The 142,279-nt window shown below is 44.1% G+C and overlaps 7 protein-coding genes across 16 annotated transcripts in view; all 7 read left to right on the forward strand.

Annotated features, from left to right (window-relative positions):
- The first annotated feature begins 13,446 nt into the window (after positions 1-13,446).
- On the forward strand, positions 13,447-21,239 carry LOC148833617 (E3 ubiquitin-protein ligase TRIM39-like). Of its 2 annotated transcripts, XM_088915856.1 has the most exons (7): positions 13,447-13,585; positions 15,369-15,946; positions 16,899-16,994; positions 17,143-17,376; positions 17,628-17,775; positions 18,905-18,931; positions 19,818-21,239. In XM_088915856.1, the coding sequence occupies exons 2-7, from the start codon at positions 15,371-15,373 to the stop codon at positions 20,360-20,362; spliced, it is 1,626 nt and encodes a 541-aa protein (XP_088771982.1). In that variant the 5' UTR covers positions 13,447-13,585; positions 15,369-15,370; the 3' UTR covers positions 20,363-21,239. The 2 variants fall into 2 exon arrangements, with proteins under 2 accessions (XP_088771982.1, XP_088771981.1); XM_088915855.1 differs by lacking the exon at positions 13,447-13,585 and having other exon boundaries at positions 15,338-15,946.
- Positions 21,240-24,046: 2,807 nt separating this feature from the next.
- Positions 24,047-31,800, forward strand: LOC148833618 (E3 ubiquitin-protein ligase TRIM39-like). Of its 3 annotated transcripts, none has more exons than XM_088917155.1 (7): positions 24,047-24,126; positions 26,236-26,813; positions 27,655-27,750; positions 28,655-28,888; positions 29,481-29,628; positions 30,141-30,167; positions 30,305-31,800. In XM_088917155.1, the coding sequence occupies exons 2-7, from the start codon at positions 26,238-26,240 to the stop codon at positions 30,850-30,852; spliced, it is 1,629 nt and encodes a 542-aa protein (XP_088773281.1). In that variant the 5' UTR covers positions 24,047-24,126; positions 26,236-26,237; the 3' UTR covers positions 30,853-31,800. The 3 variants fall into 3 exon arrangements, with proteins under 3 accessions (XP_088773281.1, XP_088773282.1, XP_088773280.1); XM_088917156.1 differs by lacking the exon at positions 24,047-24,126 and adding an exon at positions 24,142-24,185; XM_088917154.1 differs by lacking the exon at positions 24,047-24,126 and having other exon boundaries at positions 26,205-26,813.
- A 1,274-nt stretch (positions 31,801-33,074) lies between these two features.
- Positions 33,075-42,102, forward strand: LOC148833619 (E3 ubiquitin-protein ligase TRIM39-like). Of its 4 annotated transcripts, XM_088915473.1 has the most exons (8): positions 33,281-33,384; positions 33,771-33,832; positions 35,030-35,607; positions 37,160-37,255; positions 38,905-39,138; positions 39,359-39,506; positions 39,722-39,748; positions 40,474-42,102. In XM_088915473.1, exons 2-8 carry the CDS (start codon positions 33,823-33,825, stop codon positions 41,007-41,009), a joined length of 1,629 nt encoding a protein of 542 aa, XP_088771599.1. In that variant the 5' UTR covers positions 33,281-33,384; positions 33,771-33,822; the 3' UTR covers positions 41,010-42,102. The 4 variants fall into 4 exon arrangements, with proteins under 4 accessions (XP_088771596.1, XP_088771598.1, XP_088771599.1 ...); XM_088915470.1 differs by lacking the exon at positions 33,771-33,832 and having other exon boundaries at positions 33,075-33,384; XM_088915472.1 differs by lacking the exons at positions 33,771-33,832; positions 39,722-39,748 and having other exon boundaries at positions 33,075-33,384.
- Positions 42,103-42,522: 420 nt separating this feature from the next.
- LOC148833620 (E3 ubiquitin-protein ligase TRIM39-like) lies at positions 42,523-71,985 on the forward strand. 4 transcript variants are annotated; one of them, XM_088915463.1, is made up of 7 exons: positions 61,523-61,557; positions 64,726-65,336; positions 67,082-67,177; positions 67,610-67,843; positions 67,959-68,106; positions 69,687-69,713; positions 69,800-71,985. In XM_088915463.1, exons 2-7 carry the CDS (start codon positions 64,728-64,730, stop codon positions 70,345-70,347), a joined length of 1,662 nt encoding a protein of 553 aa, XP_088771589.1. In that variant the 5' UTR covers positions 61,523-61,557; positions 64,726-64,727; the 3' UTR covers positions 70,348-71,985. The 4 variants fall into 4 exon arrangements, with proteins under 4 accessions (XP_088771592.1, XP_088771589.1, XP_088771591.1 ...); XM_088915465.1 differs by lacking the exon at positions 61,523-61,557 and adding an exon at positions 62,339-62,377; XM_088915464.1 differs by lacking the exon at positions 61,523-61,557 and adding an exon at positions 63,827-63,860.
- An 892-nt stretch (positions 71,986-72,877) lies between these two features.
- LOC148833621 (butyrophilin subfamily 3 member A2-like) lies at positions 72,878-86,829 on the forward strand. The gene is made up of 8 exons (XM_088915475.1): positions 72,878-72,887; positions 74,197-74,276; positions 76,199-76,537; positions 77,888-78,220; positions 79,456-79,794; positions 82,026-82,310; positions 84,081-84,200; positions 85,540-86,829. The coding sequence occupies exons 2-8, from the start codon at positions 74,204-74,206 to the stop codon at positions 85,575-85,577; spliced, it is 1,527 nt and encodes a 508-aa protein (XP_088771601.1). The 5' UTR covers positions 72,878-72,887; positions 74,197-74,203; the 3' UTR covers positions 85,578-86,829.
- Positions 86,830-95,911: 9,082 nt separating this feature from the next.
- On the forward strand, positions 95,912-112,137 carry LOC148833622 (scavenger receptor cysteine-rich domain-containing protein DMBT1-like). Its single transcript, XM_088915252.1, has 18 exons — positions 95,912-95,975; positions 96,918-96,990; positions 98,337-98,542; positions 98,939-99,011; positions 100,926-101,131; positions 103,928-104,233; positions 104,679-104,993; positions 105,485-105,796; positions 106,235-106,549; positions 107,383-107,688; positions 108,249-108,563; positions 109,448-109,762; positions 110,428-110,571; positions 110,951-111,055; positions 111,209-111,271; positions 111,527-111,592; positions 111,847-111,912; positions 112,052-112,137. Exons 1-18 carry the CDS (start codon positions 95,912-95,914, stop codon positions 112,135-112,137), a joined length of 3,336 nt encoding a protein of 1,111 aa, XP_088771378.1.
- Positions 112,138-139,785: 27,648 nt separating this feature from the next.
- LOC148833623 (antigen WC1.1-like) overlaps positions 139,786-142,279 on the forward strand; it is a 7,999-nt gene continuing 5,505 nt past the window's right edge. Inside the window, exons 1-4 of the mRNA XM_088915253.1 lie at positions 139,786-140,065; positions 140,506-140,820; positions 141,314-141,625; positions 142,054-142,279. The exon at positions 142,054-142,279 is cut by the window's right edge and continues 89 nt beyond it. Coding sequence (XP_088771379.1) covers positions 139,786-140,065; positions 140,506-140,820; positions 141,314-141,625; positions 142,054-142,279 — 1,133 coding nt within the window. The remainder of the gene's footprint in view (positions 140,066-140,505; positions 140,821-141,313; positions 141,626-142,053) is intronic.

A 142,279-nucleotide genomic window follows, 5' to 3' on the forward strand; every position in this document is an offset into this window, starting at 1 on the left:
CACACACCTGTACAGACTCTTACAGCAGTGAGAGTGTATCAGCAATGTGTGTATAACAGCAGTGAGAGTGTATCAGCAGTGAGAGTGTATCAGCTGTAAGAGTGTATCAGCAGTGTGTGTGTATCACCAGAGTCAGTGTATCAGCAGTGAGAGTGTATCAGCAGTGAGAGTGTATCAGCAGTGTCAGTGTATCAGCAGTGAGAGTGTATCAGCAGTGTGTGTGTATCACCAGTGTCAGTGTATCAGCAGTGTGTGTGTATCACCAGAGTCAGTGTATCAGCAGTGAGAGTGTATCAGCAGTGTCAGTGTATCAGCAGTGAGAGTGTATCAGCAGTGTGTGTATCAGCAGTGTCAGTGTATCACCAGTGTCAGTGTATCAGCAGTGTCAGTGTATCAGCAGTGAGAGTGTATCAGCAGTGTGTGTGTATCAGCAGTGTCAGTGTATCACCAGTGTCAGTGTATCAGCAGTGTCAGTGTATCAGCAGTGAGAGTGTATCAGCAGTGAGAGTGTATCAGCAGTGTCAGTGTATCCGCAGTGTGTGTGTATCACCAGTGTCAGTGTATCAGCAGTGAGAGTGTATCAGCAGTGTGTGTGTATCACCAGTGTCAGTGTATCAGCAGTGTGTGTGTATCACCAGTGTCAGTGTATCCGCAGTGAGAGTGTATCAGCAGTGTGTGTGTATCACCAGTGTCAGTGTATCAGCAGTGAGAGTGTATCAGCAGTGTCAGTGTATCAGCAGTGTGTGTGTATCACCAGTGTCAGTGTATCAGCAGTGAGAGTGTATCAGCAGTGTGTGTGTATCACCAGTGTCAGTGTATCACCAGTGTCAGTGTATCCGCAGTGAGAGTGTATCAGCAGTGTGTGTGTATCACCAGTGTCAGTGTATCCGCAGTGAGAGTGTATCAGCAGTGTGTGTGTATCACCAGTGTCAGTGTATCCGCAGTGAGAGTGTATCAGCAGTGTGTGTGTATCACCAGTGTCAGTGTATCACCAGTGAGAGTGTATCAGCAGTGTGTGTGTATCACCAGTGTCAGTGTATCCGCAGTGAGAGTGTATTAGTGAGGGATCACCAGTGACTGCAGGACGAGAGTATGAGCGGTCCGCACGTGTGTCTGCGCTCAGTAAGCCTGCTGTGATGTGAGCCGTGCGGACGGGGGGCATTAGGAGCTTTCACGCATGAGGCTCTTTAAACATGCAGCTCCTCCAGGGACTGCAGCCCCCCCCCCAGGGGAAGAGTGAAACGGCTCGGAACTAGGCCACGAGTCAGGGGGGCAGCGCAGCCCCCCTTCGCTCGTAAGCTACTGTTCTTGGCCCGCGCGCCTCGTTTGCTCCAGCCTGTCCATGGCCGCAGGGGAGATCTGGGTACCCCAGCAGCCTGCAGAAAGTGATCGCTTGCCAAAAATATCAAGCGACGCACCTTTCTGCTGGGCTGCTGAGCGGTTTACGGTGATGTGAGTGAGAGGGAGGAGGAGAGGAGAGGAGAGGAAGACAAGCCTTGCTTTTCCGGGGCCGTGCTTGAATGCACATTCCCGCTGTCCGAATCCCGCTCCACGGGCACCATCAGAGGAAGCAGGACACGTGGCACACCCCCCCCGGGAAGCAGAGTCTGCAGCAGGGGAGAAAGCGGCCCGTTAGTCACGAGGAAGAGAAGGAAGGAGGCAGAGAGGTGGAGAGAGGAGCGAGAGAGCAAGCCTGGGGCCATGGGGTCAGGTTTAGGATCATTGCAGGAAAAGAAGTGCGCGCAATCTGGCACAGCAACGCAATGATGTATGTATATCCTATTTAATAATAATAATAATAGCTTGCACTTGTATAGCGCTTTTCTAGATAGGGAATAGGGAATCCCACTAATACCACCAATGTGCAACCCCAACCTGGATGATGCTCTAGTACTCTCAGCACATCACCAGCTCTCAGTGGGAAGGGGAGCAGAGTGATGAAAACCAGTTCAGTGATGGGGATTATTAGGAGGCCATGATTGGTAAAGACCAGGGGGAAATTTGGTCAGGACACTGGGGTAACACCCCTACTCTTTTCAAGAAACACCCTGGGATTTTTAATGACCACAGAGAGTCAGGACCTCGGCTCTACGTCTCATCCGAAGAATGGTGCCTTTTTACAACATAATGTGCCCGTCCCTATACTACGGGCATTAGGACCCCCACAGACCGCAGGGTGAGCACCCCCTACTGGCCCCACTAACACCTCTTCCAGCAGGAACCTTAGCTTCCTCAGGAGTCTCCCATCCAGGTACTGGCCAGACTCTCACCTGCTGAGCTTCAGTGGATTTCTAGTTGTGAGTTGCAGGGCGATATGGCTGCTGGCAAGTTTAACAATCATTGTACCCGGTGAGATGCTGCTCTTGCATTCCTCCAGATACTCTAGATTGCCATTTAAAATGAGGACATGTTCTCCGTTGACTTGCCTGTTACAATAACAATTATTCCTATTTTACAGCTGCAATCAACTGGGAATCCCAACAGCAGCAAGGCGCCTGTGCCCGACAATAAAGGTGAGTGCTATGTAGTCCTCCCACCATGAGGGGGCACTGTGAGGAACCCTCCCTCCCCCCTGCCCAGAGGCATTTGCGTGTCTATGGAGCTGTTCTCTCTTCCAGGCCAATGCAGAGAGACGTGTTTGGAGAGAATTGGGTTTTTGAAGCAGGGGGAGAACGCTGCCCTCAGTTCTGAAATTTTCCAGAACGGAAACGTGCAGGGGTTGAGCGAGGGACAAGGGAACTGGCCCTTCGTACAGGAAAATAAACCGCGACAGAGCTACAGAACGGGCCGCCAGCTTTTCTCTTCAGTGTCTCAGCCGCTGCCACTTCGGTCCAAATGAGGACGAGGCAGTGATTTTGCCTGAAGCGGGAGAACGGCTTACAATTCTAAGTCGGTAATTAAATAAATCCATGAAAACAGGATTTCTCATCTTCCCATACTGGCAGCAGAATCCTTTCTTGGCAGACCTAGTCTGTTTCTGCTTGTATCCACATTTCTTTCTCCCTCTCTCCCTCTCTCTCTCTGGGCGCGGAGGGCTGGCAGACGGGAGAGAACGGTGGGGTTTGTCAGCTCGTCACATGAACGGGTTTAATTGCCGGGCTCACACAACTGCAAGAAGTGTGGGATGGTGGTGGTGGTGTCAGGAATTGTGCTTAATTGCAGGGCCCGTCCGTCCCAGTACGTCGCTGTCGGTCTGACCCATTATTATCGCCTCTGAGACCGGCTCTGAAAGCCGTTCTGACTCCTTCTCCCCGGACTGCTGCAGCTGTGTCTCCTCCCTTTTTAACTCCCCTCCCGGGCCTGAAAGTGGCAGAATGGGCTCAGTAATTCTATTAACACCCCCCTTTCTCCTTTTCCTCTTTCCTTCTTGTGTATTTCCTTTTCTTTCACTCTGCATGAACTCCTGTCTCCATCTCTCTCTCAGTGTGTCTGCATGAACTCCTCTGTCCTCGTCTCTCTCTCAGTGTGTCTGCATGAACTCCTCTGTCTCTCTCTCAGTGTGTCTGCATGAACTCCTCTGTCCCGATCTCTCTCAGTGTGTCTGCATGAACTCCTCTGTCCTCGTCTCTCTCTCAGTGTGTCTGCATGAACTCCTCTGTCCTCGTCTCTCTCTCAGTGTGTCTGCATGAACTCCTCTGTCCTCGTCTCTCTCTCAGTGTGTCTGCACTAACTCCTGTGTCTCTATCTCTCTCAGTGTATCTGCATGAACTCCTCTGTCCTCGTCTCTCTCTCAATGTGTCTGCATGAACTCCTGTGTCTCTATCTCTCTCTCAGTGTGTCTGCATGAACTCCTCTGTCCTCGTCTCTCTCAGTGTGTCTGCATGAACTCCTCTGTCCTCCCCTCTCTCTCAGTGTGTCTGCATGAACTCCTGTGTCTCTTTCTCTCTCTCAGTGTGTCTGCATGAACTCCTCTGTCCCAATCTCCGTCAGTCATTACAAAGAGCTGAACATGACTGCGAAATTGACTTCCACTGGGAGCACTGACTGCAGTGCTGACAGCTGGCACCTTGGTGCCCACTCACACGATGACAAATTAGAGCTGTGAACTCTGTGAACTCCGCCCTCCCTCACTGCTTCAGTGTGTATCAAATGCCCTCATCTCTTATCTCATCTCTCATCTCATCTCATACACCCGTCTCTCCTCTCCCCGTGTGTCTCCTGTCCTTTTGTGTGTCTTCATTACCGAGGGGTCCTTTGACACCTCATCTCTCTCCGTCTGCCAAGCAGTCCCGAATGTCTGGATAATGCAAAAGCATTACATTTCGCCACGAAACCCAAGACGGCTCACAGAAATACAGCCCTGTGCGCACCGCGGCCCCGCGCAAGCTATCGTTCTGGAGAAGCGAGAGAGAGGTTTGCTTGTGTTTTTTTCTCCGACAGCTGAGTGCTTTACCGACACCCCCCCTCCCTCTCCCTCTCTCGGCAGAGAAGGCGCCGACCGCCGCGGGGAAGCCGGCCGAGGAGGAGGAGGAAGTGGACATCGACCTGAATGCCCCCGAGACGGAGAAGGCGGCGCTGGCCATTCAGAACCAGTTCAGACGCTTCCAGAAGAAGAAGAAATAGAATGTTCCGCCGGGGAGAGAGAGAGAGAGAGAGAGAGAGCAGGAGGGAGCGACAGAGAGCTTTCGAGTTTCTACCACGCATGATCCCCTTTCCCCACCCCTACTCCCTGCCCCTGACGCCCCCCGTCTCCACCCCCTCCCCAACAGGAACCTTCTAGAAATAAGAGCGTGTTAGGCAAGGGGGGATCACCCTGCGCGCCCCTTATTCAAAGCCCCCGGGGAGAGCGATGAGCTGGCTGGAGCCCCCAGAAGCTATAAGGGAGCCCCCTTTTTCTCTTCCACCTGCACTGCAGACCGCCTGCCCCCCCCCCTGTCTGGAGCGTGGGTGACTGGGGGGCTCACCTGGAGGCTGCCCTCTCCCACAACGAGGTAGAAAGAGTGATCTGGGGAGCCGAGGAAGGAGAGGGGGGACATGGGGAGGGGGGGGGGGTGAAAGAGGGGGTACTGTGTGCGGTTCTGTGCTTCCAGGGCAGCACCCTGGCTACAGATCTGCAGTCCAGCGGGCTGACTTACCCCTTTCCTAAGAATGGCAAGTTAATGGATGAGTAATTATTGAATTAAAGGCACTGTATTCCCGCAGGGCTGAAGGTGATGATCTCTGCATGACCTAAGTCACCCCCTGCTGAAGCGATCAGCCTGAAATGGCCCCCTGATCTTCACGGACTGGTGATTTAAATGCGACCTGCTGGACTGGAGCTCTCCTGCCAAAGTGCAGCAGCGATTCAGCTGGAGTGATTCAGGTCAGGGAGTAAGACGGGGAGGCATGTACGGTCAATTCTTCATTTCTTAATGCGGAATCACCAGTCTGTGTTTCTGCCAGTACTTTTCCAGTCCGGGGTTGCTGCTGGCTGGTCAGCTCAGCTCTCACAACCCCCCCCCCACCTCCTTTTCGGCACGCTGAGCCTTTCCCACTCAGTGCGAGTGGCTCGGCTGCGGCACCACAGCGCCGTTCCTGATGATAACGCCTCAAGCCTAGTAGCTTGTGGACCCTTCTGCCCGACACCGGGGGGCGCTGTCGCACCACAACAAACAGAGGCCACCCTCTGCCCAGCTCCCCGCTCAACCACACGTAGGCCAGGAGGCAGAAAAACCAACCATTCGGCCCGAGCCGGATTCGAACCAGCAACATCTGGTACAAGGGGCACAGCCGTTCAAGCCACTGGAGATGCTTGGATTGTGCGTCGCGTGACTGTAAATTGTGTGGGGCTTTTCATCAGGAGCTCAGCAGAATGATCCGCCACTGCCCCCCTCGTTCCCGAGCGCGCACACACATGATCCCTCGATACCGTGGAGCCTAATCCTTTCACTGTAGCAACACTAGTTACTGTACCCGGACAGGCACTCCCTCGCTCTGAATCCCTCTTATTAATCATTAGAAAGCACGTCTTCTATAAAAAAAAAAACAGGAAAGCACAAGCAGAAGTTACGACACAGATAAGATGCACAACGTCCCATCACTAAAAAGATATGAAGTGCTTTATCCAACACGCTAAGGCCATGCCCCATCTCATAAAGAGGTGATAATGTGATACACCCCCTGTTTTCTCCTCTTGGTCTCGAGAACACAGCGGGCAGGAGGCAGGGTGAGAGAGAGAGAGAGAGAGGAGAGACTGTAAAAGAGATTCTCTCTGTGATAAACACAGATGAGCTCAGAGGAAGGAGAGAAAGAGATAGAGAACCCCAAAGTACACCCTGCACGTCAGGAGGATACCTCCCACGAAATCCACAAGTTACTTCCACCCTTTTCAGGGGCTCCTTGGTGACCCACTCCCCTGCTGCTTTCTGTCCCTGCTCGGTTATACAATCCAACCCTCCACTGACTTACTGATCAGAGGAGAGCAGAGGGGTTTCTTGCCCTGAGCACACTGGACTTCTTGTTTGTGCTGAAGTCTCGGGCCATACACAGTACAACAGACAACACCACACAACGTAGCCAAGTACATTACAACATGATAAATAGTAATAGAAAAAATGTGCTGTAGAGAACAAAACATATGTAGTAGGTAGCTGCTGAGGATGCTCACTGCAGTGGGATAGAAGCTGTTCTTGAGTCTAGTGGTCCGTGCTTTAACAGTGCGGTACCTCTTGCCAGAGGGCAGGGGAGAGAACAGTTTGTGTCCGGGGTGGCTGGGATCCTGAATGATGGATCGGGGCTTTATTGCGACAGCGGATGGTTTGGATCTCACCGATTGATTGGTCAGTCACATCCTCTGATCCTCTGTGCCGTCGAGCCACAACCCTCTGCAGTGCGTCTCTGTCATGCCTGGTAGTGTTGTTGTAGCACGCACACACTCTGCTCTCTGCTTTCCAGTTATCATTCACGGTGCAATTCTGTCACGGTCTGGGAGGGACCAAGCCCATACGGGCCCCAGCCGGGTACTGTAGTAACTCGGGTTCAATTCCAACGAACTCACCAAGTAGTGCGGAGCTGTGTAAGCTGAGTACTTGCTCGTACAGTAAGCTAAGAGGAATGTGGACTGTTTGCTCCCAGCCCTTAAACCTGTTGGAGCTTTCACCGCTGATTTTTGAAAGGGAACTAAAATCCCAATCTTTGTGACGAGAAACAAGATCCAAATCTTCAACTGAAGCACCATCTTCAAGCTTCCGTCCTCTCATGTAGGCGGAGACGAAAACGGGCAGGCGAGCAAGTCACCCGGACCAGGACTGGGAACCACTGCCTTGAAGGGTTGGGTTCCCCCCCTTCTCTTGCACACAAACACCTTTGAATATTATAATCAACGATTCTGATCATCCTCAGGCCGTTTCGCTCCTGTGCAGAAGTCGCCTTTTCTCCCCAGGCGAAGAACCAGCGATGCGCCTTTTTCACCCGCCCACCCGTCGCTACACTGTGTCTCCTTGCAGGCTGGAGTCTCGAGCGGCATCTCCAGTCTTACTCTGCAGGAAAGCCTTTCACAAAAATCCTTCCCCCCTCCCCCACCCTCCCTCCTCCAGCCCCCATCCACTCAGTGCCACCTGAAAGAAAACCCACAGCAGCTTAGCTCCAGGCTGTGGGGCTTGTCTCCTCCATTCTGGCGACTCAAGGGGATGTATCTGATCAGGGAGAGCAATCTTCTCTACCTCAGTTACTCATTATCTCTCACGTTGCCCCGATCTGGTCATAATTGCTGAAATGCCACACATGTATTGACGTCAGAGCTTGCGGCCTTCTATGTCGACCCAGATAGACGCCACTAATTACAAATCCCATGCTGCACACAGTAACCCAGCATCCTGCAGCTCACAACTGGCAGCCTCACTGGCGCTGGATGGGAGACTCCTGGGAAAGCTAAGGTTGCTGCTGGAAGAGGTGTTAGTATGGCCAGTAGGGGGCGCTCCCCCTGCGGTCTTTGTGGGTCCTAATGCCCCAGTATAGTGACGGGGACACTAGATTGTAAAAAGGTGCCGTCCTTCAGATGAGACATAAAACCCAGGTCCTGACTCTCTGTGGTCATTAAAAATCCCAGGGTGTTTCACGAAAAGAGTAGGGGTGTTACCCCAGTGTCCTGGCCAAATTTCCCCCTGGTCTTTACCAATCATGGCCTCCTAATAATCCCCCTCTCTGAACTGGCTTCATCACTCTGCTCTCCTCCCCACTGAGAGCTGGTGTGTGGTGAGAGTACTGGAGCATCATCCAGGTGGGGCTGCACACTGGTGGTAGAGGGATTCCCCATTACCTGTAAAGCGCTTTGAGTGGAGTGTGCAGAAAAGCGCTATATAAATAAGGATTATTATTATTCATTGAAAGGCACACCTCTCTTCTGTGTAATCACCTTCAAGCAGCATTGGAATTGTAATTCACTACTGTTGGTGAGAGCGAGCGATCTGTTGGATGTAAGCGTCCCTGGATTGTCTCAGACAGGAGCAATCATAGAATTGGGGGTGCAAAGTTCTGGCATTAGGGGTGCCTCATTGGCGTAGGGATTAAAGACTGGGCCGAACAGAATGACATCTTACTGCGTGTTCTGCAGCTGGTGAACCCCAAACCATTTTTGACTATGTTTAAAACCCTCCAACCCTGCCATCTGTTGGGGCTGGGGGCTGAACTCTCTTGAGAGACCCAGTTCGACGTCCCGTCAGTGCAAGAGGCTGATGTTTGGCTTCGAGCCATGTCAAAGCAACAGGCCTGACGTGAGTACCTGTGTACGCAGCATCAGTCTCTCTAGCAAAACACTGGTTGGGGAGATAACATAAGCCATCTTCATCACATGTGCTCAATAACAAGAATTACTCACTCACCTGTGTCTGAATAAAAGGGATTTGAAGACTATATTGTCCAGCGCCTCTTGTGTTATTTTTACATTTCCTTTCCTCCTCATCTGCGACGCACTGTTTTTGAAAACCGGGTTCTTTGAGGGCAATTCTGGACAAATTGCCCGCGCTGATAAATATCCTGACATCTGCAGCAGTGAAAAATGAGCAACGTGTGTTGGGGCTGAGTCCCTACAGCTCGGATGTCACTGGTCTAACCCTGGGTCTTGTCACAGCCCAGGTGTGACCAGGTCCCCCCAGGCAGTGGAGAACTGCGGCGGAGCTGAGCCGGAGGTGATCAGTTTTTTGGAAAAACGTTGATTTCTGTCAGTCGGGGGCCACTTGCAGACGGGCAGTGCTGTCAGTGAGAGATGTGCCACTATCCGTGATTGGCACTATCCCTCCTGTATGGCAGCGTGGAGACAAATCCAATAAAGTCCAAAGGGGTAGTCAGAGCACAGTCCAATGGCCAATGCCGGGAGGTCCATCCGGGATGAAAACAGTTAGAAACAGGATATGGGGAACTAGGAACATGGAAGGTTGAATCCATGACGGGTCAAGGTGCTCCGAGCCCTGGACTCAGAGGTCAGGATGCCGTGATGAAGCCTGTGCCCTCATAACATAACATCACTTTATTGGCCCTATACAATTTCTTGCATTAGGAATTCATCTTTTCACAGACCCCAGCTTGCCCTCCATGAGACACACAGACAGGGGGAGAGAAGCTGGGGGTCAGAGCTCAGGGTCAGCCATTTATACAGCACCCCTGGAGCAGCTGGGGTTAAGGGCCTTGCTCAGGGGCCCAACAGGGTAGGATTCCTCTGCCGGCTGCAGGATTTGAACTGGCAACCTCCCAGCCACAGGCACAGATCCTTAGCCACAGAGCCACCGCTCCGCCCTCAGGCCACTCCTGAGCCCGGTGCAAGGTGGGCTTCCGGGCGTCCGTCTTCCAAAGCTGAGGCCGGAACTGCGGAGACGCCGGGCTTAAATAAGGGAAAGGGGTTGAGACGCAGGTGAAACTACTAAACGAAGAGCAATACGGAAAAAGGTAGGAGCGCCCTCTAGAGGAGGGATGACGACCGTGACCGCCGGCTTCAGCAGGTGAGGGTGTCGGCCCCCCGTCCTCCATGTGTGGGTACGGGAGTTGGGTGTCGGTCAGAGTTTTCTTGACAGCTGGAGATTCCAGGTGTGAAAGAGGGGCAGGAATAACAAGCCATCGGAGAGGAGCTCTCCAGCTCCCAGCCAGTTCTGCGCAGTCATCTCCGAGGGCATTGAGTTGCTCTAATTCAGACGAACCCTCTACAGCGTGTTTCAGCGTAAGAGTCAAAATGAAACAATTTCAAAATGTGCCTTTCTGCCTCTCTGTCTCTCGACGTCTAAATTGCTGTCTGAATGCCTGAGCGATACCCGTCTGAGCCGAGTGGCTCTGTGAGCACTCTCCATCCTGAGAGACCAGTGTCCCAGAGGCTGCCCTGTGTGTGTAAAGGAAGGGCGCCCGTGAGACCGTCGCAGTTCCGCGCGGGCTCGTGCCCTCGCCGCTCCACCCCGCCAGTTCGTCCGGCAACACCTGGGCGCGAACCCAGGTCTCTGGCGTAACCCAACAGGTAGCCAGCCGAAGACTGACCCCTCGGACACACGTCCAGCCAGGACTCTGCTGAGCTGGCCTGTTTCTACCAAACATCCAGGATATCTACTCAGCCACATGTCTTAAGAAGGCCAGGTCTGTTCTCAAGGACCCCGGTGATCCCAGTCACAAACTGCTTTCCCTCCCTCCTCTGGTAAACGATACTGAAGCATTCGGTCCAAGTCCAACAGACTACGGAACAGCTTCTACCTCCAGGCAATAAGACTGCTAAACAGCCAACCTGCAGTCACCTTCAACAACCACCCTAATGGACCTTGTTAAATGGTCAGGTTACACGGTACATACAGTTTCCCATTGTGTTTGGCACACTGCATTTTGCACTATTTGGACATAATGTATTGCATACACCCTGGTTATGTAGCAGTTCTGTTTATATTCCATTTTTTATTGCACTATTATTCCGTAACCTTATCCTGTAACTTTTAATTTCACTCATCTTAATTTCACATCACTCGGCAGGGCAACGCCAAGTCTGACACCCCCCCGGGCGAAGAAGTGGGGTGACGGTGGGGATCTGGCTCAGACACAGACGGTTCTCCTGCCTCCCCACCCCCAGCTGGGGGGGGGGTCTCTCCCCTTCTGTCACTCTCCTCTCTGAAACACCCCCCAGCTCAAGGAAACAGAGGGAGAACCATCCAGGAGAAGAGCACTGATATGTCATGATATGATATTAAAATCTTCTTCGGCTGTTTGAGAACGACAGGCTTCACGCTTCCTACAAGAACACAAAGACTTTGCGTCTGACGTGCGTGAAGTAACTAGGCTTAGAGCGCCCTCTGGTGCTACAAACTCATATAGCACTGTCAGGCGCTATGTTTGACAGTGTGTTAAACTCAATAGTAATAATAATAATAATAAGGAACAAGTCATAGGTTTATTCCATGCTAAAAAAAAGGAGAAAGAAAACACAACGTTTCGGCCATGGAGTGTTTCCTTTGCAGCCTACGCATGCTGACGCAGCTACCCACCTGAACTATAATAATAATATTAATAATAAGTCCCCATTACCTCTCAAGCTCTTTAGGTGGAGTGTCCAGAAAAGTGCTATATATTGTGTAAGAAATTATTATAATGAATGTTTTTATTTGACTCACTTTATGAGATTTTAAGATGCAATACAATCAATTCTTAGTAAATACATCAGTTAAGCGTGAGACCAGGACACTACAGTTGGACAGGGAAGTCCAGCCTGTTCCTGACAATTCCGAGTGATTCGACAACATCACCACTGTAAAGGCTCCACAGCTCTGAATGTTGGGAGATCAGTCCTGGGAGACGGAAGGTGTACAGCCCACTCCCTGAGCCCAAAGCCCGGGAAGGGGGGGATATATGTGGATTACAAGGAAAGGCAGGTCTACTGTTACAGCACGGAGACCAGGACTCACAACCACACTCTCACTGAGAAACTCCCTCCCTGATCACCATCACAGGGGGTGAAAACAGGAGGGAAAAGGGACATATTATTTAGAGCAAATAATAATAATTCCTTACATTTATATTGCTCCACTCACTGTACAGGTAATGGGGATCCCCAGCCACAGTGCACCACTACCCTAGCCAGTTCAGGGATGGGGATTATTAGGAGGCCATGACTGGGAAAGACCAGATAAGATCAGATCACTTTTTTGGCCCTATACAATTTCTTGCATTAGGAATTTGTCTTTTCACAGACCCCAGCTTGCTCTCCATGAGACACACAGACAGGGAGAGAGAAGCTGGGGGTCAGAGCACAGGTTCAGCCATTTATACAGCACCCCTGGAGCAGCTGGGGTTAAGGGCCTTGCTCAGGGGCCCAACGGAGTAGGATTCCTCTGCCAGTGGTGGGATTTGACCTGCAGCCTTCCAGCCACAGGCACAGATCCTAAGCCACAGCCCCACTCAGACCAGGTGGAAATTTGGTCAGGACAGCAGGATAACACCCCTACTCTTTTTGAGAAACACCCTCAGTTTTACATCTTATCCGACAGCACCTTTTTACAGTATAGTGTCCCAGTCACTCTACTGGAGAATTAAGATCCCCACAGACTGCAGGGTGAGCGCCCCCTACTGGCCCCACTAACACCTCTTCCAGCAGCAACCTTAGCTTTCCCAGGAGTCTCCCATCCAAGTACTGACCAGGTTCACACCTGCTGAGCTCCAGTGGGGCTGCCAGCTGTGAGTTGAAGGTGACACGGCTGCCGTTCCTGATGACGTTATCCTGGCCTCTCGGCTGTCCCTGAGATGCCACGTGCAGCAACAGCAGGGATCTGTTTAAAATTCATCCACGCCAGGTCAGGAGTAAGAGACCCCAGGCCAGAGTCGGATGTCTGCACGCACATGAGGCGCACAGCGCGTCGCTGGCTGAGCCGGCGAAGCCCCCTGCAGCGATATCGACACGGCACTGCTCTGACAGCGGAGGGTGTGCTTTCAGGACAGGAGGGGCCTCGAGCGCCTGTTTCTGCCTGGATCTGCATCTAAAGGGATTTAAACCGAGCGCGTCAGGCAGATGCCAGATTTTTTTCTGCCGGTTGATTCTGTACCTCCTCCCACGGAAAATCCACTCACACCTGCTGAGCTTCAGTGGCCAGTTGTGGGTTTCAGTGGCCAGTCCCTTGCCCTCTGGATTATGGGCAAAGCATGGTTCTCCTCTACGACTTTGCTGCCAAGGTTCACCAGTCCGCTCACCGCACATCAGCTACCCGTGGGGAGGCGTGATGGAACCCAGTTCATGGATGGGCTTCATTCGAGGCCCATTTCAATAAATCCACAAACCAGCACGTGTGTGAACCCCAGGACCAGAACTGGGGAGCCCCGCACTAGAGTTCAGTGAAGCTTCTGTTCTGCCGGCACCCCTGACAGCGCCGGTGTGTGCTGCGCTGACGCGACAGCGGGTCTTTCGAAGGGGCCGGGAGCCCCCGCGGTGCGGAAAGGGTTAATACCGCTCCGGACACAGGCAGCTGTGACGAGGCAGGAGGGGCTGGGCTGTCAGAGCGCAGAAATGAAAGTTATCTGCAGGAGGGCTGTGCCCTCTGCCTGCTGCGCGGCGATGAGCTTTCTTTTCTTTTAGATACTGTATTAGACCGCCGCCCGAGCCCCCTGCATGTACAAGTGCCGAGTTGGACCGAGTCACACTGGAGCCGAAGAAACTCAGGTGAGAGCTGGAAGTCGGAAGTTTCATTTTTCATTTTTTGGACCCGTATCTCTTATCGGTTTTTTAAACATGAAACCTGCGACCTCTATTAGACTTTAGAAAGAGGGCCATGAGCGAAGCAGTGTAAGAGTAATAAAGAAGCCTCGGATCACGGGTTTAGGAAATGTATTACGGTCGTTTTCAAACCTGGTGTCACCTTTGAAGCTGGACATTGTGAGTGTTTGTCTGGTTCTTCTTTCTTGCTCAGATTCACAGCGACTCTCAGCCAGAGAGTCGCCGACTCTGTGACTCTGTGATACTCCAGCCCCAGTCCAGCTGGTCTCTGTGTGAAAGTTTTCTTTGTGTCCTCGTAAGCTACAGTATGTGCAGCTGTTTTTGCCTGTGTTTTCCCACCATTGTTATAGAACATGGACGAGTCTCATATGTGTTCATTTTAATTTAACCCGGTGCCGGCCAGAGGAGGATGGGCTCCCCCTTTCGAGCCTGTAAAGCTGCTTTGTGACAATGTCCATTGTAACAAGCGCTATACAAATAAAACTGAACTGAATTTACCTGTCGAGCTATACGGTACAGTAAACGTGCGTCTCTTTGCACGTGTTTCTGTCGGTGTGATTGAGTGACAGATGTACAGCACAGGTATTACTGTCTACAGAGTATATATAACTTTAGATCTCTCCGTCTTTCTACAAAAGTCTGTAACTTTTGAAAAGAGTGAATTCAATTCTGTCAGTCAGCTTAATTGGGTCATTAACAGTTGAGGTGGAAAACAAATACCGCTCAGGCTTGTAAGTGTGCACCACTTGTGTATAGTGTGATTTGAATGTATTGTCCCACAGGCTGGTATATTGACCATATTTTTCTATTCAAGAGGAGACTGAAAAGAATTTTCACTCGGCACAGGAGATGAGTAGAGAACTGGAAATGCAGTGTCCCATTGAAAACCTTTTCCTTTGCCATACATTCTAAAACCGCTAAATTGCATGTTCTTTTATCGCTGGAGCAAGTCGCTATACAGTCACACGTGGATTTACTTACGTTTGGCACCGATCTCATTCAGCGTGCTTGAGATGCGAGCTACAGTACCTTCTGCTAAGTCTTCAGATGAAGTGTCTGCTGTCCCATGAGATCAGCTCTGTGCTCAGTGTGGTCTGCTGAGATGATACCGTCCTGCTCAGATTGTCTCTTTCATTGCTTATCTGTGATCAGGAGTGGCCTTATCCAGTATGAATGAAGCCGACATCTTTCTTCATTTGATTCATTCTGGTTTAGGTATGATCTGTGGAATTGTAGCTAGAAACATCTCAGTGTCTGTATGAAACCTGTCCGGGGCCAGATTGTGGTGTCCGTAGGCCCTGGGCACTTTCACTCTGAAATGTGCAAAAAGAGGGGTCAACGCCCATTGAGTGACATCGATAGACACGATGCACTTTAAACTCTTCTAATGCTAAACCACGTGATTGATGGAGCGAGTCGAGCGTCACCATCACTTCGATACTTCCAGTTTCTAGAACAGCCGCTAGATCGGATTAGGATTATGGATTTGGAGCAGCCAGAGTTGATCACAAGCATGTTGTTCCAGCTCATTTTTCGTTAGTCACTAGTGTTTCCCTCCTTCGTAGGCCCTAAAAATTTCATAGATCCTAGGCACTGTGCCTGATGTGCCTAATGGGAAATCCGGCACTGCCTCTGTCCCTCCATATCAGCTCTGTGCTGGTTTTTGCTGTATTGAGATGGTGCTGCTCTTCTCTTCTGATGGTCTCTTTTACTTCTCCTCTGTGCTCAGGAATGGCTTCACCCAGTAGTCTCCTGTCTGAAGAGCAGTTCCAGTGCTCAATCTGCCTGGACATCTTTACCAGCCCCGTGTCCACTCCCTGTGGGCACAACTTCTGCATGGGCTGTATTGGAGGTTACTGGGACAGCAGTGACGCGTGTCAGTGCCCACTGTGTAAGAAAACGTTTCCCGTGAGGCCAGATCTCAGTATCAACACGTTTATCGCCGGGATGGCCGAACAGTTCAGGAAGATGAGAGTCAGCAGTGAGCAGGAATGCCCAGCTACAGCGGGGGAGGTGCTGTGCGATTCCTGCACGGGGGAGAAGCTCCGGGCGGTCAAGTCCTGCCTGGTGTGTCTGGCCTCCTACTGCGAGAGCCACATCCAGCCCCACTTCCAAGGAGCTGCCTTCAGGAGGCACCGGCTGATCGAACCCGTGAGCAGCCTTGAGGACCGGCTGTGTAAGAAGCACGAGAGGCTCCTGGAGCTGTTCTGCAGGCGAGACCAGATGTGCATCTGTGTGCTCTGCACGGACACGGAGCACAGGGCACACCACATCGTCCCTATAGAACAAGAACTGGCGGAGAAGCAGGTCGGTCCGAGCTTCTTTTTAACACAACATTATACCGGCACATTATTCCCACAAGCAGTGCGTTTGGCGAACACATTTGGCCACGCCTCTCGGACCACACCTACACCATCTACCTCATTATGATTTCTTATTGATTGCAAATCTGCAGTCACTGTTTACATGTCTGCATTGTTTACATTCAAACTGTTTACTTGTACATTGTCCACTGTTTGTTTGTATATTGTCTTGATGCACTGCCTGCACTTTGTGTTTTTACACTTGTTTTAACAATCTAGAGACTTTCAGTAAGTAAGAATTCCATTGGACCAGTACATGTACCGGTTACATACGGCGATAAAGTTCAAGTTCATTTAAAAATCGAATCTAAAACTGCATATTCTTTCCATTGGCTTGAACAAGGGGTGGACAAAATAATTCAAATTGCAAATGAATCTATTTTCGATGATATGCACAATGCAACAATTCCAGATCTCCTCGCAATCTCCTTTCCTGCCACCCTGCTTCACCAACTGCCTCAAACTTGCAAACCGTTAGTGAAACTCCTGGGACTGCTCATCTACGTACTCGTGAATGCAAGGACCTTATCTCGAGTCTTAGCCATGCAGACGTGAGCTGCTGGAAGCCAATGGTGTGGGCTTGGTTTTAAACTGGGTACATTCGTCAGGTGTTCTAATCTATGGCCTTGGAAACTGACCGCTCCGAGTCCCACAGGAGCTCATTTCTGTTCCCACACAGCTGATAACTGTGCCTTCTGAAAATCGTCGATGGCTGAGGTTGTGGTGTGGAATGTCCTTGGGATGAAGGTGCTGGTCACATCAGCCACAGGTTCCCAGCAGTGAGACCATGTCTCATAATCGGTATCATGTGTTCAATAATGTCCTAATAACAGACTGTCCAGCTTTTGCGTGCCACCAGGGGTGACTGAAGTATCTGCTGCCCTTCCTGTCCGCAGCCTCAGCTGGTAGCCAATAAAGCAGAAGTGCATCAGATGATCCAGGACAGACAGAAGAAGGTGGAGGAGATCAGGCAGTCGGTGGAGCTCATGAAAGTGAGTCCCACTGGGTGGGTGTAATGTTGGGCTCAGTGCACAGCGAAAAGCAATTCAAGACGATTTTTCTGATCTCTTGGGTATCTTCACGAGCAAAACCGGTGCTACTGCTTTCTGTTTTTCCATACTGCGTCTCTTGTCCCCATAGACCCACACGCAGAGAGAGATCGAGGACAGTGTTCAGGTCTTCGCCGCTCTGCTGCGCTCCGTGGAGAGGAGCCAGGCTGAGATTGTCGAGCTGATCGAGGAGAAGCAGAGAGCAGAAGAGAGGAGGGCTGAGGGGCTCATTACAGAGCTGGAGCAGGAGATCGCTGAGCTGGAGAGGAGAAGCACTGAGCTGGAGCAGCTCTCTCACAGTGGGGACCAAATTCACTTTCTACAGGTCAGTAGTCACTGCTTCCGATGGGCAGTCACGCCATCCACACAGCTGGAAATTTAGTGTAAAGAAACGCTTGGCGTTGAAGTCAGAATATAGAAGAACTCATTGAGTGAGAAGGCTGTACAGCTGCCCAGTTCAGGGCTCAGCAATGGTATGGGTATCATCGGTGGCACGAATCTGGAGTCCGATATCTTCGTATGCGTCCGTGTAAAAGTTCCTGGAATGGCTCGGATCTCTCCTTTATCTTGCTGCAGAGATTGCTGTCCCTCTGCTCCCCTTCACAACCCAAGAAGTGCTCTGACAACCCGGTCCATGCTGACCTCAGTTTGGGAATGGTGAGGAATGTTGTAGCTGGACTGGAAGCCAGACTCCAGGAAGAAATAGAAAAACTGCCAGAAATCAGTGAGTAGAACCATGTCTCTCACATCCACCTCCTGATTTCCTATATTTGGCAGCCTGGCTACATACAACACAACAATGCAGGTTGAGCATTGTTTTTCATAATAATAATAATAATAATAATTCCTTACACTTCTGTAGCACTTTACAGTGTGCAGCCCCCACCCAGATGATGCTCCAGTACTCTGCCCACACACCAGCTCTCAGTGGGGAGGAGAGCAGAGTGATGAAGCCAGTTCAGAGAGGGGGATTATTAGGAGGCCATGATTGGTCAAGACCAGGGGGAATTTGGCAAGGACACTGGGGTAACACCCCTGCTTTTTTCAAGAAACACCCAAGAGAAACACACTTTTAATGACCACTAAGAGTCTCGTCTGAAGGACAGCGCCTTTTTTACAGTATAGTGTCCCCATCACTATACTGGGGCATTAGGACCCCCACAGACCGCAGGGTGAGCGCCCCCTACTGGTCCCACTAACACCTCTTCCAGCAGCAACCTCAGCTTTCCCAGGAGTCTCCCATCCAGGTACTGACCAGACTCACACCTGCTGAGCTCCAGTGGGGCTGCCAGCTGTGAGTTGGAGGGTGATTTAGCTGCTGGCATTATCCACTACAGAACCATAGTTCTTGTGGAGAAACCATACACATAGAGGAAGGAGGGAGGATGTCAGGGCATGAACGAGCGTGTCTCTCAGTGGCACACAGGATGAGGTGGGATAACCAGACAGCTTACGAGACCACACTTTCGACAACCACAGTAGTCACAAACCACCAGTGTGGGTCTGTGAAAATGTTTCTGGGTAGGTGTGGGTTACCTGTCGGGTTCATAAGACATTGGCAAGTCTGTCACCCGGTCGAAACCCTACAAAACAAACGTGAAAAGAAAGAGAGCAAAATGAACACTGTCTTTGCCCCGGAGCTTCCCTTGAACTAAAATCTGAGTATTTAATCTCTTGTTTCGCTCCAGTGTAGAATTTACCGCTGATGCAGTTACCTTGTCCAAAATCCTATAACCATGTCAATTTCAACATGTTGTTCTTTCAGCATCGTATCAGCTACCAAAAGTAATATAAGAAATTTTACATTTCTTGCTGAACTGATGTCCAATTTTTCCTTTCCCCCTCCCCCCCAGAGTTAAAGAGGATCCGGAAGTATGCAGGTACGCCCTTTCCACTGAGTATTTCAATACTGCCCTCAGGTCCAAGAGGAACAGGTAGAGTTTAATGTCTTCTTTGTGTCCCACAACCTAGGAGAGAATCCTCAGTCCCTCATTGTGCACTTAAAGATCTTCTTGTGTGATTCCTCACATTACTCCTCACATCGTGAACAACTGTACACATCTTGGAAAAAATAATGGAAGACTTGGTTCCACACGCTTGCTTCTTAATGGCTGGATTTTACTCCTGCTGCTTTTGCGAATCCTATGTTTCAGCTGGGGTGCTACTCCCAGGTGCGTTTCACTCTTTCATCATGGACTAATCCTAGCAGGTAGCGTGCAGACCCCTGCAGGTGTGCAAACCATGGGCCTTTGCAATTCTTCACAAGACGTATAGTTATTTTATTATGGGTTAACACAGAAGGATGTAGGAGATCAATTCCGTACGGTCAAGAAGGGCAAGGTATGTCTCCTTGGCAAATAGGAGGACAGGGGGTGACCAGATCCCTTTCGTGATGACCACCAAGCAGTCACAAACCATCAGCGGGGGTCTGTGAGGAAGTTTCTGGGTGGTTGTGGGATAGCAATCAGGTTCATTAGACATTGGCAAGTCTGTCACATGGCCAAGTCCCCCATGGAGAAAACCAGTATGACTACAGACAGTGATACCTGAGGAAGGGCTGAAGAAGACTCTGACACTGCCGAAACCCTGTGTCTCTTTTCTTTTGGAATACACCTTTACCTGTTCCTTTGCAGCCTCCTCCCACAGCTCCCTCCTTGAGCTTCCTATACAACTGCAGGGCCTAACCCCACCACCGCGAGCCGCGCACTTTGAACTCTCTGCCTCATTAACCTCGTCGTCCTGTTCGCCTCCTCTTCCCTCCCACAGTTGACGTGACTCTGGACCCCGGCACGGCCCATCCCAATCTCGTCCTGTCCGAGGACGGGAAGCAAGTGAGGCACGGGGAGCGACGGCAGGCGCTCCCCGACAACCCGGAGAGGTTCGATCAGATCGTGCGCGTCCTGGGCCGGGAGGGCTTCACCTCGGGGCGGCACTACTGGGAGGTGGCGGTGGGGGGTAAAACGAAGTGGGACTTGGGCGTGGCCCGGGCGTCTGTGACAAGGAAGTCAAACCTGAACCCGGAGTTGTCCAACGGCTACTGGGCGTTGCTCCTGAGGGAGGGCAACACCTACTTTTCTTCCGAGAGACTCCATTCCTCCTTCTCCCTGAGCCCGCAGCCGCAGAAGTTGGGGGTGTACCTGGATTACGAGGCGGGAGAAGTCTCCTTTTACAACGCAGAGGCCGGGTCTCATATACACACGTTCAGGGACACCTTCACTGAAAAACTCCACCCCTATTTCAATACTTGTCTCTGGGATGGCGGCACCAACGCTGCCCCCCTGATCATCTCCCCAGTCACGCAGACAAACTGAGTGCGCGTGAGTGAAAATGAGTCTGCCGTTGACCCGCCTATTAAAGGGGCCCTGCAGTCCCAAGTTCACGGGCCAGTTATGAAATCTCGGCAGCAAAATGAATGAATCGAGGGTATCGCAAAATCTTACAAATTCCAAATTAGGCACAGAATCATGAACGTTGCGAAAGTACTGGATAGCCGCCATGCTGCCGAGAGTTTGTGCTAATTGTGATGTGAGGCCCTTCCTGCTCACTCGTCACTGTAATGACTAGTGTAATGCGGTGTACTGGCATAGTGAAGTAGACGTACAGGTTGTGCAGCAGAAATTATCCAGCGTAACCTGCATGCAGAGCTAACGCGTGAGTGGTATTTGTTGGCAAAACTGTCTCGAAGTCGAGAGCAATATTTCTCTTGGATTGAAAGAGACAGATTCACAAGCCTGCTTGTTTACAGTGTCGCTTCACCTCACCGGAGGTCTTGTTGCCTCGTTCTGGATCGCAGAATATGGCTCTGCGCATACCTGGTAATTTCCTCTGTTTTGTGATGTAAATTGGAGGTTTTACACAATACATTTGACTTTTATCGTGGTTAGGAATGCACTCATCATTGCTGATTCTTTCTAATCCCATAATATAAAAATAGCCTTGCAGTTCCCCTTTAAGGGCATAAAATATGTAAAAGCTAAGAAGACAAGTGTTTTTATCCCATTTTTTTAAGCTCCTAATATTTCAAACTGCCTTAAAAATTGTTTAGATTTAAATTCTTCATTATTGTTTATGATTGATCATGTTTTAAATGTCCCAGGTACGTTTCCTTATGTTTCTCTTTTTCCGAGTATTCTGATTTACTAAAGCAAAGTGTAAATATATTCAAAATAAATGTCAATGGGTAAGGCATCCTATGTGTAAATGGGCTTTATTCTTAATATGCAACAAACATACGTCGGTCAATAATCACAAAATATATTTACAGGCACTAAATCGGCAGCAGTGTTTATTTGTTGATTTACGTAAGGGTTGTCTGAGGGCAGTGAGGTGCTGGTTAGCACCCCAGCCTCAAGGCTCTTGGATCCTGGTTTCAATAGGAGGACATTCTGTGTGGAGTTTGCATGATACCCATGCTGCCTTGTGGGGTTTCTACCCTGCCTTCTATGGGCATGCTGGCTAGTTTAACTGCCGTTCTGTTTGGCTGTGTGTGTGTGTGTGTGTGTGTGTGTGTGTGTGCGCAAATACCTCTGCTCCTTCAAATAACACCACAGGGATCTCTCAAAGCCAAGTAGTCATGACCTTGGTTTAATGTTTCGCCCGAAGGAAACAATGGCGGAGCGGGGGCTCTGTGGCAAAGGATCTGCGCCTGTGGCTGGAAGGTTGCCGGTTTGAATCCCGCAGTCGGCAGAGGAATCCTACTTCATTGGGCCCCTGAGCAAGGCCCTTAACCCCAACTGCTCCAGAGGTGCTGTATAAATGGCTGGCCCTGTGCTCTGACCCCAAGCTTCTCTCTCTGTCTGGGTGGAGAGCAAGCTGGGGTATGTGAAAAGACAAATTCCTATTGCAAGAAATTGTATATGATTAATAAAGGGATCTCATGCATGTCCTGTAGCACAGCAGCCCCGGTCCCCTGGCAACTGGTTCACTGGCTCACTGGTAGGCAGGGAAGAGCGCCACTTGCAGGTCCAACGGCAATCTGATTTTTCCTGGGAGGTTTCCTACCCCAAGCTGCAGACTTCTACCTAACACCACGGCTGTAATTGGACAAGTTGTTGACGTGAAGGAGAGAGAGATCACAGCCGGGCAGGGGTCAGTACCATTCCAGCAACATTTGCGCAGACGCGTACAAAGATCTGGACCTCCAGATTCGTAAGTTCGCCAATGACGTGTCTGGCTTAAGAAAATTAGGTTGAGTGCTGAGTGTTTCTAACACTGCATTCGCAGCTCAGAGCTCTGTGGATGGGAAGCAGTGACTACTGACCTGTAGAAAGTGGATTTGGTCCCGGCTGTCAGAGAGCTGCCCCAGCTCGGGGCTTCTCTTCTGCAGCTCAGCAATGTCCTGGATAGATGCTGCTGCTGCTGCTGATTATAATAATAATAATTGCTTACACTTATATAGCACCTTTCTGGACACTCCACTCAAAGCGCTTTACAGGTAATGGGGAATCCCACTACCACCACCAATGTGCAGCATCCACCTGGATAATGATTATTATACTGACGTAATGTACTTGGACAAATACAGGTTGTTGATGTAAGCAGTTCAGCTGTTGTTGGGAAATCATAATGACCACTTAACGACTGAACGGGATGTTACAATTAAAATGTAACACTTTGTATGGGGTGTTCTATTACTATGTTACTAATTTAAGTAAAATTCTTGCTGACAAGATTTATCACTAAAGCCTAAAAAGGAAAGTATAAAAAGTAGATACAGTAAGGTATGAAATGCCAAGACATTCTTCACGGTGTCTGGCAGTTTTTGACAAAGTATGAAAAAATGTACTTTGACTATGCATTATATAAAATACCTAGGCGTTGTTTGAAATACCACAATTAACTTAGGCAAAGAGTAAGCAAAATATGTAACTTTTTAACATTGTTACAAATATATACTGTATATACAGTAATACTGTGTTAACATAATAGGGAACTAATGTGTTAATCAACTGTATTCATGTATTAAAACGATTACCAAAGTATCAGAGAACTAGAATGATGATGATAAAAGTACATAATAACTAGCAAAAAGTGTTCTTATTGCAGCAAAGTACAGTACCTTCTTTTTCACACAAGGACATGTCATGTATTGGCACTTTGAATTGCACTTGCAATGTCAGAATTCCTTCACCAGGCCCTGGAGGTAGCTGAGCAGCTGCTGATCTGAGAGGTCCTGGCTGGAAAGGAAACTCTGACATGTATTTGCCACCTGTAAAATACCAAGGTGTTTTGGATAGACCTGGAAACGTTTTGAGTATTTAAATGAGAAAATTAGATTGAAGAAGTTTGATGTTATGCTACACTTTGCAAGATGTGATATGGAAAGAGAACATTTATTGCTTAATATGTTAGCAATACTGGGTAGATATCTGATTCACAAAACAATATGGTCTTGAGCCTCCTTTAAGGCTTATAAGATGAAAATGCAATATTAAAAACGTTAAAATTGACGATGTATTGTCGTTTGTTTTGTTTTTATTCACTTATCTTTTTTGGATACCCCAGGAAAACAACTGTGTTTGTATTATTTGATGTCAAAAGTTTGAAAAAGCAATTGTTCGTGTTACCCGCGAGTCAAAGCTGTGTGCTCTGCTCAAATGCCAATACCGAGTCTACGCAAACACGTTCATTGTTTCTGTTAGGTTTTGTAGATTGGCAAAAAAAAAAAGAAACACAAACTCAACGAGACATTGAACGAGGCGGGAATGTGAAATTTCTCTGACGTGTTATTTACTATTTGTTTAGCGAAACTCACATTTAGGAGACGCAAGGCCTTGTAAACACCAGCCATAACGAGTTCATCCTTCCAAATCTAGTTCTCCTTGCTTTGAAGATGAAAACAGATATTCTTTTATGTATAAGTCTGGAAGTGCATTGTAACAGCCCCGTTAGACTCAGCACGGTTTGTGCTGTCGGGGGCGTGGGAGCTCCGCGGCGCGGAAGGGGTTAACGCTGACTGGCGGCTGTAGGCCAAGCTGCGCAGCGGCCTCGGTGGTGAAGAGGGAGGAGGAGCCGAGCTGAGTCAGTGGGGCAGAAGTGAAAGCGAACTGGGGGGAAGAGCTGCGCACTCTGGCTGGTAAGCGACAACGAACTTTCTCGTCTTTTTCAAAGGCGCCAGGCGGCTGCTGTACCCGTGTAAGCGAAGACGGTGTCGGTACAGTATAAAGGAACATGGGACTGGGACTTCCGTATGGGTCTTCAGCACTTACTGTACAGTACACACACACTTCCTGACACAGAGTTGAATTAGGGGTCATAAAATCACGGGGCTGGATTGTTGGTTGAAATCTGGCAGTGAATTAAAAACCGCAGCAAAGAGTTTGTTGAGGTGTAGCGTTTGACTTTTTTTTATTATCCATTGCTCAGTATTTGTTGGAGACTGCTTCAGGACACCCTCCCAAGCAATAAGAAATGATTCACCCAGGCTCCTGATGACTGCTCTGCTCTTTTCGGCATCTCGCACAGTGTGTGGTTAAGCCCTGCACGACAGCTGTGCTTTTAAAAGTTAGAGTTCGTTCGTTTTTTTTTTTTTGGTTATGCTTACGGCTGGGGGATTTAAGGGTGACATTATACCTGGCGTGTGGGCGGAGGTGGTGTGGGGTGCTGTGTAGTAGCTGCAATTAACTTGAAACACAAATGACTCCCTCCAGTCAGAGGGCACAGTGACTTTTCAGGCAGTGCAACCCCAGAGGTTTCCTGTATAGCTGTAGTCTCCTGGCAAGTTTCACAGTTTCTGGTCATGAAGTAATATTTTCTGGACAAACACGTGTTTTAAAAATATATACAATACACATAAGAGTCCATAGACTGTAAAGGAACAGGAAAGTTTATTACACGCTGAAAGGAAAAGAAAAGAGACAACATTTTGGCTGTGCAGCCTTCTTCAGGTGTCATAGCATATATGTATACATATACAGTATATACCGTGTATAGTATACACATACAGTGTATGGAACAGGTAAAGGTTTATTCCATGCTGAAAGGAAAATACAACATTTCGGCTGTGGAGCCTTTTTCAGGTGTGAGCTCTCAGGGCTCTCCCCAGCTGACACGTTCTGTCTTTTTTCTTTTCCTTTCAGCATGGAATAAACCTTCACCTGATATGCCCTTATATCTATTTTAAATAGTTCAACTGTGGGTCTCCTCCCAGACCGTTTGATTGTTTTCTGTGCATAATAAGGAGCCAGCATACTGATTCAGTACAGGTGCAGGTGTGCTCACTTCCTTTGCCTGTCTGGGGTTTCATGTCGGTTTTGATGTAGCAAGATTGTTTTTTTCTGCGTCTTTGTTTGCTTGCTTGGTCCTGTGCAGATCTTTAACTGGGAGTGTGGCACTGCTTTCCTGCACCTGTGTGCATGCACAGATTGTAATCTGTTCACTCTCAGTATTGACAGCACAGATTAACCCTCCTTATAACTGTGTAACTCTACTATCCCCTCTCACTGTGTATTTTTCTCTCTCTGTGAAGTGCATTCAGAAGCCACTCTTAAAGGTACTAAATAAAATAAAGTGTATTATTATTATTATTATTATTATTATTATTACACTGTCACTGCTGGTTCATGTTACCAAATTCCACGTTGGTTCATGTGGAACTTCTTTGTTAACATGTTAACTTGAGCAGTATCCAAACAAAATAAGAACATTTGAGATTTTTTTTCACAGCCGAAAAAAAAAAAAAACTTGGCTGTGGTTAGCTTGCTGTGAAAAAGTTTGAAAAGCCTGTTATTACTTTTTAAAAGGGTTTGTTAGTCACTGAACTGCTTTCAGGATCTATACATTTCCTATTAACACTTTGTCACTGACAAACTACACAAGTTCCTTATATGCATACTTGCCTTGCCCGAGTTCCTTAGCCTTATAGCTATATGATGACTGTGATTCACAGATGGAAGCTAATGGCCAATTCATCAGGTGTACCAGATGGAAATATGGGGATGATAGTTACATTATTCAAAGGAATTACGAATATAGTGAGGCTTCATTGCTGACACATTTATAGATGTACTAAAAGGAGGCCCACTTTTTTATTCTTGTATTTCAATCTGGTGCCTTCTGTAGGAACTGTGGAGTCTCTGTCTGAAACCTCTGTCCCTCCATATCAGCTCTGTGCTGGTTTTTGCTGTATTGAGATGGTGCTGATCTTCTCTTCTGATGGTCTCTTTTACTTCTCCTCTGTGCTCAGGAATGGCTTCACCCAGTAGTCTCCTGTCTGAAGAGCAGTTCCAGTGCTCCATCTGCCTGGACATCTTTACCAGCCCCGTGTCCACTCCCTGTGGGCACAACTTCTGCATGGGCTGTATTGGAGGTTACTGGGACAGCAGTGACGCGTGTCAGTGCCCACTGTGTAAGAAAACGTTTCCCGTGAGGCCAGATCTCAGTATCAACACGTTTATCGCCGGGATGGCCGAACAGTTCAGGAAGATGAGAGTCAGCAGTGAGCAGGAATGCCCAGCTACAGCGGGGGAGGTGCTGTGCGATTCCTGCACGGGGGAGAAGCTCCGGGCGGTCAAGTCCTGCCTGGTGTGTCTGGCCTCCTACTGCGAGAGCCACATCCAGCCCCACTTCCAAGGAGCCGCCTTCAGGAGGCACCGGCTGATCGAACCCGTGAGCAGCCTTGAGGACCGGCTGTGTAAGAAGCACGAGAGGCTCCTGGAGCTGTTCTGCAGGCGAGACCAGATGTGCATCTGTGTGCTCTGCACGGAGACGGAGCACAGGGCACACAAGACGGTCCCCGTAGAGAGAGAGTGGGCGGAGAAGAAGGTGGGTTCATATGTGAACGTGTGTCTGCTCTGGAATCTGATTGCGTCATTTTTGCCAAAATAATACATTTCCAAAATAGAGAGTGAGGAAAGCTGATGATGTATATCTTGATTAAGTCATGCATTCATAAATGGAACACCTCAAAGCTCCTCTTATTCTGCAATGTTTCAGTCTTTGAGATCAAATACTGCATTTGTCAAATACATCAAAAACACACTTGACCCATCTGATGGTTCAGGTCTCTTCTGTAGGCTGCTTGCTCGGTCTGACTCTGCACACTTTGGTTTTTCCTGGGTGCCTCAGTTTCCTCCCTCCGGCCTGAGACATGTTGGCTAGGGTAACTGTTTTTTGTAAATGTTCGTTGCTGTAATTCTAATTGGAATTTAATTCTATCAGGAATTAAAAGGCTTTCCAGTAATGGGTGTATGGAATAATGTTTCCAGTTACAGAAAAACATGTATTGGCATCATTTGATTGGAGGATTATTATCTTATGACTGTTTATGTTGATGACACCTCAGAGGAATTTACTGAATACTGTCTCATCCAAGATGACTTTACTGAGCTCAGATTGGGGGAGCTGGTAGCTAGGTCTGCCTCTCCATGCTTCCTTATTACATGGATGTTTTGTTACCGCTCACAGGGAGTATTTGTAAGATCTGTAAGGAGGATATCTTGAATAAAACCCAACGAGCAGTTAGTGGTGGTTAAAAGGGAGGATTTGGACTGTCAGTAAAATTTAGGTGGACATTTCAATATCCCTTAAATTCCAGCATTCCCTGAAAGAGCCCGCATCAACTTCTGCTGAGCTGCCCAACCTTTGAGACTCTCTTTCCCCACAGCCAGAGCTTGGGAAGACTGCATCCGAAGTGCATCAGATGATCCAGGACAGGCTGAAGAAGGTGGAGGAGATCAAGCAGTCAGTGAAGCTCATCAAAGTGAGTCCTGTTAAGGGTGCTATTCAACCAGTGAGGTTCTGCAGGGCTCCGTGCTTGGGACACTGCTGTGTTTTGATCACTACAGTAATGAGCTGAGACCATGAGGCTAAAGGACATTTTCAGTAGGAACTTTATAGAACAGTTTTAGTTTAGGCTTAATTGATTATTTTACTTTAGTTTCTCATCAGACAGTTTTAAGCCAAAGCAACCTATGTACAGTAATTACCATTTATACAACTTCACTACTAGCAGAGTGACATTAAGTTTGTGCTTTTAGCATTCCTTACTCTTGAGAATGACAGACAGGTGGTTTTTCCTTTTCTGGGAATGATCTTTTAGGACAGTCACTGCTGACGAATGCATGCATTCAAAAAATGGAAGGCTAGTAAAATCAGCATGTGAACACATTGTGAGCTGAAATAACAGGCAATCGAACACAAAGATAACCAGGGCGTTTGTAAGACGTGTATTCAAGAGATGCCCTGTCTTTGCTTTTTGTAAGACTGCGTCATGGGAAGAGCAGATTCTTTGAACAGCAAGACGCGGAGCACGCATAAAGATCACTGCTGAGAGAGCTCTCCTCTTGCCAGGTTCTTGGCGAACGAGACCTTTCGCTGTGCGATTTTGCTTCCAGTTTGTTTTGGTGTTTTGTTTGAGGTTCAGGTTTCCTAAAGAGGGCAAGCTTTCAGCATTAATCTGGTCAACAGCAATAAAGGTGAGGATCACGACCTAATTCGACCTCACCACCCAGCTAAACAAATAAGGGAAGCCGAGAATCTCTTGAAAGGCATAACCGTATCTACTCTACTTGTCCTAATAACTCACTTCAGTTAATCTACCTGTAATCAGATGTGTCTAATGCCCACGCTTGTACCCGTCTGTGAGCTGCTCGTTGTGCCCTCAGAGCTGCGCGCGGAGGGAGATGAAGGACAGCGTGCAGGTCTTCGCCGCTCTGCAGCGCACCATCGAGAGGAGCCAGGCCGAGCTCGTCACGCTCATCGAGGAGAAGCAGAGGGCCGCAGAGCGGAGGGCGGAGGGGCTCATTTCGGAGCTGGAGCGGGAGATCGCCGAGCTGGAGAGGAGGAGCACCGAGCTGGAGCAGCTGTCCCACAGCGAGGACCCCATCCGCTTCCTACAGGTCAGCCCACACTGGTGCTAGTGAGCGGGACGGGTCTACGTGCCGCCCAGGGAATTCCTGGCGTTCCTTTACTTTGCTAGGTAAGTCAAATGAGGACAAAGTCTCCCTCTTATCCTCAAACGTATCGACAGAGTCAACCCATTGGCCTTCTGTAGAATGAACAGGGAGACGAGATCCAGACACAGACGCAGGTGGAAGCTCCGTGGCAGTGCGTTTACAACTGAGGCCATGAAAGCAGGCCCTTCTTTATCTAAAGGGTTGGAGCAGTATGGAACAAGCCTTCCATCTATATAGTTGATGCCAGTAAGTACCCTGGGATCTTTCAGGAATAGGTCGGATGAGACTCTGGGGTTAATAAGCTACTATTCACCAAATGGGCTAGTGGCACCAATGACCAATGACGTGTCTTGTCAAAAGCCCAGGCCAGTGCTATCGTAGAGGTGTCTGCTGTTGTAATAAAGCCTTTTAGGCCAAACAAAAGACATACTGGACACAGGCAGTGCGGAAATAAGTAGACTAAGAAGAGATTTCATCTCCATAGTTTGTTGTATCTCATGAGTGTTCATCTATGTTCCCTCCTGTCCCACCTTAGATACTCCCTTCTCTGTCTGCCCCTTCTCACATGAAGGACTGGTCTGGCGTCCCGGTCCACACTGACCTCTGTCCAGGGCTGATTAGGAGAGCTGTCTGTCAGCTGGGGGACAGGGTCAGGGAAGAAGTGAAGATCCACTCAGTCAAGGGTGTGTTCTCAGTTTGTGTTCTGATTTCTTTCTCGTACGCCTTTGTCCCCCCCCCACCTGCTGTAAGTGATAAGACACAGGCTGCTCTTCCACCCTTGTGATGCTGCATAATATTAGGAACAAGTAAAGGTTTATTCCAGCTTTCTTCGGGAAGGCTCCACAGGCTCCATAGCCGAAACATTGTGTTTCTTTGCTTCTCTTTTCAGCATGGAATAAACCTTCAATTGTTCCTTGAACTGCATGATGTTAGGCCTTACCAGTGTAAATCGTACTCTGACAGTCTTCCTCTTTATCGGGGATAAAGCACAAGACTACAGGTTTTGCTTTATTGAAGATGTAGTTTGGGTGTGCTGGGCAGCGATGAGCACTGCTGCCTCTCAGTGTTGGGGCCATGCATGCAGTTTGTTGGGGGGGGCTACCCCTGAGATCCTGTATTGGATAAAGCAGAATATGGACGAATTGATCTTCTGTTGGGAGGGAAATTCACATTCTACTACATCCTTCTTTTTCAGAGCTCAAGAAGTTTGAGAAGTACGGAGGTAGGGCGATTTCCATTTCTTTCACCCGGTTCTGTTGAGCTGCGTTTTTGCGCTCTGCAAAAATAAACGTCAATCTTGGTGACGATAAGGATGGAGGTTGTTGATTTTTGTTTCTCTCCCCCCCGAACTCTCCGCAGTGGACGTGACTCTGGACCCCGGCACGGCGGGCCCCTGGCTCGGCCTGTCCGCGGACGGGAAGGAGGTGTGGCTGGTGGATACCCCCCAGCAGCTGCCCGACAGCCCGGGGAGGTTCCACGACGACGTCTGTGTCCTGGCCAAGGATGGCTTCGCCTCCGGGAGGCACTACTGGGAGGTGATCGTGGGGGAGAAGAAGGACTGGGCCCTGGGGGTGGCCAAGCAGTCTGTGAACAGGAAAGGGACCATCATCCTCAGCTCCAAGAACGGCTACTGGACGGTGCTGCTGAAGAAAGGCACCAGGTTTGTAGCGACCACCTCGCCCGTCACCCTCCTCCCCCTGAGCCTCAAGCCCAGGAAGGTGGGGGTGTATGTGGATTACGAGGAGGGGCAGGTCTCCTTTTACAACGTGGAGACCCGGACTCACATCCACACCTTCGCCGACGATGCCTTCACAGAGAGACTCTACCCCTTTTTCGACCCCTGCCTCCGCGTGGATGGCAAAAATGCGGCCCCGCTTGTCATCTCTCCGGTCGCTCACACGGACTGAGCGAGAGGCAAGCTGCGCGCGGGTGCGCGAGTGATCTGGGGAGACCCAGCCAGAGCAGGAGCAGGGAGAAAGTCCGCGCCGTAGGGGCCGGGGTGGGCACGTGTGACCATCCTCCGAGCTCCACAGAGTGTCGCAGCGGAACATCGCGTCTCCGGCTGCACGACGCGCGAGTTCTCAGTGCTGAGCAGACGGGGGCGCTGTTGAGCAACAAGCCCGTTTTGCTCCTTTGCTGGGGGAGTCCCGGCGGACAGCCGGTGAATGATATACAGTACATCATGCTCCGGCATGCACTGACCTTACAGTAGGACACAACCTGCTAACCAGACTACACATGCTTGCAAATCATATGGCTGGGGAAGACCTTAAAAAAGCCCCCAGCACCTGGCCAACATCAGAAAGCATGAAGCCCGACAGCATAAAGAAAATGTTAGGATGTATAGTCAAAAGAATGCAATTTAAAGTTAAATAATGCTATGCTAACGTTTTGCACTAAATAGGGTCTCTTTTGGCATTTGTGTACCATTTTGGTTACCATGTTATAAAAATAATACTGATGGTCTGGAATCAGTCCAGAGATGAGCAACCGGGTACATCCCAGGCCTTTAGGAAATGTCCTACACTGGCAGAGTGAAGGGATGGGATCTTTGAGTCTTGAAGACTGCGAGGGGACCTGATACAAGTATTCAGAAGACATTGACAAAATCAAGCAAGAGTGACCAGTCCAACATGCCCCAGGCACACAGCTGGAGACTATGTGGAAGTTTAATTCTGAGAACAAACCGTAGTGTGGAACATGCTACATGTCATAATCCGAAAACCTTTCTCCAGCTGGATGAGATCCTCCAGATGGGCGAGATGGGTCAAATGCCCTCCTTTTCCTCCCTTCGTTTTGGTTTTTTTTTTATAAGATAATGTACTGCCAATAAAAACAAGTGCTGAACATGGTAAGTTGTATTCCTGTAGAGTCACTGACAACTCATTACAACACACAAGCCAAGAATCAAAAACATTTATCATAAAAATGCCTCAAAGAGAAAACTCTACCCTCTTTGAGTCTTTACATATCTCCTCTGGGGCAGTTGTTAGTTCCTTGTACTATTTGAACATTTTTTTTCGGATCTAGTTTTTGGAAGCTCTGTTCTGTCTCGGGACACAGTGAGTTCGATGGGCCCTATGAGCTCACCTCATTGGCGGTCTCCCTAATGTTCCAGGGCACGTGGTGTGCCTGTAGCGGGGACTGGGCGGAGTCGATTTTCTCGTTTGGAGCGATTGGTTTTATGCCCCACACCCACACCACCACAGAGAAGAAGCAGTGTTGAAATCATTATCCCTCTCTGCTTTTTGTCTCGGGCACCTCTGTCACTTTGGGAATGACATAGTCAATGCTAGAATGTTAGTTGCTGATCTTGCAGTGAGAATGCTATCTTGTTCTGTTTGTGAAATTGCTACTGTATGCTTTAGGTGGCACGAATCTATTTCTTTCCAAGTTGGGTCAACTTTTTTAATAACGTGCACACCTTCCCCACGTATTCCACCTGAACCTCATGCACCTCCTTTGAGTTACCTGACAATTAAACATCTATACTTCTGTTTTCTTCACTTCTGTGCTTAAATCCTGTAATCGTGTCATTGCAAAGTCAAACTTCAACAGCATTCTGAACATCCAAATAATAACAATCACATGCTTTTGAGCTTAAGAAGTCACTTGTCAATCTGCAAAACAGTTTTGATTTGGCTACAGTTATTATTGCCTGCTAATTGGCAAAACCGCTTATTGGTAGTTGATGTTGAGATACCTGTGGTCTTTTATTGGAATTCATTAGTTCATTAGTCCCTGTTTTAAAATGGTATATTTATTTTAATAAAAATAAATGGAACTATCACCAATCAAAATGGAGAGAGGAAGGAGCAAAATTATCCTTAATATTTGTCATATAAAATGAAAATGTGACCATATCATTTACTCTGGAGGAGTAATATCTTATTCTCTGGAGGAGACTTGCACAGCGCTAAAACAGGTGTCGCAGGCTTGTTTGCTGGAGAGCTGCTCTCCGGCTGACTTGAGGTTTTTTTGGCAGCTTGACAAAGTAACCTCCGCCAGTTGATCAGCCACTTGTCCGTGAACTTACCCAGTCCTCATCCGGAAAGCGAATCACAACGAGATCTGATAGACATGGGGGGGAAAAAAACAGCTTAGAAAATTCCAGTTCTCCTGGGACAGCCCTGATGACGCTACGACTTTAAGAGCACAGGGTGGAGCCCGGCTCTGAGCTGCACACTGAAGTTAGTGAAGCTGCTGCCCTTCAGTCCACACCAGACGACAGTCCCTGTCCCCTCTGGAGCTGCGCTGCTGACCCTGCTGTGTCTGCTGGACGTCCTCGGAGCGCCCTGAGCGGAGCCGAGCCGGAGAGAGAAGAGGTGACCGGTCAGGCATCAGGTGGAGAGCTCTGAGCGGACAGCGCCGTCGCAGGAGCTCAACGGGGGAGAGCTCTCACCTGTGGGAAGCTACAGGCTCAGAACTCAAAATGCAAAGTGGGTGTTTTGAAAGTCTTCCTTTAACTTTCTTTCAGCCCTTTTTTTAAGGTTGCAAGAGTGCACCCCGACTCCTGCTAGTTTCTCTTTTTCTTAAAGACAGGGGAGTCTTTTCAGCGTTTTGTTTCTGTTAACTGAGTCTTTCTCGCTATAAAGTAAACATGTGGCAGGGTGGTGGTGTGTCAGTTGAAATGACAAAAAGATAACGTAAAATAGAAAGGCTTAAGCCCAGCTAGAAATGCCCTAAAAATGCAGGGAGTATTTTTTTCTCTCTCTTGTATATCTGTATAAGTGCAGAATGACAATAAAGTGAACTGGACTATAAATTCTAGTTGGCACCAGTCTGATTGACTGACTGACGAGCTCTGTTACTTTTGTTACACTAGGCTCTGGGTGTATCCTGTACTGCTGCATTCCATTCTTGGAGTCCAGCTAAACATGAAAAAAGGTGCATTTTGTGAAACATTCTTCCTCATTCCTTTGTGAAATACAGTAACAGTGTTGAGTGCAGCTTTCTCAGGGCTGTGGTGTGACCTGTTACATAGACACACATCTGCCCTTTTATTATACATGTCACAGAACTGCCACAAAATGGCTGTGAGTCACCAGGAGTCTCTAACGTCAGCTTTGAGGCAGATCTGTGAACTGTGCATTAAAGGGCAGACGTGTGCCAAATGTGTCTGCTACAGTCGCCATTACCTGAAATAGAGTAAAATTGAGCAATGGAGCAAAGGTCCAGCCTACACATCCTCAAGGCATTTACAGTGCAAACCAGAATAAACCACCAGACTTCAAATCCTACTAACCAGACATCTAATATCAGCTAATCAATCAATACCTGTGGAGTACTGTAGGTAAATGCATTATACGGGTATATTATCTAAGCTGTGCACCAAGAGCTAAGTTTTAAACATGATTTTTTATAGTATAGTAAGTAAAGGGGCTGACATTAGACCTGTATCTGTCTTCAAGTCAGTTCCCTCCGGAAGAAAGCTGAAGCATCATTTGCTTTGCAGACATTTCAGCCTGAGGTACCATTTTCTTCCTGCAGTTGAGTGAGGTGTGCCACATTCTGCCCCCTCCCCATTGCATTTAAACAAGAGCCAAAACATGGAAATGACTCCCCCTGCCCCCGAAACATGAAGGGGGGGGAGTAAAGAGCTGGTGGAACAGGAGCACCTCTCCTGGCTGTCGGAACTTCCCCTTGCCTTAATGCAGGAATGAGCCAGGGAGCTGCTCTAAAGGGGGAAGATGATGAGGAGGAGGGAGAGATGCAAGAACGAACCGCTCACGCAAATAAGCAACAAGTCATGTTGACATTTATGAGCTATTTAAATATATTTCAAAAATATATCATTAGGCATGCATTTGACTTCTTAAATCTAGAACCACTGGTTAATTTGTGGACAGCTCAAGTGTCACAGGATTCATGCTATATCTACACTGTAGAGAACAGGTACGTGACATGCATGCCCCTGGATCTCCCAAATGCCTTTGAATCCTCTGTGCTGGTGGGTTTGATGTTCATTCCGGCTGAGTGGCTTGGACACTCAGAGGTGTGCCTGATATGTAAAACCAGATCTGATCTGGAGCTCAGCCCCACACCCCACACATGCATCTTCGTTTCTCGTTTCCTCATTCCCAGGCATGGCTTCTCCCAGGGGAACTCTCTCCGAGGAGCAGTTCCAGTGCTCCATCTGTCTGGACGTCTTTATCGACCCGGTCTCCACACCATGCGGGCACAGCTTCTGCATGGCCTGCATCAGAGGCTACTGGAACCACAGCAAAATGTGCCAGTGCCCCATGTGCAAGAAAACTTTCCCCGTCCGCCCCGAGCTCTCCGTCAACCGGGTCTTGGCCGAAATTGCCGAGCAGTTCCAGAAGGAGGGCCGGGGCGGCCCGGACGGGAGCTACGCGGGGCCGGGAGAGGTGTCCTGCGACTCCTGCATCGGGAAGAAGCTCAAGGCGGCGAAGTCGTGCCTGACCTGCCAGGCCTCCTACTGCGAGACGCACCTCCGGCACCACCGCAAGGTCAAGACGCTCGCCAAGCACAGGCTGGTGAGCCCCATCTACCGGCTGGAGGAGAAGCTGTGCAAGAAGCACGAGAAGCTGCTGGAGGGGTACTGCCGCACCGACCAGGCCTGCGTGTGCGCGCTGTGCGTGGAGTCCGGCCACAAGAAGCACAACGTCGTCCCTGTGGAGAGGGAGTGGAAGAAGAAGCTGGTAGGCAGCCCCGTCGATGGGCAATGGCGTCCGTCAGTACGAATACAGACCGTGAAAGCGGGGCCTCAAGATCCTCCTGGCTCTTGGGGTTTTAAGCAGGAGGTGTCCGGAAAGTTACCACAGGGATAACTGGCTTGTGGCGGACAAGCGTTCATAGCGACGTCGCTTTTTGATCCTTCGATGTCGGCTCTTCCTATCATTGTGGAGCAGAATTCACCAAGCGTTGGATTGTTAACTAATAATAAGGAACTAATTAATAACTAATAATTAATAATCCACTAATAAGGAACGTGAGCTGGGTTTAGACCGTCGTGAGACAGGTTAGATTGACCCTACTGGCGATGTGCTGTTGCAATAGCAATCCTGCTCAGTACGAGAGGAACCGCAGGTTCAGATATTTGGTGCGTGTGCTTGGGTGAGGAGCCAGTGGTGCGAAGCTGCCATCTGTGGGATTATGACTGAGCGCCTCGAAGTCAGAATCCCGCCTAAAGTCAGAATCAATCAATAAAGTCAGAATCCCTGCACTGGCGGGGAGTTTGGTTTTGACGCACAGCCTGTGGTACCAGTTTAAATCTCTGGGCCACCTGGGTAAGGTTACTTCGCTTTCAGGGTGCAGCAGCAGTCCCACCTGGTTTTCGAACCCGTGCCTGCCTGGTAAGGAAACCAGAGAGCTCTGGGACACCAGAATGGCAGCAGTGTGATTCCTCGCAGGCCCCAATCCAAGAGGTTTCTTAGGTGTCTATTAATCTTGAACTGGGAAGAGGGTTACAAAGGTTATGAAAAGAGGAGACCAGTTTGCCCAGATTGCCTATTTGGCACTTATTCTTTAATTGATGTGATCCAGCTGTTTCCTCAACTAAAGCAAGGTATCAGGCTTCAACAGCATGACTGGCTAGCTTGTTCTAGACTCCCATCAGCCTCTGCCTCTTCTTGCTGGTTTTAAGTGCACTCCTACACACTGTCGTTTTCACTTGTGCTCTCCGGTTTGCGTTGCACTGTTGGGTAAAGGTCTTTGAGATCCATTAATTCATTAATGGATTAATGGATTAATTAATTAATTGATTAAGAGTTCAGCTGGAATGAAAGCTGGAAAACCCATTTCCCCTTGACTCCAGAATTTGAAGGAAGCGTTATATCATTTTTCAGTGTCTCTCCTAGTCAGTTTTCTTTATCATGTGGGAGTCCTTCTAAGTGTTTACCATTATATGATCATTTTCCCTTAACATTTGTAGGATTAAAATATTCGTATTCCTTATTTTTCACCCTCTAAGTGCATTTTCATATCACATGCTGCTTTGCACATTGGCATATGCTGTGTAGGGCAGTTTTGCATACTTTTTAAATATGCACCTGTCCTGATAACTGTGGTAAACAATGTTGCAAGAGGAGAGAGAAATTTGTGATAATTTAGGCTTACAGAAAAAAAACAGGTAGGGTAGAATAGTGGGGTGAGGGGGTTACAAGATTGGGTGTTTGCGTATTGCAAGGCTATTTCTGTCCTCGGCTAAGGGGGGGAGTCTCCTCTCATGGCCACCCTGCTGTTTCCTTGTAGCCGCAGCTGGGGAAGAAGAAGGCGGAGGTGCAGCAGCTGATCAAGGAGAGGGTGAAGAAGATGGAGGAGCTCAAGCAGGCGCTGAAGATCATCAAAGTGAGTTTTGCCAAAGGCCTTGGGCTGTAGATGCACGAATCCAGTCCTCAAGGACCAGAATCCCGTCCTAATGATCAATAGCTGAAGACCTTCTACAGGTAATGCAGTGGTCAAGCTAGGCTACTGCTCAGCTCGATTGGATCATTCTGAGCAAAGCTGGAATGAAAATCAACAGATACTGTGGCCCCCGTGGACTGGAGCTGGGCACAGCTGTCTTGGTGTAACAGGTCCCCTTGTGGGGAATACAAGAGACTTACTGACATCACTCTTCGGCATGCTGATTGGTGTAGCGGACTTCTAACGCTGTTGGTGTGGAATTAGAGACTTGGAATACAGGGAGGTCTTCAAGATGCAAATCCATACTGGAGCATAAGCTGCAATCTTCCCCACTTGTAAAGATCCTGCAGAGCATAGAGGGTTCTGCACTGGCTAAACCCACCATTACAAACGTTTACTTTGGTATGTGCCAGTAGAAACACAGTAAAGTGCAGTGACTGTTAACGTACTGGGACAACAGTGAAGTAAAATCATTACCATATAGTTCAACAAATAACATCTGTTGTGATTAATGGCCCCAATGAATGTCTTACAAGCAGACATAATGGGGAACTGATCGGGAACTGAATTGCAAGAGCAATAATATCCCAGTGTGTGTTGTGAAGGATGGTGGGCTATGGAAAACCCAGAGGGAGAACAGATGTACCAGTATATTACGACAGACAACAGCTGTGTACAGGAACTGGGGCAGGAACCGAATAGGAAGAACTATTATTAAAGTAGTTGGACCTCGAGCTTGAAAATTGAATTGATGAAGCAGATGTTTCTTTAACAGAAGAAATTTCACTCGCTCACTTGAGCTTCTCTCGGCGTTCCCCCTCTCCTGTCTGTCCGTAATGCTTAGTAACTCCAGTTTCCTACCTTGGAAGGCCAGGCAGGTTTTTCCTGTTTGGCAGCTGACGTGAGCAGCTAGCTTGGGATTCTTCTTGAGAAAAAACAAACAACAATGACTGGCTTTGTAACTTTCCAGCACGTCATCTGGGATTACGACAGGAAAGGAACTCAGATTTTGTTTAAAAGAGTACTTGGCATTTGATTAAAAGACACAAAAAGAGTAAAGGTATTAATCCTGGTGTCCTGGCCAAATTTCCCCCTGGTCTTTAACAATCATGGCCTCCTAATAATCCCCATCTCTGAACTGGCTTCATCACTCTGCTCTCCTCCCCACTGAGAGCTGGTGTGTGGTGAGAGTACTGGAGCATCATCCAGGTGGGGCTGCACACTGGTGGTGGAGGGGATCCCCATTACCTGTAAAGCGCTTTGAGTTGATTGTCCAGAAAAGCGTTAGATGAGTGTAAGGAATTATTATTATTATTATTATTATTATTACTTCCTGTTTTTCAAACTGTCACCTGACCAATTGCCTTTCAGCAAACAAGACAGGTGACTGAGAGCAGCAGATCGTTTCCCCAGAGGATTCTGGGAAATGTGGTCCAGACAAGAGATGCCATCTTGTCTGAACCAGCTCTGCTCCTTTGGTTCTTTTGCGTTCATATCTTGCAAGGGGGGGCAAATGGCACTGCCATCTTGACAAAGCTGTCTCCCCCCCCCCCCGGTCTTTTCCACTCAGTCTTGCTTCTCCCCTTGCCCAGAGCTCAGCGCAGAAAGAGATGGAGGAGAGCTGGCAGGTGTACTCGGAGCTGATGCAGGCCTTCGAGCGCAGCCAGGCCGAGGTCGTCGAGGCCATCGAGAAGAAGCACAAGGCGGCCGAGAGGCAGACCGAGGGGCTGATGAGGAAGCTGGAGCAGGAGCTCTCTCAGCTGAAGAGGAGGAACACTGAACTGGACCACCTCCTGCAGACCGAAGACCAGGTCCACTTCCTCCAGGTGACCCTTCTGGCCTAACTAGAAAATTATGTCTGACTGAGAAATGAGATACGAGTCTATACCCTGATCTTTCCTTAACCTCTTCTTAGTCCTGTCTACACCCCAATGGTTCCTTAAACCCCAACGTTTCCTAAACTTCTTCTTAGAACAATCTACACCCCAGTGTTTCAAATGGGAGACGTTCATCCAGATGACTAATCTATCCTTTTTGCCATGATAGAAATTCCCGACCCTCGGTGTCCTCCCAGAGCACACGGACTGGTCTGACACTACCGTCCAGACGGACCTATACACAGGGACAGTGAGGAAGTCTGTGACCCAGCTGGTGGATAGGTGCCAGGAGATACTGAAGGGACTCCATGGAAAAGGTATCGACATTGACCAATACTGCATAGTTATCCACCTACTGCAGAACTATAGAATTGTTTCTCTAAAACAGGAATTCTTCTGCTAACAGAGCTTCAAAAATTCAGATTTTACATTTTATGCTGAATATTTCCTTGATTTGCTTTAAAATAACTTGTTTATTATATGCCTCCATTTTTATAGTTAATATGTAATATGTACCATATTATCTTTCCAGAGCTGAAACGGATACAGAACTATGCAGGTATGGTTCTGATCTACTCTGCTTTTCATGGGTTGAGGGAAATGTATAATACCTCGCTTTTCAAGACCCAGGGGTGGCACAGTGGCACAAGGGTGTGAATTGGTGCCTCCCAGTGCTGGAGTCTTAGGTTCAATTTTTGGGGTGCTATCTGTGTGGAGTTTGCATTCCTCATGTTTGCGTGGGTTTCCTCTGGGTGCTCCTGTTTCCTCCCACATTCCAAAGACACGCTGGTGGGTTAACTGGTTTCTGGGAATTGTGAGTGTACTGTATATCTGTGCCTGTGTGTGTCCTGTGATGGACTGGCATCCTGTCCAGGATGTACCCTGCCTTGCGCCTGTGGCTTACCAGGTGTAAGGCTCTGGCTCCTCCACAACCCTGAATTGGATAAAGCAGTTTATTTTGCTCTCAGTTTTGAATGTCTTTTTCGGTAGTTTGGTTAGGTAATAAATGAGAGAGGGATGAAATATATGGAGTGGATTTAGTGTAGCTCACCTGGCAGAAGGGGAATTTGGCAGCCTTGTGGCAAGGATTGACCCAGGATTGGTATTGCTAGGATTGAGCCAGGGAGCTGCTGCAGGGGTGTAGCTGGAGTGGTGGGAGGGGCCATGGGAGAAACACACTGAGTACGTAGGTGAGCAGAAGTGTGCGAAATTCAGCTCTCCTTCCTCCCGATCTTCTGTGATGTCTTTGTCATAATTCCATCAATCTGTACTTCCGCTCCACAGTGGATGTGACCCTTGACCCTGACACGGCCCAGTGCAACCTGGTCCTGTCGGAGGATGGCAAGCAGGTGCGGTGCGAAGGCAAGAAACAGCCGTTGCCCGACAACCCGGAGCGCTTCCACAAGGCCCTCTTCGTCCTGGGCCGGGAGGGCATCACCTCGGGGAGGCACTACTGGGAGGTGGAGGTGGGGAGGAAGACGGCCTGGACTCTCGGGGTGGCAAAGGAGTCTGTCAACAGGAAGGGGGACATCAAAATGAGCCCCGAGAGTGGGTACTGGTGCATGTGGCTGAAGAGCGGGGATGGGTACAAGGCCCTGTCGTCCACCCGCATCCCCCTCCACCTGCTCTCTAAGCCCCACCGCGTGGGAGTGTACGTGGACTACGAGGAGGGGCAGGTCTCCTTCTTCGACGTGACAGCCGAGGCCCACCTCTTCACTTTCACCGACGCCTTCACGGAGAAGCTCTTCCCGCTCTTCAGCCCCTGCATCAATCAGGACGGCAGGAACGCCGCCCCCCTGGCCATCCCGGCCCCCCACTAACAGGAAGTGCTCCACAGGAAGTGCTCAACAGGAAGTACTACACATGAAGTAAATCACAGGAAGTAACCCGCTACAGCTCAGTCTTGTTGAGTTGTTGTTGTTCTTTGATGGGAAGACAGTCTTGAAATTTGTAATTCATTTTAAATTCTTTTCTTAAAAAAAACTGGTGCTTTCCTTCCTGTGTGAGGAGATTCAGACTCCTTTCCTAAAACAGAAAATATGGACATGAACAGGGAGTGGTCAGATCTATCCTGCTTCTGTGTCTGTATGTTGGAAGGGAAAAGGGATTATAAAATCAGAATGCTGTTGACAAAGCACTATGCCTGATTTATGCTTAACCCCATAAAATAACTGTGGCAGATAATTGTCATGAATTCTGACAGAATAACATTTGAATACCTCAGGCACTTCTTTGGATTTCTGAAGGCGCTACAGTGACAAATGAAGTCGAACAGATGACTTATTCTTTTATTCTCACTTACAGCCCTGCAGTCATGAGGAGTTAATGAAATGTTTATTATTTTACAGTGTGACTGATTTAAGCTCTAAACCTGGTGTTAAAAAGGGTGGGGACATTCTGGTATAAGGAAACAGAATCCATCTGTCCTCTCTGCTATGTGAACTATTTTTTCCTGCTTTTAAAAGCTAATATTCAAATGACGTGGCACCATGGGAAATAAACACAGTCTGCAAAATACTCTCTGCTTTTTTGTTTTGGCAGTATTGAGAGCTTGTAGTGCTGAGAATGAAGCCAGTATGTAACCTATTAATCAAAACACAGTTTATTGAATCACTTTACTGTAAATTTAGCATTATGTGGAATGGTACTGTGGCTAAGGATCTGTGCCTGTGGCTGGAAGGTTGTCGGTTCAAATCCCACAGCTGGCAGTGGAGTCCTACTCTGTTGGGCCCCTGAATAGGGCCCTTAACCCCAGTTGCTCCAGGGGTGCTGTATGAATGGTTGACCCTGTGCTCTGACCCCAAGCTTCTCTCTCCCTGTCTGTGTGTCTCATGGAGAGCAAGCTGGGGTCTGTGAAAAGACAAATTCCTAATGCAAGAAATTGTATAGGGCTAATAAAGTGAACTTATCTAAGTAATGTTTGCTCCACATTTTTGTTTCACACAACACAAGGATGCACAAGGCCGTTTTAGTTTCATATAAAATGAACTGAGATTTGTCGTTCTTTTGCATCTTGGTGGACCTGGAGTTTACCCGTTTGTAAAAACCACAGTGTGGTTCTGTGTTTTTTTAAATGGATGTATAAAGGGAATAGTAGCCCTGTGAGCTACTGTGAGAGTTTGTGTAGAGTTTGCGCAGTCTCCCTGTGTTCACATAGGTTTCTTTGTACATTGTAAAATGTACATTGTAAATAATAACGTGTTTTACGAGAAGAGAGAACACAGCAAGTACAAGGTTCTAAGAGCACGCTGCACTGTGGAGATCATGTCCCTCCTCCTCAGAGAAAGAGTGTGATAACAGAAGGTGTGGCCACATGGCTAAGAACTTTGGAGACACAGTGAAAGTTTTATCAGAATCTTAAGAGACCCGAGGATCTGTACAGGTAAGCTGGTTGGAATATGTTGTGTAAACATTATGGCATCGACACCAAAGAACATGTTCAATTCTGCCTGAGGACTGAGGTTTCTATTTGCGGAGCAGGGATAAACAAAGATTCAGGCTTTTTAGTTTTAAGTATAAAATGCTGCACGGTTAAAATCAAAAGATAAAAAAGCTTCATCTGCTTCCTAAGTACGAAGAAGTTCAGGTTGGCTCAGTTTGTGTTTGAAGGGAAATAATAGAATTTGGGCACCGGGAGCCTTTTGTGAGATATTTAAAAGACTCGTGTGTAATCAAATCAAAGTCAAACCTAGCTCCTTCTTAGAGCATAACAGGTTCAATGGCTGCTGACACCAGCAGTCCACTTTCATTTTCTTAGACTCTGAATTTCTCTTTCTGTATCTCTGGTAGAGAGACCCTTCTCCTGTCATCGCCTTGACAGGTGTGCAGAAATGAATTACCAAGAATCTCACACAGTAATCCGACATTTTGCCGGAGACGAGCAAAAATCATTTTTCCACGAGAAATAAGGAATTGGTGCAGCTTTCACAGTGAGACCAGAAAACACTGCTTACGGGGATTTAGTTTTCGAAGGATGATTCACGTTCGTATGGGGACACTTTGTAACAGCCTATCTACTCTAGAAACATTTTTTTAAAAATTCACATTACAAGATTATGTTTGCACAAAAAGCGCAAATAAATTGTATGGGGCATTTGAACTGTTGTGAAAACAGGTGACTATTTGGAAGTCAAATAAACTGACCTGGTTTATTTATTTGTGAGCTTTCTAACGAAGGTGAACTATCTCTTTGCAATCAGCTGTGCTAGACTTTGGCATCAAAGGCCAGAAAGCAGACATGTTTGGCAAAATAATCTATCTCCCTCAGTCTAATTCAGGGAAACCAGGGGTGTTACCTATTGAAAAAAGCAAAGTCAGTGATGTGTTATCTATAAAACAACATTTCCTGACAGTTATCAGGAGCAGAAAGTCCAGTGCTCTGTTCCTTATCTCTAACACTGTACGGTGGACCTCTTCCAAAAGGAAGTTGTTGGCTTTTCAGTGCTGGTAAGTTAAACTGTAAAAACAACAAGAGCGAATTGTTTGCACACGTTTTAGTAAATAACCCAAAAGTAGCCACCCACAAAGTCTTTAGAGGTTGTGGTGTGGTTAGGGATCCGGGCTCGTTACTAAAGCTTATGGATTTGAGTTTGAGTGGGAGTCACCTCGATCAAAGTGCTGTACCCCAGTTATGGATTGAGTCTTCAGTGTGGGGGTCTCTATCAATCAAAGTACTAACCCTCTTGATCCAGCCTGCGCAGTGTGGGAAGGGGGTCCCAACACCATGTTTCGCTTGCAGGAGGAGAGATCAGTTCTGCTCTGAGGATTTATTTAGCTCAGCATAGGACTTTCCTAATCTTAGACCTTAACTAAATGAACAGACTTAACAACTGTAACATTCAAACAAGAGATCAATAGGCCTGTCTAGTTCATTTAGCTTATTTTCCTTTTCTTTTTTCTTCTAAATACCTGTTCTCTACACCTCGTACATTCCAAAATAAGTGTGTTCTAAAACAGACACAGAGATAAGAGAAATGTGATTGTCATCATGAGCTTACTGAGCAGAAAACACCAAATATCCAGTGATGTTTTGGTAAAATGAATATAACAATACAAGAAACAATATTGTTTTGATCTAAAATACAAAAGAGAAGGAAAAACAGCCTCTTTAACTAGAAAGTAAATGTACAGTATCTGTCATATTACATGTTGTATTTAGAATAACAGAAATGCAAAAAAACACATTTGGACAAATCCTTATCTGTTGCAATTTTAACTTCTCAGTCTGACCGGAGCAATATAGACCTCTTTCACAAAACGTTCTGATGCAGTATGATAGGTGTACACTTTATGAAAGTGGCTCTATATTTCCACAAACGATCAGCTCAATTTGAATTACTAGGTCAATTTCAATAGTAGCCACTAGTGGTTTATGATTTCTGTATTCCACATGATACTATGTCACTTGATCAGCTCACTGCTGTTCATGATGTGTTGAGGCGCGTTGATCTCTGGTCACCTGTTTCACTGCTTCTGCGTTCTCAGGAATGGATTCACCCAGCCACCTCCTGTCTGAGGAGCAGCTGAAGTGCTCCATCTGTCTGGATGTTTTTACCAACCCAGTGTCCACTCCATGTGGGCACAACTTCTGCATGCAGTGTATTGGAGAGTACTGGGATACCACCGACGTGTGCTTGTGTCCAATGTGTAAGAAGCCATTCTTCAGAAGACCCGATCTTCACATTAATACCACTTTGAAGGAAATCGTCGAGCAGTTCAAGGTGACCCACATCGGCACGTCTGAGGAGTGTCTTGTGAGACCAGGCCAAGTGCCCTGTGACTTCTGCACTGGAAGCAAGCTCAAGGCGGAGAAATCGTGTTTGGTGTGTCTGGCTTCCTACTGTGGGACACACGTCCTACCTCACCACCTGGGAGATGTTTTCAGGAGCCACACCCTGGTGGACCCTGTGGGCAACCTCGCAGACAAAGTGTGCAAGAAGCACCACAGACTCCTGGAGTTCTTCTGTAGGAGAGACAGGATCTGCATCTGCCAGTTCTGCAGAGAGACGGACCACAGAGCACACGAGACTGTCCCTATTCAGACAGAGTGGGAGAAGAAGAAGGTAGAGAGAAATAGCTTCTGATGGAGGCTGGGCGATGTGCCCCAACAATGGGCTGAAATGCAATCTTGGGATCTTTTCTGCACCACATAAGATTAAACACGTGCGCTGTGTCTCATTGAGTCAGATTTAGATCCAATCGTATAACTTTTGAATTTAAAAAAGTGCTTGTTAAAAGAGATTATTTTGCATTTATAGTGGAGCGAGGGTGCTAATATTGATAGATCAATACATTTAAAGAAAATTCAAAATGACTTGATGTTTAAAATTTCCCTTATGGTTCCTATTGGACGTAAATATATACAGTAGCAAAAGACTACATTTAAGAGGAGGTCATTCAGCCTCATTGGTAGGTAATTGATCTAAGGATCTCATACAGCTCTTTCTTAATGGAAGTAAGGGTATCAGCTTCAGTGACATGGCTGGGTAGCTTGTTTCCACATTCCTGCCAGCCTTTGGATTAAGAAGAGCCTCTGTTCTGTTCTTGATTGTAAATGCACAAGGTTACCACCGTTTGATTAGCTACATTTCTATGTTTTCAGGAGGTTTTCTTGCTGAGAAGCATGCTCCACGCATTTTCAAAATGCATTAAAGCCCAGAAATATGGGGTCAAATTAAATCATTCATTATAAAAAATGCATGTATTAATAAATGCATACTGTATGCTGATATTGTATCATATCATTTACCCACAGCCTTATTTACAAATGGCAGAGGTGGACATACTACGGATGATCCAGGACAGACAGAAGAAGGTGGAGGAGATCAGGCAGTCGGTGGAGCTCATGAAAGTGAGTCCTGTCAAGGGTTTTATCAAATCTTACTGGGTGGGGGTGCCTCAGGGCTCGGTGCTTGGGCCACTGTTTTGTCTTCCAGCTAGAGAAACATAAGAAAGGTTATAAATGAACGGCCATCTGACCCATCTACCATTTGGTAGATAGTAGCTTCCTGATCCAAAGATCTCATCCAGCCATTTCCAGTAAAGATCCAGGGTATCGACTTCAACAAGATGGATCAGCAGTGCTCCTCACACTTTCCTTTGCATTGTGTTGTGTTTCACAGTTCATGCTGAAGAAGTCGTCTGGGTTGACTATCAGTGTTTCTGAGGATTTTGAATGCTTGTGGCAGGTTCCCTTCATACTCTTCTCTGATTAAGATTGAAAAGATTCAATTCTTTCAGCTGGTCAGTGTAGGACAATACTTTAAGTCCCAGAGTGTATCTAGATGCTCTTTACTGAGCATGATTACCAATCACGTGGACTGAATCCAGAGCAGGAATGTCTTTTCTATAACATGATGAGGAGACAATACATAGTAGGGCTACTTAGCCCTTAGAATCTTCCCTGGGGAATCTTTTGCAAAGAAGCACAATGTAATTGATTAAAACACAATTCATGATGCTGTCAGTGCTACTCCCCTCTGTCTTTGTCGTCTGCAGAAAGAATCTTTAATCTCTAACTACGCTTGACTCTATGCAACAGTTTTGTTCGGTGTTACTGGGGATTAACTGTGAGAACTGATCAGGAACAACAGTTTGAAAAATGCTACATTGTAATCTTTCTTGTGCAGGAACATTTTGCAGATCTTGGCCCATGTACAGTATAGTAGAAGCTGGTAAACAGTTGAGTTCAGTTGCCCCACTATTCTTCTGCATGGTGTTCCTCTCTCAATCAGAGCAGCACGCAGAGAGAGATTCAGGAGAGTGTCCAGGCCTTCGCTGCCCTGGTCATCTCGATTGAGAGGAGCCAGACTGAACTCATCGCACTGATTGAGGAGAAGCAGAGAGCAGCAGAGCAGAGGGCTGAGGGGCTCATTACAGAGCTGGAGCAGGAGATCGCTGAGCTGCAGAGGAGAAACACTGAGATGATGCAGCTGTCCCACACTGAGGACCCTTTCTACTTTCTACAGGTCAGCAAGCACTGGGTTTCTTCTGTAGAGCTAGCAAAGGTAGTCTTTAGTTTAAGTACCACCATATCCTACTGTATATGTTAAGTGTGTCATGGCTGTTCTACGAAAATAGCTTAAGTCATTTTGATTATTACCCATGTGTGCTTTCACATCCAGTGCTGCAGATAACAGAAGTGAACGTGAACATGCCATAGCTGTGGAGAATTTTTATCTGTCTCAAATATTCACTCAAGTGGCCAGGCAAAGTTATTAGTAGAAAATTTCACACCTCTTCTCCTCTGACCTGCATGGTGTCAGAGCTTGACACATCTAAGAGTAAGAGGTAAGAGTTTCGGTGGCAGTCCGCTAGGCTACGGCTTGTCTCCCGTTTGCTGATGAATCTCTTGTCTGTCGTGACGTAGAGCTTCCCCTCTCTGTCCACCTTGCCGAAAACCAAGAACTGGTCCTGCGTCACACCCGTCACCCACCTCTCCTTGGGGGCTGTGAGGACATCGGTGTCTCAGCTGGTGGAGAGGTCCCAGAAAGAACTGGACAAGCTTTCTGAAACAGGTTGGCATTCCAGGATCGAGCATGATTAGAAAAGATTAGGAACCTTCAACGGAAGACAACACAACAACAATGAAGTGCCCATATGTCACGAGGGGAGCACAGTTTAATATTGCTCCATCCTAGTGAACAACAAACCCGAGGCCACAGGTGGGAACTATGGACAAGAGACTGGGGACAGGAAGCACATCTGGGGACAAAGTGTTGTGGGAGTTGGGAGCAAAGTGATCCAACCCATCCACACTGTTGAAGCTGATACTTCTAAAGTGGGATTTTTGAACCCACCCCTACTAGTAACTGAACAAGACAGAGGAGCTGAAGGAGCCCCCCTCATCTATAATTTTGTTGTGTTCTTATGTCTCATATCATCAGTACAAAGCGTCGCAGGTACTGCTAGAATTAGGTTGGGAGCACAATGATATGAGAATAAAATGCACTTTAGTCCGAAGTTGAAGTTATTACCTGCTCTACTCTTATTAAAGTACTGTATCACATTCACTAGAGCTGTATAGCTTGGGCACTGGGAAGGTACTGTAGGAAGGTGCATTTTTTAACTTTATGAATGGTCTCATGTGATGTCACTTCCTGCTGCTTACAGCTGGCAGCCCCACTTAAGCTCAGCAGGTGTGAGCCTGGTCAGTATCTGGATGGGAGACCTCCTGGGAAAACTAAGATTGCAGCTGGAAGAGGTGTTAGTGGGACCAGCAGGAGGCGCTCACCCTGTGGTCCATGTGGGTCCTTATGCCCCAGTATAGTGACAGGGACACTATACTATAAGAAAAAGTGTTGAGGTCCTGACTGTCTGTGGTCGTTAAAAATCCCAGGGTGTTTCTTGAAAAGAGTAGGGGTGTTACCCTGGTGTCCTGGCCAAATTTCCTCCTGGTCTTTACCAATCATGGCCTCTAAATAATCCCCCTCTTTGAACAGGCTTCATCACTCTATTCTCCTCTCCACTGATAGCAGAATGGTTGAGGAAGACAGTCGGCATTATTATAATAATTATTATTAATAAAAACATGCACATTTCAGCGTGCAACAAGAGATCCAACAGAAATTCTCTGACGGCCGACAGCTGGGCGTTTGCTGCCCTGGACAAGTTCACACAGGAAGGCCCCTCCAGGGTAGCAGAAGCATTATTTACGATCTGTCTCTTACTTTCTCGTCTTCTTGCTTCCGTTCCCCCCCACCCCCACCCCAGCAAGATGGATAACAAGGCCTCCAGACGCCGCCCGGCACCAGGGAGACGCCAAGAGCAAGAGGTCCCGGTTCAAACTGTTAAGCATGATGAAACCGAAGGAGAGGAAGACCTACCGAGTGCCGGCTGGCGGCCCCGCGGAGCAAGGCGAGGCGAGGAGGAGGAGCGCGAGCGGAGGGAGCGGCTCAGAGCTCAGGGGCTCAGGCATGGAGGAGAGTTTGTACGACGACTGCTCGTACAGCGGGGATGAGGTTCGGCTTGCGTCCGACGACGGTGGGATCACCGCTGTAGCTTTGTACGACTACGAAGCTGAAAGCGGGGACGAGATCTCCATTGACGTCAACGACATCGTCACCGACATCGTCAAGGTCAGCGAGGGCTGGTGGTGGGGCCAGTGTAAAGGAGCTCATGGCCTGTTCCCTGCCAATTATGTGGACCTCAGGTCATAGAGGACTACAGCGGTTTTGCCTGCAATCAGTACTTCTAGATCTCCAGCCAGATACACCACTATAATAGATGATCTCAGCAACACTACTGTAAATCTGTTTCTCTGGTTTTCTGTTCTTGAATGCGGTAAATGCCACAGTGGGTGCACAGCAAACAAAAAAAAATGATACATTTACACAAATACAGTACTGGTTTTGATTTCTGCCAAATCTTCTCGCGTATTTTGACTGCCAGCAAATGGAAAGATTGGGTTTTTGTATTTGATCATTCTACAAGAATTAGATTGTGTAAATCTGATCTTTGGAATCAGGGATTGTTTCATATCCCAGCTCTGTAGGACCAACGTGTCTACAGGCTTTCAGTTCAGCTGGGCTTCTAATAACCTTCTAATGAATAAGCACAGTCATTGTGGACTTAGACCAGTTTTAAAGCATCTCAAGGCTTAAGTAAGCCCTATCAGGCACAGCACCCCCTCCAGTGCCAGGATTGAAGGTCCCCTGACATGAAGCCTGTTAACTCTTCTGTATGGTTCCCTTCCAAACAATAATAAAAGAAAATGACTCCCACCAATTGTGTAGTGTTTGTGGTTGAATTTTGGATTTGAACTGCTCCTTCTTAGTCTTGCAATCAACACCAGCAGCCATATCACCCTGCAACTCACAGCTGGCAGCCTCACTGAAGCTCAGCAGGTGTGAGTCTGGTCAGTACCTGGATGGGAGACTCCTGGGAAAGCTAAGGTTGCTGCTGGAAGCGGTCTTAGAGGGGCCAGCACTCACACTGTGGTCTGTATGGGTCCTAATGCCCCAGTATAGTGACTGGGACACTATACTGTAAAAAGGTGCTGTCCTTGGAATGAGACATAAAAGCGAGGTCCTGACTCTCTGTGGTCTTAAAAAAATCCCAGAGTGTTTCTTGAAAAGAGTAGGGGTGTTACCCCGTTGTCCTAGACAAATTTCCCCCTGGTCTTTACCAATCATGGCCTCCTAATAATCCCTCTCTCTGACCTGGTTTCATCACTCTGCTCACCTCCCTACTGATATTTAAAAAAAATGTATTTTATTATTTTATTATTGTTTGATAGCTGGTGTGTGGTGAGAGTACTTGAGCATCATCCAGGTGGGGCTGCACACTGGTGGTAGTGTTATTCCCCATTACCTGTAAAGCACTTTGAGTGGAGTGTCCAGAAAGTGCTATATAAGTGTAAACAATTATAGTAATTATTAATGCAGTGAGAAAAACAGCAGGTGGTTTCGTTGTTTCTGTATCTTCTGTATCTTTATCTCTCTTTAATTGCTCTTCTACAATTGCGTTATGCTGCGGCAACAATAGATTTATAAAATTGGAAATCACTTAAATTTATGCTAGACTTCTTCTAATCTTCTTGGGAAGCAATCAATCATTTTGATGTAATAGGTGTGTACATGCATGTATATTATGATTGTTATTTGTATTTTCACTCTTTTGTCACATGGCATTTCTTAAGACTTATCATTGGCCAATTCTGTTTCCCCCTGATAAAACCCACAAGTCTGCTAACGCCGAGACAAGGCAGGCTGACTCTCACCTCACAGGTCAGCCTGACTGAGTGATGATCTGACAAGGAGCACCAGTCCTCAGTGCTCGCTGAAGGCACATTTCAGACCTGTAGTTCAGAAACTGCTTTGCATATATGGGGACAATCCTTCCTTCGCTAGCTGTTGAATGAAAATCCCAGCGATGTTATTTTCTTCAGACTGGAGAATAAGCATGATTGCTATATCTAAAGTAAGTATGACGAAATAGCAATCAATAAAACACTTTGCATGGAAGAGGCCCATTGAGGACATTTTGCTAAGCTAGGATCCTGGGTTATTGTCTTTTCAAAAGGAGGTATGTTGGTTGTTGAAAATGAACAAATAATGAATATAGTTCAGGTGGGTAGCTGCGTCAGCATGCGTAGGCTGCAAAGGAACAAGTAATAGGTTTATTCCATGCTGAAAAAAAGAAGAAAGAGAACACAACGTTTCGGCCGTGGAGCCTGCTTCAGGTGTGTGTATAATGAATATAATAAGCAGAACACTACTTCTAACATCTGTAGCCTTGAAAGTGTAATTTGCAGTGCCTCTGTAAGAATTATTAGATATAGTAGGATTAACATATGCAAAGAAGCCACATCATCTCCATGGTTTGGTCCAGATGTTCTTCCAAATTTGATTTGACTAGGACTGGTTATCACATGACAAAGACCTGTATAACAGTGAAAGTTGTCGTTCTTCACTCATGACCAGATGTTTTCTGGCTTATTACTAGGAGATGTGTGGGGGTGATTGTTACTTCATACAACCTGTGCCAAATCTCCTCAGCACAGTGTAGAAGGGAAATTCCAATGCACGCTGGAGGTTGTTCATTTTATAAATTTCCCGAAAGTTTCTAGAGAGAAGATAAAACATTACATCCGGCGCCTGAGGGATAAATCATTCAAGACACTGAGCACAGCTGACAGAGAAGGAACACAGCTGTCTGCTTTGGTGATCTAACCACTCTCACAGACGCAATGCTATTCTCGAGCCAACAGACCACTATGATGATCGAAAATGGTAAAAGCATTCAGATAGATCTTCTCATCCCAAAGGAACAAACAGTGGAAAAACCCATGACATGGTGGGTGGGGGGAGTCCCAGTCAGTGCTACACCCAAAAGGATGACGTAGCGCAGCCATTCTGAGCCAGTAGCATCATCACGCAGGTAGGTAGGTGTAGGCGTGAGAAGCTGCTTCTCCGCTTTGATCGAGGGAGAGCTTTAGATTAGCAGGAAAAGCACCAATCCAGAGCGGAATTGAACCAGAACTCCGGGGTGCAACTTGGTCATAATGTTTCATCCAAGAAATCAGCGACTCCTGCAGCCCGATGTTCTCTCTTTGCCTTACTGGGGCATCAGTTTGGGAAATTTGATCCAGATGAAAGAGCGCCACCTACCGGTCCACAGCAGCAATCTGGGTGTCCCTGGAAATCCTACTGCTGTCCAGCCCAGCGTTGTTTAGCTTCTGAAATCTGACAAGATCAGGCTAGAAAGGGGATACCTGAGGCACAGTGACTGCTACACCCTCTGAAGTAAAGAGTATATTCCCCATTCTCTTATTTTTGGCAGCGACTGATACTGATATTTTACTCGCTGAAATAAAGAATTCCCCATTCACTTGTTTTTGAAGCAAGATTAAACGACAGTGTTTATTTAAGCTGCATATTGATCAATGTTGCCACCTCTGTTGTAGGTTTATTGAACAGGGATTTACCCTAGTTGTGTTCATTACTATACAGTAAGAGACCCCTGATCATGTCACTGCAACCTCAGATAAGCAGATTCTAAAAGCTTTCAAGAGGCCGCTTACTTTTGGACTTGTAATCTTTATGGCAGGATATGAACATGAGAAAAGTAACAAACAAGGAGATTGACCAATAGGTCAAGTTGAGGTTGGGTGCTGTTAGGGAATGCTCTTGTTTCAGAAACAGGCACTCAATGCTGGTGTCAGCAGCTACATAAGGTTTGAAACCTGTTCATCTTGTCCCTGTTCCAGTGGTGGGCGTGACCTCACGGCTCCAATTTCATAAAGGGGGTGGAGCTCAGGCGTGTCACTTGACTGAACTGTCAGTTCAGCCAGAGAGCTGGGAACTACAGTACAACTGGTGAGTCCTGCTGTGGCAATTTCTTTACTTTTCACTGGGAATCGAAAAACAATGGTCTGTATAGACTCCCGGCCTCACTATGCGAGTGAGCTCTGCGCCGTGGTTAGGGTGAACCTTGATGGAGTGAGCCGACAGTGTGAATAAAGGTGTTAGGGTTAGTTAAAGGAAATCTCTCTCTCCATAGCTCTAGTGCTGAACACAAACACAGCCCGACTTGATATAGGCAGCAGCATTTATACATGGAGGCTAGGAACTAGGGCTAGTAACTCTTCTTACCTTTGTTTCAAGTAAGAATTAAAATAGGATTTCAGACAGATAATCTGAGGCTACTTGCCACATTACTAAGGCAGTCCGTCATCAAGGATTGTAAAGAAACAATTAATTCTGACACAGGGGATAGAAAGTAGGATTAACTGCGAAGAATTAAAATTCAAGTATGATTTCAGACAGATAATCTGAAGGTACTCGTCGCACTAAGATGACAGGCAAATGTAAAGAACTGTACAGAAGCAATTCATTTTGAATGAAGAAGGGACGTATCGCATGTTGCCAAACCACAGTGTCATATATGTGTGAGGTAATCTCCTCAATTTGTGTGGTATCCACATCCATACTTACATATCAGCAAGAACACATACGTATGTAGGTATATGCACCATTTTAATTTTGATTTGAATTCAATTCTTACATTCCAGCCTAAGATTCTTCACTGCCGAAATCTTTTCCGGTGTTGTTTTCCGAGTCACTGCTGGTGCATTTTCTTGATTGCAACATCTTTATTCCAAGTTCGTTACTGCTGGTACTGTAGGTGGGTGTGCACCTCTGTGTGTGATAGAGAGGTGTAACTGCCTGGGGGGCTGTGCACACACACTCTCTGCTGTGTGTGCCTCCCATGATGGTGGTGTATGATTGTTGCCAAGAAATTCACACATGAGTCAGCTCAACGTCACTGCGTTTCGCTTTGGCAGCCGGCCAAGGCAGGAGTGGCTTAACTCCTCCCTGGAAAGATCATTTCATTTGTCCGCCTTAGGTTATACACCAGAACCCACAGTTAAGCACAACCCTCTTTTTTGCAAGACACAGATTTTAAAAAACCCTGAAAAACGCAAAATAGAGCGTCAACCTTTTAATCTAAATTGATTTGTTTGAGTTGTTTGTTAATATCGGACCGGTCTCCAACACATCCAGGGGAAAATGTGGTTTGTTTTATGTGTAAAAGGTTGATACAGCAGCTGTTTAGGAATCCTGCAAACTGCAAACAAAAGGGACATGTTCAGAAAATACATGTGCCCGATTCCACGGCCGTCTCCCTTCTGAACGAACTGAACAGTAACAGAAGCACTTCACTCTCCCACTGTGACTGAACACAGGTCTCCAATCTGGATTTCAAACATGTGAATAGTTTACATATATGATCCTATTCCCCTGCCTGTACGTCTGTTCTTTTGGGGATCTTATTTAATTGTCTTAGGTATGCGTGACTAGCTTTGGGATTTGCCTTGTTAAACCCCATGCCGGTCGCTCCATGCCAACTTACCTGGCTCTGCGATTATTTTCTCCTCCACATGTCGCTCACAAATATTTACTTCCATGCTCGCAGGACGATTGGCACCCATCAGGCTCATGTCCGAACAGCAGATCCGTTGCCCAGTATGTCTGGATACCAACTTTACCAACCCTGTCACCATCCCCTGTGGGCACAGCTTCTGCATGGCCTGTATCGGAGAGTACTGGAATCACACCGATGAGTGTCTGTGCCCACTTTGTAAAACATCCTATCCCACGAAACCCGATCTCCTTGCTAACAGAAGCCTGGGAGAAAGTGCTGGTCGCTTTGATGAAACGAAGGAGGTGAGCGGGGATGAAGAGCGCTTTGCCAAGCCAGGAGAAGTGCCCTGTGACTCCTGCACTGGCAGGAAGCTCCAGGCTGTGAAATCCTGCCTGGTGTGTCTGGCCTCCTACTGCGAAACGCACACTCTGCCCCACTATCAAGAGGCGGCTTTCAAGAAGCACACGCTGATCGCCGTCTCCAAGAACCTGGAAGACAAAGTGTGCAAGCAGCACGGGCGACCGCTGGAGAGGTTCTGCAGGAGTGACCAGACCTGTATCTGCGTGAAGTGCACCGAGACAGATCACAGGACACACAGTACTCTCTCTGCACACAAGGAGTGGAAAAGGAAGAAGGTAGTGCAATATTAATACTCATTAATGTGAGACGACGTACGTAGTGGTGAAATCTGGAGCATCTCCTGAAAGCACTAGATGCCACTATAAAACAATATTATACCAACATGAGTGTAATTTAGTTCTTTTGTACACAAAAGCAATGTCTACACCTATAATTATATCCATCCATCCATCTCTGACCTGTTTATCCAACACAGTCACGGAGGAGCCGACGTCTATCCAAGCAAGCAGGATACACTCTGGACAGGACGCTAGTCCATTTCAGAGAGCACACACACAAACACACACAGACTCACACCAGGGCTAGTTTTGCCAGAAGCCAATTAACCTACCAGCGTGCCTTTGGACTGTGGGAGGAAACCAGGGCACCTGGAGGACACACACGCAAACACAGGGAGAACACACAAACCCCATGCAGGTAGCACCCCAGGATTTGAACCCTAGGCCCCAGTGCTACAAAGCAATGTCCACTGCCACCCAACTATAACTATAATTAGAATTACAATTGTTGCCAGAATAATAGAGGAGGTCAATCTCTCATGTAATAATAATCATGAGCATTACCTGAATTTCCTTCTTGGAGTAGCTAAGAATTCCTGACTTCTCTGTTTGTCCACAGGTTCAGGTGGAGAAAACTGCAAACAAAGTAGAACAGATGACTAAAGAGAGACTGAAGAAGGTGGAGGAGCTCAATCAGCTGGTGAAGCTCAGCAAAGTGAGTCCTTATCAAAATCTCACTGATCTGGGGGTACTGCAGGGCTCAGTATTGGGAGCCACTGCCTTCTTCATGTGATAGTGACTAGTCTGGAGCACTAGTCAGCTAGATATGTAATGATACAGTATACAGCAGTTGCATGTACAGAAATATCTTATACTATTAACCTCAACCAGCTTCAGAGAGGACAAAAATATTGAGTGGAAAATTGAATTGAAAGTATAAACACTTTCAAAAACAGAAACAAAGAATACCTGATCGGGAGAAGACAGACAGGATTTGGAAAACAGGGCAGGAACAGGCAGGGAAGAAATCATAAGAATGATGCTGGGAGGACAGGATCCAGTAAGGTTTTTTGTTTCAAGATCTCAAGTTTCTGGTCACAGGGTCTGGGGTTTCTTGTTATTCACATTCGCCTACAGCACGTGCAACTTAAAGTCAAAACTGAGCGTAGCTGGGGCTCAGTAACTCAATGGCAGAGCACCTTTATTGTGGCATTTTGGGGATTATTAGGGAATCCAGAATAAAGTAAACAGGGTGCCAGGCTTGGCAGGGGGAAGACCGAGCTATAAGGCAGCCCAAGCGAGTTTAAACCTGATCCCCGGCAGTAATGCATTCGCTCGTGAGAAAACTTCACTCTCCCCATGTTAGACGTGGCCTGCAACCCAACTCTGAGATTTTCGTAGTGATTATTCAGGCGTGCGTGGCCTACCTGTTGTCCCCATAGAGCCACACAGAGAGAGAGATCGAGGACAGCGTTCAGGTCTTCGCCACTCTGCTGCGCTCCGTGGAGAGGAGCCAGGCTGAGATTGTTGAGCTGATTGGGGAGAAGCAGAGAGCAGAAGAGAAGATGGTTGAGGGGCTCATTACAGAGCTGGAGCAGGAGATCGCTGAGCTGCAGAAGAGAAGCACTGAACTGGAGCAGCTCTCTCACACTGAAGACCCCATCCACTTCCTACAGGTTGGCAGTCACTCTCTTAATAGATTGATTTTCCATCTTGGTTTGGCAAACTAGAGAGCTGGCCATCTTAAGACAAACCCAAAAGATAAGGCAGACTGCCGGTTGTTCCACTAATTATGAAGACTGTGAAGCACGTCGGTGTTGTGAATTTTCCTTCTCTCCTACTGCAGAGTTTCCCCTCCCTGTGTTCCCTTCCACACACCAAGGACTGGTCTGACATCTCTGTTCACCCTGCCCTCAGTCTGGGGACTGTGAGGAGAGCTGTCTCTCAACTGGGGGAAAGGCTCCAGGAGGAAGTGAAGAAGCTTGCTTTGACTAGTTGGTACTGCAGGTTCACTTTTGCTTACCTTTTCTGGGAATCTGAAATGCCAATAGTGCAAAAGTAAATGGATTTCAAAATCATTTGCTACAACTTGTATTCCAATAACGTAAATACTTGTTTAATTTCAGAGCTGAAAATAGCACAAATTTATTCTTCATAAAAGAAGGCTGAATAATAAATTTGGCTGTTTGGCTATATTTTGGGATGTTTAGGTAGAACCTTGCAGGGGTAGTAGCACTCAGTGAAATGGGACAGACAGGTCTGAGCAGGTTAGGAAATGCTTGTTTTTCAAATGGAGTTCATAACAAAAGTCTGGGAGGGATGACAACAACCGCGCTCAATCGTACTCAGCTGTCAGTAATTACTGTAGCAATCGCTCCCGTCATTCTTCCTCCACCACAAGCTATAAATACCAACGTGATTTCCTACTCTCCCTCGCATGAGACTTTTGCCACCCACCTCCCACCTCCACCTCTGCAGCTGCCCCTTGGTCACCCTGCTTGGGGGTCCTGGCCTCCTTGTCCTCTGGCCAGGAGGTCAGCCCTCAGCCAAGCGGGTTCAGCCAATATCCGCTCCATAATAGTTCTTCACACTTTGATCTTGGGTGTTGTTGTTCCTAGTGAATTATGTCAAGGAAAGTAAAATGAGATCAGGGATGATGATGATGATGACGACGACGACTATGTCATGTTTGTTATATTGCATGTTTTGTAATACACAGATGTGGTGACTATGGACCCCCAGTACAGCTCACTGCCAACTCATCCTGTCTAAAGATGGGGAAAAACCTGCAACACACAGCTGAAAGTGAAGAAGATGAGAACGACCCCTCGACAGTTCTGCAGGATGTGTCAAACGTTGCTGCATTTGGGACAGGGGTGGACTCAGCTCTAGGAGGCACTACTGGGAGGTTAAGGTGCGCAGCTGCATGTCTTGAGCTGTGGGTGGTTCCACTGAGCCGAATGAGAAGAAGGAGGACTTGTATCATTAGAATCTGGGCTGTAGGGATGAGCAGCGTTAGTGGGTACATAGCCTACAATTACACCCAGACCCCGACTGCCATTATTTCTGAGCCACAGAAGGTGGGGGTGTAGGTGGGTTACAAGGAAGGGCAGGTCTCCTTTATACGTGGAGACCAGAACTCACATCGACACTTTCACAAACACCTTCACCGAGAAACCCGACCCCTTCTTCTCCCTGAATGTTCTTCATCCTCGTGAGGATGATCACCACATTAATTATGACAAACCTGCTGAGGAGGATTCACATTCAGTGATCATCTGCTCAGTCACAGGGGGCAGTGATTAGACAGGGCGTCTGGCAGAGTATAAAACTTAACTTGGCCCGTTTGGGTTCTGAGTGGCCAGACAACGTCAGTTTGTCCACCCATCCGTTTTCTAACTACTTCTTCCAATCCAGGGTCACAGGGGAGCCAGAGCCCATCCCGGCAACCAACGGGCACAATGCAATATACACTCTGGATGGGATGTTAGTCCATCACAGGGCAGTCAGGTTATAGTGTTTCAAATTCGATTTCCTTGCATTTGGCTTTTAAAGATGTGCATTTACTGAGGCAGCTTTCCTATTTAAAATCATCCTCTCTCCTATGGATATCTTCTCTTTCTTATGGAGATCTAAGATATACAAAGCAGCACCACTAACCCTAAAACCGAAGAAGACAGAAACAGAATCAGTATCTGAAAATGCAGGGTTTGGGTGCCTCTTGCAGGGCCAGATTACATCACACAGAAATCACAATCAGTCCTATCAGGCTAAATCTCACTCTGGGCTACGGTCACCTTTAATTCATGTTGGATGAAGATGTTTCTCACTCTTCTGCTGCACACTTCCCAGTTCGGGGCTGCACTTTTGTGGCAGAGAAGATGGGCATCTATATGTGAAGATTGTTAGAATGCTTTGCAATGAGAATCTCTATTTAAATGCAAGTTATAATTAGTATAATTTAGGAATATGTTGCACTTATATTCCTCATGTGCTACACAAATGTGTGCCTGTTCATTCTCTTCCTATATACGTGATTGTATTCCTGTATTGGTGTTGACTTCTCACTGACTCTGATTCTATCCCTATTGTTCGATACTCCAGTAAAACCCAGCATGAGACGAGGCCTCAGACAGCCAGTTTTGTTTTTTTCAGATTTTAAATGCCACTGTGGGCAATTAAGCAGGTGATGTGGAATTTAAAGATCATGTGCAACCAAACAGTGTCCTTTATCCCTTGAACGAGTGAGCTCTTAATGCAAACAGGCTGGTTGCCTAAGTGAACAATGTCATGCAGGTGTTACCAATTTCTAGAAGCAGGTGACCTATATGACTAACTATATTGGAGCTCTCTGGGACCTGGTTTGGGGACCTCAGGACGAGATGCACTGAGCCTCTCCAGGACCATGTTTTGGGACCACTTGGACTGACTGTCCTGGGTCTCTGCAGGACCAGTGCTGTAATACAAGTGTACACCCAATCACACAATAATTGCCTGCTCACAACCGACTCTCCTTTGAAATAGCTGAATGCAGCCCATGTGTACATAACACTAATATGGTTCTGTGGCTTCTGTGAAACTCAGTCATGGGTGGTTATTTCCTGATTCCTGGATATAGCGTGGTGAGATCCTATGTAATAAAAGTGCTGCTATCAACCACTGAGAGGATGGAGCTTGTATTTTCTTTCAAAAAGGAACACATGCCATGGTGTTTTATAAGAGGCATTTCTGTTCCTCCTCTTTCAGTTCATGAGAGTATCATTCTGTCTTGCCTCTAAGCAAAGATGTTGTATTTGTGTCCTGCCAGCTAGACTGGGATTATACAGCAATTCCTTGCAGATTTTCTGATGCAAAATCAATCAGCAACACATATTTAGGAGAGATGAAGCACAACCAAAATCAATGACTGTTTTACAGCTGAGAATTGGACAGCAAGACAAAATTAAAATGCAGGTTTTAGACTGACAGGGATAATGCATTACTTTATTTAATTGCAGTGTGTGAAGTCAGTATCTCACACCCACAGGAAGTAAAACTGATATTTAATGTTTGTAATAATATACTATAAATAATACTAAAAAATTAAAACTGAAGGCACGTCTTTACTCACTTCTTTGAGAGGTCTGGAACATGCTACACAGCCATGTTGTTGAAAATGATACCCTGACGCCTTCCCAAATATAGACGGATGAGATCTTTTGGAGATCAATTAGCTACTAACAGCTAAACGAGCTACAGGGAGCAAATGGCTTCCTCTCATTCGCAAATGTTATGTTTTCATCTCTCCTTTTGGTTCAGTAGGTGCTCAGAAAATATTCACTCATTCAAAGAGCCATACTCAAATTCCAATTCACTGTACCTGGCTTCATTACTCTTGCAGAATAATTAGTTATGGCTGATCCACAGGGCAATTTTTGTACTTGTGAAGAAGATGGTCAGTCGGTCCAGTTCACAAGCTGCTTTATGTCACGATCGTAAGCCCCTCCTCTTAAGGACGCTCCAGCCCTACCTTGTCCTCTCCAGCACCTGCCTCCGGTTCCAACCCCCTGCGTTATATAAACCAGATGTTCCTGCCTATCAGGGCTCAGCTTTGGAAGATGGACGCCCGGAAGCCCACCTACCCGCGAGTCCAGGAGCGGCTCGACCATCTGGGTCCAGGATCAGGGAGCGTCTGGTCCCATTACCCCCTTTTATTCCCCCGACCCCCCACCGGATCCCGCTCCGGTTTTTAACTCTTCTGTTTGTCTGTCAGGATGGATTACCCGGCTTTGGACTTGCTTCATTCATGGATTTGCATCGGACTCCCTCGGACTGTTTGCCTCGGCCACACCTCCCCGAACACTAGCGCACCGTGGACACGCCCCCTGTTTTCCTTCCAGCCCCTAGCATGCCTCTTTCCCCGTGTTTTCTTCCCTTCCCTCCGGATCGTGTTGTCTGCATAGGGCCCTGAAAGAACTGTTCATGACACTTTAGCTCATAAAGAGTTGAATTCGAAAAAAATCCTGCGAACACAGTGGCCCTCCCACACCTGGATCGTCTACCTCTGATGTAGGTGCAGTGACCTCAAAACAGGGCACCCAAGGAGAGGGCTCAGAGCCTTTGTGCAATCGCACCATTAACGTATGACAGGACTCAAAGAGTTAAAGAAATTCTGGAGGAGCAAAGCAAGTGTTGCAGTTCATGGACTTGAAAGTGAACGGTGGCTGTTGCTGAGTTCCTCTCAGGAACAAACGCTAAATATGTCTGGAAATAGCAGGGGGGCGGGACCGCACTCTCGGGCTGAGTTCCAGCAGGACTGGCTCGGCCCCTGTCATTCTGCAGAAACGAAAGCTGCCTGCCTCACCGTGTCTCTGCCTGCTGCCTGGTAGGTAATCTGCAAACGGGAATCTCCTGGTAGTTTTCGGAAAAAACAATCGAGGATAAGTCATGTAGGTTGCAATCTTGAGATTAGTGACTGGCGAACGGAGCAAGGCGGAAAACCTCGGTCGTGCTGATGTCTTTCCTGCCTTTTCCCTGGTGTTCTTTTCCATTGGACTCTTGATTTCTTTCAGTTTCTGTTCTGAACCCAGGAAAGAAACGGAGGGGTTTTCAGGTTGCTGGTTTCTTAAGAGTCCGAATCGGGCAAAATGACTTTGTGAAAGGAAAGAAGTTATGCAGAGCGTGGTCTTGCCGGGGAAGAATAACTGAGGCATATTAGGTTGGAGGTCAAGATTTGCTGGTCAAATCGTGAAAGAGTGTGGGTGACCAGCCACCGTCAAGGACAGGGAAATAATCAGATGACATATAAAGACTCTAGTAGAAATGCCAGTTTTTAATTCTTCAGGCAATCTGTCGGAAAGAAGATGCTCTCTGATCTGAGTCATGTACAGTTTCACTGAATTGAAGATTAATTCCTTGCAAAGAGTTAGTATCTTTGTTCTGAGTGCTAATGTGTGTTGTGTCGTAGATCAGGATAACCACATCACTCTAATAATCGCTGGGGAACTTTGAGATAGGACAGAGGTTTATGTATTCCCTTAAACTGAATACACAGCATGTAAATAACTCCTTTCCCAAGATGAATCTTGGTGCCTTACAGGAGTGTGTGACAACGCTCTCGAATCAGTATTTTGCTTTTCCTGAAACCTATGACATTGAATAAACATTACAGCATTACGGATGCGATCAGAAGAGGAAGAGGAGAGGTGAGGGTTGTATGAAGTTACAGGAGATAGTATAAAAGAGTATTTGTGACCTCAAAATCTTAAAATGATTAACATTCCAATCATGAATACTGTATGTCAAAGACACTGTTTTTCTTTTGTGAATGTGTGGGTCAATGAACTGAATGTCTTTGCCCTGTTTGTGCAGTGCTGCAATATTTCCTTCCCTGAAATGAATTTTTGAGGAGCAACTTTGAGATGTGGCTTAACATGCACATCTGTGAAGAGAGATTCACATGTACATCACAATCAGTGAGAGCTGAGTGTAGCCCTACAACAGAGAAAAGGATCTTTGTAACCTTTTCCTAACATTGAACGTCTAACAGCTGAAGCAGAAATGATCGTTTTAAATGAATCATTTCATCTGTTTAAATGACAGATTTTTGGAACACATTTGCTAAAATCCAAATCCAATCCGGATTTATTTAATAAACCAATTACAGAACAGATAGCTTCCGCTCCTATAATGTGCATTTCAAGCTGTCTTGCGTAACAACTAAAGAAATATTTGTGCTGCCAATATCACACAAGTGCAAATCGGATCATTTTAAAGGCATATTTTAAGGGAAATCGTGATTTTGGTCTTTTTTGTGTGTTGCAATGCAAGATTTTGGTGCTAAAATACTAGACTAGTCTTAACATATTTAAGGCAACTTCCAGCGCTGAACCTTGGGAAACCTGCAGCACCAGTTGGCCAGCAGCATGCTGGGAGAGGCTGGGCCATTCCTGTGCTGCTGTAGTTGTGTGACTATGCTTTGTTTGCTCTCCCTGATACAATATTGATTTAACACTTGGTGGCCACCCTGACCCAACTGCTGTTGACAGACCGGGTCTCCTGGGCAGCTTCAGAGCGCACCAGGAATGGACACAAAAAGCCCGTTTGATCAAATTAAAAAAACAAAAGCACTGAGAAAGCAGCACAACCAACCTACATACTCATTCACGATTAATGACAACGCCCCAAAATCAGAGCGTAACGAGCTATTGTGGAGTGGATATTTGGCTTAACCCGCTTGGCTGAGGGCCGACCTGGCCGTAGGACGAGGAGGCCAGGACCCCCACACAGGGTGACCAAGGGGCAGCTGCGGAGGTGGAGTTGGGGTGGAGGTGGGATGCAAAAGTCGCACGCGAGGGAGAGAGATATCACGTTGGTAATTATAGTGTTCGGTGGAGGAAGGACGAAGGGAGTGGTTGCTAATCACTGACAGCTGGGAATGATTGAGCATGGTTGTTGTCATCCTTCTCGAACTTTAGTTAAATAAACTCCATTTCTTGCATGCAAAAGGGCATTGTGCTGTGCGATTGCATGAAAGGGGCTCCTTAATTCCTGTCCATTCCTTCATTGTTCGGGGAACTCTTGTGAGCCCTGCCTGGTGTCACATGATCCCAAGTTGCCCCCTGTGGCTGGCTGGGGCTCGGTGTCTGCTCAGATCTCAGAGCCTCCCCGCTTCCTGCTTCGCCACAGGTGAGACCCGCCCCCGCCGCGAGGAGACGATTGATGTGCTTGTTGAGATCTGACCCAGAGGGACTTGTTCACTTCTGCTGTTCATGCTAATGCTTAACCTTCTGGCAATCTGAGGGAAATCCGCCAGCTTCCGAGCTGTGGCTCAGCGGGAAATACTGCCATCCAGTGATTCAGGTGGCATTGATCAGTTCAGACCAATGACCAATTCAGACATTGGTCAGTCTTTTCCTGACATACAGTAGTAGAGAAAAGTAGGGGCTGACTTGTCTACAAAATGTATATCTCTTTATTAACAACACTAGAAGGATTTTGTACCACAGTATATTTATCCAAATACATGCTCACCCTCGATTTGCTTCCAAACTGAGATCATTGTTTTATTTTTATTATTTTACATTAGTTTAGGATTTTTTCTTTCATCCCAATGAAAGAAAATATTCCACACAAGCAAAATGCTTTTGGGAAAAGATCATGATTGTGGCGGGGCTTTGTCTCTTTGTATTTCTTTTAAAAACTAGTCTTGCATCAGGCCGCTTACACAATATTTATTTCTTTTGGAAATGCGACTCACTTTGTGCACACTACTGCTCAAGATCAATAATATAAATTATTTTTCGACCAACCTTGACCTTGCCTTTCTGAAGGGCTGTGCTAACAAAGCAGAGTATCCAACAACTGTATGTACCTAAGTAACTTGTTAGCAATCAATTAATAATGAAGTAAAACAGTTAGTATTACACAGAATAAAGAGAGAAACGATAAAGAAGTTAATGGAACGTATTCAATAACGGTCACCATTTAACGTCATGCTCAGAGCAGACCTTTAAATTCACAAGACACAGTGATATTTCTCCTTGTCCTGTAGGAATGGACTCCCCGAGTGATGAGGAAGGGGATTTCCCCTCGGGGACCGGGATGCCCCAGATTGTAGACGAAAGCCACCTGAAGTGCTCCATTTGCCTGGACGTATTCGACAAGCCCGTCTCCACGCTGTGCGGCCACAACTTCTGCCAGAAATGCCTTCAGCAGCACCTCTTCTACAGAGACGAGTGCCCCTTGTGCAAGACGTTCCTTCTTACGAGGCCTGACCTCCACATCAACACGACCTTGTCCGAGATCGCCGAGCGGTTCAGGAAGTCGGCGAACAGGATCCCGGAGAACGGCTTCGCTCGGCCCGAAGACGTGGCCTGTGATGTGTGCCGGGGGAGGAAGCAGAAGGCAGACAAGTCCTGTCTGGTGTGTCTGACCTCCTACTGCCGGGCCCACCTCCGGCCTCACTCTACGGTGAAGAGGCTGACCAAGCACAAGCTGGTGGTCCCGGTCAGAGACCTGGAGGACAGGATGTGTGCGGACCACGAGCGCCCCCTCGACCTCTTCTGCAGAGACGAGCAGGTCTGCATCTGCGTGAGGTGCATCGATGTGTCCCACAAGACGCACGAGTGCGTCTCTGCTGAGACGGAGTGCAGAAAAAGAAAGGTACAGCCTTACACAACAGCTGAAAGCATTCCTGTACCCTGTATCCTGTACTGTTTGCAATGCTTTATAGGCAGCCACATTTTACAATGTGTCCAACAAAATCCCATGAAGCATTTGAAAACAATAAGAAATAGTATTATAAAAGAAGTTATAATAAAAATTTTAGAGGAGGGCTGGATCCTAATTTCCCACACTTCCACCTGCTGATACAGTATAATTGTCTAAGCTATTTACAGTGGTGAGACAAGAAAGAGACTGGGAGACCATTTCAAGGAACATGTCATGGCTGTGAGGTTCAAAGATCTCTCTAAACCCATAGTTTCTCATTTCAATTCTAATGGCCATAATCATACTGATCTCTCTGTCTCTGTTCTCACACAGGGGTTTTGGAACTCCTATAGCAGAAAGACATCCTAAACCAAAATGATCCTGAAAGTGAAACTAGGATCACACCTTCCCCGTTCTCCCAACGACAGACTCGTTTCCTTCTAATCCTCTCTATTCATCTGCAGGTTTAGACTTCACACCTCTCTTCACCCCTCTCTCGACTTCGCACCACCTGAGTGTCGATTCTGCTCCTCTCCTGCTCCCGCCTCCTCTCCACTCCCGGCTTCTGTTCTCCCCTGCTTTATCTACTGCCGGTTTTCTTCTCTCCCTCACACCTGAAGAAGGCTCCACAACCGAAACGTTGTGTGTCTTTTCTTTTCAGCGTGAAATAAACCTTCACCTGTTCTTTCTACAGTATATATACAGTAAGTGTTGCACTCTGGACTTCCTGTAGCGCATCTCTCTTGTATCCCTTCTGCAACCCCATCTGCACCCCTGCAACAACCGCCTACTGTAGCTCAACGCTGGCAATACAGCTACAGTATGCCAAGTATACTCTGCATATCTCATCTCTCTCATGCACTTATTAGGATCTAACCAAACCACTGAAATATTTAATAGAGCGCAATCATCCAACTAGATCTGGGCAAGGGATGCTACAGTGATGGCTCCGTGTTTCAGCCATTGTTATGTGAATTTAAAACATAATTCCTTTGACAGTATTCCTGCTGATCCATTTATTTGATTTTACTGGGAATGCTCAAGCCCCCTCTGGCTGAGTTTCTGTCCTCCCACAATGTAATGGGCGAGATATAATCCATTACCCGAAAGTCTGCAGGTTCTTATGACAGGAGCGAACTGAGAAATGTAATCTTGTTACAGGAACTAGTTATTTTCTCATGTAATGGAGTTCAAGCACTGAAATAGTTAAAGAAGCAATATCAGCATAAAACTCTGCTGTGGCAAGGGTGTGGTGAAGTTATCTGCTGTCTAGGGAGTAGCACTGTGTGTCCTCAGAGCCCATGAGTAACTGGGATCGAATCTCAGCAGGGGCAGGGCAAATCTACCAGCATTACGCTCGGTTTATGAAAGTGTACGTGTTTAGACTCCCGGAAGAGGTGCACTTTCAAGTGCCCGATGTGCACTTTCAAAACGTGTAGCAATCCTTCCCCACAAAAAAGGTGTGGGAGATTGTGTGGGAGATTGAACGCTCTTGTAAACCTAGGCAGTGATGTCACCAGAGCAGCCTCATGTTATACTATAAGCTAAGTTACACTCCAGCTGTCTGCACTCCCTCAAAACTCCAAAGTAAACTCAGTGAGTGATAGGTGATAGCTTCTATAAACAATCCATTTTGAATTGTTTCATTCCTAAAAGGAGTCAAAGCAAATGTTCTTGTGCACACTGGTTCTCCACAGGCTGAGCTGGGCGTTACACAAGGAAAGATGGAACAGATGATCAAGGACAGACAGGAGAAGGTGGACGAAATCAAGGAGCTGATAGATCTCAGCAAAGTGAGTCCTGTCCAGTTCTTTAGCAAGGGCTATCAAATGGAGTTCTGCAGGGCTCAGTGTTGGGGCAACTGACCACCAACTGAATAATCTTTGAACAGTGGTTCCTTATCTTTCTGAGCAAGCCAGATCTTTAGAGAAATGTTCTACTTGTGAACATTATGTCCTTATATATGAATTCCCCGCCCTTGAATTGTATGAGTACATAATTCTGCATGAGTTTCTGCCACTAGTGTAGTGGACAGTAATTGCAGTACATGCATGCTATCTCTCATTCACTGGAAATTCCCTGCAAATCCAGCTTCATCATCATACTTTCCAGTGGAATCATGCAGTAGTCTAAAGAAAACACCTGGGCAGTTTCTCTGTTCTTCTGCAGAGGCAGAATAGCAATCTGATTTATATATTGTAATATTTCTTTCTTTAACACACAAGACATCCACCAATAAAGAAATGGAGGACATCAAGGAAGTCTTTCAAGCAGTGATCTGTGCTGTGCAGAAAGCCCAGGACGATATAATCAAGCCCATGGAAGAGAAGCAGAAAGAGGTAGAGGGAGAGGCAGAAGGGCTCATTAAAGAGCTGGAGGAGGAAATTACGGAGCTCAGGAAGAGAATCTCTGGGCTGGAGGAGCTCTCATCAAATGAGGACCACATCCACTTCCTTCAGGTGATACGAGAGAAAGAGAAGGGACATGCATGGCACAAACGTTACCAAAAAAAACAATATTTCCATTTAGAATCCTCCAAAGTGACACCACATTTTCCTTTCTTTCCTGCCACAGAACATCCCCGCTTTGCAGCCCCCTCCAAAATCCAAGGACTGGTCTGACATCACTGTCGATACTGACTTATGTCTGGGGACTGTGAGGACCCCAGTGTCCGAATTGCTGGAAAGCATCAACAAGGAACTTGAGAAACTGTCTGCCATTGGTAGGTAGATGTACCGTTGTAAATCGCTTTCAAAGTGACATTTTAGGGTGGCTCTGTGGCTTAGGATCTGTGCCTGTGGCTGGAAAGTTGCCGGTTCAAATCCTGCAGCCGGCAGAGGAATCCTACTCTGTTGGGCCCCTGAGCAAGGCCCTTAACCCCAGCTGCTCCAGGGGTGCTGTACAATGGCTGACCCTGCGCTCTGACCCCCAGCTTCTCTCCCTGTCTGTGTGTCTCATGGAGAGCAAGCTGGGGTATGTTAAAAGACAAATTCCTAATGCAAGAAATTGTATAGGGTTAATAAAGTGATGTTGTTATTATTATTTAAACTTTCCTGCTACAGAAAACAACACATGCAACAGCAAATGAGCACGTGCAGTTAGTCCACAAGGATTCGTGCAGAGCAAGAGTGAAGCATAGTGGGGGGCTCAGATCTTTCTTCACAAGCTTCACAGGTGCAATACAGTAGGATAATATGAATTTCTAACTTGGGAAATATATCTGTAATGTAAAAGTTCTTTCATTGGGTTACTTCAACCACCATATATGGAGCTCATAAAGATAGAAAAGCAGCTTATTGTACAACTGAGTCTCAGGAAGTTCTGACAGAGACAGACGTGTGATTAATGGGAACCACTGTTACTCATGCCTGCTGCTTGTAGGCATTAGCAGACTCATGTATGTTGGGCAGCACAGTGGTGCAGCGGTTAGTTTTGCCGCCTTGTGGCACTGGGGCCCTGGACTTAGTTCCTGGATTGTTTGTACGTTCTCCTCACCTGTGTGTGGTTGACTCCCACAGCCCAAAGACATGCTGGCTGGTTAATTGTCTTCTGTAGAATTGGCCCTGGTGAGACCATGTGCACATCTTTGTCAGTCTGCCCTTTTTAATGGACTGGCATCCTATCAATCCAGGAACTGAGTCCAGGGCCCCAGTGCTACAAGGCGGCAATACTAACCGCTGCACCACTGTGCTTCTTTCTTTCTTACCAAAAACTCAAACACACATTGAAATCTACCTCTACCTTACATGTCAAAAAGCTCTTGTGCACTCCCCATAATTTCTATTCTTTTATTTCATTCTGTTGATGCATGTTTTTGCACATCTGATGTTGTTTTTGCACATTACCTGTTACCTTTTTGTTGTTTTGCACATTGCCTGTTGTTGTTTTTTGCACACTGCCTGTTGTCTCTGTCTTTCTTTTACTATACAATTCTATTGTTGTTTTTTTTAACTACGTATCGTCCGAGAGCTAGCTATATAGCATTTCGTTATACCATATACCTGTTTATGAGTACAATGACAATAAACTTGAACTTGAACTTGATCCTGTCTGGGGCAGATCCTGCCTTGCGTCTGTTGCTTGCTGGGGTTAGGTTCCGGTTCCCCCCAGAGCCCGGAATGGGAACGAGCAATTGGAAAAATGGCTGGATGTACTTATCTCCATCCTCTGTGTCTTTGGTGTTGTTTGCATGGCTTCACTTTTTAAGACTCTGACGGAACAGGAAGCTGCATTTTCCAACGTTCCATGTTTTATGCCCTCTACATGATAATGTCCCTGACTACGCATTCGTTATTTTTTCAGAACTGAAGAGGATTCGGAAGTACTCAGGTACGGTTGGCCGTCGGACTCCGCGGTCGTCAGATCTTTCGATGCCTTACCTGTGGAACTGCAGAGCAATGTCTGTTTCTCCGCAGATGATGTGACGCTGGACTCCAGCACGGCCCACCCCAATCTCGTCCTGTCCGAGGACGGGCGAGAGGTGCGAGACGGAGACAAGCGCCAGGACTTCCCCGACAGTCCGCAGAGATACGACCTGTTTGGCAGCGTGCTGGGCGCCGAAGGCTTCTCCGCGGGGAGACACTACTGGGAGGTGGAGGTGGAGGAGAAGTCTGGCTGGGATTTAGGGGTTGCCAGAGAGTCTGTCAACAGGAAGGGGAACATCACCCTGAACCCAGAGAGTGGTTACTGGGCTGTTATCCTGTGGAACGGAAACCAGTACTGTGCACTGACCGACCCCCTGACTCTGTTGTCTGTGACCCCAAAGCCCCAGAAGGTGGGGGTGTATGTGGATTACGAGGAGGGGCAGGTCTCCTTTTACAACGTAGAGGCAAAATCTCACATCTACACTTTCACAGACACCTTCACTGAGAAACTCTACCCCTACTTCAGCCCCCACCTTCAACAGAATGGCCAAAACACGGCCCCACTGGTTATCTCTCATGTCAAAATCCACAAGAAATAGAGGCAATGGGTTCCTCTTCTACAGGGCATGATAACGCTCTTGCCTGTATTACCTTCTGAAACATAATAATACTATACACTAGAATGGAAAATCCAAGTAACTACGACCACAGCAATCAGAAAAATCACATGATACAGTGCCCCTCCATACCATTTAATTTAATGTTAGATAAATACCATATGCATAATACCTTGAAATAGTTTTAATTCATCGTGACAATTGTTTCCCCACCCAATGACCATCAACATGTTCAATATGATTGTACATTATATTAACAATAACTGTTCAGTTCATTCCGTAATGAATACAGTCTTTTTGTAAAAAAAAAAGCCCCCAAAACCTGGAAGAAGAATAGGAATGAAGTTAAAACATAAAGCTCCTTAGTAAAAAAGCTGCTATAAGCTTCATATTTTAACTTCATAGGAAAAAGTCATCTAGATTTATGAAGAATATTTCAACTAAGGAAGACATCAACAGTTTATTGCTGTCACTGTGTTAATCATACATATATGTGCATCTGGTATTTATATAACATTAAAACAAATATATATAACTCAAAAATAATAATAGATATACAGTATATGTGTGCAGAAGGAATTGAATGATTCCAAAAACAGGTAGCTGGATTTTGCCTGGAGCACCTCTACTATAATCAGCGTGCTAAAATACACTGTTCCACTTTGTATCTGAAAGTAAGGTACAGTACTGGGCAAGGCACACATTATTCTTTTGTTTTACTGGATAAATGAGAACTACTTTGCAATGACAACCTAGAGATCCAGTTACACAGCAGGGCAATCTGGAGCAATCGGGAGCAATCTGAGCACTTTGGTCAAGGGTATAACAGACGTGTCACAACTGGGACATCAGTTCAAGGAATTGGACCTCCTTTCCAGAGTCGGTGCCCTGAGCTGAGTATAGTCTGTTTTGGCACAACATGGTGAACTAAGAGAAGCAGATATCTGGACTCATGATGTACAGTAGACGTTATCTCAGTTTATAATGTCAGTAGGGGAAAGAACTGTGGCAAGATAGTTTTCACGAGGAATGACAACGCCCAAAATCAAAGTGTAACGAGCTATTGTGGAGTGAATATTTGGCTTAACCCGCTTGGCTGAGGGCCGACCTCCTGGCCGTAGGACGAGGAGGCCAGGACCCCCACACAGGGTGACCAAGAGGCAGCTGCAGAGGTGGAGTTGGGATGCAAAAGTCGCACGCGAGGGAGAGAGATATCGCATTTGGTATTAATAGCATTCGGTGGAGGAAGGACGAAGGGAGTGATTGCTAATCGCTGATGGCTGGGAATGATTGAGCGTGGTTGCTGTCATCCCTCCGAACTTTAGTTAAATAAACTCCATTTAAAAAGATGGAAATAAACGGCTTTAAATGCATATGGTAATGTGCTCAAGGCAAACTTATTTTAATGAAACATACAGAAGATGGTACGGAATATAACTGTAATGGTAGCAGAAATTTCAGTTCTCTCGGGTGTTAGAGACCTACAGTATCTTCCTCTTGTTACAAGCAAGACGCAAATATAATTTCCTTGTCCGGTGTGCTGTTAGAACTCTCCAACCCTCGTTTCTGCCTTTACTTTGTAAATTTACTTCAGTGTTCAAATAAACCAGCATAAACTGCGTTGTCGTTTGTCATTTCTTACCTACAGAGGCTTAACAAAGCCTAGGAACTGAGTTGGAGCCTATTTACTCTTCTGAATCAAAGCACTGATTGAATACTTCATTACTAATCAAATTTCATTAGAACAACATACTCTGATTTTGGTCAGCTGTATTTTCACATCTGCTGTTGATTGTTACTACTACTACTACTAATAATAATGATAATAATGATAATAATAATAATCCTTACGCTTTACAGGTAATGGGGACCACCGGTGTGTAGCTCCACCTGGATGATGCGACGGCAGCCATAGTGCACCAGTAAGCTCACCACACACCAGCTCTCAGTGGGGAGGAGAGCAGAGTGATGAAGCCAGTTCAGAGAGGAGGTTATTAGGAGGCCATGATTGGTAAAGACCAGGGGGAAATTTGGTCAGGACACTGGGGTAACACCCCTACTCTTTTCAAGAAACACCCTGGGATTTTTAATGACCACAGAGAGTCATTAACATCTCATCCAAAGGACAGCACCTTTTTATTTTTTTAAAACACATCAAATTAAAACATACTAATATAATTATATTTTAAAGGGGATATATACTCCCTTCTCCCCTTGGGTCTCCACACTGTAAATTTGTTGGCATGTATTTTCCCATCAATTAGTCCCTCTCCTCTGACCATTTGTTCCCGAGTTACTTGGTATCAAATGTCCCACCTTTAGAAACATAAAGTTCCACCCTTAAAGATTTCCCCTCCCTCGGGGCGTTTCTGAGTGTTTCAGTTCTTATCTGTTACTGAACTGTCTTATGTGGCTAAATATTAAACCCAATTAAAAACTTTTACATCTTCCCCTTAGGACTTTGTTATCATATGTAGATATGAAATTTTCTTTCATTTTTCTTTAAAGACAACTTCATGCAGGTACGTTTTTGATTTCTCTATTCCTTGAATGAGTCAGTTGTTACTCTTTCTGTCCGATATTTAGAGAAGAAATGACTAAAGTTGTTCACTTTGTTCACTTTGACTCTGTCTGTTCACACCAGATGCGAAGCTGAAAGAGAAACTGTAGCATTTTGGTGCCTTTCCTCAGCAATTCGGGTCTCTTACGGATTCTGCGGATACCCTTTTAAAACAGTTCCTAATGAAGTTGGTTTTGGTTTCTTTTCAGCTACAAGGTTATTGTTGCTTTTCAATTACCAGCAGAATGTCAAAAATTGTACTGGGAAGCATTACAATTACTTCCTTCCACACACAAACACACGGTATCAGTAGTAATCCTCAATAGAAACAGAACATAATTTAACTTGGATGCTGAGCAAAGGGAAAACAAAGTTTGCGCTAAATTAAAAACGAGTTAAAGCAGTCAAGAATGAAATAATATATGAACACAAGAAATACAAAGACAAGCTAGTGAAAAACCAGAAAGGATATAGGGGCCTTCCTGATCCTAGGAATAAAACCCAACATTCTCTCTTTGGCTCAAACAATTAAAAAAGAGACTGAATACAAAAACATCTCAAGTTTTTGTTTGTTTTATTCTGAAAAACTACTTTTGACCATATTTTGTTAATTAAAATGTTAAAACTACAACCTTTCCTTGACAGGGTCCTGCAGGTAACATGGGCAGGCACATTATTATTACAGTTTTATGGTCTATCATGTGACTTCTCTAGCTAAATATTAAGCCTAATAAAATCTGCAATTAGGCCTTCCCTATGATGTTTGTGCCTGAAGGTGTTTCTCTGTTTTAGAGCTCGATGTATTCAAGCAGTCTGATTTTTTTGTTTGTTTTGAAAGAGTCCCTAGTTGTTCTCTCTGTCTGTTACCTAGAGATCAAATTATTTTAGGTTTATTCAGCATGTCTCTGTCTTAAGCCCACCTTCATAATTTGCTGAGACTGCATTTGGGCGATTGTCAGACATTCTCCGCCCTCCTCTACAAATTCACTTGACTCCTATTTAAAAAAAATCAGATCGGTTATAATTGGTTATTATATAACACAGCCAGGATGAAGTCGAGTTCGTTCCATAAGCACTGGTTTGTAAAGTGCTCTTAGCTTAGTTTTCAGTGACATCACCAAGAGCTTAGCTGTCACGATAACCAGCAGACACAGAGGTGCGATCAAGCCCCATGGGGCCTGTATGTGCTTGGTTACTCCGAGACCACTGCTGAAGTGCACTGTGAATGATAACTTGAAAGGATCAGAACTCTGTGTGCTGTATCTTCCCAGGTGCACTATGGGAAACTCCAAAAGAGACTGCAGAATACTCTTCCTCTTAGTGTTCTCCTGTTTGGGAACATGTGATGCAGGTAAGATAGTGGGGGGGAGGGGGTTGATTTGTCAAATTTGTAGGAGACTTATAGGTCACATTTGATTATTACTGCTGTCAAAGTGTTTTAGAGTGAGCCCAGCTGCACACACAACTACAGCAGACTACAGCAACAGGGCTCATGTGGCACTGAACCTTTTACAGTAAATGGCATCATTGTCTTGGACCCTGACTAGTGTCGAATTCTCCTGGCATCTCGTTCTTTTGGAGTTGCACCTTCTTTGGTAGCACACTGAAGCTCAGCAGGTGTGAGGCTGGTCAGTACCTGGATGGGAGACTCCTGGGAAAGCTGAGGTTGCTGCTGGAAGAGGTGTTAGAGGGGCCAGTAGGGGGTGCTCACCCTGCGGTCTGTGGGGGTCCTAATGCTCCAGTATAGTGACAGGGACTCTATACTGTAAAAAGGCACCGTCCTTTGGATGAGATGTAAAACCGAGGTCCTGACTCTCTGTGGTATCCTGGCCAAATTTCCCCCTGGTCTTTACCAATCATGGCCTCCTAATAATCCCCCTCTCTGAACTGGCTTCATCACTCTGTTCTCCTCCCCACTGAGAGCTGGTGTGTGGTGAGAGTAATGGAGCATCATCCAGGTGGGGGGACACACTGGTGGTGGTGGAGGGGAGTCCCCATTACCTGTAAAGGACTCTGAGAACACTGTAAAAGTGTAAGGATTCATCATTATTATTATTGTTATAAGCTGGGAAAGTAGCACTGTATCAGCCCTGAAGGCTGTAGAGTGGTTTTGGGTGACCCCAGTAGACTATAGAGTTGGTTGACCCCTGTAGGCTGGAGAGTGGTTGTGTTTTAATCCCAGTGTTCCAGACGTGCAAAATGTTTGCAAGAAGGAAGTAAAACAACATTTTCAGACAAAATTAGAGGGCAGGCTCTCTCTAAGACTGGGCTTGAAGATACAACCTATGAAAAAGACTTAGGTGCTGATGGCAGTTTAATTTTTCTCCTCCAGGCAATGTGCACAAGAAATAAAAAAGGATATATATGAGTTCACGTAGGGAGCTGTGCCAGCATATGTAGGTTGCAGAGGAATAAGTAAAGGTGGTGTGGTGGCTCTGTGGGTTGGGATCTGCCCCTGTGGCTGGAAGGTTGCTGGTTCAAATCCTGCAGCTGGCAGAGGAATCCTACTCCATTGGGGCCCCTGATAAGGCCCTTAACCCCAACTGCTCCAGGGGTGCTATACAATGGCTGACCCTAAACTTCTCTCTCTCCCTGTTTGTGTGTCTCATGGACAGCAAGCTGGGGTATGTGAAAAGACAAATTCCTAACACAAGAAATTGTACTGTACAGTATATGGCCAATAAAAGTGATCTTTATTCCATGTTGAAAAGAAACAACATTTTACCTGTGAAGCCTTCTTCAGGTGTCAATTAGGATATATATATATATATTTATATTATAGTTAAAAATGTAGAATTTATATCTAGTAATGTTATCCTCAAATTGTGCAATGCACTATAAACATCTCATTACAATACTGTATACAGTTGTGGTCAGCATGTTACATTTTATGTGAAATTTGTCTGCAGCAGCACACATTTATCCTGAATCATTCTGTCCATTTACTGCAAGGCTAATTAATACAGTTCTACCTGCGATAATACTTCTGTCTTATGCTCAACTTGCTCTATTATTATTGAATACAAGGCAAAAGGCTAAAACCTAAAAGAAACGTGATTTTAATCTCTGTAATCTGTGACTGAGGCTCACAACTTGGAGTTATTTCCAAATCATATCTCAAAAGGCATGGCGTTACATGCAGTTTTAATAAGGGCTACGACTCATGACGTGTGATCATTCAGGATCTTCCGATCTCTGTGTGTAGAGACACTAGGAAATAGCCTCTATGTAGAACTACAGTATAACACACTCCTTTCCTCCGATCTCCCATAGGCCAGTTTAAACTTATTGTCCCAGCGGAACCAGTGGACACCACTGTGGGCAGCAGCATCGTTCTCCCCTGTCGGCTGTCCCCTGAAATGAGTGCCGCAGCCATGGAGGTGAGGTGGTTCAAAGAGAACTTTGACAACCTGGTCTTCCTCTACAAGGAGGGGAAGGAGACAGAGGGGTCAGGCTACAGGAGCAGAGTGAGGCTGTTCAGACAGGAGATGGAGACAGGAAACGTGTCCCTGCTGCTCCAGAACGTCAGGATCTCGGATCAAGGCCTCTACAAGTGTCATGTCAGCAGTGTGGACTGGTACGAGGAGCCCCAGCTGCAGCTACGTGTTATACGTGAGTACAAGCGTAGCCTTGTCGTCTTCTGTCGGTACGTCATATATACTGATGGGTAAAAAGAAACGCAACAGCTCCTCCTCCACACTCTGGCCCTCCCATCTGTGTGGAACAGGCTGAAGAGTGACCCATCCGTGAAGAGGACCTGATGCCACTGCTGACGGGTCCATCGCAGCCTCTGTCTGGCCCAAGCCAGTCGGGTGTGACGTCTAGGAGGTGTGAGGAGGGGACCTCTGACAGGTTGCCTTGCTCTGAGGCCAGCAGCATGGAGCCTCACTGTCCTGTCACTGATGCGGGCATTGTGTCTGCCGGCAGTTTCTGCAGCAGTACGGGTGGCAGATCTGAAACGATCTCTCAGATGGACACCAGTCTGATGCGTCGGTCCTGCTCTGGTGTGGTCACTCGAGGGCGACCAGATCGTGGATGGTCATCTGTCCTGCCGGTCTGCTGAAACCTTCTCTGGGACACAGTGGAGCGGCTTACTCCATAGTGTCTGGCAACGCTGGCACATGACATGCCTGCCTGCAGCATGCCTATGGCCCTCTCCCTTGCTTCTGGTGACATTGGAGGCATTATGGAAATCACAGAAAACTGACTAAGTGTGGCCTTTTTCTTGCAGCGACCTAAGCTTTGAATAAGGCTTTTTTAAAGGTGGTTATTTCACCTGGACCTCGCTGGGTAAAAGTGCACCTAACGAGCTTTTGTGTAATTGGCAAGTTGCATAGCCTCACTGCACAAGATGTATCGCTGGTCAGAGGGCTTAAAACAAACTGACAACGTTTGGCGAAAGTACATAAGCTATAACTAGAGTATTCTTATTCCAGAAAATGTTGCATTTCTTTTTTCCATCAGTATTTGTATGTTGATACGTTGAGGGTCAAATGTGGCAGCAAGCTGTACAAAGATACCCAAGCTCTGGAACTCTCTCCCCAAGGATATCAGAGAGTCACCTTCTCTAAACTCCTTCAAATCCAGACTCAAAACCCTCTTCTTCAGAAAAGCCTTTACTGAACTGGTTCCATTCTTCACCCCTCTGCTTTTCTTAGTACTACCATCCACGGTCTCCTCTATATATTGTAATTGTGTGTTATCTTGTGTATTCTCCTTATTTATTGTTGTTGTCATCCTGTAAAGCACTTTGAGAAGCCACCTTTAAAGGCACTTTATAAAATAAAGTTAATTATTATTATTATATTATACATGTACAAGAGACAGGACAGCTGCAGCTCCGTTGGTGTGGGTTTCGTGAACTGCTGTCTTCCACAGTCATCACGGCTGCCCTGCAGAAAGATGAGGTTGACGATCCTGCCCGGCAAGCCTGACAGTGTCCATTCCTTGGGTCTCCCTCAGATCAGTTCAAAGTCAGCATCTCGTCGCAAACTAAGGTCGCCGACCTGGGCAGCAGCACTGTCCTGGCCTGTCACATTGTCCCCGAAATGGACATCGGGGCCCTGGAGGTCAGGTGGTTCCGGCAGACGTTCAACGACCTGGTCCATTTGTACAAAGCCGGGAGGGAGATGCAGGGGCCAGACTACAGGGGTAGAGTGAGGCTGCTGAAGATGAGGAAGGGGGACGTGTCCCTGCTGCTTGAAAGGGTCACGAACTCCGATAAAGGCATCTACACTTGCCACGTCAGCTCTGGGGACTGGTACGATGAGCTCTCCATGCAGCTACTTGTAACAAGTGAGTAGAACCTTTTCTACTGTTGCTAACTGCTATTAATTGCATGGCCGAGGCTACTCTGTATGAGTGCTAAGAGAAACACAAAGCTTAAGGAAGCAAGTTAATGATAATTCCTTATACTTATATAGTGCTTTTCTGGACACTCCACTCAAAGCTCTTTACAGGTAATGGGGAATCCCACAACCACCACCAATGTGCAGCCCCACCTGGATGATGCAACGGCAGCCATAGTGCGCCAGAACACTCACCACACACCAGCTATCAGTGGGGAGGAGAGCAGAGTAATGAAGCCAATTCATAGATGGGGATTATTAGGAGGCCATGATTGGTAAGGGCCAATGGGAAATTTGGCCAGGACGCCAGGGTAACATCCCTACTGTTTTCGAGGAATACCCTGGGGTTTTTAATGACCACAGAGAGTCAGGACCTCGCTTATACATCTCATCTGAAGGACGGTGCCTTTTCACAGTACAGTGTCCCGTCACTATACTGGGGCATTAGGACCCACACAGACCGCAGGGTGAGCGCCCCCTACTGGTCCCACTAACACCTCTTCCAGCAGCAACCTGAGCTTTCCCAGGAGTCTCCCATCCAGGTACTGACCAGGCTCCCACCTGCTGAGCTCCAGTGGGGCTGCCGGCTGCCGGCTGCCAGCTGTGAGCTGTGAGCTGTGAGCTGCAGGGTGATATGGCTGCTGGCAAGCTAGGAGCATTCTAAATTGCACGCTCTACGCAAGAGCTGTTCTTGAAGCAGTAAAACATGGATTCAGTTAATTTGGGAATTAATCCATCCAACCATTTTCTAACTCTTTTAACCAGAAGAGGATCATGAGGGAGACAGAGCCTAAACCAGCAACAAGTGGGAGTAATGAGGGAGGAGACGCCAGTCCATCACAGGGCACACACAGACAAGAATACGCATTCATGTGGAGAACATACCAACTCCACATAAGTAACCATCCAGGAATTGAACCCAGGGTCTCTTTGAGACAGCAAAGCTAACTACTGCACCACTTTGCTGCCCATTCTTTAAAACCTGAAAGAGAGTGAACACCAACACACTGATTTTTGTTCTTTTTGCTACAGAAGCAGATAGTCCCCTATAAACAGTGCACATAACTTGCCAGGTTTTTTTGTTTTCCAGGGTTCATTAAACATTCCTTAGTGTGTTTATGGCTGCGTGTCTGCAGCAAGATTGGATCTCTCTAGCGCCCCCTCTCTGTTGCTTTCCCACAGGCGCATTTAAGCTCATTGTGCCGTCAGAGCCTGTGGTGGCCAGTGTGGACAGCGACGTTGTCCTCCCCTGTCAACTGTCCCCCGAAATGAGTGCCACAGCCATGGACGTGAGGTGGTACAGAGAGAACTTTGAGAACCTGGTCTTCCTCTACAAGGAGGGGAAGGAGACAGAGGGGTCAGGCTACAGGGGCAGAGTGAGGCTGTTCAAACAGGAGGTGGAGACAGGAAACGTGTCCCTGCTGCTCCAGAACGTCAGGATCTCAGATCAAGGCTCCTACACGTGTCACGTCAGCAGTGCGGAATGGTACGAGGAGCCCAAGTTGGGGTTACGTGTTAGACGTGAGTACAGATCTACGCTTTTCTTGGATGTCCTCTTTAAGATCACTTTATTGGCCCTATACAATTTCTTGTATTACGAATTTGTCTTTTCACAGACCCCAGCTTGCTCTCCATGAGACACACAGGCAGGGAGAGAAGGTTGGGGTCAGAGCACAGGGTCAGCCATTGTACAGCACCCCTGGAGCAGTTGGGGTTAAGGGCCTTGCTCAGGGGCCCCACGGAGTAGGATTCCTCTGCCGGCTGCTGGATTTGAACCGGCAACCTTCCAGCCACAGGCACAGATCCTTAGCCACAGGGCCACCGCACTGCCCCTTCTGTGTTTTTAAACATTTTTTCAAGAAAGGTTTTGGTACCTTTTTCAAAGTAGAAAAAATATGTGGAAGGCCAAAGATTATTTAGATCCATTGCCCTCCTCCAGTTCCTGGACTACCACATTAGACAATCTCAGAGTCTTATTTAATGGAATTTACAACAAACATTCAGGAGGGGTGACATCAAGCTCACTTCTGGTTCATCACGTAACTCATCATCATTTCTGTTTCCACCCCCCCCAAAAAAAGCAATTTAATATTGTTATGAAGTGTGTTTAAGAAGCTAGATACAATGGGTAACACCTGGCCTGCGTCAACATTTCCTCCTTCACAGCAAGGGATGTTTCCCAGATTCAAAGATCAAAGCCATCAAAGCAAGGTTACCCTGGTTTACCTTAGATAATGAAGTCCTAGATGGATGATTAAGTGACAAATCAACACTCAGGGGGGGACAGAGCATGAAACAGGCAGGTACAGAAGAAGATCAGGTGGGGAGCTGCGTCAGCATGCGTAGGCTGCAAAGGAAAAAGTAATAGGTTTATTCCATGCTGAAAAGAGAAGAGAGAAAACACAACGTTTCGGCTGTGGAGCCTTCTTCAGGTGTGAGATACAGAAGAAGTTGAGGATAGAAGGAAAAACAAGAGACAAGAGAAGGGAAAGGTGCGAGCCTCTTGTCTAGATGACCTGGGAAAGATCAGATTCGAGCGAAATATTTAATGAGCTTGCTCTTGTGTGATTTTAGGGAACACTGATTTTCTGTGAATCAGAAAGTAAGAAGCAGTAAGAATCCCTTGATTAAAAATAGCCTTGGCTAAAATGGATAGTGGGTAGATTTCTAGAAGAGGCTGATTAGTTCTCATTATATTTTGTGTCATCCGGATTGACAGAGAGAGATTTAACAACAGGTTGTATTCTAGTTAGTTTAGGAGGCAGCTTATCTCTTCTTTTCGCCTTCGCGTTATTTAAAAGTCGAACACTTGGTAGCAGTCCAGGGTTTTGCTAGGTGGTTAAGACGTTAGGCCTCTGGGACTCCTTATTTGTAAATTTGCAAAGAGCGTAACCTGTGTGTTGGATGTTTATGTAGTGAGTGTATTGTCATTTTTAATAAAGATATGAATTATTAATCTTTTCACCATTGTTGTGTCAGAGAACAAACACTGAGAGGCACTCATATACCAACCACGCAGGTATATTTTGGGCAAATTAATTTAGAAGTTGGGGGTTTTGAATATTTAATTTACATATTGATTAATCCTCTCACGGATTCCTGATATTTCTCTAGTTTCTTAATCCCCTATTTGTAACAATATCATACGTAAAACTTTTCTCCATCCCATTCAACTTCCGCACCAATCCTCCAACCCAGCTCCACATGTATCTGTTGTGATCACTTATTTACTATCGACAATTTGCTATTTCACTAAAAGGACAAATGTAGGCTTGACTTTTGCCATATTTTTGCCAATAGAATGGCACACTACAGATTTCTCCCATCATGCTGTCAGGGATGTCGGAAGGGCAGGCCGTGGAATGACAAGGAGAGCAGTAGAGACCCTATGCGTAGCGGTAAAAGGGGGCAACACGGGGGTTAGCCCAGGCTCAGGGGGGCGGACGATGTCGGTCTAGAAACCTATGCTCTCAGGCCACGGACATGGGGTTACCTGGTACTAGGCGGGTCTCAGGACATCCACACCCTCAATGCTGAGCCAGGAGCAGAACAGATACAGGAAGTAAATAGGCTACACAACAAGACCCACTGGAAAGACATGAATAATCACAGGGAACTAGGAACAGGACAGAAGAGCAGCACCCTTTAGGTGTCCTGCCTCCACCCATTTGATGACACTGAAGGTTTTTGTCCATAGAGGATTAGGTATTATATACAGAGATTACTGCTGTTAACTTCTGATCCTTCCACAGGCCAGGGCAGTAGGCCCGAGATAGAAATTGGAGAAATAAAGAAAGACTCTCTGAAGCTGACTTGTCACTCCGAGGGCTGGTTTCCCGAACCCCAGATGTTCTGGACAGACAAGGGTGGGAGAAAACTCTCTTCGGATGTGAAGCCAGCCAGTCAGCCCAGCAAGGACAGTCCCTACTCCATCACCAGTCACTTGTACATGAAAAAGACCGACAACGAGGGTGTGGTCTGCATGGTGGCCCAGCAGGAGCAGAAGATAGAATTTGGGTCACGACTCAGAATCAGCGGTAAGTCAACTTGCTTGAAGAGGCCCCAGAAGGAAAGCTTCTAGTGCTCTTCAAACGTACACTATGTTTATACCTCTTACATTCTTTGTACCCAGTTCTTAATCCTTATATCCTTAGTCCTAAATTTTCAGGATATGAACCAAGCTTCTAGTTCCTTCCCTTGAGCAGATGTCCCCGCCAGTGTACAAATACAGGTCATTCATACTGCCTTCTCAGACGTCCTCAGGATATAGCACTCATTCTCTCTACCTCCGCCTCGTGGTCCCTTGGTATCTTACAGTCAGATCTACTTCGAGTCAAAGAATGGTTGTCCCTTTGCAAAATGAAGCAAACACATAAAGCCATTTTCTGTTCTATGTAGTTCTTGGATTATCAGAGAGTTTTTTAATTGAGAATTGCCAATTCGATTTTTCTTATACGCACCCTACTTGGAACAACCAGTTGTGGGTTTTTCACGTCTTATTTCATGGGTACAAATCTGGAGAAAGGAGAAGGAGAAAGTCTAGGCAGACTCCTGCAATCCACGTAAGGTTTGAGTTCATGTGTGAACACAGTCCTGTAACAGTAATCAGAGTTCACATTGAAACCTACATCATCTGTGTCATATTGCTCCAGATGCTTTTGGATGAACTCCCTGTAAGGTTAGCAGGGGACGAGTCTTAGAAGGAAGGTATTTTCCAAAAACAAATTACTCTGTGTCCTCGATATCCAACTTGACCTCCTCAAGATGTCTGATCAGATTCCCAAGATGATTGTCCAGGAAAGACTCTCCTGGTCATCAGCGAAACACAGAACAGGTTTGTTTTCAGACAGGCTATATAAATCGAGCACAGACACATCGATGATGCGAAAGGCACTGAGGTGGAAGTATGGAGGACAAACAGAGGCGTGGAGAGAAAGAAAGTTTTGGAAGGAAACATAATTGGAACATTTGTGTAGAGAGTTTAATGAAGAGAAGAAACTTGATGTACGTGGTCTTAAAATGAGTGGTTAAATGTGAATGAGATCAGAATGTGGATTATTGTTTATTGCTGGAAACAACATTTTGGGGTATACACCATTTTGAATCCATATAACAAACCAGAGAAGCTATGGCTGAGAGCACAAAGGAGCACAGGTACTATTTTTTTCAGTGGGATATACTGTATGTTTGGCCTTGAGCACACAGTCCATTTCTCCCCCGTTTCTACAGGACAAATAATTAAATTTTACATTCAGTTTCAGAGTTGGGCATTTGTTTTGTTTTTCCTCCATCCACATTATCGGTCCATCCCTCAGTGACATCATGATCCTTACTGAATGAGCCACTTGGTACTCTGCTCTAAGTTACTTAACCCGATGAAGGCACGTTCTGGGAGTGTGGGATGAACTCTGCGATGTGAAAATCGCTAGTTCAAGTCTGGGTCAAGTCACTACCAGACAGCGACATGAGATTCCCCACACAGCAGTGTGCAGTTGTCCAAGTGCAGGGATCAGTCTGGCTCTTTCCGGTAAACATCAAACCCTGTGAATTGCATTGAATCCTGTCCCCTCCAATCAGCATTAACTCTCCTGTCAGGTGCGATGGAGATTACATGTCAAATGACGAATAGATTATGTGGTTGTGTCACAGGAGCATGGCCACCAGCCTCCTTGTGTCCTGAGTGGATAGAGGAGACAATTATCCAGATAGACGCATCTTGATGCCATTCCAAACTGGGATGACTGAACAAAGGTTTTTCTTGCTGTTTTGTCCATTAGTATTAACATAAATGTCCTTCTTTATTACAGACACCTTCTTTGAAATTATCCATCCAGAGAGATCCCATCTTTCTGCTTTTCTATTACCGGCTGCGCTGGTCCTGGTGTGCTTGGTGGCTGTTGCAATCTTTGTTAAAAGAAACAAAGAAGGTACCTCATTGCCAGACATCCATCCGCGGCGATGTACAGTATATGATTAATTAGTTCCAACCCTTTCTTTACATTGGCTATTAATTTGCAGATGTATAGATCTTGCTTTGCGTGTAGTAGGTCAAAGAAACCATTCCCAGATTGCTGTTTGCCCTTATTAGGTTTAATTTTTATGGCACAGATGTACATGGTCCAACAAGGACCCAGTATGGTTCCCAATGGAAACATCTTGCAGTGTTTTTAAGAGCAGGTACAAGTCACAATGCAATTTTAATAAGACACAATATTATGGACCATGCTGAATGAGCTATCATGCTTTTAGAGTAGAATGATCTGCAGTAGAAAAATAGTGAACCAAATTGTAAAAGGAGGTTTTCTGGTTAATCATAGCGTTTAAATGTCTAAAAACAAGACATTTCAGACAAAAATCCACCTTCGGCTGTTGACTAAAAAATAATTCTTAATTAAGTAAATGATTGTGAATATCTAAATGCTTGATGTCAGTAGTTTCTGCAGGACTGTCTGAAAGTTGACTTTATGCCCATGTCATTGAATAGAAAATAGTCCACTTCAGAAAGACACACAAGGCTGCTGTCAGAACTTTAACTGTACTTCTTAGAAGTAGGAGTTATAGCCAGCAGCCATATCACCCTGCAACTCACAACTGACAACCCCCTGCAGCTCACAACTGGCAGCCTCACTGGCGCTGGATGGGAGACTCTTGGGAAAAACTAAGGTTGCTGCTGGAAGAGGTGTTAGTGGGGCCAGTAGGGGGTGCTCACCCTGCAGTCTGTATGGGTCCTAATGGCCCAGTATAGTGATGGGGGCACTATACTGCAAATAGGAATCATCCTTTGGAGTCTCCTGACTCTCTGTTGTCATTACAAATCCCAGGTTGTTTCTTGAAAAGACCAGAGGTGTTACCCCGGTGTCCTGACCAAATTTCCCCCTGGTCTATACCAATCACCTACTAATAATCCTCATCTCTGAACTGGCTTCATCCCTCTGCTCCTCCCCACTGAGAGCTGGTGTGTGGTGAGAGTACTGGAGCATCATCCAGGTGGGGCTGCACACTAGTGGTGGTAGTGGGGTTCCCCATTACCTGTAAAGTGCTCTGAGTGGAGTGTCCAGAAAAGTGCTATATAAGTGTAGCCAACTGTTATAATGATTAATTATAATAGGCGAGCCTAGTTTCACCACAAACTGTTCTTCTTAATTCCAGCATCTCTCGACGCCTCTGTGGGTGATCTGTACTGGATGAAGTGTATGTAGTGCAGTAGCTGCCAGGCAAACTCTTCAGGAGTTGGACTCTAACACGTCCCTTCCTTGTCTCTCACAGGAGTTCAAGGCTGCCGACTGCCGTCTAGTGGTTGGTGATAACTGTGTCTCACGGCGTGACACTGAAGCACACAAACACACTGCTTACAAAAGCTTCTGCCCGTCAGCTTACATTGTATATACTGGAAAATCCATAGTGTTGTTTACTGGAGATACAGGAGAGTGCATGACGATCTGTAATCGAGGTCTTTATTTGTGAGTGTTGGACCAGGAACTCCTTTGATCTTTCAGTTGAATTGGTGTTTCCCGGATTCACGCTTTGTTAAAGAAATGTATCAAAGTATAAAGGTGTTTTCTACAAACATTCTGTGGTCTGGTTAGAGAGGATATGAACTGAAACCATGGGTGATAAACTCATTAACAAGGTGATAACAAGGCAAACTCCTCTACTGTACAATACGTTCCTACCCCCACCCTAAAACATGGAGATTCCATAAACTGAGTTAGTCAAGAAGTAAACATGAGGCTCCTACATCTTAGAATCCAGGACTAGTATGTCCACAATCACTGGTTTTCTTCCATTAAACTGTACAAAAGCCCCTCAGCAAACCATGTTGAAAAATGCAGGAATAACGGATCTACAGAAGTAGAAGAGGCATTTGCTCAGGTTACAGACCCCAGGATTAGTCAGCAGTAGTTCTTACTCTGGGATAAGATAGAGGTGATTCATTCCGTTCAAGGTAGTTGTTAATTGATTGGATGAGAAATCACTGTGGCAAACCCTGGTTTCTGTCCTGTCCACCAGGGTAACAGGTGGTGAGGTCTGTAAATCTTCACCCCCACGACAATCATAACCCCCTGCCTAACTGGGAATCATAGCCTTGTATCGTATCTGTGCTTCCATAGGCTCTGTCTCTTTGCTTGACACCACTTCCACCATAGCAGGAGGGCACAGTCTAGATCAGCCCGATTTGAGAGTCCCAAAATTAAAATTCCAACTGTAAGGAGGTGGCGAACCTGCAGCAGGAAAAAGTTTTGATGAACAAGCAGGAGAAGACAAGGAACCTGCCTCAATGCCTGAAGCACCGATGGAAACACACCGCTTGTGACTTCACATGAGAGATCAAAACCACCACAGAACAGGGCACAGTGACTGGACGGTGGACTGACACTAAAACCCCAGTCAAACAGGACAAATGTACAGTAACTGTCAAAAATCAGGCCAAGACAATATACACGTATTTTGGGGGTATTTTGGGTGGAGTGGAGTTTTTTGTTTCAGTATGCTTCGCCTTCTGATGGAACGGGAATGGTTACAAACATCCCAGAAATAAACGCCACTGGAATATGAGCTATGTTTTCCTTTCTGGCAGTAAGTTTACCACATTTAGTTATCACCGTCATGAATTGAGTTACAACACAAGTCTCTCTTATTTATGATCCTTCTGTGGTCATGACTCCGAACACACTTCCATACTGTACACTTACTTTTCTGGGTAGTTTTGTTTTGTTTGTTTGTTTTTTTTCCCGTACCGTACCGTCTTGGTTTTCACTTGAATAATAATCGCGCCTGAAACACTGTTACTCGACTCCTACAGTGAGCAGGCGTTTCAGATCCTTTCCGTTAGTCGCCGTGCTCCCTCTGCTGGGCATTCTGTAGAACAACGTCACTTACTGACGAGACGTGTCAGCGTTTCAGAAGCAGGTGTCAGTGGAAAAGAGAGGGTGGACTCCTTATTTCGGTTTCCGAAACCGAGACATACAGTACAGTAGCAGTTTCGGGAAATGGGATAAACGGGGACTACTTATTCAGACTCACTATTTCAATGAAAACTTGTCCCATGGATTTATTTCTTGGGTACCGTTCTCTAACACGTTACAATAAAAACAGCCAAATTTGTTGTTTTGTCATTTTAAACCCACGCACTAATTGTGTTTTTTTAAACTATCACGCCTGGGCTATCACTAGAGACTCATGCACGACTCCTAGAGACCAGACACGCATTCAGGGTAGTTAATAATTATTGAACGCCGTAAAGGTTATTATTAAAATATTTATTATAAAAAGTGGAGAAAACGTATATACTGGTCAGCTACGACAATTGGACTCTACTGCCCCCCAAAAGGACAAATTTGACCTAGCTAAAATAGAATAAAACAATTAAACTAGGCTAATGACAATATGCAATAATTATGATGGAAAATCAGACGTCGCCATCACTATATTATTATAAATAGAATTACGATTAATTAAAATAATTATGTAATTACTGTAGATTTTATTAACTGTTCTAAAAGTAACTATTAATAATTGCAAATAACAGTTATTGATTCATGGATTATTTTAGTGAATAATTGTTATACAGTATCGTCCTAGCATTGTTGTTAACGTTAATTATATTATTATCAAATGAATAAAAAATATGAGTGTTATTTGCATTTAAATAATATCTTGACGTTATTATATAATTGTATATTACTGAATTAGTATAAAATCATTTAGATTGGATAATTATTATAGATCGTTATATTAGTGGTGTTTTCGATAGTTGAACACGTGGATATTGTACCGTAGATTGTGTATGTATATTATTATATACTGTACAAATGTCACCAATTAAAGATTTTCTTCTGTAAATTAACAATTGGAAACCACTTCATGTATTTTTTAGAGCGTACTTTTACTTCATCATTTTAATCGCTTCTACTGTATTTTACATCTGTCACAGTAATTAAATGTGCTTGTTCGAAAATAAACATCAAGCTACAATGAATTGTATTAATTAACTGATCATATGTTTTTAAGAAACATTTTTTTGAAACGTAGATTAATATTTTGTTTTAGTTGCGGTACGGTGTAAAGTTGATAATACAGCTCTCAGTAAACGCCTATAGCTTATTGTACCGATAAAGAAATCATCCGAGCTAGCTAGAAAACATGATAGACTCACAGCACACTATTTTGACAGGTGAGAATTGTGAATTGTCTTGTTCCTGGTCAATCAGACGATTCGCCATTTTGTTTCCTACGGAAAAGACAGATTCCCGACTAATCCTCATTAATAGGAACATAGTTTAATTTAGGTGTTAAGCGAAAGTAAAACAATGTTTTACTGCATATAGAATAGTATATAGTGTAAGCATGTACAGTATTTAATTTGGTATTAATCTGAAAAGGTGCTGTTCTGCATATTTTATTTGCTAACACGTTTTCAGAAATTGTCAGCTCTCCCCTGCAGATTGGTACCCATTTAAAAATCGGCCCATCTCAGGTGTTATTATTCAACACAGCGAGGATGAGGTTGGGCTCATTTCCAGATTTCGACTGCTGTCCTGTAACATCTCCTGTACACTGATTTATAAAGGCCAGGTAACGAAGTACCTTTAGTTAGTTTTCAATGAAGAGCTCCGATTAGAAAGTAGTGATCAGTATTACACCTACAGTACTAATGCACGCAGAGCCCGTGGAATGTGACAGAGTTACCAGATATATAGTATATTGAGATACATATTCGGAGGAGGAAAGTGAACTGAAATATAGGCAAAAACACGCAGCATAAAAACACGTGACTCTTGATAAGCGTGCCTGTCGCTTGAGCATTTGTTCCGCTATTTATAGCGAAGAAAGTACATACCGTACTTGTGAGTCTTACACTAAAACAGCGGGATTATTGAGGAACAGGGCTACAGTGGGTACAGTGTGTTGTTTTCTGTCCCTAAAAGTAAGGGGTATATAAAGAAAGTCCCCTCGATTGTTATAATATATTTATACAAATATTATATGATTATGTAATTTAGATCATTGTTATACAATGTTTTGTGATGTTTTCGATAGATTAACACATGGATATCGTTTCGTCCATTCTGTCTATCGTTATTAAATACAAATGTCTCCAATTGAAGTTTTTTTTTTCATGAATTAAACTACTGGGAATACCTTCGTGTATTTTTTCAGTGTACTTTCCCTTCAGCGTATTAATCGTTTACTTTGATATCACATCTGTCATAGCATTTCAACTGTTCATGATAATATGCAACAAATGCAATCAAATGGTTCATAAAATTATATTCCTTTTACTTGTTTTTATTTTTTTCCTGAAACAGGACCTTGAGGTATAAGTGTATATTGTTCTTATGTGCGGTGCAGTTTATAGTTGATTATGGAGCTATCAATAAACTACTTATAGCTTCTTGCCGAGAAAAATAAACATAATCTGACCTAGCTACAGTGCAAATTATAATGGACATTCGCAACACACAGTTTTGACCATTGAGAATTCAGAATGTGATATTGTCTTGATGCTGGCCAGCTAGACGATTCTCCGTACTTTTCCCTTGCAAAACATTCCCAACCGCTGTCTTTTGTGTCAGAAAGTAAGACACGAAAAGTGAAGGAGTATTTAGGCGTCTCCATTTTAAAGGAAGTCAAAACCTTCAAGTACCTCTGACATTCCGGGCAGGATTTAATTACGAAAATGATAAGTGAATTTGGGCGTGAATTTTTTTTTCTTTTTTCCCTTTAGGACTTTATTATCACATTGGGATGTGAAATTGTTCATTTTATTTAAAGACGTCTTCAGGCAGGTAATTTCTTATACGCCTGAAAAGGGCCAGATGTTATTCTTTCTGTCCGATATTTAGAAAGGGATATTAAGTATCTAAAAGCTGATCCGAAACCATAACATTGTTGTGCCTCTGTTGAACTTCTCAGGTCTCTTACGAACTCTGCTGTTATTTTCCAAAACGTATAATTTCCTATTAAAGTTGGCTACAATTATGGATTTTCAGATTAAACGAAAATCACTCTCCATAGCAGAACTTTAAAACTACAATGAGAGGAATTAAAACTCCTGTCATACAGTACAAACAAACACATACAGTAGTATCAGTATTAATCCTCACTAATAGAAACATAACATGGTTTAACTTGGCTGTTAAGCAAAAGTAACTATTTAAAAATAGTCTTGAAGCAGCAACAAGTGAATCCAATTAATTTTAGTATATTAACGTTTTTTAAACAAATCATCGACTGAGCACCACACATAATCCGAAAAATTACTGTTAAGCATTTTTTATCATGTTTTGAGAATGTTTCATCTCTCCCCTATAAATTCACTTGGCATCTTTTAAAAAAAAAAAACGCTCCCTCTCAGTTACAGTTAACAGAGCAAAGTGAAATCGGTCTCATTTACAATTTTTTTGCCACCAGTTCGTTAACATCTGAATTTAACTGGTTTAAATAAGTATTTAGTGTTCAATTACATCTCCAAGAGCTCCGCTGTGTTGACAGCCAGCCGACACAGAGGGTCAATTGCAAGGTAAGGAAAGCAGCGGACCGACTGGGGATGACCCAGTGATTAGTGCACAAATCCTTTCGATTCATACACACCGCAACGAACGTTGCTGCTGAAATTAGTCCTCGGCTCCGTACTAAACCTGTTGTCAATTGCATTGACCCCAGAATAGCAGCGGCTGCCCTCTAGAGGACAATACAGTACGTTAGTATAACCCCGGCCATACAGAAGACTAAAGCCGGTCAAAGCAGAAGACTGGATCACCAGGTAAAGGTCCAAATGCAGTTGCACCTTACGACTGAAATATTGTTAACTGTAACGATTTTAAGCAACCACTGCTCAGAAATGTGTTTTAATGTTCAGCTAAATTTGTATTCCAGTCACAGTGCAAAAGACCTACAGTACTTTACTGTACATCTCTTGTTCTAATAGTAAAGGAAGGTAATGCACGTAGGTAAATAGTGAGATAATTTTTTTGAGGAAGTGAACTGAAATCTAGGTAAAAAACACAGAACTAAAATGGACGTGACTCTTAATAAGCGTGTTCAGTCACATCTGTATGTCACTTGAGTACGGGGTCAACTCTAACTTTCTGGGGGCTCTAGACAAGATCTTGGATCATGATTACGGCATACAGTACTATCATCAGCTCCCAACACCGCCTTATTTTACTGTTTAGAACAATTCAATGAATTAAACAACTAGAAAACGTTTATTAACCAGCTTTGAAGAACGCATATGAAATAACTTACAATCACGAAGCACACGATCACGACATATTTTAACACTGTAAATAATGAAGTGTACCGTGAATCTGTAAACCTTTAGTAAAACACCTCCAGTAGGCTACGTGTCTAGCTTGCGGCACGTCTGCTCTTCGCTTGTTACATGGATCTGACAGACTCAGAACCAAATGAAATACAAATGTATTCTTACAGTGACTTGATTTGGCGTACCTGTTATGAGATCGCTTATCCTGCTCTTTGTTACTGTGTCTCATTTTCTCAGCGCCCGACTGGTATACCCTTTGGGAGAGCAATGTGCTTGCGATAAGATTTTAATTTTAATCAATTACAACATAGTTTGCAGCACAAGTAAACGAAATTTATATAATATTATTAATCTTGTTAAATGTCTTCATCTGTAGCATACATTCGTTTTAGCGTTCATACATTTATGTATTAAAAAACTAACAAATGATCATGATTATTCAGGTGTGTATATGAGAGACTAAAGATATTAATTGTCTGCCCCTATATTAGCTTATCGGTATGAATAATTCAGATATTAATGCCTAGTAGAACAACAGTCTAGTTCATAGTACTGTACTAAGAATGGGACCAGATGGTCTCCAGCTTTTTTCTGCAGGTTTTTTTTTTGCTGCAATTGAGCATGCAGGTAGGGAAGATCCTGAGATATTATCCTACTAGAAATTACTCAGTACACAGCTCTGTACTAAATCAGACAGTTCATTGCAATTGAACAAAGGTTACTATCCAGCCAGGGTCAATATGTGCTGTGTTACTCCAAGACCATGGTTGAAGTGCACTGTGAATGATAACTTGAAAGGAGCAGGACTTTATGTATCCTCCCAGGTACACTAAACTCCAACAGAGACTGTAGAATACTCTCCTGTTTGGGACAATGTCACAGAGGTAAGGACAATTAACCACATACAATGCGATCTTGATTCATGAAACTGTTTACTTTTGTCAACAAATAACTAAAGTTGTCTGGCTAACTGAAAAAATCTCACTTTGTGAAACAGCACCCTCGGTAATCTTAACATGCTACCCACTGGGAATTGATAAGATTAAATTATTGTTCTTGATTTTATAATAAATCAAATTATGTACATTATTATATACAATAAATCATGATATTACAAGAACATATTTGTTATATATAACGTTACAAGAAGATATTACAACAGACATTTACAAAGCAGTGTGTGGAATGATACAGGTTTAAAAATCCTGAGAATGTTCTGATTTAGGGCAGACCACGCACACACTCATACCGAGGAGTAAGTGAGTTGAGCCCAATAAAGCCAACATACTGTAGCTTCCCATTACTTAGAAGATACCCATTACATATAAATTATTTAATCAAAATACTTTTTGGTCTTTGATTTACTTTGGTTTCTTTCTATCATTTACATTGCATTGTTTTAAGACAAAATATAAATTATTGTAATCTGTACGTACACCTGAAAAAACAAATAGAGTTCACGACAGGCTATACAATAAGCTATTTTTTATATATCAGGCTAACTGAGTAATCTCACTTTGAGAGACAGCCCCTTGACAGACAGCACACTTTTTCCACAGTACTGTAGTTCTACACTATGCAGGTTCAACCATGTTATTGCTATTTTACTTATTAATATTAATTTAATATTTAACATACCGTGATATAAGCGATTTATATAATAAATAAAGTATCAATATATCACACAATATTTATCATATTTTATTATTACAGGAAAGATGTTTTTACTACCCCAAGTAGCATTTTTTTTTAAAATAACTTGTGCATTGGCTGGGAATCGAACCTAAACAGATGTATTTAGCTAAATTAAAAGCTATACAGTATTTTGAGTACCAGCTCCAATATGAGGGACCAAAGACTTAGGACAAAAATGTTCAATACTCTTACATTTGTGAGTGGTATTTATTAATTTAACTTTTCTAAAATAATAGTTAGTTTTTTAAGGGTCTATTTAAAACTGAACTGGAAGTCCAAGTTTTTTGACTTTCCACACAAGAACACAGAATTATGTGAATATCCATACTGTAATTCAACTACAGTTTTACCACCATTCAAGTGTATCATTTACATCACTGTTTTGCAAGAGATCTTTAAAAAAATGTTTTGGGTGGTGCATACTTCAGCTATTTTCCTTGAAATCAAACACATTGTCCTCACCACAAAGTGAGGACAATGTGTTTCTACCTGAAAAAGTTTTTTTCAAAAAGGTTTTTTTTAAAGAAACCTTTGCAATAAATTTATTTAGTATGTGAAGGGTCAGTTCAGTCAATACTGCTTCCTTTCTGACTCTCTGTTTCAGGGCTGGTCCAGCCTGTTCCCAGTCCCACATCTCCAATGAACTGTGGGGCATTTAATGGGTATCTAGCCAAAACACTGCTGTCCAATCTTTATTGATTGGTACCTGCTCCACTGTTTATGCCCTTCTTCTTGATCAGAGGAAGGAAGCCAACACAAGGAGAAACAACAGCACACCGACCCTGACAAAGACACTGGCCATTAAATACATACAGTACTTAAAGTCAATATAGCACACCAAACCTGCTGCCCTCCACACACTTTTGTGACTGTGTGATATCGGTACATTCCTTCAAGCAGAAAGACTCTGAAAGAAGACTGTAAACACGTCGCAGTGCAGTGGTAATGTCACAGAGGAAGAATGTTTCTTTCTGAAAAAGTGTGTTTTGAAAAACTTGATATTAAATTCATTTAATATGTGAATAGTCAGTTCAGTCAATACTGCTTATACAAAGTGAGGAAATGTACTGTATAGTACTGAACAGCTCACAACATCATTCCTTACAGTATTTTGCCACATTGTGTTGAGACGTTGTTAGAGAACTATCGAGAGCGGCTGGGAGACATTATGCTTCAAACTGCTGACAATATCGCCATCTGTAGGGCTCACTTTGAAAACAACACTTTCTTCACACAAGCAAACACACAGAGAGCTTCCTCTGTCTTCAGGAGCCTGTTTCCTGTAGAAGCTGCAGTAGAGAGAGAGCTGCAGGAGACAGAATGATTCTGCCAGTATCTTTGCGATCTGGCAGGTGTTTTTAACCAGGATGGTCTACGAGCTCCAAACCAATAACAAACAGAGGGAGTTTGTACATCTGCTTTTTTAAAAAATCGCGAACACACATGACGTGTGGCTCTGACACAACCCGTACTTGAAGGGAATAAATTGTGCACATTCATCCCTGTGCTACAATCAAAGACTGTGAGTCTTGCGGTGATCTCTTTACTTTGTTTAACTGTACAGCTGTGGTCCTCTCTTCTGCTCTTGGAGGCACCAGGTTTCACCCTTCCAAGGAAAAAGGCTACACATCACAAAGCAATAATTTCATTATTTTCCCTCAATAAGACAAGAAACAGGAGGTTCACTGTTTTGAGAACAAGAAAACACCTTTAATGTTTCCAAAGCTTATGGAACTGCAGCATTTTCTTTGCTTTATATTTTGCAACTTGGGCTTCATCTTTGATAAAGATATATTCAGTCCTGGAGTAGTTCATGTGGGTGGCTGTGTCAGGATGTGTAGGCTGCAAAGGAACAAGTAATAGGTTTATTCCATGCTGAAAACAAGAAGAAAGAAAACACAACGTTTCGGCCGTGGAGCCTTCTTCAGGTGTGTGGACTTGTTTTACAGCACCTTGGTGGTTATATTTAGAGCTTTTGCTTAAAAAAAAGATCTAGTGGTGAAGGATAATGCTTTCACACTGACTTTCCACAAATCGATCCAAGTGTCAGCAGATTAATTCTCAAGATTCTGTAATTTAGAAATGTTATGAACTAAAATTTTGGTGCTCCAGCACTGTGATTTAACTAAACATTCTGTTTTGTGTAAATGAGTATTAATACTGCTGATCAGGATTCGGACACAGTTATATCACTCTGTAGCAGATCACTACGGTCAGTAAATCATACAGTATATAATAGAATGGAATTTAGCCTATCCTACAGGTAACTAGACTTGAGCTGCAATCTAAACTTTGGGCTTTGCAAATCAAGTACTTCAACAGGATGTTGATTTTTTATATCTTGATTAATTTTTAAAAGAACATAATCTTTGCTTTGGAAAAAAACACTTCAAAGATGTTGCAGAAGGTTGTGGTAGGAGAAGTTTTTGCTAATAAAATGAAATGTCGTTGCCGTATATGGATCGAACTGAAATCAGGGGGTCCTATTGGTCGTCTCCCTAACTGTGGGGCTCCACCTCTCTGCCTATAGAAGGTGCGTGTGTCTGTGATTGGTGGGCTCAGGTGCGAGGATGTGACATTGTAGCAGGAGTGATGTTGGATGTTTGTCTATGCGAGAGCCCGGGTGAGATCAGTGCACATTTTTTTCGATTTCACACAAGGACCCAGACAAGGATGGAGAAAATCCTTAAGATTCCACTTATTTTCCTCTTTGACCTGATCATGCTTCTGTTAGCAGGTGAGTCCTGGTTAATTTAATCCTTATTGTTGTTGTTGTTGCAGTCCTTCAGTGTGGTACTAGATCAGTGTGTGAAGACAGTCGCTCTTTGCTTATGAGGGTGGACGGAGCTGACAGTGACAAATTCAGTGTTAATATGATTAAAATCGAAGGACCTCTTAGATAATCAAAGATAGATGTATCTTTGAAGTATTAAATACAAATTAAATATCATAGCTCAGTATAAATATTTTAAATAACATGGTAATTGATGAAAAACAATTTTCTTAATTATTTCTTTATTCAACATTTTATATCTTCAATCAAATTTTTTAGGACATTACTGAACTAGTAGAAAAATACGTTTTTGGTGATCCCTATATTTCAGTAGTACCGGAGCCAGAGCTGACAATGTTTTAATATGATTAGAAATGATGGATCTGTGAGATAATCGCTGTATGTCTGAAGTATCAAATACAAATTAAATATATTTTCATAGCAAGGTATGAAAACAGTCACTACTTACTTTTTCTTACTTTTTCTGCAATTCAGCATGGTTTTAATCAACTTCTTTAGGTCACTGGTAAACTACTAAAACAATATGTTTTCAGTGATTATAATATTATAATATGTTATGTGATCGGCAGGGGTTAGGATACCCAGGCTGTGTAAACCCATTAGCAGCTGAGCTGCTGCTTAATAAACAACACACATCCAAACACAAACTGATTGTAGTGATTCAGAGAGCAGCTGAGGATGTGAAATAATATCCATGAATATTCTGGGGAAAAACATCAATTTAGAATTTATGTGAATTTGCTACAGTATATGTTCTGTTCTGTCTTTATAATTTAATAGATTTTTTTATTTAATCCATTTGTTTTATTATTAATAAACCATCCTGCATCTTCACCTGTTTAATTATTTTTCTTCCTTCAGTAACTCTCATGTCTCCCTTCTCAGGATGTGAGGACCTGAGGCTGGTTGGATTTGGAAATCGCTGTGATGGAAGAGTGGAGATTTTTAAGAATGGACAGTGGGGGACATATTGTGACTTAGACTGGTATCATGAAAATGGTAAAGTTGTGTGTGATCAGCTAAACTGTGGGGATTATATTGATGCTTACGACTCCCCTGATGAGTCAAAGCCCATCTCCCTGCATGGAGTTCGCTGCAATGGAACAGAGTCATCTCTACTAGACTGTCCATCAGATTCACAGTCTTGCACTCATGAGACAGACACTGGAGTGAAATGCTCAGGTAAGAACAATCTACATGTAACAAGTGTTTTACATGAAGATAAAATAGTAAATGTTAATTTGAAAGAATATGGTATGAACCAACTCACCAACTAAACTGTAAGGGCTTCAGTCTTCTTCCTCTTAACTGTAGAACTATGAATCAAATAGTGTTATACATCAGAACTGTAGAGTATGCACAAGACTTGCACCATTAAGCTCCTTCCAAACAACTCTCAACCCAAAAGTACACAAACATTTTAAGCTTTGAGCTCCACCCATCCAATTAATCCAAGACCAGTGACATCAGACAGGACTACTACTGTAGAACACTTACAAAATTATGTTTTATTTAATTACAGTATAGTATTCTTAGTAATTATGTATAAATATTAATTAGAAAACTATTCTAATTTAAAAATATATTATACATAGTGGATTTAAAAATGTATTTTAAAAACAAAGTTACATTTAAAAAAAAAAGATTTGAGAAGTGATATGAATGACTTAATCGTATAATAAATAAGTATACTGTATGTAATTGTTTAAAAAAAGTCTAACATCTAATGCAACACAAGTGCCACCTACAGTATCAATCTTTTTCGAGCAGTGAAGAGGTAAATTCTTTATGACGGAAGAGTCAGCTGTATACCTCAGTATATTTACTTGGTGATGCAAGTTTTGATGCACATTCTTGATGGCTGTATCTGTAAGTACAATTCTTAAATAAAGGTGACACCTGTTTTGTAACAGAAGTAAAACGACATTGCCTCTGAGCTCTACCGGAGATAAAAATCCTAATGTTCAACATGACAAATCAGAGAGGACTGCTGTTTTTCTATAGATTTTTTATAATAGAGTTATTCTGCCACTGACATTTTTTATACATAATATTGGCTTGGAAGAATAATATACAAATGTTCAGTAAAGTATATTTTTATATAAGGGAACACATTGTAGTTGTCTGGGGAATCTCTCAGTCACCTTTCAGTGTGCTCTCAGTTTGTCGACTTATTATTAACGGAGTGAAATATCTTCCAATAGGGCGCACCATACAGCTCATAGGGAACATAACCCAGGGCAGATTAGAGGTGAATCGAGGAGGCACCTGGGGGTCAGTGTGCTCTCAGTCTGTGGACTCCAGAGACGCGGACGTGGCCTGTAGAGAACTGGGCTGTGGAGTCTCCAGGGCTGTGCTGGGAGGAGCCTCTTCAGGACAGGGGACTGGGCCCGTCTGGGCAGATGAGATCCAGTGTCGGGGTGATGAGGAGAAACTGGCCCACTGTCCAGTCCTGAAGAGAGAACAGCACAACTGTACACATGCAAATGACGTCACCATTGTGTGTTCTGGTAAGAATTGCTGTATTATTCTCTTGATATCTCCCTAATTTGTTCTGCAGTTTAACTTGAATGTAAGTTTAAATATAAAAAAATGAGTTTTTAAGCTTTCAGATTAAAATTATTATAACATCTTTTTAGGCCTAACACTCTCTGACCCAGCTCTGTTTTGCCACAATGTCTGAAACTCTCATTGCAAAGAAGATACGTTTAATTTTATTTTTTTTCTACAGTGTTTGTGACTCAAGAAATTGAGTTATTCATTTGAATCAATATCTGACATTTGTACTGTGAATTGCCAAACTGTTGTACTGTTGTACAAAGCTCCAGTTTAAGGAGCTGCCAAACTCCAAATATTTAATTTTTGTCTTCAAAATTAATTTTGCTTCCCTATTTTTTTCCTTCAAGGCTGTCAGGGTGTGAGGCTGGTGGATCATGGAAGTGACTGCGATGGAAGAGTGGAGGTTTTTAAGAACGGACAGTGGGGGACAGTTTGTGCTTCTGAGTGGAGTCCTGCAGCTGGTAAAGTTGTGTGCGGTCAGCTGAGCTGTGGGGATTTTTTAAGTTCTTATCATTCCCCTGGTCAGTCTGGACCCATCGTGCTGAGTGGGGTTCAGTGCAACGGAACAGAGTCCAGTCTACTAGACTGTGAGTCAGATCCACAGGTTTCACAGTCCTGCACTCATGACCAAGACATTTCAGTGGAGTGTTCAGGTAGGAATATTTGATATATTTATTGTAATATGATCTTAACAAAAAGCAACTCTTTATATTCACTTGCTGTTCCAAAAAATAAACTAACAAAAATGTTTCTTCGCCAGTATATTATGAACATATTCCCATAAAATACACCTGTCTTTGTCATTAACATGATATGTTAAGGTATTTATGATTAAAAAGTAAACAGTATTAATGCTCTATCTCCATCAGGATCCATTATAGATAAAGTATATAGCTAGACAAGTGAATAGCTCTTCGGTATCAATTTGTGTCTTGTGATACTTCAAAGAAAAAACCTTCAGGGCTTTGTTGGAAAATCTGTTTAAATCTTACAGATTTTTCTAAATCATTTGCTACATTAATGTTTATGTATTTTTGTATTATTGTAGTCACATTTGGAGCAGTAAAAGTAAGTATAGCACCAGCAGCAGCTATGGTAGTAACAATAACAACTGTCCAGGAATGTAAAACTAATGTTTTTGAAAAACTAGAACAGATAAAAAAGCAAAAAATAAAAATGAAGCAGAAATAAACTGCAACAATTCTTCAAAACCCGTAGAAAAAATCATTGTTTCATTGTCCACATTACCCTTGTTTCTATTACGCATTTCCTTTACCAGTGTAATGGGACAGCCATGACTTAATGTTATTGGGATGCGCAAAAACTGTTAGTGTGTCACAATTTCCACTAAAACTGCAGCTTGACTGAATGTGTGTATTCAAGAGAAATCACAGGAGGCTGAGCGAAGTCCTTGTACATACAAACACCACTAGATGACACCAGCTGATAGGGCTGATGCCTTACTAATATTGCGCATGAAAAACATTTGCCACTCTCGTTAACTGATGGCATGGCTGTCAGGAATAACTGTGACACTGCAGGCGCTGGTCACTAAGGCATCTGTAACACACCATGCACTACACTACAGCTACACTCAGCATTCAAACACTGCTGTCAGACACCTGACCACCATGATGAGACAAAGCCAAAATGCAGAAAAACAAACCAATTTTATTCTCAATTAACAAAACTTCTCAGATGAAACTGTAATCTGGAGTTTTGGTTCTAAGATGTTTCTTTGCAGTATTTCCCACAAAGTCAAAGTCTGAACGTTTTTGAATAGAGTGTATTCAGTTTACATCTACAGTACATTATCATTACAGTACCACCACTAATGGAGTTCATAACAAAAGTTCGGGAGGGACGACAACAACCAAGCTCAATCGGACTCAGCTGTCAGTAATTAGCAATCACTCCTGACAATCCATTCCTCTCCCAAACGCTATAAATACCTACGTGATACCCATCTCTCCCTCACGTATGTCTTTTACATCCCACCTTCACCCCATCTCCACCTCTGCAGCTACCCCTTGGTCACCCTGTGGGGGGGTCCTGGCCTCCTGTCCAATGGCCAGGAGGTCGGCCCTCAGCCAAGAGGGTTAAGCCAAATAGTCACTCCATAATACTTCCATCACGCGTTAATCTTGGGTGTTGTCGTTCCTAGTGAATTCTTATTCCTCCTCTTATTATTCTTGTTTTTATTCTCATTTAAGAAGTGCATTCTCTTCTAATAGGGCACACTACACGGCTCATAGGAAACAGAAGCCAGGGCAGATTAGAGGTGAATCGAGGAGGCACCTGGGGGTCAGTCTGCTCTCAGTCTGTGGACTCCAGAGACGCGGACGTGGTCTGTAGAGAACTGGGCTGTGGAGTCTCCAGGGCTGTGCTGGGAGGAGCCTCTTCAGGACAGGGGACTGGGCCCGTTTGGGCAGATGAGATCCAGTGTTGGGGTGATGAGGAGAAACTGGCCTATTGTCCAGTCCTGAAGAGAGAGCAGCACAACTGTACACATGTGGATGACGTCTCCATTGTCTGTTCTGGTGAGTATTGTTCTGTTATTATCCATTAGTGTAATTAGTTTCCACAAACCAGATGATTTGTGGATGTGCTGAGAACAGATAAAAAACACTCTTTCTCAGGCTCATTTCTAGTCTTTTGATTTACTATGTCTTAAACAAGAAGTGAGTCATGTACCCAGTACAAATATAGATATTTGTTGTTTGCAATCTAAGCCTTTTATCACAGGAGACCAAAACAGACTTCAGGAGCTTGTCACTGTCAAACTGCAGCCTTGCCTATCTGTGCGTTTTCACTACGCCAGAGAGGATCAAACTGTATATAAAAGGTTTTAACAGAAAGAATACCGAATACAGTAGCTGCAGGGTCATAGGTTTCAGATCTGTTGATTCTTCCTTTGATTCTTCTGGCGTATTTGAGTAAATTGTGTTTTGAATCTAAAGGACAACAATCAAGGCTAAACAGCACTGATACTGTATGCCAGGTGGGCTAAGGGACGTGATTTGTTGAACATTTTATAAAAGTTAAAGAGTTGCTGCAAATAATAATCTTCAGGCAGCCCTTATTGAACAGAAAAACATTGAAAGCATCTTTATTCATGAAACACTTTCAAATTAATTCTTAAAAAGTATCTAAATGCCCCTGGATAAGTGGAGAAGATCACTCTGTTGTCACACACACATAGACGTTATGTGATCGGCAGGGGTTAGGATACCCAGGCTGTGTAAATCCATTAGCAGCTGAGCTGCTGCTTAATGAACAACACACATCCAAACACAAACTGATTGTAGTGATTCAGAGAGCAGCTGAGGATGTGAAATAATATCCATGAATATTCTGGGGAAAAACATCAATTTACAATTTATGGGAATATACTACAGTATGTGTTCTGTTCTGTCTTTATATTTTAATAGATTTTGTTTTTATTTAAACCATTTGTTTTATTATTAATAAACCATCCTGCATCTTCACCTGTTTAATTATTATTTTTCTTCCTTCAGTAACTCTCATGTCTCCCTTCTTAGATTGTGAGGATCTGAGGCTGGTTGGATTTGGAAATCGCTGTGATGGAAGAGTGGAGATTTTTAAGAATGGACAGTGGGGGACATATTGTGACTCAAAGTGGTTTAATGCAAATGGTAAAGTTGTGTGTGATCAGCTGAACTGTGGAACTTTTATCAGTGCTCATTATTCCCCTGATGTGTCAAAGCCCATCTCTCTGCATGGAGTTCGCTGCAGTGGAACAGAGTCATCCCTGCTAGACTGTCCATCAGATTTACAGTCTTGCACTCATGAGAAAGACATTAGAGTGAAATGCTCAGGTAAGAACAATCTACATTTACTGTATTTGGAATGAAATAACTGTATGTGGGCTTTACAGTAGTATATACTGTATGTTTGTATTTTTCCCTGAGAGAATAAGTTGTACACCAGAATCTTCTAATATGTACAAAATACTAGTGAAATGTTCAGGTAAGAGATGTGAGTGAGACACATACAATTACACTGATTCAATATATACAAATGGGAGATTCATCTAATCGAGTGTCTGTGGTTGTCAGGCAAGGAAATACAGTGGTGTGAAAAAGTGTTTGCCCCCTTCCTGATTTCTTATTTTTTTGCATGTTTGTCACACTGAAATGTTTCACATCATCAAACAAATTGAAATATTAGACAAAGATAACACAAGTAAACACAAAATGCAGTTTTTAAATGAAAGTTTTTATTATTAAGGGAAAAAAAAAATCCAAACCTACATGGCCCTGTGTGAAAAAGTGATTGCCCCCTAAACCTAATAACTGGTTGGGCCACCCTTAGCAGCAACAACTGCAATCAAGCGTTAGCGATAACTGGCAATGAGTCTTTTACAGCGCTGTGGAGGAATTTTGGCCCACTCATCTTTGCAGAATTGTTGTAATTCAGCCACATTGGAGGGTTTTCGAGCCTTAACCGCTTTTTAAGAAATAAATGATAAGAAATCAGGAAGGGGGCAAACACTTTTTCACACCACTGTATATACTGATGAGTCCTTTTTCTTTCCTTCACACATCTGGTTTGTTGGTGACCTTGATTTTGGAATCAGGTGAGTGACGTTTTGTGTTTGTGTTGGACTGTATGTAAGTGTTGTGTTTGTCCATATTATTGTATATGCCATCACCTTCACACAGTATAAACCTTAAAACAGAGTCTGGGCTTAAAAGTATTACAACTTTACAGAGTATTACATCCTTCACCAATGTATTTACTACAGCAATCCATCTGTATAAAAATAAACTATGTTTTTATCAATAATGAATTAATCATCTTGAAAAATTAATAGCAATTAGAAATTCAAAACAAATAGAATTTCTATTTTGTAACAGAAGTAAAATGACACCCCTTCTTAGTTCTATTAAGAGAGAATTATAAGGAGAGGAGACGAAAGTAGTAAACCTGATGTGCATTCAAGCTTATGTACATGACGGGTCAGAGAGTACTGTTGTAGAGGGGTTTTATAGAAAAGTCTCTAATGATTCAAAGTTTTAAGTCTTCATGGGAAAAGTAAAATATCAAGAGAGTTTTCTTTTCATCATTTCCATTTGGTTTGTAGCAATAGCTTAATCCAGAATCTCAATGAAACTGTGTTTTGTGCTGCCATTCAGAAAACACTGGGAGCAATTTTACTCCTCAATTACAGAAGTTTCACGTTCTTTTTCTAGTCTTTACGTTTGCTTTGATTTTGTCTTCTGTTTGTCATTTCTACTCTAAATATTGTGTTAGGTGATTAGATATATTCCAAATGCATAACTGCTCAATAAAATGAGCTGCTTTTATGTTAGGAGACACAGCCCGGCTCTCTGGAGGGATGTGCTATGGAAGATTAGAGGTGAATCGAGGAGGCACCTGGAGGTCAGTGTGCTCTCAGTCTGTGGACTCCAGAGACGCGGACGTGGTCTGTAGAGAACTGGGCTGTGGAGTCTCCAGGGCTGTGCTGGAAGGAGCCTCTTCAGGACAGGGGACTGGGCCCGTCTGGGCAGATGAGATCCAGTGTCGGGGTGATGAGGAGAAACTGGCCCACTGTCCAGTCCTGAAGAGAGAGCAGCACAACTGTACACATGCGGATGACGTCACCATTGTCTGTTCTGGTAAGAAACTTACAGTTTCTTCCTCACAAAAATTGAAATAAATTGCAATCTTAAACGTTATAGAGAAATCTTACAGGTTAGAGAAGTAAAGGTTTCAAATTGTTATCATGTTTATTTACTTGATCTTCATATTTAAATGACCTTGTTACAATTGCAAATTTCAAGAAAGAACCCATGTGAATAAAAAAGTCCATGTTTGCTAATTCTTAGTTTATGGTAATAATATGACTGAAATATTGATTAAATGAGTATTAATTCCTGAAAATTAAAAATAACCTAATTATTATATTATGTGAGTTTTTCTCATGAATACAAAGACCTATGAAATATGTTAGTTATTCCAACATTATCTTATGCTGGTAACTCTTCTGCTCTTCGTGACACCACTCACTGTCCTGTCCTATGTACCATGTCCCGTGTCCCGTGTCCCATCTCCTGTGTCCAGGCTACACTGACTTCAGGCTGGCCAGCGGTCCTGACCGGTGCTCTGGCAGAGTGGAGATGAAGTTGGGGGCTCAGTGGGGGACAGTCTGCGATCAGGGCTGGGACCTCCGGGACGCCACAGTCCTCTGTCAGCAGCTGAACTGCGGCTATGCTGAAGCAGTCCTGGGCCCGGCCAGATTCGGACAGGGTAATGGCTCCACGTGGACCGATGTGTTCGACTGTGAGGGCACCGAGACTGAGCTAAGACACTGTCCCATCTCTCCATGGGCTCACAGCTCCTGCAGTCACAGCAGAGATGTGGGAGTCATCTGCTCTGGTGAGTCCTGCTCTCTCCTGTACTGTAACTGGCCATTTTTATTTAAGGTTCATGAAAAAGAACTTCCACAGCGAGGTAAGAGCTACTCATTAGATCAAGTGTTTTTATTAATAAAAAAGGGCATTTTTAATTTATTCATATTACTATTATTAGGATAAGGTATTATATTGTGCATTTTGGGCAGTGAAACTATATAACACATGAGTGATAAATTATTATCACAGGCTTTTGTATATCTGTACTCAATTTATATTCAGTTGTTATAGGTATTTGTGAATCTGTGTTTTCCCAAATTAGGATTTTTAAATTATTAATGCATATGTTATAGGTGTATTTGCAAAAATACAGGAATGGCATAATACACAGTTTCTGAAATACTAGTGTTTGGTGTAAAAATTGTAAATGCTGTGATTCTGGTGAAGTGATGAAACCTCCCACAGTATTTCACTGTTAAACTCCTGTCTGTCTCCTGTATTGCCTGACTCTGCCAGGAGCGGAGGGAGGGGTCAGGCTGGTGGGAGGAGCCGGGCGCTGTGACGGGCGGGTGGAAGTCTTCTCCAGCGGCAAGTGGGGGCGACTGCTGGACTCGTCCTGGACAGACTCTGCCGCCTCGGTGCTCTGCAGACAGCTGGGCTGCGGTTCGGCTCTAGAGACCTCCAGCTCCTCTCGCTACGGGCCGGGCCGCAGTGACGTGTGCTTCTCGGGCGTCTCGTGCTCCGGGAACGAGACTCACCTGGGGAACTGCAGCCGCCCACAGCCGGTCAGCTGTAGCTCCGGGAGTGACGTGGGAGTGCTCTGTGAGAGTGAGTCTGTCTGCAGGACAACACGCCTGCCCGAAACACACACTGGAGCGAGAAATCATTTTCATGAATGAAAAAAAAACTAAATCTGTCTTCATTCTTGGTGAATTAAAAGAAAAAAAAACAAAATTCTCATCACTCATAAAGGCAGAATTTGCAAATATGTTTATTTTTCACAGGGCATTATAATTTACCTCCTTTTGTGTTGCTTGTGATCCAGCTACTTTACTGCCAAACTTAAAGATGAATTTAGCATTAGTTTACCAACACTTTGTACTGTTGTTGATTGTTATATAAAAACACTTGTTCTTGTTTAGAAGTGAAAGACGTCTCCCACTGTTCTTTCCCAAGAGAGATCCTGTCGTTTCCTCTCTGTGTCTCAGTGAAAGAGTTCAAACACACAAGAGTGAGCAGAGTTCCTGCTGTTTTCCGCTCCCACAGAACACGGGCTCCTCCGGCTGTCCGGGGCGGAGAGCCCCTGTGCTGGGCGGCTGGAGGTGTATCACCGGGGCTCCTGGGGGACGGTGTGCGATGACTCCTGGGACCTGGCGGACTCTCAGGTGGTGTGCAGGCAGCTCCAGTGTGGGACGGCCGTCCGCGCCCCAGCGCCAGTGTCCTTCAGCCAGGGCGCCGGACCCATCTGGCTGGACGAGGTGGGCTGTCTGGGGAACGAGTCGTCTCTGTGGGAGTGTCCCTCCAGACCCTGGGGTCAGCACGACTGCGGACACAAGGAGGATGTGACCATAGTGTGCTCAGGTGCGACAGCAACATTCCTCATCAGCAAAGAAAAAGATTTCGTCAATATTAGTCACTTGTGAAGGAAGGACACTCAGTGATCACTAGGGCCACTATGGTCCAGAATGTGGAAGCAGAATCCTTGTATTGAATTTGTAAGAAATTTAAATTCAGTCAAAGTTGTAAGTTGTTCAACTCAAATATAGTAAACCAACTACAAACCTGTCAATTGAATAACCGTTTCTGTTTGAATGAAGCTGTTACAGGCTGGTCAAAAACACTAACAGCCCTGGAGAGGCTGACTATTGTGTGGTAGCTCACTTTAATGATTTAACATGAAAATGAGACAAATGGAGGAAAAAAAAAGTCTTCAGCCATCAGTCCTACTGTTTCACTAAGCAGGTTCTCTGTCTCACATCATAGTGAGAAGATCATTTCCCTGTTCCGTTTTTTAGAATGTCAAAAATGTAAAGTTTCAGCAACATAAACACCAGCATGTGAGAAGAAGCAGAAGAAACAGTAATGATAAAGCTTTACTGCCTGTTCACCATGGCTTGTTCAGTGTAACAGGTTTTTATCACCAGCTACTGCAGCACCTCTTTGTCAGCTGTGATCCCCCAGGCCCAGTGCCTGCTGTCTGTCTCTCTCCCCTGGCAGCACTGTGGCACAGTGGGTAGGATTGTGGACTTGTCACTGGAAAGCTGTGGCTCCAAATCCTGGGTGACTCCTGAGCAACATACTGCTCTGGTATTGCTGTATTAAAATATCCAGCTGTATAAATAGGAGCAAATATTTTTCAATAGAAAGATTGCAGTGTAGTTAATTATCAATCTAATTAACATCTCTCTGCCCAGAGTTCAAGCAGCTGAGGCTGGTGAGCGAGCAGTTTGAGTGCGCAGGGAGAGCTGAGGTCTTCTACAACGGCACCTGGGGGAGCATCTGTCAAAACCGCATGGACTCTCACACAGCTTCACTGATATGTCGCCAGCTGAACTGTGGGGATTTCATTGACTTTTATAGCCCTGCCGATGGGTCAGGTCTCAAATGGCTCGATGATGTTCAGTGTAAAAAGCATGACGTGTCACTGTGGCAGTGCCCCCATTCCCCTTGGGGAGAGAACAGCTGTGATGACAGAGACGTAGCAGGTTTAATTTGCACAGGTACAGTGTTTAACAGGTATAACTTTTCTTTTACTGCTTCCATGATTTTCGAAGCATTAGCACCTTTCCACAGTGACTGAAATTGCTTTTAAATTCCACTCCAATTTCCTTCCCCTTGTGTAATACTTTGTACCTTAAGGATCTCTAATTCAATTCTTTACAGGTATAAGAGCTAAACCAGCCCCCACCACCCCAAGACCTTGTACTGAAGAACCAGATCAGCCCCACTGTCCAGGTAACATCATGGTGATGGGAGACTTCTGTTTCCCTGCTCTTCAGTGTGCTGGATGTTAGTCTTGTGTCATGTGAAGAAGGAGCCACAGCTTTTTCCTTATGGATGGGACCTGAGGGGGCCCCTGACATTTTTGCTTTGCAGTTTTGCTTTACAGTTGAGGATTCTCCTTAGAGGTTTCGATTATCAGAGGGAATGGAGTGCGTGTTCTCCACTCTAAGTTTTCCTTGATTATTGCCTTCCTGGGTGCAAATTAATTGACCAAATTTTACCAGAGAGCTTTGAATGATTGCCCAGACCTGACTCTCTTGTCCCCTTCTCCCTGCAGAGACAGACAGGCTGCGGCTCGTGGGAGGGGTCAGTAACTGCTCTGGCCGGGTGGAGGTGCTGTACGGGGGCTCCTGGGGGACGGTGTGTGATGACTCCTGGGATCTGCGGGACGCCCAGGTGGTGTGCAGGCAGCTGGGCTGTGGGGAGGCAGTGAGGGCTGGGACAGAGGCCTCCTGGGGGGAGGGGAACGGGACGGTGTGGCTGGACGAGGTGAACTGCAGGGGCAGCGAACTCCACCTGTGGGACTGTGAGCACGCCGCACTGGGGCAGAGCGACTGTCGCCACAAAGAGGATGCGGGAGTGTCCTGTGCCAGTGAGTCTGATTGCACAGAGAGTGCTGTAACTAGGATACATCAGGATTGGAGAAACTAGAGGCTCCATCCTGATGACATCCAGCAGTAAGACAAAGCAGTACAGCAGTTTTATCACTGCAGCTACACTTAAGTATAAGGAATCTAAAATGTGGTTTTATTCTGCATGTACAGTATATTTTGGTCATTCCTTTCAGGACTTGGTATTGCTTTCACTTTCAGAGCCAAGCTTTACCCTAGATCATGTCCTGTTACACCTGCACAGATCAAGATGTCTTCTATCCCATCCGTACCTCCCTGTACTGCACACCCCACCCCCAACACATAACTCTTGATCATGTTGTGTCTTACAACAGTTGGAACAATATTCTGTTCACTTCCAGTCTTCAGATCAGTACCAGCTTTATATATTATAGTTCAGAGGTTCCCAGTCCTGATCCAGGGACCCACTCTTGACTTAATGTATCCAACAAATCACCTGGTTAGAGATTTTGCCAGTATTATTTCCTGCTGAAAGCTTGAAGATTTTAAGTAGAGAAACACAGTAGTTAAAAGAAAGGCAGACCTGTTTTGGGTTAAGAATGTCAAAACAATTACAGAACCATGATCAGATCTATTAGGTATCCAGTGATTGAATTAAGCAGGTGTGGGGATCCCCAGGACCAGGAGTAGGAGCCCCTGCTTTAGTTAACACACAGAAAAGAGATGAGTCAAAACCTCTGCAGAAAATGGATTTGACTTTATAAAATTTGAATACGAACTACTATATTTGCTACAGTAGTAACTAGATTTTTTCATTGGTTTTAATTTGCAACAAATCTTCTGCTCAAAATCATCAGTAGTATCTGTCTATAATCTCTTTTTACTTCTCTTCTGTCACATCCAGAGCCGGAGAGGATAAAACTGTCCGGGGGCCCCAGCGCCTGCTCTGGCCGGGTGGAGGTGCTGTACGGGGGCTCCTGGGGGACGGTGTGCGATGACTCCTGGGACCTGCGGGACGCCCAGGTGGTGTGCAGGCAGCTGGGCTGTGGGGAGGCAGTGAGCGCTGGGACAGAGGCCTCCTGGGGGGAGGGGAACGGGACGGTGTGGCTGGACGAGGTGAACTGCAGGGGCAGCGAACTCCACCTGTGGGACTGTGAGCACGCCGCACTGGGGCAGAGCGACTGCCAGCACAGGAGGAGAGCAGGGGTTCGCTGTGCTGGTGAGTGCAGAGAGAGAGCTAGTGGCATCTTTAATACATCATTTTCAAACATTTCTGAGCTGTTTTCTACAGTTAACAAGTACAATATATCAGGGACCATATCTGCACCTCATCATTATAAAAACACCTCGCAGTTCAGTGGGGTCTGAACTTTCACTTATTTTGCTTCATATGGTTTCAAGCTTGACTCAGTGATTCTTTGTGTGACTGACATCAGTTAGGGCCAGTATTACAAACCCTGTGCAGGTCTCTGGTGGAGTCCGGGCCAAACGAGTCTGAGAAGGGCGAGGCAGGAGGGAAGTCGATAGGTCCAGGTGTAGTCGAGTCCAGAGAGAGAGCTAGGCTAATAATCCAAGAAGGCGAGACGAAAGAATGATCGAAGCTGGAAAGGGGTCCGAGAGGCGAGGTCTGAAAGCGCAAGATGTCGAAGGTTGTCGGTAAAGAGAGCTCAGGAGGCGGGAAGATTCCCAATACCGAGCAGTGAACAAGGTTAGCAGGGGGTTTAAGCAGTGAGGGAAGAGGTGTGGTGTGGTAATTGGGTAATGGGAGTTAATTAGGGCCAGCTGCACTTGGAACAACATCTCCTTTGCATCAGATCATCCCCACCACAGACAACTTGGAAAATGCTCAGAAAAAATATCATCCTGTTTCCTCCTCTGTTTCAGATCCCCCAAAGCCCAGACCAGCCCCTCAGGCTCCAGGAGGCCAGTCCTCTCTGTGGATAGTCTGCATCGTCCTGGGAGCCCTGCTGTTCGTGGCTGCAGCCTTGGCCTGTGGGCAGAGACAGAGGAACAGAGCCCTTCTTAAAGGTGAGCTTGGTCTCCTCACTGTCTCTACCAGTCAGACTCTGTATTGTGCTCGACAGCACAGCAGTGCTGATCAGGAGCAGGTCAGTGGTGTCTGATCTCACATCCACAGTACTGGTCTGGCTCTGATCTGACTATGAAGTGAAGAAATGGTGAATGGTGCCTCATTTACAAAGATATACTGGTTAATCACAGTTATTTTAAGTTGAAATAGGTTCTGTACATTGACACAGTTCAAAAAACTATTTTTTTTAACTTTCTGACTGAGTTTGTGATTTTTTCTGGTTAGTGAGAATGAGAAACTGTCCTCTACATTCTGACAATAACCATCGTGTCTGTGGGATATCTCATATTAACAGGCCTCTTTTTCATCTCCAATCAGAGACTGCTCAATGGGTAATGACCTCCTTACCCTACCAGGACGCTCTGTATGAAGAAATTAACTACAAGCTGTACCAGCAGGGAATATACAACCAGCATAGAAATGGTTAGTAGTGAAGCATAAGGGCAGCTGTCTTCTTCCTGAAGCTGATGTCAGTTGTGCAAACATTATTCCTATTAGAGCAGTAGAAGGGGTCTATTTAGGAGAGGAGTCTCTCAGCAGCTGGAGTGACTGTCCTGTCTGATCTCTGTGCTGTAGGGAGTGATCTCTCTGGAGGGCTGGACTATGATGATGTGGCAGATGAGGACAGTAAAACACCAGGTAAGACAGGCTGGGGTCTGAAGTGGTTGTGATTGTGAGAATGAATAAAGGATTGTGAGATGAAAATTCAAGGGCACCACAGCTGAGTAGTGGTTATTTCAAAGCCTCAAGCCTTGGGAGCTATTGCATAGCTATATATCAGACAATAGTGGTTAATTGTCACAGCTGCATATGAAACTCTGTAAATTAATGTGTATATAGTGCAGGCTTTGTTCTCTGCTTGCGGATACAATTGACTGAGTCTCTTCTCTCCAGGGAGTCTGTCTGGGGATGATCTGGACTATGACGATGTGAAGGAGGATGGCGAGACCTCAGTTCCAGGTACAGTCACAGCTCTTTGTGAATTTTTGCAGAGCTGATACTTAGGCTGTTTGTCCTCTATAGGACTATAAATACATAAAACTATTTTATATAGTATAATATATAATAATACTATATACTATAATATATAATAATAATAATTATATACAGTAGTATAATTATGATAGCTTCTCAGTAACCCTCTTTTCCACAGATCAGTGATATCATTATGGTTTGTTTCTCAGTACCTTTCTTGGTGACTCTCTTCTCTCCAGGGGGTGTGACTGAGGGTGATCTGGACTATGATGATGTCCAAGAGGACAACGGGATCTCAATACCAGGTAGAACCACAGCTGTTTTCTAGGATCTGCAGCTGATAGTGAGAATCACTCTACTTCAGCCAGAATTGTGTAACTTGAGCTGAAAATTGATTCAGCCTTATACTGCAGTTGTGAACCCGAGTGTTTCTGTCTCTTGCAGAGAAAGTCCTGTCTGGAAGAGTCTCCCCAGAACCTTCACTCCTGGGTGACAATGAATACGATGAGCCCTATGAGCAGAGCAAGTGACCCCCTGAGCCACAGCAACTCTCCAAACACAGCAGACCTGCAGCATCGTGTTTCATTCAGCTTCCATTCTTTTTAAACAGGCAGTTCATAACCTCAAGTTTTGTGTATTACAATTTTAGGCATTTTATATTCAGCTCTGCACTTGTTATACTGTTCGTTTTACCATGATCCCAGTGAGGTGTGGTTAAAGAGACGGTTAAAGAGACGGGGCTGTTCAGCTCCACAGGGCTGTTCACTTCAGTTCCACAGTCAGGAGAGACAAGGCTGAGGCTGAGTCGACACTGTCTGCTGGGTTCAGCATTCTGGAACTGGAACTTCTACTACAGCAGGAATAACAGAAAGTTATCATTCTCTGTGGTGAAGGATTTTTAAACTACTCTTTCGTTTCTGCCTCTCATTTCAAGTACTTTCTGTTGCGTTGAATAAATTCACTCCTTATATGCCGTTTAGTAACGTATAACTGTCCAGGTTTAAAACTGATCTGAGCTCTTGTCCAAGGAACTAGTGCAGTTAGATGGACTACAGGCAGCAGGGTGGAGGAGTAGTTATGGGTCAGTGGCTCAGTCCTCCTGTGAAGGTTGTGGGTTCAAATCTTTGTCTGGGCTCAGATGTTGTGTTCTGGAGTACTGTTGAGGGGGATGGGATATTTTGCTTTGTTTTCACTTTTTGATTGCTGTTTTTGATTTAATAAAAAAATAATACAAATATTTTAACAAGCATTCTGGACATTATTCTATCAGAAAAAACAAGTCATGTTAGATTATTGATTTGACCTCAAAGGTATTCTGTCAGCTTCAGCCCCCAGTTGTACCATTTCCTATTTGGGTATTGTAGTGCCCACATATTTTTTACTGTTGCTTCACAAACATTGGGTGCAAACCCACAGTTTTTATCAGTTTGATTTCTGTAGTGTAGTTTCACCTATTTTATATTTTGAAAACTACAATCTGTGTCACAGATATGGGGGTGTCACAAATGTATCAAATCAAAAATCAAATCAAAGTTTATTTATCAAATGTACAACAATACAGTGTGCAGCAGTAGTTGCTGACAATGAAATGTCTTTTCTGCGCGCTCACAAAAAACACAAGAATCGCAAGAATCAGAAAAATCACAAAATTATGGTTACGAAAATAAGGGGACATAATAACAGATGTAATAGAAATTGAATAAAACTCAACATGAATAGAGCTGCTGTGTGTCCATTGTGTGTGCAATATATACAAGTAGTGCAGTATGCTGAATACAGTGAAAACTGTGTGTCCATGTAGCCATTACAGGTGATTTGCTAAAGGAGCTGCAGATTGGCTATTTAGCAGTCTTATTGCCTGGAGGTAGTAGCTGTTCCGTAGTGACCCCGATATGCAGGAAATTCCAGTAACATTCTCCAGACGGCCACAGTCCAGTATTCTGGTGTGCGCCTTTCCACCACACCTAAGGAAAAGACATTGTCCTTCAGTCCCACCCGTCTTAAAGAACATGTCCCATTATGCCCCCCCCTACCCTGTCTCTCTGCAACACGTACAGGGTAGGAGGAGGAAGATGATGCCTCAGCCTTCCTCTGATGCTCTCTGTAGAGTCCCCCTCTGCCCTTCGAGTCCTCTCCTGCCTCTAGTGGTGCACATTCTCCCCTGTCCTGTCCAAATCCTCCCCCTATCCAGTCTGCGGTATTTTTCCTGGGTTTCTGTGTTTTTATTTTTGTTTTTGCTTGGTGTTTTGGTTTTTCACTTCTTGGTTTCCCTTCTCTCTGGTCCCCCTAACCTCTGTGTCGTGGAACTCTTGGTTCCTATCTGTTTTGTGTGGTTTGTTACCATGGTCTCCCAGGTTTATTTTTGTTGTTTGTGCTTGTGTACGTGTATTTTTTGTTTTAAGTCTCCGGAGCTCTACTCCGCCCCCCCACCTTCCTCCACCCAATAAAGGTTTATACCCTGGAGGAGGGGGCAGCTCTCAGCTGTGGACTCCCGGAGGTTTCCTTTCAGTTAAATGAGGTTTTTCCTCCCCCCAGTGCTGTGCGGCTCATATATTTGTTGGACGTCAGGAGCCGCCCATGAAGGGGGGGGGGGGGGGGGGTACTGTCACACCCTCTGCAGCCAGAGGGCGCTCCCACTCTGTCCTGTCCCTAGTTTCCTGTGCTTTGCTGTCTTTCTGGTGTCTCTCTGTCTGGGGCTATATATTTCCGAATCTTTCATTCGCCTTCGCTCAGCATTGAGCATTCGGATTGACATTCGGATGTCTTGAAACCCGCCTAGCACCAGGCCACCGCCCCATCCGTGGCCTGATGGCATAGGTTTCTTTACAGCATTTCCTGAACTCCAGTTCTGCTGTGCCCGGGCTAACCCCCGTTCCACCTCTATGAATAGGGTTTTTTTCCGCTCTCCTGCCATTCCACGGTTCGTCCCTTCCGACATCCGTGACAGGCAGCAGACAGACCTAACTAGTGGAGACTAATTAATGAGCTCACTGTATGGGACCATGTATAACAGTATATCGTTTCTACCTACTTTGTTCTTTGTGTTTTTAATTCTGCCTGTCTGTTCCAAGGCTGGTCCAGCATGTTCCAAGTCGCACATCACCACTGAACTGTGATGTAACTAATGGGGACCTAGGCAAACAGTGTGATGCTCAGTGTTTGTTGAGCACCTGCTCCACTGGTTACACCAGGAGGGTTTGAAGACCTTAATTAGAGTGAAGAAGCCAACACCAGAAGAAACAAAACCACTCCTAACACAACTCAAACTCAAAGACACTGGCCATTACATACAAACTGAAAGTCAATATACCTCCAGAAGCTGCTGCCCTCCACACACTTTTGTCACTCTGTACACCTGTACATCCTTTCAAGCACAAAGACTGTGAGCTTGTCACAGTGCAGTGATGACATTTGCAGCTGTTTTCCCAGAAACCAAACACATCTTCAGTCCTCACTGCAGAAGAAAAGTGTCTCTTTCCAAAAAATGTTTTCAAAAACTTCACATTAAATATATTGTAACGCAACGGGGGCTCCGGCGGGCGCCCTTGCCCCATCAGGTCGGCCCCACACCGTCCGGGGCTCGAACCCGGGACTTCCGCGTCTCTCTGCAGCGACCTAGCCCCATGAGCTAAAGAGAGATCTCTCTACAGCCCAGTAGCTGTAGTCCTGCTATCACAGGGAAGAGCGGTGACGTCACCTGCTCTGGTACGCCGGCTCTTACACAGTACCTGTCGGCCATAAGCGTTACAATATTAAGCATATGAAGGGTCAGTTCAATCAATACTGCCGATACAAAGTAAGGAATGTGCTGTATCTTCCACTGAACAGCTCACAGAATTGCAGCAGTACTGGACTGTCCCTCTTCCCTCTCACCCTTGACCCTACTGTATATAAGGGGGGTCCCACATCTTCCCTTTCTCTTTACCAAATGTCCTTCTATGTGAAACTCTGTCCCCCCTTTCTCTGTCCCTCCTTTCTGTCTAACCCCTAGTGACCAGCACTCTGGCCCTGAACATAGGCCAACTAGGCAACTGCCTAGGATCCGGAAGCCACCAGGGGGCCCCCTCAATGGGCAACACAATATAGTAGCGTTTGCAGGTTCTTTTCAGAACAAGAGGAAACACAATTAACAAGCAAGCATTAGCTTTATTCGTTTTCAGCCACACCAAAACCAAACACACATGAGGAGACTGACGGAACACGTACACATGTTTAGGGTGGTAATTACCTAACAACACACTACACTTTTACAGGACTACACAGGGCACAAGAATTACTAGGACATTATTTACACAGGTAGGGTCAGCCGCTGGTCATCGTGCTGACCCTCAGACTCTCCCCGGCTACCACTCCCAGCATGCCCAGCGGTACTACGAGCGCCTAGGGACGCTTCCTCCTCACCACCAGGCGAAGGCGTTACAATATATTCCTAATCAGCACGTTCACATGTGAGCGAAAAAATACCAATAGCGGCTCTTTCTGTTGCTGCTATGGATTGACCTTTTGGAAACCCAGTCATGAAATTACCAATCATAATTAATTATGCTTCTGAAAAGCAGAAAAGTATAGCGGAATAAGCCATCTCCAAACCAAGTCAATGTAAAAATGCATAATATGCATAAATATGAAATGATTTGAGTCTGTCAGATCCGGGTAACTGGCGAACGGTAGACCTGCCACATTTTCAAGTCAGACACGTAGACTACTTGAGGTAAAGGTTCAGTCCATACTGAATGGAAAAGAAAAGAGACACAGCGTTCACTGCCACTGTCAAGCCGCTGAACGCAGAGTCGGGCTCTTCACTGCAGTATCGTTCCTTTTTTATTACAGTATTTTACCGCAATGTGTGTCGTGACGTCATTGGAATCGTTAGAGAACCATCGAGAGCGGCTGTGAGCCATAATGCTTCAAGCGTCATCTGTAGGACTCGCTTTGAAAACACTCTCTTAACAAAGCCAGACACAGACAGCTTCCTCTGTCTTCAGGAGCCTGTTTCCTGTCGAAGCCGCACTAGAGAGAGAGCTGCAGGAGACAATGATTCTGTCAATATCTGTACAATCTGACAGGTGTTTTTAAACTTGATGGTCTTCGTGCTCCAGACCTCCATTATACAGAGGGCGTTTGTGCTGCTGCCTTTTAAAAGAAAATCACTAACACACATGGCATGTGCCTCATATAGAGCCAGCACTTAGAAGGGAAAGAATTCTGCACGTTTGTCCTTGTGCTGCAATCAAAGACTGGGAGTCCTGTGGTGATCTCTTTACTGTGTTTAACTGTGCAGCTGTGATCCTCTGTCCTGCTCCAGGAGAGCCACAGGCCTGCAGGTTCTGTAGGGAAACCAAGCCCCTCGATGAATAAAGACCTGAGTACAGTGATAATTAAGGTGAAGGAAGCCAACAAATGATCCTTTAGGTCAGTGGTTCTCAAACTTTTTGGACCAAGTACCACCCCTAATCCAACCAAAGCATCCAAGTACCAACTACAAGTCATCTTCTCATAGGAACCCCAGAAATTCTCAATGACCAACATGAGCGTGCGTGCACACACTCACACATACATATAATAAATATTACAATAATAAACTTAATTTGATATAGCGCCTTTAAAGGTGGCTTCTCAAAGTGTTTTACAGAAAAAAAACATTAACAACAACTAATAAAAAAGCACCATTTCAGTGAGAGGGGTGAGCCTGTTTAGTTGAGCAAAGCAGATGTGAATTAATTTTTCGAGCCTTGATACAATTCACAACGGAGTCTAACATATTAAATCGTCAGGCATTTTCTTGACGGTAAAGATCTCGTGGTGGATGTTGTAATGCATACATTAATTTCTGGAGCAACCAATCTAATTCGTGCAACTACACCGTTATGTCGGCTTGTCATTGCTCTAGCACCGTCTGTACAAACTCCGACGTATTTTATCCAGTCGTGGCCATTCTCTTCGATAAATTCATTCAGAAGCTGAAATATGTGCTCTCCTGTAGTTCCTGTTGGTAGCGGTTTACAGAACAGAAAGTCTTCATGGGACATGCCCTCAAACTCGTATCTAACGTAAACGAGCAAATTGGCCAAATTGACTACAGACTCATCTAATTGCAGTGAAAAACATCTGCTCATCTTAACGCGCTCTATCAGTGTACTTTTGATATAATCCTTCATTTCAATAATTCTATGAGTGACTGTGTCTTTCAGGGGGAGGGGGGCAGCAGGTCGAGCTGTTTAGCAGCTTTTTCTCTACACATAATACGTGTCAGCTCTTTTGCCAACGGTAAATAAGGTTCTTCAAAAATAGTGTAGCTTACCTGCTTTAGCAATCCGCAAGCTTGCATTTTTCCGCGTTTCCGTTTTTATTTCCGTATTTATTTAAAGTTTTTATTTCATGCGCATGGGAGCGAAACACAGAGACGCTCGGTGTATTTTTCTCAAATTAGAACAGTTCTGAAATATTTTTCTGTTATCACGCTTTCGTGTTCTCACAAGATTACCTGCGTTCGTAGCACGTATTTCTATGCATTCCTGTGTTTACAACGTTGGCATTGTTCCAAAATCACGCACATTCTCCTTCCTCCCTATTTGCTGGAGATACAGTAGCTTTTCTTAAATACAATTGGTCACTTGCATCCGTAGCACCATTCCTATAGAGTGGTATAGAATTACAGAGTATCTCTTGTGTCCACTGAAGTATTAGCGCGCACTGTATCGTAGTACGTAGGCTGCGTATTCGACACGTATTAAAATACAAAATATGAAAACCCGTCCCGATTTTTCAGCGCACACGACACAGTTCCAGGGTCATTTGGCGTAACACTTGGCGGCACTCCACGTACCACTGACGGTACGCGTACCACAGTTTGAGAACCACTGCCTTAGATAATGAAGTCCTAGATGGATGATTAAGTGACAAATCAACACTCAGGGAGGGACAGAGCATGAAACAGGCAGGTACAGAAGAAGATCAGGTGGGGAGCTGCATCAGCATGCGTAGGCTGCAAAGGAACAAGTAATAGGTTTATTCCATGCTGAAAAGAGAAGAAAGAAAACACAACGTTTCGGCTGTGGAGCCTTCTTCAGGTGTGAGATACAGAAGAAGTTGAGGATAGAAGGAAAAACAAGAGACAAGAGAAGGGAAAGGTGCGAGCCTCTTGTCTAGATGACCTGGGAAAGATCAGATTCAAGCAAAGTATTTGAAGAGCTTGCTCTTGTGTGATTTTAGGGAACACTGATTTTCTGTGAATCAGAAAGTAAGAAGCAGTAAGAATCCCTTGATTAAAAATAGCCTTGGCTAAAATGGATAGTGGGTAGATTTCTAGAAGAGGCTGATTAGTTCTCATTATATTTTGTGTCATCCGGATTGACAGAGAGAGATTTAACAACAGGTTAGGCCTTTGTGGGCGTTATTTAAAAGTCGAACACTTGGTAGCAGTCCAGGGTTTTGCTAGGTGGTTAAGACGTTAGGCCTCTGGGACTCCTTATTTGTAAATTTGCAAAGAGCGTAACCTGTGTGTTGGATGTTTATGTAGTGAGTGTATTGTCATTTTTAATAAAGATATGAATTATTAATCTTTTCACCATTGTTCTGTCAGAGAACAAACACTGAGAGGCACTCATATACCAACCACGCAGGTATATTTTGGGCAAATTAATTTAGAAGTTGGGGGTTTTGAATATTTAATTTACATATTGATTAATCCTCTCACGGATTCCTGATATTTCTCTAGTTTCTTAATCCCCTATTTGTAACAATATCATACGTAAAACTTTTCTCCATCCCATTCAACTTCCGCACCAATCCTCCAACCCAGCTCCACATGTATCTGTTGTGATCACTTATTTACTATCGACAATTTGCTATTTCACTAAAAGGACAAATGTAGGCTTGACTTTTGCCATATTTTTGCCAATAGAATGGCACACTACAGATTTCTCCCATCATGCTGTCAGGGATGTCGGAAGGGCAGGCCGTGGAATGACAAGGAGAGCAGTAGAGACCCTATGCGTAGCGGTAAAAGGGGGCAACACGGGGGTTAGCCCAGGCTCAGGGGGGCGGACGATGTCGGTCTAGAAACCTATGCTCTCAGGCCACGGACATGGGGTTACCTGGTACTAGGCGGGTCTCAGGACATCCACACCCTCAATGCTGAGCCAGGAGCAGAACAGATACAGGAAGTAAATAGGCTACACAACAAGACCCACTGGAAAGACATGAATAATCACAGGGAACTAGGAACAGGACAGAAGAGCAGCACCCTTTAGGTGTCCTGCCTCCACCCATTTGATGACACTGAAGGTTTTTGTCCATAGAGGATTAGGTATTATATACAGAGATTACTGCTGTTAACTTCTGATCCTTCCACAGGCCAGGGCAGTAGGCCCGAGATAGAAATTGGAGAAATAAAGAAAGACTCTCTGAAGCTGACTTGTCACTCCGAGGGCTGGTTTCCCGAACCCCAGATGTTCTGGACAGACAAGGGTGGGAGAAAACTCTCTTCGGATGTGAAGCCAGCCAGTCACCCCAGCAAGGACAGTCCCTACTCCATCACCAGTCACTTGTACATGAAAAAGACCGACAACGAGGGTGTGGTCTGCATGGTGGCCCAGCAGGAGCAGAAGATAGAATTTGGGTCATGACTCAGAATCAGTGGTAAGTCAACTTGCTTGAAGAGGCCCCAGAAGGAAAGCTTCTAGTGCTCTTCAAACGTACACTATGTTTATACCTCTTACATTCTTTGTACCCAGTTCTTAATCCTTATATCCTTAGTCCTAAATTTTCAGGATATGAACCAAGCTTCTAGTTCCTTCCCTTGAGCAGATGTCCCCGCCAGTGTACAAATACAGGTTATTCATACTGCCTTCTCAGATGTCCTCAGGATATAGCACTCATTCTCTCTACCTCCGCCTCGTGGTCCCTTGGTATCTTACAGTCAGATCTACTTCGAGTCAAAGAATGGTTGTCCCTTTGCAAAATGAAGCAAACACATAAAGCCATTTTCTGTTCTATGTAGTTCTTGGATTATCAGAGAGTTTTTTAATTGAGAATTGACAATTTGATTTTTCTTATACGCACCCTACTTGGAACAACCAGTTGTGGGTTTTTCACGTCTTATTTCATGGGTACAAATCTGGAGAAAGGAGAAGGAGAAAGTCTAGGCAGACTCCTGCAATCCACGTAAGGTTTGAGTTTATGTGTGAACACAGTCCTGTAACAGTAATCAGAGTCCACATTCCAACCTACATCATCTGTGTCATATTGCTCCAGATGCTTTTGGATGAACTCCCTGTAAGGTTAGCAGGAGACGAGTTTTAGAAGGAAGGTATTTTCCAAAAACAAATTACTCTGTGTCCTCGATATCCAACTTGATCTCCTCAAGATGTCCGATCAGATTCCCAAGATGGCTGCCCAGGAAAAGCTCTCCTGGTCATCAGCGAAACACAGAACAGGTTTGTTTGAAGAGAGGCTATATAAATCGAGCACAGACACATCGATGATGCGAAAGGCACTGAGGTGGAAGTATGGAGGACAAACAGAGGCGTGGAGAGAAAGAAAGTTTTGGAAGGAAACATAATTGGAACATTTGTGTAGAGAGTTTAATGAAGAGAAGAAACTTGGTGTACGTGGTCTTAAAATGAGTGGTTAAATGTGAATGAGATCAGAATGTGGATTATTGTTTATTGCTGGAAACAACATTTTGGGGTATACACCATTTTGTATCCATATAACAAACCAGAGAAGCTATGGCTGAGAGCACAAAGGAGCACAGGTACTATTTTTTTCAGTGGGATATATGTTTGGCCTTGAGCACACAGTCCATTTCACCCCCGTTTCTACAGGACAAATAATTAAATTTTACATTCAGTTTCAGAGTTGGGCATTTGTTTTGTTTTTCCTCCATCCACATTATCGGTCCATCCCTCAGTGACATCATGATCCTTACTGAATGAGCCACTTGGTACTCTGCTCTAAGTTACTTAACCCGATGAAGGCACGTTCTGGGAGTGTGGGATGAACTCTGCGATGTGAAAATCGCTAGTTCAAGTCTGGGTCAAGTCACTACCAGACAGCGACATGAGATTCCCCACACAGCAGTGTGCAGTTGTCCAAGTGCAGGGATCAGTCTGGCTCTTTCCGGTAAACATCAAACCCTGTGAATTGCATTGAATCCTGTCCCCTCCAATCAGCATTAACTCTCCTGTCAGGTGCGATGGAGATTACATGTCAAATGACGAATAGATTATGTGGTTGTGTCACAGGAGCATGGCCACCAGCCTCCTTGTGTCCTGAGTGGATAGAGGAGACAATTATCCAGATAGACACATCTTGATGCCATTCCAAACTGGGATGACTGAACAAAGGTTTTTCTTGCTGTTTTGCCCATCAGTATTAACATACTGCAAATGTCCTTCTTTATTACAGACACCTTCTTTGAAATTATCCATCCAGAGAGATCCCATCTTTCTGCTTTTCTATTACCGGCTGCGCTGGTCCTGGTGTGCTTGGTGGCTGTTGCAATCTTTGTTAAAAGAAACAAAGAAGGTACCTCATTGCCAGACATCCATCCGCGGCGATGTACAGTATATGATTAATTAGTTCCAACCCTTTCTTTACATTGGCTATTAATTTGCAGATGTATAGATCTTGCTTTGCGTGTAGTAGGTCAAAGAAACCATTCCCAGATTGCTGTTTGCCCTTATTAGGTTTCATTTTTATGGCACAGATGTACATGGTCCAACAAGGACCCAGTATGGTTCCCAATGGAAACATCTTGCAGTGTTTTTAAGAGCAGGTACAAGTCACAATGCAATTTTAATAAGACACAATATTATGGACCATGCTGAATGAGCTATCATGCTTTTAGAGTAGAATGATCTGCAGTAGAAAAATAGTGAACCAAATTGTAAAAGGAGGTTTTCTGGTTAATCATAGCATTTAAATGTCTAAAAACAAGACATTTCAGACAAAAATCCACCTTCGGCTGTTGACTAAAAAATAATTCTTAATTAAGTAAATGATTGTGAATATCTAAATGCTTGATGTCAGTAGTTTCTGCAGGACTGTCTGAAAGTTGACTTTATGCCCATGTCATTGAATAGAAAATAGTCCACTTCAGAAAGACACACAAGGCTGCTGTCAGAACTTTAACTGTACTTCTTAGAAGTAGGAGTTATAGCCAGCAGCCATATCACCCTGCAACTCACAACTGACAACCCCCTGGAGCTCAGCAGGTGTGAGCCTGGTCAGTACCTGGATGGGAGACTCTTGGGAAAAACTAAGGTTGCTGCTGGAAGAGGTGTTAGTGGGGCCAGTCTGTATGGGTCCTAATGGCCCAGTATAGTGATGGGGGCACTATACTGCAAATAGGAATCATCCTTTGGAGTCTCCTGACTCTCTGTTGTCATTACAAATCCCAGGTTGTTTCTTGAAAAGACCAGAGGTGTTATCCCGGTGTCCTGACCAAATTTCCCCCTGGTCTATACCAATCACCTACTAATAATCCCCATCTCTGAACTGGCTTCATCCCTCTGCTCCTCCCCACTGAGAGCTAGTGTGATGTGAGAGTACTGGAGCATCATCCAGGTGGGGCTGCACACTGGTGGTGGTAGTGGGGTTCCCCATTACCTGTAAAGTGCTCTGAGTGGAGTGTCCAGAAAAGTGCTATATAAGTGTAGCCAACTGTTATAATGATTAATTATAATAGGCGAGCCTAGTTTCACCACAAACTGTTCTTCTTAATTCCAGCATCTCTCGACACCTCTGTGGGTGATCTGTACTGGATGTACTGCAGTAGCTGCTAGGCAAACTCTTCAGGAGTTGGACTCTAACACGTCCCTTCCTTGTCTCTCACAGGAGTTCAAGGCTGCCGACTGCCGTCTAGTGGTTGGAGATAACTGTGTCCCACGGCGTGACACTGAGGCACACAAACACACTGCTTACAAAAGCTTCTGCCCGTCAGCTTACATTGTATATACTGGAAAATCCATAGCGTGGTTTACTGGAGATACAGGAGAGTGCATGACGATCTGTAATCGAGGTCTTTATTTGTGAGTGTTGGACCAGGAACTCCTTTGATCTTTCAGTTGAATTGGTGTTTCACCGGATTCACGCTTTGTTAAAGAAATGTATCAAAGTATAAAGGTGTTTTCTACAAACATTCTGTGGTCTGGTTAGAGAGGATATGAACTGAAACCATGGGTGATAAACTCATTAACAAGGTGATAACAAGGCAAACTCCTCTACTGTACAATACGTTCCTACCCCCACCCTAAAACTGTACAGAATTCAGCATGGAGATTCCATAAGCTGACTTAGTCAAGAAGTAAACATGAGGCTCCTACATCTTAGAATCCAGGACTAGTATGTCCACAATCACTGGTTTTCTTCCATTAAACTGTACAAAAGCCCCTCAGCAAACCATGTTGAAAAATGCAGGAATAACGGATCTACAGAAGTAGAAGAGGCATTTGCTCAGGTTACAGACCCCAGGATTAGTCAGCAGTAGTTCTTACTCTGGGATAAGATAGAGGTGATTCATTCCGTTCAAGGTGGTTGTTAATTGATTGGATGAGAAATCACTGTGGCAAACCCTGGTTTCTGTCCTGTCCACCAGGGTAACAGGTGGTGAGGTCTGTAAATCTTCACCCCCACGACAATCATAACCCCCTGCCTAACTGGGAATCATAGCCTTGTATCGTATCTGTGCTTCCGTAGGCACTGTCTCTTTGCTTGACACCACTTCCACCATAGCAGGAGGGCACAGTCTAGATCAGCCCAATTTGAGAGTCCCAAAATTAAAATTCCAACTGTAAGGAGGTGGCGAACCTGCAGCAGGAAAAAGTTTTGATGAACAAGCAGGAGAAGACAAGGAACCTGCCTCAATGCCTGAAGCACCGATGGAAACACACCGCTTGTGACTTCACATGAGAGAACAAAACCACCGCTGAACAGGGCACAGTGACTGGACGGTGGACTGACACTAAAACCCCAGTCAAACAGGACAAGTGTGCAGTAACTGTCAAAAATCAGGCCAAGACAATATACACGTATTTTGGGGGTGTTTTGGGTGGGGAGGAGTTTTGTTTTTCAGTACGCTTTGCCTTCTGATGGAACGGGAATGGTTACAAACATCCCAGAAATAAACGCCACTGGAATATGAGCTATGTTTTCTTTTCTGGCAGTAAGTTTACCACATTTAGTTATCACCGTCATGAATTGAGTTACAACACAAGTCTCTCTTATTTATGATCCTTCTGTGGTCATGACTCCGAACACACTTCCATACTGTACACTTACTTTTCTGGGTAGTTTTGTTTTGTTTGTTTTGTTCCCGTACCGTACCGTCTTGGTTTTCACTTGAATAATAATCGCGCCTGAAACACTGTTACTCGACTCCTACAGTGAGCAGGCGTTTCAGATCCTTTCCGTTAGTCGCCGTGCTCCCTCTGCTGGGCATTCTGTAGAACAACGTCACTTACTGACGAGACGTGTCAGCGTTTCAGAAGCAGGTGTCAGTGGAAAAGAGAGGGTGGACTCCTTATTTCGGTTTCCGAAACGAAACATACAGTAGCAGTTGCGGGAAATGGGATAAACGGGGACTACTTATTCAGACTCACTATTTCAATGAAAACTTGTCCCATGGATTTATTTCTTGGGTACCGTTCTCTAACACTTACAATAAAAACAGCCAAATTTGTTGTTTTGTCATTTTATACCCACGCACTAATTGTGTTTTTTTTAAACTATCACGCCTGGGCTATCACTAGAGACTTATGCACGACTCCTAGAGACCAGACACGCATTCAGGGTAGTTAATAATTATTGAACGCCGTAAAGGTTATTATTAAAATATTTATTATAAAAAGTGGAGAAAACGTATATACTGGTCAGCTACGAGAATTGGACTCTACTGCCCCCCAAAAGGACAAATTTGACCTAACTAAAATAGAATAAAATAATTAAACTAGGCTAATGACAATATGCAATAATTATTATGGAAAATCAGACGTCGCCATCACTATATTATTATAAATATAATAACGATTAATTAAAATCATTATGCAATTAGATTTTATTAACTGTTCTAAAAGTAACTATTAATAATTGCAAATAACAGTTAATGATTCATGGTTATTTTAGTGAATAATTGTTATACAGTATTGTCCTAGCATTGTTGTTAACGTTAATTATATTATTATCAAATGAATATAAAATATGAGTGTTATTTGCATTTAAATAATATTTTGACGTTATTATATAATTGTATATTACTGAATTAGTATAAAATCATTTAGATTGGATAATTATTATAGATCGTTATATTAGTGGTGTTTTCGATAGTTGAACACGTGGATATTGTACCGTAGATTGTGTATGTATATTATTATATACTGTACAAATGTCACCAATTAACCAATTTTCTTCTGTAAATTAACAATTGGAAACCACTTCATGTATTTTTAGAGTGTACTTTTACTTCATCATTTTAATCGCTTCTATTTTACATCTGTCACAGTAATTAAATGTGCTTGTTCGAAAATAAACATCAAGCTACGATGAATTGTATTAATTAACTGATCATATATTTTTTAAGAAACATATTTTTTTGAAACGTAGATAAATATTTTGTTTTAGTTGCGGTACGGTGTAAAGTTGATAATACAGCTCTCGGTAAACGCCTATAGCTTATTGTACCGATAAAGAAATCATCCGAGCTAGCTAGAAAACATGATAGACTCACAACACACTATTTTGACAGGTGAGAGTTGTGAATTGTCTTGTTCCTGGTCAATCAGACGATTCGCCATTTTGTTTCCTCCGGAAAAGACAGATTCCCGACTAATCCTCATTAATAGGAACATAGTGTAACGCTTACGGCCGACAGGTACTGTGTAAGAGCCGGCGTACCAGAGCAGGTGACGTCACCGCCCTTCCCTGTGATAGCAGGACTACAGCTACTGGGCTGTAGAGAGATCTCTCTTTAGCTCACGGGGCTAGGTCGCTGCAGAGAGACGCGGAAGTCCCGGGTTCGAGCCCCGGACGGTGTGGGGCCGACCTGATGCGGCAAGGGCGCCTGCCTGAGCCCCCGTTGCGTTACAATAATTTAATTTAGGTGTTAAGCGAAAGTAAAACAATGTTTTACTGCATATAGAATAGTATATAGTGTAAGCATGTACAGTATTTAATTTGGTATTAATCTGAAAAAGTGCTGTTCTGCATATTTTATTTGCTAACACGTTTTCAGAAATTGTCAGCTCTCCCCTGCAGATTGGTACCTATTTAAAAATCGGCCCATCTCAGGTGTTATTATTCAACGCAGCGACGATGAGGTTGGGCTCATTTCCAGATTTCGACTGCTGTCCTGTAACATCTCCTGTACACTGATTTATAAAGGCCAGGTAACGAAGTACCTTTAGTTAGTTTTCAATGAAGAGCTCCGATTAGAAAGAAGTGATTAGTATTATACCTACTAATGCTCGCATAGCCCGTGGAATGTGACAGTTACCAGATATATAGTATATTGAGATACATATTCTAGGATGAGAGAGAGAGAGATTCTGAGGAGGAAAGTGAACTGAAATACTGTATAGGCAAAAACATGCAGCTTAAATAGACGTGGCTCTTGATAAGCGTGCCTGTCACTTGAGCATTTGTTCCGCTATTTATAGCGAAGAAAGTACATACCGTACTTGTGAGTCTTACACTAAAACAGCGGGATTATTGAGGAACAGGGCTACAGTGGGTACAGTGTGTTGTTTTCTGTCCCTAAAAGTAAGGGGTATATAAAGAAAGTCCCCTCGATTGTTATAATATATTTATACAAATATTATATGATTATGTAATTTAGATCATTGTTATACAATGTTTTGTGATGTTTTCGATAGATGAACACATGGATATCGTTTCGTCCATTCTGTCTATCGTTATTTTATAGAAATGTCTCAAATTAAAGTTTTTTTTTCATGAATTAAACTATTGGGAATACCTTCGTGTATTTTTTCAGTGTACTTTCCCTACAGCGTATTAATCGATTACTTTGATATCACATCTGTCATAGCATTTCAATTGTTCATGATAATATGCAACAAATGCAATCAAATGGTTCATAAAATTATATCCCTTTACAGTTGATGAAACTTGTTTTTTATTTTTTTCCTGAAACAGGACCTTGAGATATAAGTGTATATTGTTCTTATGTGCGGTGCAGTTTATAGTTGATTATGGAGCTATCAATAAACTACTTATAGCTTCTTGCCTAGAAAAATAAACATAATCTGACCTAGCTACAGTGCAAATTATAATGGACATTCACAACACACAGTTTTGACCATTGAGAATTCAGAATGTGACATTGTCTTGATGCTGGCCGGCTAGACGATTCTCCGTACTTTTCCCTTGCAAAACATTCCCAACCGCTGTCTTTTGTGTCAGAAAGTAAGACACGAAAAGTGAAGGAGTATTTACAGTAGGCGTCTCCATTTTAAAGGAAGTCAAAACCTTCAAGTACCTCTGACATTCCGGGCAGGATTTAATTACGAAAATAATAAGTGAATTTGGGCGTTAATATTTTTTCTTTTTTCCCTTTAGGACTTTATTATCACATTGGGATGTGAAATTGTTCATTTTATTTAAAGACGTCTTCAGGCAGGTAATTTCTTATATGCCTGAAAAGGGCCAGTTATTCTTTCTGTCCGATATTTAGAAAGGGATATTAAGTATCTAAAAGCTGATCCGAAACCATAACATTGTTGTGCCTCTGTTGAACTTCTCAGGTCTCTTACGAACTCTGCTGTTATTTTCCAAAACTTATAATTTCCTATTAAAGTTGGCTACAATTATGGATTTTCAGCTAAAACGAAAATCACTCTCCATAGCAGAACTTGAAAACTACAATGAGAGGAATTACAAACTCCTGTCATACAGTACAAACAAACACATACAGTAGTATCAGTATTAATCCTCACTAATAGAAACATAACATGGTTTAACTTGGCTGTTAAGCAAAAGTAACTATTTAAAAATAGTCTTGAAGCAGTAACAAGTGAATCCAATTAATTTTGGTATATTCACGTTTTTTAAACAAATCATCGACTGAGCACCACAAATAATCCGAAAAATTACTGTTAAGCATTTTTTTCATGTTTTGAGAATGTTTCATCTCTCCCCTATAAATTCACTTGGCATCTTTTTTTAAAAAAACGCTCCCTCTCAGTTACAGTTAACAGAGCAAAGTGAAATCGGTCTCATTTACAATTTTTTTGCCACCACTTCGTTAACATCTGAATTTAACTGGTTTAATTATTTAGTGTTCAATTACATCTCCAAGAGCTCCGCTGTGTTGACAGCCAGCCGACACAGAGGGTCAATTGCAAGGTAAGGAAAGCAGCGGACCGACTGGGGATGACCCAGTGATTAGTGCACAAATCCTTTCGATTCATACACACCGCAACGAACGTTGCTGCTGAAATTAGTCCTCGGCTCCGTACTAAACCTGTTGTCAATTGCATTGACCCCAGAATAGCAGCGGCTGCCCTCTAGAGGACAATACAGTACGTTAGTATAACCCCGGCCATACAGAAGACTAAAGCCGGTCAAAGCAGAAGACTGGATCACCAGGTAAAGGTCCAAATGCAGTTGCACCTTACGACTGAAATATTGTTAACTGTAACGATTTTAAGCAACCACTGCTCAGAAATGTGTTTTAATGTTCAGCTAAATTTGTATTCCAGTCACAGTGCAAAAGACCTACAGTACTTTACTGTACATCTCTTGTTCTAATAGTAAAGGAAGGTAATGCACGTAGGTAAATAGTGAGATAATTTTTTTGAGGAAGTGAACTGAAATCTAGGTAAAAAACACAGAACTAAAATGGACGTGACTCTTAATAAGCGTGTTCAGTCACATCTGTATGTCACTTGAGTACGGGGTCAACTCTAACTTTCTGGGGGCTCTAGACAAGATCTTGGATCATGATTACGGCATACAGTACTATCATCAGCTCCCAACACCGCCTTATTTTACTGTTTAGAACAATTCAATGAGTTAAACAACTAGAAAACGTTTATTAACCAGCTTTGAAGAACGCATATGAAATAACTTACAATCACGAAGCACACGATCACGACATATTTTAACACTGTAAATAATGAAGTGTACCGTGAATCTGTAAACCTTTAGTAAAACACCTCCAGTAGGCTACGTGTCTAGCTTGCGGCACGTCTGCTCTTCGCTTGTTACATGGATCTGACAGACTCAGAACCAAATGAAATACAAATGCATTCTTACAGTGACTTGATTTGGCGTACCTCTGTTATGAGATCGCTTATCCTGCTCTTTGTTACTGTGTCTCATTTTCTCAGCGCCCGACTGGTATACCCTTTGGGAGAGCAATGTGCTTGCGATAAGATTTTAATTTTAATCAATTACAACATAGTTTGCAGCACAAGTAAACGAAATTTATAGAATATTATTAATCTTGTTAAATGTCTTCATCTGTAGCATACATTCATTTTAGCGTTCATACATTTATGTATTAAAAAACTAACAAATGATCATGATTATTCAGGTGTGTATATGAGAGACTAAAGATATTAATTGTCTGCCCATATATTAGCTTATCGGTATGAATAATTCAGATATTAATGCCTAGTAGAACAACAGTCTAGTTCATAGTACTGTACTAAGAATGGGACCAGATGGTCTCCAGCTTTTTTCTGCAGGTTTTTTTTGCTGCAATTGAGCGTGCAGGTAGGGAAGATCCTGAGATATTATCCTACTAGAAATTACTCAGTACACAGCTCTGTACTAAATCAGACAGTTCATTGCAATTGAACAAAGGTTACTATCCAGCCAGGGTCAATATGTGCTGTGTTACTCCAAGACCATGGTTGAAGTGCACTGTGAATGATAACTTGAAAGGAGCAGGACTTTATGTATCCTCCCAGGTGCACTAAACTCCAACAGAGACTGTAGAATACTCTCCTGTTTGGGACAATGTCACAGAGGTAAGGACAATTAACCACATACAATGCGATCTTGATTCATGAAACTGTTTACTTTTGTCAACAAATAACTAAAGTTGTCTGGCTAACTGAAAAAATCTCACTTTGTGAAACAGCACCCTCGGTAATCTTAACATGCTACCCACTGGGAATTGATAAGATTAAATTATTGTTCTTGATTTTATAATAAATCAAATTATGTACATTATTATATACAATAAATCATGATATTACAAGAACATATTTGTTATATATAACGTTAGAAGAAGATATTACAACAGACATTTACAAAGCAGTGTGTGGAATGATACAGGTTTAAAAATCCTGAGAATGTTCTGATTTAGGGCAGACCACACACACTCATACCGAGGAGTAAGTGAGTTGAGCCCAATAAAGCCAACATACTGTAGCTTACCATTACTTAGAAGATACCCATTACGTATAAATTATTTAATGAAAAGACTTTTTGGTCTTTGATTTACTTTGGTTTCTTTCTATCATTTACATTGCATTGTTTTAAGACAAAATATAAATTATTGTAATCTGTACGTACACCTGAAAAAACAAATAGAGTTCACGACAGACTATACAATAAGCTATTTTTTATATATCAGGCTAACTGAGTAATCTCATTTTGAGAGACAGCCCCTTGACAGACAGCACACTTTTTCCACAGTACTGTAGTTCTACACTATGCAGGTTCAACCATGTTATTGCTATTTTACTTATTAATATTAATTTAATATTTAACATACCGTGATATAAGCGATTTATATAATAAATAAAGTATCAATATATCACACAATATTTATCATATTTTATTATTACAGGAAAGATGTTTTTACTACCCCAAGTAGCATTTTTTTTAAAAATAACTTGTGCATTGGCTGGGAATCGAACCTAAACAGATGTATTTAGCTAAATTAAAAGCTATACAGTATTTTGAGTACCAGCTCCAATATGAGGGACCAAAGACTTAGGACAAAAATGTTCAATACTCTTACATTTGTGAGTGGTATTTATTAATTTAACTTTTCTAAAATAATAGTTAGTTTTTTAAGGGTCTATTTATAACTGAACTGGAAGTCCAAGTTTTCTGACTTTCCACACAAGAACACAGAATTATGTGAATATCCATACTGTAATTCAACTACAGTTTTACCACCATTCAAGTGTATCATTTACATCACTGTTTTGCAAGAGATCTTTAAAAAAATGTTTTGGGTGGTGCATACTTCAGCTATTTTCCTTGAAATCAAACACATTGTCCTCACCACAAAGTGAGGACAATGTGTTTCTACCTGAAAAAGTTTTTTTCAAAAAGGTTTTTTTTTTAAAGAAACCTTTGCAATAAATTTATTTAGTATGTGAAGGGTCAGTTCAGTCAATACTGCTTCCTTTCTGACTATCTGTTTCAGGGCTGGTCCAGCCTGTTCCCAGTCCCACATCTCCAATGAACTGTGGGGCATTTAATGGGTGTCTAGCCAAAACACTGCTGTCCAATCTTTATTGATTGGTACCTGCTCCACTGTTTATGCCCTTCTTCTTGATCAGAGGAAGGAAGCCAACACAAGGAGAAACAACAGCACACCGACCCTGACAAAGACACTGGCCATTAAATACATACAGTACTTAAAGTCAATATAGCACACCAAACCTGCTGCCCTCCACACACTTTTGTGACTGTGTGATATCGGTACATTCCTTCAAGCAGAAAGACTCTGAAAGAAGACTGTAAACACGTCGCAGTGCAGTGGTAATGTCACAGAGGAAGAATGTTTCTTTCTGAAAAATGTGTTTTGAAAAACTTGATATTAAATTCATTTAATATGTGAATAGTCAGTTCAGTCAATACTGCTTATACAAAGTGAGGAAATGTACTGTATAGTACTGAACAGCTCACAACATCATTCCTTACAGTATTTTGCCACATTGTGTTGAGACGTTGTTAGAGAACTATCGACAGCGGCTGGGAGACATTATGCTTCAAACTGCTGACAATATCGCCATCTGTAGGACTCACTTTGAAAACAACACTTTCTTCACACTAGCAAACACACAGACAGCTTCCTCTGTCTTTAGGAGCCCATTTCCTGTAGAAGTCGCACTAGAGAGAGCTGCAGGAGACAGAATGATTCTGCCAGTATCTTTGCGATCTGACAGGTGTTTTTAACCAGGATGGTCTACGAGCTCCAAACCAATAACAAACAGAGGGAGTTTGTAGATCTGCCTTTTTAAAAAATCACGAACACACATGACGTGTGGCTCTGACACAACCCGTACTTGAAGGGAATAAATTGTGCACATTCATCCCTGTGCTACAATCAAAAACTGTGAGTCTTGCGGTGATCTCTTTACTTTGTTTAACTGTGCAGCTGTGGTCCTCTCTTCTGCTCTTGGAGGCACCAGGTTTCACCCTTCCAAGGAAAAAGGCTACACATCACAAAGGAATAATTTCATTATTTTCCCTCAGTAAGACAAGAAACAGGAGGTTCACTGTTTTGAGAACAAGAAAACACCTTTAATGTTTCCAAAGCTTATGGAACTGCAGCATTTTCTTTGCTTTATATTTTGCAACTTGGCCTTCATCTTTGATAAAGATATATTCAGTCCTGGAGTAGTTCATGTGGGTGGCTGTGTCAGCATGCGTAGGCTGCAAAGGAACAAGTAATAGGTTTATTCCATGCTGAAAACAAGAAGAAAGAAAACACAACGTTTCGGCCGTGGAGCCTTCTTCAGGTGTGTGGACTTGTTTTACAGCACCTTGGTGCTTATATTTAGAGCTTTTGCTTAAAAAAAGATCTAGTGGTGAAGGATAATGCTTTCACACTGACTTTCCACAAATCGATCCAAGTGTCAGCAGATTAATTCTCAAGATTCTCTAATTTAGAAATGTTATGAACTAAAATTTTGGTGCTCCAGCACTGTGATTTAACTAAACATTCTGTTTTGTGTAAATGAGTATTAATACTGCTGATCAGGATTCGGACACAGTTATATCACTCTGTAGCAGATCACTATGGTCAGTAAATCATACAGTATATAATAGAATGGAATTTAGCCTATCCTACAGGTAACTAGACTTGAGCTGCAATCTAAACTTTGGGCTTTGCAAATCAAGTACTTCAACAGGATGTTGATTTTTTATATCTTGATTAATTTTTAAAAGAACATAATCTTTGCTTTGGAAAAAAAGACTTCAAAGATGTTGCAGAAGGTTGTGGTAGGAGAAGTTTTTGCTAATAAAATGAAATGTTGTTGCTGTATATGGATCGAACTGAAATCAGGGGGTCCTATTGGTCATCTCCCTAACTGTGGGGCTCCACCTCTCTGCCTATAGAAGGTGCGTGTGTCTGTGATTGGTGGACTCAGGTGCGAGGATGTGACTTTGTAGCAGGAGTGATGTAGGGTGTTCATCTATGCGAGAGCCCGGGTGAGATCAGTGCACATTGTCGATTTCACACAAGGACCCGGACAAGGATGGAAAAAATCCTTAAGATTCCACTTATTTTCCTCTTTGACCTGATCATGCTTCTGTTAGCAGGTGAGTCCTGATTAATTTAATCCTTATTGTTATTTAAATGTTGTTGCGGTCCTTCAGTGTGGTACTGGATCAGTGTGTGAAGACAGTCGCTCTTTGCTTATGAGGGTGGACAGAGCTGACAGTGACAAATTCAGTGTTAATATGATTAAAATCGAAGGACCTCTTAGATAATCAAAGATAGATGTATCTTTGAAGTATTAAATACAAATTAAATATCATAGCTCAGTATAAATATTTTAAATAACATAGTAATTGATGAAAAACAATTTTCTTAATTATTTCTTTATTCAACATTTTATATCTTCAATCAAGTTTTTTAGGACATTACTGAACTAGTAGAAAAATACGTTTTTGGTGATCCCTATATTTTAGTAGTACCGGAGCCAGAGCTGACAAAGTTTTAATATGATTAGAAATGATGGATCTGTGAGATAATCCCTGTATGTCTGAAGTATCAAATACAAATTAAATATATTTTCATAGCAAGGTATGAAAATGGTCACTACTTACTTTTTCTGCAATTCAGCATGGTTTTAATCAACTTCTTTAGGTCACTGGTAAACTACTAAAACAATATGTTTTCAGTGATTATAATATTATAATATAGTGATTATAATATTTAAAAACTACTTGTAATAATGTTCAGTGAGTTTTAGAAATCTGTTTTACTGTATATATATTTTTCCTTTTTGAAATAAAAGAATTTGAACCATTTTAAAATATTTTTTAAAAAGTATCTAGAGTAAAGAATGTATGTTTTTATTATTAATTTCTTATTAATTCTAAGTGGAGAAGATCACTCTGTTGTCACACACACAGGGACGTTATGTGATCGGCAGGGGTTAGGATACCCAGGCTGTGTAAATCCATTAGCAGCTGAGCTGCTGCTTAATGAACAACACACATCCAAACACAAACTGATTGTAGTGATTCAGAGAGCAGCTGAGGATGTGAAATAATATCCATGAATATTCTGGGGAAAAACATCAATTTACAATTTATGGGAATTTACTACAGTATATGTTCTGTTCTGTCTTTATATTTTAATAGATTTTTTTATTTAATCCATTAAAAATTATTAATAAACCATCCTGCATCTTCACCTGTTTAATTATTTTTCTTCCTTCAGTAACTCTCATGTCTCCCTTCTCAGGAAGTGAGGATCTGAGGCTGGTTGGATTTGGAAATCGCTGTGATGGAAGAGTGGAGATTTTTAAGAATGGACAGTGGGGGACATATTGTGACTCAAAGTGGTTTAATGCAAATGGTAAAGTTGTGTGTGATCAGCTGAACTGTGGGGATTATAGTGGTGCTTACGACTCCCCTGATGAGTCAAAGCCCATCTTCCTGCATGGAGTTCGCTGCAATGGAACAGAGTCATCTCTACTAGACTGTCCATCAGATTCACAGTCTTGCACTCATGAGACAGACACTAGAGTGAAATGCTCAGGTAAGAACAATCTACATGTAACAAGTGTTTTACATGAAGATAAAATAGTAAATGTTAATTTGAAAGAATATGGTATGAACCAATTCACCAACTAAACTGTAAGGGCTCCAGTCTTCTTCCTCTTAACTGTAGAACTATTAATCAAATAGTGTTATACATCAGAACTGTAGAGTATGCACAAGACTTGCACCATTAAGCTCCTTCCAAACAACTATCAAACCAAAAGTACACAAACATTTTAAGCTTTGAGCTCCACCCATCCAATTAATCCAAGACCAGTGACATCAGACAGGACTACTACTGTAGAACACTTACAAAATAATGTTTTATTTAATTACAGTACAGTATTGTTAGTAATTATGTATAAATATTAATTAGAAAACTATTCTAATTTAAAAATATATTATACATAGTGGATTTAAAAATGTATTTTAAAAACAACGATACATTGAAAAAAACAAAAAAAGATTTGAGTAGTGATATGAATGGCTTAATCGTATAATAAATAAGTATACTGTATGTAATTGTTTAAAAAAAGTCTAACATCTAATGCAACACAAGTGCCACCTACAGTATCAATCTTTTTAGAGCAGTGAAGAGGTAAATTCTTTATGACGGAAGAGAAAGCAGTATAGTTCAGTTTATTTCCCTTAGTATATGCGGTATACCTCAGTATAATTACTCAGTGATGCACGTTTTGATGCACGTTCTTGATGGCTGTATCTGTAAGTACAATTCTTAAACAAAGGTGACATCTGTTTTGTAGCAGAAGTAAAACGACTGCCTCTGAGCTCTACCGGAGATAAAAATCCTAATGTTCAACATGACAAATCAGAGAGGACTGCTGTTTTTCTATAGATTTTTTTATAAAAGAGTTATTCTGCCACTGACATTTTTTATACATAATATTGGCTTAGAAGAATAATATACAAATGTTCAGTAAAGTATATTTTTATATAAGGGAACACATTGCAGTTGTCTGGGGAATCTCTCAGTCACCTTTCAGTGTGCTCTCAGTCTGTTGACTTATTATTAACGGTGTGAAATATCTTCCAATAGGGCACACCATACAGCTCATAGGGAACAGAAGCCAGGGCAGATTAGAGGTGAATCGAGGAGGCACCTGGGGGTCAGTGTGCTCTCAGTCTGTGGACTCCAGAGACGCGGACGTGGTCTGTAGAGAACTGGGCTGTGGAGTCTCCAGGGCTGTGCTGGGAGGAGCCTCTTCAGGACAGGGGACTGGGCCCGTCTGGGCAGATGAGATCCAGTGTCGGGGTGATGAGGAGAAACTGGCTTATTGTCCAGTCCTGAAGAGAGAGCAGCACAACTGTACACATGCGGATGACGTCTCCATTGTCTGTTCTGGTGAGTATTGTTCTGTTATTATCCATTAGTGTAATTAGTTTTCACAAACCAGATGATCTGTGGATGTGCTGAGAACAGATAAAAAGCACTCTTTCTCAGGCTCATTTCTAAAGTCTTTTGATTTACTATGTCTTAAACAAGAAGTGAGTCATGTACCCAGTGCAAATATACATATTTGTTGTTTGCAATCTAAGCCTTTTATCACAGGAGACCACATCAGACTTCAGGAGCTTGTCACTGTCAAACTGCAGCCTTGCCTATCTGTGCGTTTTCACTACGCCAGAGAGGATCAAACTGTATATAAAAGGTTTTAACAGAAAGAATACCGAATACAGTAGCTGCAGGGTCATAGGTTTCAGATCTGTTGATTCTTCCTTTGATTCTTCTGGCGTATTTGAGTAAATTGTGTTTTGAACCTAAAGGACAACAATCAATGCTAAACAGCACTGATATGCCAGGTGGGCTAAGGGACGTGATTTGTTGAACATTTTATAAAAGTTAAAGAGTTGCTGCTAATAATAATCTTCAGGCAGCCCTTATTGAACAGAAAAACATTGAAAGCATCTTTATTCATGAAACACTTTCAAATTAATTCTTAAAAAGTATCTAAATGGCCCTGGATAAGTGGAGAAGATCACTCTGTTGTCACACACACATACAGTAGACGTTATGTGATCGGCAGGGGTTAGGATACCCAGGCTGTGTAAATCCATTAGCAGCTGAGCTGCTGCTTAATGAACAACACACATCCAAACACAAACTGATTGTAGTGATTCAGAGAGCAGCTGAGGATGTGAAATAATATCCATGAATATTCTGTGGAAAAACTTCAATTTACAATTTATGGGAATATACAGTACTACAGTATGTGTTCTGTTCTGTCTTTATATTTTAATAGATTTTGTTTTTATTTAAACCATTTGTTTTATTATTAATAAACCATCCTGCATCTTCACCTGTTTAATTATTTTTCTTCCTTCAGTAACTCTCATGTCTCCCTTCTTAGGATGTGAGGACCTGAGGCTGGTTGGATTTGGAAATCGCTGTGATGGAAGAGTGGAGATTTTTAAGAATGGACAGTGGGGGACTTATTGTGACTCAGACTGGTATAATGAAAATGGTAAAGTTGTGTGTGATCAGCTGAACTGTGGAACTTTTGTCAGTGCTCATTATTCCCCTGATAAATCAAAGCCCATCTCTCTGCATGGAGTTCGCTGCAGTGGAACAGAGTCATCTCTGCTAGACTGTCCATCAGATTCACAGTCTTGCACTCATGAGAAAGACATTAGAGTGAAATGCTCAGGTAAGAACAATCTACATTTACTGTATTTGGAATGAAATAACTGTATGTGGGCTTTAGTATATACTGTATGTTTGTATTTTTCCCTGAGAGAATAAGTTGTACACCAGAATCTTCTAATATGTACAAAATACTAGTCACTGACAGTGAAATGTTCAGGTAAGAGATGTGAGTGAGACACATACAATTACACTGATTCAATATATACAAATGGGAGATTCATCTAATCGAGTGTCTGTGGTTGTCAGGCAAGGAAATACAGTGGTGTGAAAAAGTGTTTGCCCCCTTCCTGATTTCTTATTTTTTTGCATGTTTGTCACACTGAAATGTTTCAGATCATCAAACAAATTGAAATATTAGACAAAGATAACACAAGTAAACACAAAATGCAGTTTTTAAATAAAGGTTTTTATTATTAAGGGAAAAAAAAATCCAAACCTACATGGCCCTGTGTGAAAAAGTGATTGCCCCCTAAACCTAATAACTGGTTGGGCCACCCTTAGCAGCAACAACTGCAATCAAGCGTTAGCGATAACTGGCAATGAGTCTTTTACAGCGCTGTGGAGGAATTTTGGCCCACTCATCTTTGCAGAATTGTTGTAATTCAGCCACATTGGAGGGTTTTCGAGCCTTAACCGCTTTTTAAGAAATAAATGATAAGAAATCAGGAAGGGGGCAAACACTTTTTCACACCACTGTATATACTGATGAGTCTTTTTTCTTTCCTTCACACATCTGGTTTGTTGGTGACCTTGATTTTGGAATCAGGTGAGTGACGTTTTGTGTTTGTGTTGGACTGTATGTAAGTGTTGTGTTTGTCCATATTATTGTATATGCCATCACCTTCACACAGTATAAACCTTAAAACAGAGTCTGGGCTTAAAAGTATTACAACTTTACAGAGTATTACATCCTTCACCAATGTAATTACTACAGCAATCCATCTGTATAAAAATAAACTATGTTTTTATCAATAATGAATTAATCATCTTGAAAAATTAATAGCAATTACAAATCCAAAACAAATAGAATTTCTATTTTGTAACAGAAGTAAAATGACACCCCTTCTTAGTTCTATTAAGAGAGAATTATAAGGAGAGGAGACGAAAGTAGTAAACCTGATGTGCATTCAAGCTTATGTACATGATGGGTCAGAGAGTACTGTTGTAGAGGGGTTTTATAGAAAAGTCTCTAATGATTCAAAGTTTTAAGTCTTCATGGGAATAGTAAAATATCAAGAGAGTTTTCTTTTCATCATTTCCATTTGGTTTGTAGCAATAGCTTAATCCAGAATCTCAATGAAACTGTGTTTTGTGCTGCCATTCAGAAAACACTGGGAGCAATTTTACTCCTCAATTACAGAAGTTTCACGTTCTTTTTCTAGTCTTTACGTTTGCTTTGATTTTGTCTTCTGTTTGTCATTTCTACTCTAAATATTGTGTTAGGTGATTAGATATATTCCAAATGCATAACTGCTCAATAAAATGAGCTGCTTTTATGTTAGGAGACACAGCCCGGCTCTCTGGAGGGATGTGCTATGGAAGATTAGAGGTGAATCGAGGAGGCAGCTGGAGGTCAGTATGCTCTCAGTCTGTGGACTCCAGAGACGCGGACGTGGTCTGTAGAGAACTGGGCTGTGGAGTCTCCAGGGCTGTGCTGGGAGGAGCCTCTTCAGGACAGGGGACTGGGCCCGTCTGGGCAGATGAGATCCAGTGTCGGGGTGATGAGGAGAAACTGGCCCACTGTCCAGTCCTGAAGAGAGAGCAGCACAACTGTACACATGCGGATGACGTCACCATTGTCTGTTCTGGTAAGAAACTTACAGTTTCTTCCTCACAAAAATTGAAATAAATTGCAATCTTAAACGTTATAGAGAAATCTTACAGGTTAGAGAAGTAAAGGTTTCAAATTGTTATCATGTTTATTTACATGTTCTTCATATTTAAACGACCTTGTTACTATTGCAAATTTCAAGAAAGAACCCATGTGAATAAAAAAGTCCATGTTTGCTAATTCTTAGTTTATGGTAATAATATGACTGAAATATTGATTACATGAGTATTAATTCCTGAAAATTAAAAATAACCTAATTATTATATTAGTTTTTCTCATGAATACAAAGACCTATGAAATATGTTTGTTATTCCAACATTATCTTATGCTGGTAACTCTTCTGCTCTCCGTGACACCACTCACTGTCCTGTCCTATGTACCATGTCCCGTGTCCCGTGTCCCATGTCCTGTGTCCAGGCTACACTGACTTCAGGCTGGCCAGCGGTCCTGACCGGTGCTCTGGCAGAGTGGAGATGAAGTTGGGGGCTCAGTGGGGGACAGTCTGCGATCAGGGCTGGGACCTCCGGGACGCCACAGTCCTCTGTCAGCAGCTGAACTGCGGCAATGCTGAAGCAGTCCTGGGCCCGGCCAGATTCGGACAGGGCAATGGCTCCACGTGGACCGATGTGTTCGACTGTGAGGGCACCGAGACTGAGCTAAGACACTGTCCCATCTCTCCATGGGCTCACAGCTCCTGCAGTCACAGCAGAGATGTGGGAGTCGTCTGCTCTGGTGAGTCCTGCTCTCTACCAGACTGTAACAGGCCATTTTTATTTAAGGTTCATGAGAATGAAATTCCACAGTGAGGTAAGAGCTATTCATTAGATCAAGTGTTTTTACTAATAAAAAGGGACATTATATAATTTATTCAAATTACTATTATTAGGATATAGTATTATATTGTGTATTTTGGGCAGTTAAACTATATTACACATGCATGATCAATTATTATCACAAACAGGCTTTTGTATTTCTGTGCTCATTTTATATTCAGTTGTTACAGCTATCTGTGAATCTATGTATTGTTTTCTAAAATTAGGATTTTTAGATTATTAACACATATGTTATAGGTGTATTTGCAAAAATAAGGGAATGGCACTGGATGCATAATGCGCAGTTTCTGAAATACTAGGGTGAAGTGATTAAACCTCCCACAGTATTTAGATACGGGCTCTATTTCACTGTTAAACTCCTGTCTGTCTCCTGTGTTGCCTGACTCTGCCAGGAGCGGAGGGAGGGGTCAGGCTGGTGGGAGGAGCCGGGCGCTGTGACGGGCGGGTGGAAGTCTTCTCCAGCGGCAAGTGGGGGCGACTGCTGGACTCGTCCTGGACAGACTCTGCCGCCTCGGTGCTCTGCAGACAGCTGGGCTGCGGTTCGGCTCTAGAGACCTCCAGCTCCTCTCGCTACGGGCCGGGCCGCAGTGACGTGTGCTTCTCGGGCGTCTCGTGCTCCGGGAACGAGACTCACCTGGGGAACTGCAGCCGCCCACAACCGGTCAGCTGTAGCTCCGGGAGTGACGTGGGAGTGCTCTGTGAGAGTGAGTCTGTCTGCAGGACAACACTCCTGCCGGAAACACACACTGGAGCGAGAAATCATTTTCATGAAAGAAAAAAAAACTAAATCTGTCTTCATTCTTGGTGAATTAAAAGAAAAAAAAACAAAATTCTCATCACTCAATTTGCAAATATGTTTATTTTTCACAGGGCATTATAATTTACCTCCTTTTGTGTTGCTTGTGATCCAGCTACTTTACTGCCAAACTTAAAGATGACTTTAGCATTAGTTTACCACCACTTTGTACAGTTGTTGATTGTTATATAAAAACACTTGTTCTTGTTTAGAAGTGAAAGACGTCTCCCACTGTTCTTTCCCAAGAGAGATCCTGTCGTTTCCTCTCTGTGTCTCGGTGAAAGAGTTCAAACACACAAGAGTGAGCAGAGTTCCTGCTGTTTTCCGCTCCCACAGAACACAGGCTCCTCCGGCTGTCCGGGGCGGAGAGCCCCTGTGCTGGGCGGCTGGAGGTGTATCACCGGGGCTCCTGGGGGACGGTGTGCGATGACTCCTGGGACCTGGCGGACTCTCAGGTGGTGTGCAGGCAGCTCCAGTGTGGGACGGCCGTCCGCGCCCCAGCGCCAGTGTCCTTCAGCCAGGGCGCCGGACCCATCTGGCTGGACGAGGTGGGCTGTCTGGG

The sequence above is a fragment of the Atractosteus spatula genome, chromosome 5, assembly GCF_055471065.1.
Source record: "Atractosteus spatula isolate fAtrSpa1 chromosome 5, fAtrSpa1.hap1, whole genome shotgun sequence".
In the NCBI taxonomy this organism is placed as follows: Eukaryota; Metazoa; Chordata; class Actinopteri; order Semionotiformes; family Lepisosteidae; genus Atractosteus; species Atractosteus spatula.

Bases quoted from the DNA above. Each gene is read 5' to 3' on its own strand.
- LOC148833617 (XM_088915855.1), top strand. From the start codon at position 15,338: ATGGTCTCTTTTACTTCTCCTCTGTGCTCAGGAATGGCTTCACCCAGT. The intron at 15,947-16,898 runs GTCGGTCCGAGC...TCCTGTCCGCAG, and splicing joins AAGAACTGGCGGAGAAGCAG to CCTCAGCTGGTAGCCAATAA. The intron at 16,995-17,142 runs GTGAGTCCCACT...TTGTCCCCATAG, and splicing joins AGTCGGTGGAGCTCATGAAA to ACCCACACGCAGAGAGAGAT.
- LOC148833618 (XM_088917154.1), top strand. From the start codon at position 26,205: ATGGTCTCTTTTACTTCTCCTCTGTGCTCAGGAATGGCTTCACCCAGT. The intron at 26,814-27,654 runs GTGGGTTCATAT...CTTTCCCCACAG, and splicing joins GAGAGTGGGCGGAGAAGAAG to CCAGAGCTTGGGAAGACTGC. The intron at 29,629-30,140 runs GTGTGTTCTCAG...CTTCTTTTTCAG, and splicing joins GAAGATCCACTCAGTCAAGG to AGCTCAAGAAGTTTGAGAAG.
- LOC148833619 (XM_088915473.1), top strand. The intron at 35,608-37,159 runs GTAGGCAGCCCC...GTTTCCTTGTAG, and splicing joins GGGAGTGGAAGAAGAAGCTG to CCGCAGCTGGGGAAGAAGAA. The intron at 37,256-38,904 runs GTGAGTTTTGCC...CCCCTTGCCCAG, and splicing joins AGGCGCTGAAGATCATCAAA to AGCTCAGCGCAGAAAGAGAT.
- LOC148833620 (XM_088915463.1), top strand. From the start codon at position 64,728: ATGGACTCCCCGAGTGATGAGGAAGGGGATTTCCCCTCGGGGACCGGG. The intron at 67,178-67,609 runs GTGAGTCCTGTC...TTAACACACAAG, and splicing joins AGCTGATAGATCTCAGCAAA to ACATCCACCAATAAAGAAAT. The intron at 69,714-69,799 runs GTACGGTTGGCC...GTTTCTCCGCAG, and splicing joins GAGGATTCGGAAGTACTCAG to ATGATGTGACGCTGGACTCC.
- LOC148833621 (XM_088915475.1), top strand. From the start codon at position 74,204: ATGGGAAACTCCAAAAGAGACTGCAGAATACTCTTCCTCTTAGTGTTC. The intron at 76,538-77,887 runs GTGAGTACAAGC...GGTCTCCCTCAG, and splicing joins GCTGCAGCTACGTGTTATAC to ATCAGTTCAAAGTCAGCATC. The intron at 84,201-85,539 runs GTACCTCATTGC...TGTCTCTCACAG, and splicing joins TGTTAAAAGAAACAAAGAAG to GAGTTCAAGGCTGCCGACTG.
- LOC148833622 (XM_088915252.1), top strand. From the start codon at position 95,912: ATGGAGAAAATCCTTAAGATTCCACTTATTTTCCTCTTTGACCTGATC. The intron at 104,234-104,678 runs GTAAGAAACTTA...TCCTGTGTCCAG, and splicing joins CGTCACCATTGTCTGTTCTG to GCTACACTGACTTCAGGCTG. The intron at 111,272-111,526 runs GTAAGACAGGCT...TCTTCTCTCCAG, and splicing joins TGAGGACAGTAAAACACCAG to GGAGTCTGTCTGGGGATGAT.